Raw genomic sequence first — 115009 nt, forward strand, 5'->3', positions numbered from 1 at the left:
AAAAGGCTAAATTACTAATATCACCACCACAAATGTCATATTTATACTTCATGTTTCAAGTGGGATTAAATTAAAGTCAAAAATAAGGTCACAACTGTTACTAAATCAAGTTTAATGACCCCGCCCGCACAGCGCGCATATTGGACTTTTGACGACGTTGAGTCGAATATATGCGACCTAGCCGTCTGCTGTTGCATTGCAAAAATTCAGATACGTGTCCGATCTAGGACCACATATGAAAGTGGCCCAGGTCGGATTTGAAAAAAATCTGAACTGAGCCGTTCAGGCTGACATAAAAATGTCGGACACAGGTGGCATTGGGGAAAAAAAAAAATCCAATCTTGCCTGCAGTGTGAACGTAGCCTTAGACGTCTAAAAAACTTTCATTTTTAGACCAGTTGTAGACCGTTTTTAGCCTAGATGTCTAAGTACCATTTAGACGTGTTTTAGATCGAAAAATGCTCGGTGGGGATGCAAAAGTGTTGACGTTTCCCGATGCCTGCTAACCTGGCAATATCCAGATTGATAATTGTGATTCACTCAAGGGAGTTCTTCACAATATCAATCTAGGACTGCTTCGCTGTGATTTGCTCAGGAAAGGAAGGACATTCTGGACAATACTTTGAGCTGATTGGACAATGCACAAACGTGCGCACGTCTACCAAACTTTTGTTTTGACCAATCACGGTAACAATCACTGGATTTGAATGTCGTCGTGGTAGGAAAAAAAATACTTTACCAGCTAAAAATGCACAGAACGCCTCTCACTGTTCTTTTTTTATTTTTGTATTAGTAAATTAGTAAAGTAAAGTAAAGTTAAGTAGAAGTAATTCTGCAAGAACACAATTAATTGCAGCGTCCACCATGCATTCGTCCACCCGTGTGGCCATGTTAGGTTTGTTTGTTTCCCACGGCTTCAGCACTTTTGTCACAGCTGCATGTCCCAAACACAATGTTGCTTTGTGATTGGTCCGAACTACCAGTGGTTCGGATTGGTGAAAATCAGCGAGCTTGGTACAAGATGGATTCTCCAGAGTTTGTGAACGCACAAATACGGCAAGAATTAATCTTGCAGATCAATGTTAGACGCCTGCAGGAAGGCCTCGGAAATTGGAATTTGAAATCTGATTGGCTCAAATTCTTAAATAAATAAATAAAAATCGATCATCTTGTTTCACTAGTATGGGGCATGCAAACCTGAGTCAGAAGGCCTTGGGAAGGTTATGCTGGTATAGCAATGCATAGAAGCTGAAATCTGATTGGACAAAAAATAATAATAAAGATAACCCACAAACAACAGTAGATTGCACAGCCAAGACACATGTTGCTATTAAATAAAGACAAAAACTGATGGAAATGTATACAATATTTTCCAAAAGTTTTAAATGCAGGTCAGTGCTTTTGACACTGTTTAGGCCTTCAGAGAAGGCTTGAAGGCTCTGACGTATTAGGGCCACGTATAAATATATTTAGAGAAAAAAACGTGCAAATTTGCGAGTTTATAAAGTGGCAGATTTGCGAGAAAAAAAACACTCAGAAAGTTACGAGAACTAAACATAGCGTACTACTCGACTGTTTATGCCAATACTTTACGGTCGGGTTTGCAAATATGGAGATAGTAATTGCTTTAGCAGAGACTAACCATATGATGCTAAGCATTCGCTCTTTGAAGCGTTGTGTATGGCCACTGGCCAGCGACAAAGACTTTGCGAAGGTCCACACCCATCAAGCATTTAAGTTAAGTTGACAATATTTACACGTTCATACATTTTTTTTTGTACAAGTATTTAAGTTGATGTGTTGAATCTGCTGCTCTCCGTCATTCACCAGCATTTACCTAAAGTATGGTAGCTTCTGATTGGTTAGTGTTAGTCAGCTGATAGGGGATCAGGAAGTGTTGTCGCTCTAGCTGCAGTGAATGACGAGTAAAGTTTAAATTTAAGAATTAATCTGTCTCCATCCTGCCTTTTCATTTTATGAACAGTTTTTTTCTCGCAAATCTGCCACTTTATAAAGTCGCAAGTTTGCCACTTTATAAACTCGCAAATGTATGAGTTTTTAGCCAAAATATTGCCCCCGCTCTATAATAAAATAATAATAATTATACGTGGCCCTAATATGCCGTCGTACTGACGGCACACCACAGCTAAAACTAATACAATTTACAACAAAACCTAGAATTTAAGAAAACAAATCCACTCTAAAAACTAATTCAAAGTAACTGAATTTACAAAACTAAAGTCAAAAACGAAAAACTAACCATAATAAGATGGTCATGCGTTCACTAAATATTGTAGCTGGCACAAGGTATGCTGGTAAAAGCTGCACTGTATGTCAGGACTTGACGCTTTTGAAGTTCAAGAGGTTCAAAGAGAGTTGAGTGTGTTCTCTGACTTTATCCCATGATTCAGAATTGAGTTCATTAGCCTAATCTGCCACAAATTAAAGCGGTGGTCCCATCTTGGCCCTGCATTTCATCCCCTTCCGATCCTCTGTCATGTAGTTAGCGACAGTTTCAGAGGCCCAGCCAACACTGAATTAAAAAAACCTGCAATGGGACCATGACTAAAGAGAATATAGCCATTTACCCAGCAATGGCAAAAAGCCTGCTGTTCTATTAAAACTAAATCCACAACTAAAACCATATGCGTGTGTGGATTTGTAAAATGTTTTTTGTAACACTCGAATTGTGTCTCTGCGTGTGAGGCTTCAGTTTCAATCCCAAGGATCAGCTGTTGTCCCCTGTGCATGCACGCACACACGCACGCGCGCGCACGCACGCACGCACACACGCACGCACACACAAACACATTGGATGCCATGGATGAGATGTATGTCTTTTCACTGTCGTATTATACTTATGCTGTAGAGGTGGGCTGTATCAAGGCTGCTTATAATTGCAAATCTGACCAGCTGAAAATTCCCGTATATTGGTTGTGACAACTGTGAGTACTAGTAAGAAAACTCTGGTGTGTCTGCTGTTACATATGCAACGTGATCAGTGTAATATTTCTTGAGGAATTCTAGAAAAAAAGGCAATAAATACCTTTGGTGTCTTGGTATGACAGTGGAAAAATTATGAAATTGAAAATGACTCGCTGGATCTTTCCCATGGTCCACACGATGTTCTTGGCTCCTGCTGACACGCACACACTCACACATATAACGAAATCTCCTTGACAACACTAATAAAAAAGTCCAAGCCCTCAGTTAGCCCGAGCACATCAGGTTCAAGAGCATTGGAGGGGCCTGACACACAGTTTGTCTGCAACACACCGCCAGGGAATTCCAAGGCTTTATCTTCAATTGAGGCTTATTTGAAGTGCTCCTCGCCAAAATAATATGAATAAATTTAGATTATTCTGGGAAACTATACCTCCACTTTTCACAACAACTAATTTATTCAAGTTAAAACAATTAATTGGCTAAGTCTGAAAAAGTTCAGCAAAAAATATGTCTATATACAAGAAAGTCACCAAGAAATAGCATTTTATTTTTTGTTTTAAATCATTTTTTTTTTATTATCGAGCTGTTTATTTGAAGGCAGAACAGGAAAACTATCAAGCAATTTGTCTCTTTTTTGTACATATACTTTATTTTGGATGCATATAGTCAATTTTAAATACAATACTCTATTTATTGTACATTTACACCAGGTCACCAACTGATTTTTTTGGGTGTGAGACTTAACAATGTTGTCCAGACGTCCTCCTTTGCCAAAATGTTTTGAGAGCTACAAAAAGTGCCGTCACAGGAATTTAAAGTCAACATATTTCCTGCCCTGTGGCTTACACTGTCCCTACTTCCTTCACGGTATGAATGTACCATCATTGACATATACATATATATATATATGCAGGGTTGGGAGGGTTACTTTTAAAATGTAATCCATTACAGTTACCTGCTAAAAAATTTAGTTAGTAATGTAATCCAAGTACCATAATATTAAATTAATGTAACTAAATTACTTTTGTATTACAATATTGAGTATGCTCATGAAGACAAACTAAAAATAAATATAACCACAATAAATATTCTATACAATGTGCCCCTGCTATTTGCGGGTGATAGGGACCCGGGCAGCCTACCAATAGCAAAACTCCTTGTGTAATTACAAAACATGTAGGCTCTAGATAGGTTGATTGATTGAAGGCCATATGCTGTTTTTGAACTGTCACTGAAAGCAACCACACCTCACAGTTTAGACGGACGGACGGACGGACGGACGGACGAACAGACAGACAGACAAACAGACAGATAGTCATCCAATGAGGATGACGATGTGTGACATCAACTGCAAAATGAACTTTTATCCCAGTCATAACTTTAGCTGTGTATATGTAGATGTTGTGTATGATGTTTAAATAGTGAATTGGTGGGAGGAAGATTTGTTTGGAAGGTGTAACTCACATTATGGTTGTAGGCTAGCTGGCTAGCTAGCAAGAAGCTAGAGCGCGTAGCATGCCGCTAGACCCCCAAGCTCAAACTTTCGCTTCGAGTAAATTCCAGTGAATACTGGTGGATGAAAGATTCTGGTTGGTAACCCGGTGGGTAATAGGTGATGTCTGGTCGGTGCTGGATTTCACTTTTCTTTGATCCTTCCTCGGGTCTCCTGACAACTTCATGACTCTAGCGGGATTCTGAAGTATTCGGTTTAGGTGAACAGTATGGGATTTTTAATAGGTATTAAGTGAATTAATGAGCACACACACACCCGCACATTCTCACGCACATACACAAAAAAAAGAGAGAGCAATGATGATGACTTGTCGAATTGGTAAAATTACCGAATTAACAATACCGAGCGCTCTCAAAAAAGAGAGAGAAAAAAAAGTGTGTTATTTGATGGGGGTTTTGGACGCTGGTCTGTCATTGTTTGTGCGCACGCATGGTTTGAGGATGTTCTTAATTTGTTCGCAGAATACAAACAAATTCAAGTACGAAGATATTGATAAATCACCCATTTCATGCTTACACTCGTTTTGCGCACAACTCACGCACTTTAATGAATGAGGCCCCTTGTGAGCAAACTCCTCAGGCTCAGTGTTGGGATGGTATCTTCTAGACTGCACAATTCAGCGCCTCCTACAGATGTTCAATAGGCTTTAATTCTTCAGAATTGTCTGTTATTTTACTCTTGACCATTCTTGGGACTTTGTTTTATTGGAAGACCTTTGACCTTGGCCTGTGACCAAGCTTTCGCTCCAGAAAGTCTTCATCAAACAAAACAAAAAAAAGGACCCCCAAGCACATTTTCTTCTTTCTCGCCAGTGACCATTGAGGGTTAATGGCAATTGGAAGGCTACCAACATGCTGATCATGTGTGTACATATAATAATAATAATAATGTGCACAGATCCATGCCTGATGCAATGGTATGTAAATCTAATTTAGGATTTAAAAAAAGAAGAAGCTAGTCTTTGTTTGCCCATTTAAAAGGCATTGTTTTCACTTAGCCCTGTTTTGATCCTCACAACTAAATATAAATGCAATTAACAGAGGAGTCCTGGAATTTGTGTGTTAAGGGAAAATCAGTGGCATGTACTCCATAAATTCCATCTCGTATCTGCTTCTGCTTGATCCTAACCAGTCATTATATTTACGATGTTCCAGGCCAATCCTGGTCTAGCCATTAATATCTTGTGATCCTAGTTTTGCTGCTCCGCTAATCTGTTTTTGGTTTCTGATTATTCCTATTCGTATACAAAAACACCCTTGTTCGCTTCTTCAATTAACGATAATTTACATAATTACATCAAACTGAGCAAAAGGTTAAAGCCAGCCTCAAGTCTCAAATGAGTCAAAAGCAGGAAGTCAAAAGCTTAGAACTTACTTGAGGCCAAACACAACATTCATGAGAGCTCAATCACATTAGTGGTTACTCATTTCCACCCAATCATCTCATTAGGAGGTCTGCACTCCAATGATATGGATAGACTTTTATTGGTACACTATTTACTGATATATGTCCCTTTGCCCGTGAGTATAAATGCCAAACTACCACACACATACACACACCATCAATGCTATAAATATCACATTCACTGTCATTTGATTATGTATCTTGACACAGACTTTAGTTAGCCTATGTAACTTGGCATGTTCTGGTATACTGTTTACTGAGCATCAACAGAAGTATTCTCAAAGCATTATTGCCAGTGTTTCGCAATCAAAACATGCAATAAAAAGCAAAATACATCTAAATACTTGAGTTGGAAGTTCTTGGAAGCATTTCAAAATTAAACAGTTTTCATGAAGAACTTGAAGATTTATGAGTTGTAATTCCTTTATGGCAGAATGAAGTGAAGTGAGATGCCGACATTATGTAGTAGTCTTAAACTTTATTGATGGATAATTAATTAATGAAAGAAAGAAGAAAACATAATAGTAATAATTAGTGCTGACATGCGATTCATTAATTTTTTTACTAATTAAGCGCACAATTTTCCGTAATTAATCAAATTTTTCTACTTCTGCTTCTACTTTTTTCTTCAAAGATTATAACAAACATTTACTTGAGTAAAATCTTGGTATTAATGTAAACTCAAATAGAAAGTATAGTTAGCATCAAAGACTTTTCTAATTCTCACCAACTCAGTAGTCTAGTGGTTGAGTGTCCATCCATGTTTAAATCCCTGGCCATGTCAAAAATGGGACGCATTGCCTCCCTGCTTGACAATCAGCATTAAGGGTTTGAATTGGGGGATTAGATCACCAAATGATTCCTGGGCGCGCCACCTGCTGCTGCTCATTGCTCTCTCAGGCAATGGGTCCCACTTCGGTGGGTGTGACATTTAAGTGTTACTGTAACTTTGATCCTTGAATACAAGACTTATGTAAAATACAACACGATCAAAATGGACTCAGCTTCCCAAGCCTCCCGGTCCCGTCTCCCTCATCATCCTTCCTCCTCCTCCCCCCTCTCCCTGCACCAATTCCTGGGTACCCCCCGTACCCAGCCTTACATGGTCCCCGGGATTTGGGGGTGGGGGTGGGGTTGGGGGGAGGGGGGTACGGGTGGCTTGGTGGGGTGTGTCTGGGGGTTTGGGAGCTGGGGGGGCAGCGGTGGCTGGTTTATGGTGGGTTTGGGTGTGGGGGGGGGGGGGTCGTGTGGGGGAAGCGTGGGCTGTGGGCCGGTGGGGTGCCTGGTGGGCCTGCCGTGCCCCGTTCTGCTGCATTGGGCTTGGAGCGCGGGCCGTGTTGGGGTGGGGGGCTCTCCGGGCAGCATCTATCGAAATTCAAACACAATCTGCTTCTTCCTCTGGTCGCTGAATCGGTGGAGGCTGATGCCTGTGGATCTCACTCTGCTTCATCTATCCTTCCTTCGTTTCTTCAGTCTTTCATTTGGTCTCTTGAGGTCTCCCTAATTTATGGGAATTTAGATGTTTCTAGGGTTGGTGAAAGATTCTGGTTTGTATTTGATTTAGGTGAACGGTATGGGATTTTTAATAGGTTTTAGGTGAATTAATGAGCACACACTCACACGCACGCACATATGCACACACACACACCCGCACATGTACGTGCTTACGCACATACAAAAAGAAAAAAGAAAAAGAGAAAAAAAAGAGAGAGCAATGATGATGTTGAATCGGTAAGATTACCGAATGAGCAATACTGAGCTCTCTCAGGAAAGAAAAAAGGAATACAATACCGTGTAAAAGTTAAAGTCAGCATTAGATTTGAAGTGATATTTCCGTCAGTATTTCAACATTGTACACAAACGCATGAAGCATTTTTATCAAATTAACCCAATATATAAATATACTTTAGCATATGTGGAAATTGCTACATGATCTTTGTTTTTATTTTAACAAGCGCTTGTTTTTTACAGTGGAGTTTGCTGCCAGAATGAGGTCAGAAAGAAGTAGCAGTGTTTTCAGAAATTAGGGGGACAATAAAGAACCAATAAAATAATTACAGCGTTTTCTCAAAAACAAACAATCTAGTTTGCCGAGATGTGGCAGTTAATTGTTGAGTACAGTTGAAATAACAAGAAATTGGCAATCTACACGTACAGACAAATAATAAACCGCATTTGCTCTTACCAGAATCAAACTAAATGTAAAGACATTTTTATGCTACATGCACTATAGGATAATCCTAATAGCACTACTTATGTTATCTAAAATGTAAATTTCCTGTACATTTTTACACAATCATTTTATGTAAATTTGTTGTTCGTGATTGATTCTTCATACACAAATGTTAAAACAAGTTTTTGTTACCCCTCCCAGCCCCCTGCCCCACGCACAGCGGCTCTGTGGTGGCATGGGTTTGAAGTTCGAACCCCAAGTGAGTGGACAGTGCAGGCATGTTATCATGCGCCCCCTTTTATTTACTTTGAGCACCTGCCCCTCCAAAGGTCACTGCACGCCCCTGCTGTAGACTTACGTGCTGCCCTTTCCTGATAATAAAATGTGGTCTTTAATCCCGCCGAATCGCTCGAATCCACTTCTGTTTTTGTTCCGTGTCGCAGGGAAATGAATGAAATGAATGGTAAGGCTGCTTCAATAAAGTTTAAAACGCAGGAAGAGCATACCAGAATGATACAGTGTCTTTTATTTTTTGCCCACGGCATTGTTCAGACACTGTAAATGACACCGGAAGTTGTTATACACAACGATCACTTTTGTGAAAAAGGTCGATTTCTATGAACATGGCAACTTCACCTGCTGTTTTTGCATGTAGCGGTTTGACTTCAAATCTAACACGTCTAAATCATAAAATGGTCTTTATTCACGTGCATACATACATACAACTGGATGCCCCGGTAGGGAAACCAGTTATTTTCTGATTTCTTACTTCCTAGAGTTAGGGTTCATAAGAAGAAACTATATCCAGCGGCATCTGGCGTCTACTGAATGTACATATTTAATGCCTAAGTGCCTCAATTAACGTTGGTGCTAGAAATTCAACTTTAACTTCCTTTCTTTTCTTTTCTTGATTCTCTAACTGCCTCTCAGCTTTATTTTGAAACAATACAATGTTTACATTTAAAAATAGATGAAACTGATAAAACTGTATGTTAACATGGTAGGTAGGTAGACATCCCGAGGATCACATGAGCAGTCGGCATGTCTGTTCTGAAAATAGCTCACCGGTGATGGGACTTGCTGATTTCTTTTTTTTCTTTTTTAAGAATGTTGTGCAAGTAATTGGAAATGTAATTTGAAAAGGTGAACACTGGCAAAGATTTATAGAAACAAAGTGTTGCACATTGTTATTTATTTTGTGTTTCCTAATTACTGTGAGAAATCATTAACATTGTGTATCAATGGCACACACACACCCGCCCCAAAAAAGTGATATCTAACATCCATAACACTTAGAGTAGCCCAAATCCTTTTATTTAACTTTTCATAATAACAAAATGCCACTGATTTTGTCCGTGATATGCTTGCCTGTATGTCGGTTCAGTTACAACTCAGTGATGGCGTGAATATGATTGTGGTTGTCTGTCTCTATAAGTGCCCTGCTATTGACATGCAACCTGTCCGTGACAGGGCGTGTCTTGGAGGTGGACCCAAAAGCGTCAGAGCAGAGTGAGGAGGTAGCAGTGATTTGTAAAACGGATGTTTAATAAAACAAAATAAAGGAAACAAACAAGGTGCTGGCAGGGCAGAAAAACAAGGTTCAAAGAAACAGCATGGCCTGAGGGGAGCAGAGGGGAGACGAGAGACTATATACACACACAAACACTAATGACATAACGAGACACACCCGGTCGACACAAGTGGTTGAGGGCACTGATTGGCAGACACACGATGAAGGGCAGGCAAACACAGGTGGATATGATCAAGCTTGACGAGACGGGGGAAGCACACAAGGAAAATATGACAAAAACACAGATCATGAACAAAACTTAAAGAAACATGAGGACAAAATCAACCAAAACCAAAACTAAACCCAAGCCATGACAAAAGCAAACTTAAAGCTAACTTAAAGCTAACTCAAACCCAAACCAAATCATTTAGCCGGAGTCATGCAGGTTTTGGATGTTTCCCTTCTCCAGCACAGCTGGTATATAATCAGCTCATCAGCAAGCTCTGCATAAGCCTGATAACGATCCTGTTGATTGGAATCAGCTTGTTGGTAGAGGGAAACCACCAAAACCTGCAGGACTTCGGCCCTCGAGGACCGAGTTTGCCCACCCTTGCTCTATCCACTACCACTAGTCTAACCACGGCATTCTGATTAATATTGCAACTGTGGAATATGAATTCAGCAGCAAACTTGTCTCATCTATCTCAGGGGGCGGCCATTTTGCATACAGTTGCTCACGGCTTAGGTAATGACAAATCATGGCTCACCTGTTTTCTGAGTTGATGTAATTTTGAGTCGCCAGCAATTGGAAAAATGGCCGCCTCCTGAGATGGATAAAAACGGGTGGATTTTGCTGCTTATTTCATATACCACAAATGCAATATTAATCAGAATGCCGTGTTTAGATAAGCAAGCACCTTATTATTGTAAGGAACATTTTGGACTTGACTTCCCCTTTAAAGTAGATCATATAAGCCTTGATACAAAGAAAGTCTTAGTTCTCCATCCATCTGTCCAATTCATTTTCTCTACTTTTAATCAGGTCACGGGTGAGCTGGAGCCTATCCCAGCTGATGTGAGGCAACGATCGGTGACACCCAGACACAGTCACACCAATAGACAATTTTGAGTCTTCAATTAGCCTAAAATCATACTGCTGAAATGTGGGTTGGGGAGAAAACCTTACAAACAAGGGGTGAACAAAGAAATTCCGCACTGCCGAAATTTGAACCCAGAACCTGAAAATGGCACGGCAATGCGCCACACACTTGGCAGTGGTGCTGCCTACTCACTGTCATTCTTATCCTGAAAAGAAATTTGGAATTTCAAATATGACCATATGTAAATTAAATTGTAAATAGCTCACACAGCGGTCCATATGCACAAAACTCAGAGGCCATTGATAATCAGGCTTGGCCCTAGTTTATTAAGTCCCGTCTGCAAGGCACAGTGGCCTGCATTATTTATTACCAGTGCGCTGCCGTCATGGGTTGTTGTCCACATTTTTATTGGAATTCTTAGATTTCTTATTAAGTTATGTACTTAGCATTTCTGGGTTATTCTAATAATCAGGTTGGCGTCAGCAATTTTAGTCTGAACCCATTCTTTATTTTATTACTACTATGGATAATACATTTATTTCACAATATTTATTTTACAAAATATAACAAAGGCCTCCTCTGTCAGACCGATTTTGGATCTGTCTCATTTTCTTATTGAACTACCCGCAATTAGGCAAAAGTACCGACATGTGACTCTGATAGTGGAGTTGCTAAATTTCCAGTGGGGACCAAATGGAGAGCTACTGTACATCTTGTCCAGTGATTAATGTTAACGACTTCTCACAATAATCAGGAAACAAATTAATATTAATATGCAACACTTTATTTCTATAAATCTCTGCCTGTGTTTCCAATTTCAAATGATCACTTGGTAGCCTTGAGCCAAGTAATTGCGAGCAAATACTAACGACACTACAGTTACCACCACCGCCTTAGCCTAGCGCATGCTTTTGTTGTTAGTGTTATTAGTATGATAAAGTATGTATTTACTTTGCATTGCATTTACTTTTTATTCTTTATATTGCACATGATATCGACACAAACCATACATTGACATCAAATTATTCATTCATTTACCATATGAAAGTTAGAACATATTGTATGACTTGACTAATAGAATTTATGAATTGATTTTGAATGAATTGTTCTGAACTTACAGTATATCTGTGGAGCACTTGCACCTCACTCTAACAAATTTCTGTTAATTTATTATAAAATTACAACAGTATCTATCTTACTGTTTTTCATGATAATTATAAAATACTATTACATATTTATCCATAGCATGTAAATTAACAGTTAAATCAGACAATTAAGAACAGTAGATAACTGTAATTTGACAGCATAAAACTATGGATTGCTACAAATTTCTAATGTTCAATAATATAAAAACAATGAAAAACATTATTTTCTCTCAAGCGGCGGAGAACATTTCTTCACAACTTATCACTATCCATCAGCATCTTACTGAAAATTGAGAGCTTATGTTTCTGCATTGATGATATCACTTCTTTAATAATCAGGTGGGAAGTGCTTTCCAAACAGTGACGTTTAAGAACAAAGTTTGATTGTGTTATAAATAAAATAAAATAAAATAAAGACAGCAGCCTTTTAGACTTATCATAATTATTTTAATGAAAATATATTGAGTGTTTTCAGGATTCCACTTTCATAAATAAATAAATAAATAGACAGTCGAATACAGTCTGAAAAGTGTTGGCCAGAGGCTTGCAGGAGTGCCCATTGTGAACAGCTCAGGTGTTAATCTGCTAATTAGTTGATGTTTCAGTCATAAATGGTCAAATAAAAAAGCTATTGTAAAGAATTGACAAATTGCTAAATAGTGCAACTTTAACAATTTAAAAAAAGAGTAATATTTTTTTTACAATAAATCAATAAAAAAATTAAGACAGTCTTTCTGACATTACATATTTCACTATCAATGTTGCAATGGTAAAACTCAACATTTATAATGCACATTGTTTATAAATGTAGTAATTACATTTGCGGACCTTCTGCTGTCCCACAATCTGGAGTGATTTTGAATGTACTGTATACACAGCAAAATTACCAGTGTGAGATTAACACTAACAGTTTGTTATGAGGTAAAATATTAACTTCTCGGACATGCTGTTTATGCTTGCAGATAAAATTACAGTGGTGCACCAGCACTAATCAATCGGGATGTAATGATATCCAAACGTCACAATACGATTATTATCATGATATTGTGGGGAGGTCGGCAATATAAAAATAGCTTATGATACGGTATACAAACTTGTGATACTGTTTGAAGAAAAACCTCATAATAATATTATGTTTTTGTAGGTGTCAGAGAGGAGTTTAAGATGGAGGTGAGACTGCATCGTCTTTGCAATACTGTAATGATTGACAGACTGACAGATGAGGTTAGACTGGCATCCCCATCGACTACAATGTTTGCAGATGACATTGTTATCTGCAGTGAAAGCAGTGAGCCAGTGGAGGAACATTTAGAAAGGTGCTGGAAAGAAGAGGAATGAAGATTAGCAAAAGACAGAATATGTGTGTGAATGAGAGGACTAGAGGCGGAAGAGTAAGGTTACAGGGACAAGAGATAGCAAGGGTGGAGGACTTTTAAATACTTAGGTTGCGTTCAGTTTGCAGGCATTTCTGACTCCAATCAGAATCCTCCTCAAATCCGATACATAAATGGGATCTGGCCAAGTTCAGACTGGGCCATGTGATTGACCCGTTCGACAGGTTTGCTGTAGCAACGTTGGAACAGCGGCGTAGTGTTTAAACGTCATATGCTTGCAACATTTTTTTTTTTTTACTGTTCTGCAATTCCATTGGAAAAGAAGATGTTGAGGTTTTCTTTACGAGCCACCAGGATAGGTAGGATTACAAATGAGATCATTAGAGGGAGAGCCACGGCTAGATGTTAGATGGTCCAGATGAGAGATAAAGAGTATATCAGTAGAAGGGTGATGAGGATGGAGCTGCTGGCAAAGAGAGAAGAGGAAGACCAAAGAGAAGGTTGGTGGTTGTAGTGAGGGAATACATGAGGCCAGTTGGTGTAAGACAGGAATGGACAGGATGCAGTGGACTGCGATGGAAAAGGATGACATGCTTTGGAGTTTTTAGATGAAACAAGTCGAAAGGAAAAGAAGTTTAGCCATTAGTTAGGTAAATACCAACGCTCTACTGTGGAGTTTCCCAAAACCCAACAATACCCCAAATTTTTCTGGCTTTCATTGTCCCTTCAGCATTTTGTGAGATAATAAAAAAAAAAAAAAAAACACCAGCTCAAGTTTCAACAAACTAGAGCCAATACAGCCAAGCTTTGTTGTGTGCCTTTGTGTCTAGCTTCTAATAAATATAACAGCATTCTTAGTTACTGTTGGTTCTCGAACGTGTATAAGGACATCAATGGATCATGTGCCTTAGCACATGACAGGATGCATGTTGCATGAGTGCTGCATTTGGTAGAACAGGGAAACCAAAGGCTTGGATTCTCAAATCCCCCTTTGGCTTTTTGGCAGCATCGATCAAATCTAGAGCTGCCACCAGTCTTGTTTCCCCCAGAATTGTTCTTTTTTTTTTTTTTTTTTTTACCAGATGCCCTGACCTGGAAAAATAAAAATGGCTCCAAGGATACAATTTGTCCAGTTTTTTAGGAAAATATGCAGAAAAATTGATTTCCTTCATCCTGTAGTCTAAAAATGTCCCCTGTGTGCTTCTTGGTTATTCACGCACGCTCCACCAGCTGAAAGTGGCTCACGCAAGCCAAGCAGGGAGGTAAACTTGACAGAAGAGAAATATATCAAGCAGGCATTGTCTTCTTCTCACCAAGTTTTGGTGATTTAAGTTGAAATGGAAGGAGAGACAACTGACAAAGGACGGAGAAACAGCCAATTTATGTACGGTAAGCCATTGGCACGTAAAAGATAGCGTGCTCTCCCTGTAAGCAGCAGCTCCCGGGTTTGTCCCATGTAGGGCTACAATGTCTTGCGGCAAAGGAGACGTTTTGTTTCAAATGTTTATTGAAGAATTGAACACCCATACCATAACCTCCTTAAGGTCACTTTTTTCATTTCCCAGCAGCAGAAAAGTTTACATTTGTAGTAGAAGTTTGTAAAAACAAGCAATTAGTAAGTAATGTAAATCGTAACTATGGCGTGTTTTTAGCCACGATGCTATCTAGCACATCCGGGATCCTGCTCAACAAACAAGATGAGTTTCTATTCCCTCAAATGTTACTTCACAAACAATTTATATAAATGGACATAACACCCAATACAAATCGAAATACAGTACACCATAATGTGCCCCCACCCCCCCTCCATCCATAAAATTGAACAGAAGATGCATATATGCTCGTGTCGACAGGCTTACCTGTGTAAAAAAAAAAAAAAAAAGGAAGCTCAGATAAAGACTAAATTTCTGTTTTTCAATTTCCAATTTTAAATGAGAACAGGCTCGACTATAATGTGTGATGGTGCCTCAGAAACAAAACATGAAGACAATAGTGAAAACATTTTATGGTCTTCTGTTTTGGCTTTAGGGGAGTTAGAAAATAGCATGATTGGAAAAAAAAAAACATCAGCTGTCCATTTGCTGCTTCAATCCTCTGGCAAATGGGCTGCCAATCAGCTTTAAAAATATCTTCATATAATCTGATGGCTGTTTGTGGCAAAATGGACCAGTTAGTTGTTGGACCTGATAGCATCTCCATAAACTGTATCGAATCAAGATGAAGCAGTGGAATATTGTAGCTAAATAGATGGAGAATAGTCAGGAGTGTGAGTCAAGAGTCAAGAGTTAAATTTTTCTTTCTTTACTATGGTTTAACACGCAGCTGATGGGCAGCTATGACTTTGCGCTATCTTCTGAAGATGAAGCTATATAGCCTTTGTGAAAGTTACAGTATGTCCTCGAAAACAGGCAACACAACAATCCTGTTGAATTCTTTGAACAATTACCATCCAAGTGTTGATATGGGAAACATGATCATGAGAGCAGAGATTGCACAGGCTGCCACTGTAGCATTAGCAGTTTAGCCGTTGCTAACTAGCTGTGTGACTATGGAGCCACAAAGACAATAAGATTTGGTATTGAAAAAAAAAATGTAATTGTGGAAAAAGCTGCATTGACATTGAAACAAGTATCAGTTATATAAAAGGTTGTATTGAAAAATGAAATACAGACCCCCCCCCCCCCCCACTATTTTCTTTAAGCATATTTTTTTTGTATTATTATGTCCTTTTCAATGCCAAACAGATTTATTTTTTTTACACTCTTTTTTATTCCTGAGTGTCACAGGTTTTCAGTTTCAACTCTCTGGTTTTCAGTTTCACTTCTCTTTTTTTCAGTTTCAACTTATTGGCAGTGTTTTAATGTGGAGGGGCGGGACTTTGAGCGAGAGAACGCCTTCCAGTTTTTCAGGAGAGCGCCCTCTGTCGGCTCAAGGCAAATGAAACTGAAAACCAGAGAGTTGAAACTGAAAACCCGTGACACTCAGAAAAAAAAGTGTAAAAAATATATATTTGCAGATTAGCATTGAAAAGGACATTATAATACAAAAAAATATGCTTAAAGAAAATAGTGGGGGGGTTCTGTATTTTATTTTTCAATACAACCTTTTATATAACTGATACTTGTTTCAATGTCAATGCAGCTTTTTCCACAATTACATTTTATTTTTTCAATACCAAATCTTATTGTCTTTGTGGCTCCATAGTCACACAGCTAGTTAGCAACAGCTAAACTGCTAATGCTACAGCAATAAGTGTGTTATCTTTTGATCATGCTGTAATGCGCGGTGGCTGATCGGCCATGGACGGCGCAGCTGGACAGCAAAAACTGGTGAGCAACAAAGAAACTGGAAGTCGGTGGGCTTCTCAGCGCCACCACGTCTCACAATAAGCATACACATCCGCAGTGTCAAAACCAATCATGGCCAAAACTAAATAGTGTTGTTTTTGTTGTGTCATATGCACAACAAAAACAAGGAGGCGCCACACGGATTGTTACAATGTGCATTTGTATTTTAAGGCGTACTCATTCGCAAATGGGTCCATTTTATAGTAGGTCACTGTGTTATTTTATAAAATAGTTAGAAATTTGTTGTACTGCTGAATACAATAATATTTTAATAATTTTCTTTGTTAATTCTATTCATTTTTTCCCTTTTTGCTATATTAATTTACATCATATGTAAATCAAATCTTGAAGAACAATGTAGTTACATTAGTTTTCAGTCAAGATGCTTTAAAACTGTGAGATTTCGAAGTTCATTTTAACTAATTGAATGCTCTTATTACTTCTAACTCTCGACGATTTAAAGTGTAATCTAGGGAATCTTGTGTCTCACATTGTACTTGAACTCCTTTTTGTGTGACGGGTGATTATAATACTTCCTGTTGACTACCAGCAGCATTCTTAATGGTTTATATGAGTTGGCTGTTCTTTCCTTTAACTTTGAAACTTTTCCATTTGGGGCGGGCTGTTTGTTATTCAATAACCCCAAATCATTTATCATGTTTGACATGACAGCCATAATAGGTGAGTCAAATGAAGCATGGAAATTATGCTTAAAGGAAAATCCCCATTTGGTTTGAACAAACCATATCTATGTTGGTGATTTTCTCATGTGATTTCCCCTATAAAAGTCCATGATGCAGTAACAGCTAGAGGCAAACGTGTGCAGGATGTGCAACGTGCTGCCCAAACATGATGATTACAGACTCGGGCATTGCCTTAGCCCTCCTTTTAAAGCTGAGCTGTCACTGACCTGATACTGAGACAAAAGAATAGTGCTCCTTAGTGCCAACTAAAGATGGCTTGATGTATGCAAACAAATAACCCGATGCCATTCAATTGAACAGAAAATTATAGGTGAACTGAGCACTAACACGAGTAAACAATTTTGCCTTTCTTACTGTAATGATTTCGTGGATCCCACAAACGCAGAGATACAAAGGGTGTGGATTGACAAATATAATTGTACACAACAGAATTCTACGACACTAAGCGCTGGACCAAGCCAGGAGAAAAACAGCTAACAAAAGTCGCTTGCAAAGTATGCAAGGAAAATAAAGTAACAAAAATACACCCGAGGACTAGAGAAACGCACAAAGCAAATAAGAAAAACCAAAATACAAAACGAGCTATACAAAGCGGATAAACTAAAAGCGACGTGGGAAAAACAACACGTGGATACCAATCACTCAAGCATGAAGCTGAGGAAACACAAAACTACGGAGAGAAAAAAGGCCTCAACGATGAAATCATTGACATTATTGGGATGAAAAAGAAAAACAAATTGAATGCATAGAACCTATAACTAAAATATGATTAGTCTTTTTTGCTTGGCTTTTTTTTTATTCTTCACATGCTAGGACAGAAAGGCAGCATTGTCTACTCCGACCGCATGCCCCTGGTCTAAAATCATTGGTTTGTAATTGTGATGTGTTTTCACAAAATCAGGCTTATGTCACGGAAAATGAAAATTGGAATATTCATGTATTCTAATTCTACGCATAATTCCCCTTAAAATGATAAGCAATACATGGAAGTACCTAAAAAATAATTGAGGTAGTCACAGCAATTTCAGTATTGGCAGGTTTAAATTCCTTTCTAGAGAAAAACACATTTAAAGTTTTGGCACGAACATTTTTCAAATGTCCATAGCAACCAGTACTATAGGAAAAGGGATATATTGACCCTAAACTTTCAGGAACTGTTGAAGTACCACTGATTGTCACATCCACCTAAGTGGGGCAAAATTCGCCGCATTTGGCCCATCCCCTGAGAGAGCTGTGAGCAGCAGCAGGGGCCGCACTCGGGAATACTTTAGTGATCTAACCCCCCCAATTCCAACCCTTAATGCTGAGTGCCAAGCAGGGAGGAAATGGGTCAGTTGGGCCAGTGTGGAAAAATACATTAATAACAATTTGTTCGAGCAGTAATTAGCAGACTGTCATTTAGTCACAACACAGAATGACACAGCTACTGAAGATGAGAAGAGTATTCAAGCCACTCAACAAAACTACTACGGGGTATTAAAAAAAAAAAAGGGAGGAAAAGAAGTCAGAATTTCTCAGATGCCTGACTTTTTTCTTTGTATTCTGAGACTCAAGTCTGAATTCAGAATAGGGTTAAGTTTCTGGTATGTCCGGCGAGTGGATCCCAGAATCACAGAACACAGAGGGAGGATGCGAGTAGCTAGTAGCGAGGACGAAAAAACAGAGGATAACACTTGGCTGTGGCTATAAGCAAACGGAGTAACAATCCAACAGTGTAAGCTTGGAATCCCAGTCCTCCTATAGTCCTAATGGCTGATGCAAAAGAAGGTGCGGCGCAAGGGGACACGCCCCCCTCGTTAACCAGGCACTGCGAGACAGAAAAAGCACACTGAGAGCCCAGCAACATGACAAATGCAGTACTGCAAAAAAGGCTCACAAAAGAAAAACTGTTATACTGTATTATAATTTCAATACTTACGTGTCTCTCTGAGAGCTGGCCACCACTCTTTCAAGGTTTTCACTGGAGGTCCGGATTCTACAATCTCTCTTCTATGCAATGTGAAGGTCTGGTCCATCTTTGAGGCGATGAAAGCTCGGTTGGGGGTTATATATATATTTTAGGAGTTTTCTCTCAGCCTCCAAGTTAGCCTCACTCTGCCCCTCAAGAACTGCCGTAGCCGAGTATTTAAGTCCGCCTAATTGTATACTGGTTTATAATAAAAGAAAGGAGCCAAAATGAAAGTCAGCCACAGCATTCACTTTTTTTTACTCAGTGAATTAGCAGAACAGCACCACCACTCCCCAATATACAGAGCCCACTTTACGACACCTCTATTTTCAGGCACATTATACAAAAAAGGTGATAGCCTAAATTAAACAAAGGAAAGTCTGTTACACTAAACAGTCCAATAAAACACAGAATTACAGAAAAACTTGTCAGCGGCGGGGAAGTAGGCCAGCTGTCCAATAATAGACAGACCTGACACAACAAGCCCAAGTTTGGGTCACGCACGGTATCTCTTTGTTCAGGACAAGTCAAAATGCTGCTATGCTAGCGGGCGCTAACACCTATTAAGAAAGGGCCATCGTTTTCCTTGGCTTCTTGTTTGTACAGTTTGGTGGTTGGCCACCTACAACAAGCATTACCGCCGCCTACTGACTGGGATGTGTAATTGATCAGGCGTGAAAGAGTGTTTGCTACTTATTGTTGTAAATGAGCTTAACTATAAATGAAGTAATTGTCACTCTTAAACACTAGGTACTTTGGATTTTTAAGCATGCACGTTATTTGTTACTTAATAAATACTAGTCATGAAGGCATATTTTTGATAACCTAGTAAAGTTAACTCATGTTTGCATGTCAGGGTAGCTGTTGGATTTTACAGTGTAGCTGTCCTGTGCTTGTGCTCATATTAAAGCCAAGGTGCTATTCACAAGCTAATTGATTGGATGCCCATGACCAAAAAGTGTTATTCTCGTTTTCATAAATGTAAGAATGACATTGCGTAAAAAAATTACCTCGACTGCTCTAGCCAAAGTGGGAAGTGAAGCCGGCGGCAGCCATTTTGCATTGCCACACCTACAGTAAGTAATAACTTGACTTTTCCGCTGCATATTTTTCACATTATTATAACCTATAACCTATGGTTGTACCAAAAAGTATCAAATAAGTGTGGGAGAAGCTCTAAATGCAGATTTCATCAGTAAGAATGTGAATACACATTTTTTTGTCATGAGGTATTTTTCAGAGTGTTACTCAGAGATTGGTCTGCATCATTATATCAGAACCTTCAACAATGAAATGAAAGCAAAGGCCATCAAGAAAAACAACAATTGCTGTGAAATGTAAACCTAACTTGTGCAAGTCACCATTCACGATACTGAGATAATACACTATTCACAAAAAGTTAGGGATATTTGGCTTTCAGGTAAAATTTCTGGGTGAGCCTAAAATGCATTCAAACTTTTACAGGTGAACTTAATGTGACCTTCTCTAAGTTCTTGAATGCACATGCCCAACTGTTAAAGGTTTCAATACTTTTTGCACAAATTGCTGTTCTCTAACGAGAAGCTTAACGGCAAAATTCACAAACAACAATGTTCCTGCTCATGGAGGTGGCATCATCAGGGAACGGCTGTTGGAGACTGGTGTACCTCAAATGGAATGGCCTTAACTTTCTCCAGACCTGAATCCTATTGAAAACCTGTGGGATCAGCTGAGTCGCCGTGTAGAGACTGGAAACTCAGCATCCCAGAACCTCAATGACCTGAGGGCTGCCCTTCAAGAAGAGTGGGATGCCATGCCTCAGCAGACAATGTGTCGACTTGTGAACACCGTGAGACATCGTTGTTAAGCAGTAATTGATGCTCAAGGGCACATGAGACTTGTTGTGGCGTACTCACCATTGTTAACTTTTGTTTCAATTGCTTGAGATGATGAAATCACCAGTGCATCCTTCTACTTAAATATCCTACTTTCATGATATGTTATCACTGTTTGCGTGAACTTTTTATATTTTCCATAAATTTGACCTGAAAGCCAAATATTCCTAACCTTTTGTAAGTCGTATATATGAATGGTTGATTCAAACAATGAAGTCTGTGCTTTGCTATATAGGCTCTCATTGTCCCATACAGGGATCCTGGCGTGAATCACTCACTAATTAGTGTTTACAACGAAAAAAATAACATCATTTGTCAGTAAACCCCAACCCCCTTGGTTAAATGTACAAAGCAGTTAAATTCAAAGCAGTACCCCTAAACCTCTGAACCCAGAACAGCTCCTGTCTCCTGATACCTAATGTTGAGTGCATTTACCCAAGTTGAGGGATACATCAAAGTTGAGCATTTAGCATAAATTTAATTTCACAGTGGCCACATTTTGCCTTTAGAAGCTGAGCCTTAAGTTGCATTTGCCTTTGCGGCTGTACAAGGCTGTGTCTTGTCTTCGCCAGCAGCTCCCCCGGGGAGTTTTCAGAATGCTGTCACTGATTTGTCTCATGTTTCAAACACAGAGGTCAGACGTCATTACAATCCCGCAGGCATGAGGGGCGAACTTAAAATTCACTCACTGTCTGTTAAATCACACGGTTGGAAGGAGCGCGCGTAACATCCATCATCACACATACGGCGTGTTGTTCATGCCAGAGTACATCGAGATTGACACATACCTACACAAACAAGACGACTAGGAAGTGCGATGTGAGTGTGATTTAAATGTGTCAGCTGGGGGCCTCGCAGCAGTATGGACGGAAAGTGAAAGAAAACATGTGAAGTCAGGCGCGCGGCTTGTGAGCGCAGAGAAGATTGGGGTCTCCGTGCTGTAGCAAGCTCACCATCAAACACCAATCACACCCGGTTGTCCTCTCAAAGTAAAAGCCACACTGTGAAATTTGAATTTACTCAATCTGTATTTACATAGGTTAACAGGAGGCACACATACTTTACGTTACGTGACAAAGTAGGTGGTCATTGGTCAAAGATCAAATGTATGGATAGTCCAACTGGTAAGGTTCCAGTGAGTTGCAGTTTAGGTGCTGTTATTAGTTGACGTGGATAATACTGCAAACCTTTACATATAAAACTACATTAATTTAATTAACCAGTGCTGCTTTGTATTTGGAGAGAACAATAGTTCAATTGTTAGCACTTGTATTTACTATAAATTCAGTTTATCTCCTATACAAACACCATTTTAGACATCAAATGTGTATTTTGGGAGTACACTATGATGATTAGACGCCATACTGCTTTTGATGAGCAAGCGTGAGACGACGTTTATTTTGAAACAGGCCGGATGTCGGTGCGCAACTGCAAACTTGACGAAATCAAAGGGAGAACACGAGGACAACATGTTGCGCGCTCGTCTTCTCCGCACAGTCTGCAGTATCTGCGCACACATAGAGAACGCAGGCAGAACGCGCGGAGCGAGTGATGGACTTCCCTTAAATAAACACTTTGTATAGACTATTTCTTGATCGGATTTGCTATCGTCTCACTGAGGCAGGATTGGAGCTGGGCACACCTGACTGAAGTTTGACGGCATTGGGAGCAAAGGCCAGGGAAAGGTGCGTGCCAATTTGGAACAGTATTCAGGCGTTTTTCCACGTTCAACGTTCACTTTACTCAGGTGCAATGGTGACTCATTGTGTGTCGATGGTTGTGTATACATACTGGAAACATAGTGTTGAGTATAGATTTATGAAACCATGACTGAGCTAACTTGGGGCATAATGTGTTACAAAAGGTAAGGCTGCAAATGCAAGTATCGGAGCTGTAAGTAATCTGAATTTAAAATGCGAGTGAGGACAAGGGTTTAGAAAATGAATGGATGGACGTTTTGATGCACATGGTTTCAATTCAATCCACTTTGAGGCTGTAGATGAAGCTTAATGTTTTGCGTCTTTATAATGTTGCACATGTGTGTGGATTGCATTTTGCTGGAGTGTGGCACTTCTTAATGTTGCCAATTTGCCCAGTTAGCATTAAGACTTGACTTTTGTTATTATTATCCTACTGTATGTTAACACCAATCAGTGGTTTAGCTTAAGTTTAATTTTGAGTGCATGTTTCTTAATAAGACAAAACAATTGAAAAGCAATACTAAATTCAATATATGAATTGAAAGGTCACTGCCAATGATCCTTACAAGAACAAACAAGACTCTGCTTAAGGTGAATCACCTGCAGCATTTTCACATTACTGATTGTATTGGTGCATAATGTTCACTTTCTAAATTTGGTCAGGTGTCTATGCAACTCTTTGTGTTAGGCAGCAAGCATGATCTGTGTGTGTGTGCGCGCACACACCCATTTTCCAAAAGGAAAAATCAGTTTTCTCATGAGGCATTGCCATTCACATTGTGTGTTGCATTTTTATAATTGGGTTTTCAGTTTTGCACTTCAGTGTGCTGCGAATGCTTGCATGCAGTCAATATTCGGGTTAAGGTCAGAATTTCGGTTTGTGAAACAATCGAGGTAACACATTTACTCTCGTTTACCTGGTCATTTGTGGTCAATTGGAATATTCCGTTCAACCCACGTCATTTCCGCTTTTAACTTACCTACAGTCAATAAAAGACATTCTATTTATGTCACTCAACACGCTAAATAAAGTAGTCGGTTTCCTCTTCGCTCCAGAAGTGTGGTTCAACTGCAGCATGAAAGGGGCTTGAACCTCTGCTTTGTTTGGTGAACATTAAACAATGGACAACGACAACCAGACAAGGGTAAGAGTGAGAGGAGGAAGAGTAGGAGGAGGAGGCCAAGGAAGAGTAAGAGTAAGACATGGAGGACAAGAAGGAGGAGGAGAGCAATACTGTATTGCTCCTGATTCTCCTGATTGAAAATTGCTCACCAGACCTGGGTGTTTAGAGATTTGCATAATTGTGTGTTGTGGGTTGATCCTTTGAGATTTCAATTAGGGTGTGTGTGCAACAACTGACCATTGTGTGTACAGTGTTAAAAACAAGGTCATGTGCAATTGACCTCAGAGTGCAAAGAAGGAAAATCAGAGTCTAATGCAGATAAGGGAGTGTTTAGATGTGGCAAATTGAGCTGAGCAGTTGGTACTTGAAGTGAAGGTTTTGCAAACTGTGCCAAATTATCCATTGTTGTGTGTTAAGAACTGTGAATAACTGTAACATGTTCACAAAATGGAACGTGGGCTTTCATTTGGTAACGACAGTCATATTTTCACATTTCGCAAAGATACCATTCATTGAATAAACACAACTAACTAACTAACTAACTTGGCTCAACACTACCAAGCATGTACAGAACACCGAAGAGCAAAATTGAAAACACAAATGGTACACACACTGAATCAACGACAATGCCCACTTCCCTCAGACAAACATAAAACATCACACACATTTTCAGACAAAACATTTTTATTTTTGTAAGCAGCACCCCCTCACATAGTTGACCCGCTCGCCAGACTTGAAAGTTTAGAGATTTGAACATTTGTGCGTTGTTTATTGATGCGTTGAGATTTTATGTGCGAAGTGTGTGTAAACCTGAAAAATTGTGTGTTGTGTTTTGACAACCACGTTTTGTGAAATTTACATCTGAATGTAAAGAGAGAAAGTCAGAGTTCTAATATGACAAGGAAAATAACAAATTAAGTCAAGTGTCTGGGGACAGAAGTCAAGGTTGTGCCTAATTTTTGCTTTTTGTGTTTTAGTAATCGGGGGAAAAATGCAATAAAAGCTGTTTTTGTACTGTGATGAGGTCAGAAACCTGACTGGAATTAACAAAAAGTCCGTGTGAGTTCAAGAATTTGGTGAATTGATTAAAGCCAACTTTTTCGACAATCTTGGTGAAGGAGGGAGGGTTTGAGATAGGTCTGTATTCTGTAATTTACTAACGTTGTGTTTTTAAAAGGGGCTTGACGGGGGCTACTTTCAGGGGTTTAGCAAAGTCGCCTGACTGAAATGAGCAGTTTATTATTTGCTGTAAATCGATTTGAACAGATTGAAAAGTCAGATGGGATTGAGTGAGTCAAGACAGCTGGTGGAAGGTTTCAACTACTGAACCAAATCTGTATCTCATTTTTTGGCCCCCTGAATTAAATTCTGTCATGGTAATTGGATTATTCTTGGGTGATTTTAAGTGCTGCATCATTTTGTAATGTTTGGATTGTACTTTTTCACTAAAGTATCAGAAAAATGAATTACATTTATCTGTTGAGAGGAGTTCTAGCGCTATTTGATTTGGGGGATTTGTGAGTTTGTCAACCATAGCAAATAGAGTGCGTCTATTGTTGAGGTTCTTACTAATGATTTCCGAAGTGTTGTTGTCTAACTTTTACTAGCTCTTTAACATTATGCAAAAAACAGCATGGCTGTACATGCTCTTCCTTACCTTATAGCAGATCGTCATGCGATCCGAACATCGGCAAATAATCCAAATGTAGTTAATCGTCAGTTCCAGGATCTCTTTCTTTAACGAGTCTATTTCTACTTTAAATGTAATGCTTTCATTCATGCACTAAAACAAGTTATGTCACAAGGGTGTTATAAATGCTTGTTTACATGCCAGCACCTTCCACCAGAGCAAAAATAAATAAATAAAAACTTCCACCAGAGGAGAGTGACAATGACGAGTCGGGATTTAGTGTAAACGTTTTGAAATACATTTTGTGTAATCATGTCATGTAATAATGTAATACAAATAATGTAATGTTTTGATCACTACTCAATGTGATGAACTGTCATTTGACTACAATAACAATTTGCCTGGTTTTATGCTAGTTACAGGCAAAAGCTTTGTAACACGCTGTTTGTTTTCACCGTCTTAAGGAAGCATTTACATTGCACTGCATTTATCAGAAATGCCCGGATGTTTGGAATTGTCCATTTGGATTGACTTGTAAATACTGAACAGTTTTGATGTGATCCTTATGTATTATGTTGGGCGATAACTGTGTTAAATCATAAACATAATTGTATTTTCTTAATGTGGCCTAATACATTTGAGATATCCATGATCAAATATCAACAAACTTTCTTGTCCCAAATCACATTAAATGGCAAATAATCTTGTAAGTGACCAAAATTCTTAAAACAAATTTCCCATTGTGGTCATTTAACCCAGGGTGATATCCTTAGTTTTTACTTTCTAGTGGTCTTCCTGAAAGTTCAGGGTCAATATCTTTTTCCTATGGTACTGGTTGCTATGGACCTTTGAAATATGTATGTACCAAAACTTTAAATGGGGTTTTCTCAAAACTAGGCATTCCTGCTTAATTTATAGGTTATTTGTTTGTAAAGCCCGAGGCACCTTGTGGCTGGATAGCCTAGTCGTTATGGTTGTTACCTTGGGTCAACTGTCCCTGTCAATTCACCACTGGGTTTTTGCTGTGTACATAAGTATACTTTCAAATATACTTTAAGTATACATAATGGTGTACTTAAAATATACTTGAAAGTATGCTTAAGTATACTTATTAATATACTTAATGATATACTTAAGTATACTTATAGTGTGCTAAAATGGGCCAATTTAGTCCCAAGGAGTTTTAGTTTCAGTACAAGAAAAAGCATACTCGAAAATAAACTTAAAGTATACTTAAGTGTACTCTATATTATGTACTTAAAGTATACTACTTTTTGGTAAGGGTTGTTTTTAGCCTAGCAGCTAGCTAGCGCAATGTCTTGGGCAGCTGTTTATTAAAAACAACCTTTTCCTCGCCTCAAACATCATTCACAAATGATTTATATAAATGCTGTGAGGATAAGCGGTTCTGATAATGGATGGATGGATGGGCATTAGGGATGCACGATAATATCGGTGGACGATGATTATCGGGAATTATCAACCAGTTTGACATCATACAGATAAACCAGATAATAAAGAAATCCGCCGATAATAATAGACTTGTCGTGTTGGTCCATCTGTGATATACTCAAGTCGTGGTTATGGCTCAAGAAGTCATAATGCACGCGACATTGTGTTAATAGGAGGTGCATCATGGCGACATGGCAGTCGCCAGTGTGGGCATTCTTTACTGTGTCTCCCCAAAATGTTAGTCTCAAAGTTTTTTGTTGCATTTTTAAAACATGACAAAAAAATGAGTTACTGGTTGTCTTTGAAGCAGAGATATCAATAAAATTCAACTTCATGGTGCTTTACGCAATGTTTCAATGTATTTGTACATGTTAAACTTATAGTAGGACTCGAAAGTATATTTGTATTCAAGTTAATTTTGCAAACAATTATCGGCTTACTTACTACCAGACGTCTTTTGGACGTTTAATTTTGGGCTAAATCGGGTCCGTCTGTCTTAGACTGATTTAGACCAAAAATAGATGTTGAAAACTGGGTCATGTTATAGCACATCTAATATGGTCCAAATTTAGCCCAAAAATAGTCATTTAAAATTGGGTTGTATTCAGCCTATCGAATGTGGTCAAAATTCAGCCTAAAAATTAAATTGCTTGTCCAATGAGGTCCAAATTTACTTACATTTTTTTTGAAGATTTATCTGATTTAAAGAAGATAGATAATGGGAAATTGAATTAATTGCTGGGATCATGTGAGAGTAATGGGTACAGGATTGCTGATAGGCTAGAGAGCTCATACAATTTTCCAAATAGCCTCTTTGAACCCGATCATGACTTGTTGCGTTGTCTCGCACTGCAGACGGTTTTTGCAAAATTAATTATCGTAACATATCATAACCATGGTATGGTATGCACTGTAATACTTTTAGTGGACCATATGTCAAAATTTATTTTATGTATGTATTTATTATTGTATGTATTTATTTCATATTATAACTATTTTTATAATGCGAGTGTGAATAGTTTGTTTAAAGAGACTACACCATGGTATTTTAAGCCCTTCCACAGTTAACTATAGGAATATAATGATGAAGTCTTACCTTTGACACAATCGCGATGTAATTTCTTATGAAATATGTGTTATTTCGGTGGCTATTTTTCTTACCCGGAAGTCAAACGCTCGGTTTTAAGCCGATTTTTAAAATTGTCTCTAAATTTCACGGCCTGCTAGATCTCTGCGTTTGGTCACGCAAGCCATCAATTCTTGAATAAACATTTGAAACAAAACCGGTCCTTGCCGCAAGACATTGTGGAAGAGGAGGGGGGAAGAGAGATTAGAGGAAAGAAGGAGAAAAAAAAAGGCATCACAGCAGGTCATGAACCCGCACCCTGTTGCTTGTGGGACAAGTGCACTATCCACTACACCATCCATTCACTTAAATTTATCAGCGCAAATGTTTTACTTGTAGTTTACACCAGTGTCAGCCAATGGATTTTAAGACAGCCAATTGTTATTTCATTGCACTTTGGCATTGCAAATGTGAAGAATAATTGATTGCTTTGAATTAATTCGGACAGAATGTTTATTGATAAAGGCTACTTTTGTCATTATCCCATGGAGGGAGGTCTCAGCGAAAGTGGGCGTGCGTTTAGTCTGCAGAGGCGGTGCGAGGGTGGGGCAGCACGCAATAACGTCAAACTGTGCCAACAGCTCGTTTTCTCAAGTTGGGAGGGGCTGGTGCTTGGAGAGCAGAATAACCTAGAATTTCTCATACAGGGGCGAATGGAGGAAAACACAACTTTGGTCATATTTTTGGTGAGAAATTAACATTTTAACATGGGTAAAAGCTCCAAAAAGTTGATTTTTCATGTTGCAGTCCCTTTAATATTACTTACTAGCAGCCACCTTCACTGAACAGGTCCCCCCCTAGCACATGGCGCATGCACAAAACGCCAATATCAGCACCTGTCGTTGTGGCGGACGTTAGTGGATTGGACTGGACAGACGAAAGAAGAAATGAGAAAGAAAAGAACAGGAGAAGAGATGTAAGTATTACGTTTGGGGTCTTGTAACGTTGACTACTGTGTCAATGTAATGCTAATGAGAGAACAGTTATAGCGATAGTTCGGGTTTTTGGACATAAATCTGCATGACATTCTCACCTTAAGTGCTGTGCAATCAGCACCGACTTACCGCTGACAGCGTCCTGTGACACAAGATCTGGTCCGGTTTTGGTCGAGACAAAAGTAGTCCGGCAAGTTGGCTGGGGTCACAAAAATAAAGCTTTTTTCTTCTAAAAACAATTTGTGTTCAAAAGAGTGATAAATTCGCATCACAAAACTGCACATTAGGAACAAGTCAGACTCCATTACCGCCGGGCTCTATTTTTCTGTTCATATCACTGCGCGGCGCACTGCATCCAGCTGACAGACGCGCACAAACCAAGTTGTTTGGAAGCGTTTACCTGACACGAGAGAGCTAATGGAGAACGAGAGCCATAAGTATATAACATTACGATTGTATAAACTTTATAAGCTTGTATAACTAAGGATTGTTGTGTGTTCCTGGGTTGCACATTCTGTTTTGTATTCTTGTGTCAGAGTATTTGAGAACGCAACGCACGTCTCGCGATGGAAAGGGACTCATCCATACATTGTTGGTAACGTGTGCTAATTTGGCTTGCAAGTAAAGTGTCTTGCGTTCGGCGTTGGCTGCGGCCAACAGTAGCCGGTTGTGTGAAGACAAATAAAAAGGTGAGATTACCAACCAGCATTCTTGTGACACGTCACACTATATTATATTGTTGTATATGTAAAAATGGTGCGGATGCGTGATTTCCCGGGCTGTACCAATAAAACATTTTTTGAATCTCTGCACACTTTTTATCGCTTTTCATTTCATTGTTTTTTTTTTATTTTTTATTTTTTTTAAGATGTAGCAGACCTTCAAAGTGGGAGTCTGAATGGGAGCATGACACAACAGTAGTCATTTTCATCAGGTACATGATTTTATTAATTAATTTATATATTATTTATTCATTTATTCATTTATTCATTTATTCATTTATTCATTTATTCATTCGTTCATTCGTTCATTCGTTCATTCGTTCATTCATTCAAACATGCTATTTTTCCCTCCGATTTTTTTCATTGGAAATCTTTCATGGGACGCGAGTGAAAATTCACTCCCCTACCACCCTCTACCTCGAATCACTACACATCACGCACACACCCCCACACGCACACCCCCACGCACACGCACGCACGCACGCACACACACACACACACGCACACACTTAAAAAATTATATGTTCATCTTTTTTATTTAGTATTTTTGCCCATTTTTGGAAAAGTTATGATGATTAAAATGATGATAAAATGATTTATTTGTTATTTATAGTAATGTTGACAACAAATGTACTTTTTAAAAATGTCTCAATCTTGATTGAAAATCCAGTCATGACTTTGTGATTAAATATTTTATTAGATAAAATATTTTATTAGATTGTAATAATTACAATTAATGAATAATTTAGGGATGTCCAGGCAACCAAATTTAGACTTTTTGGTTCACTTTTCAACCAGATTTAGACTGTAAAACGACGTCTTTTCAACGTCTTGAAATGTACGTCTTTTAACCTTTCACTTTTCAGCTAAATTCAGACGTCTTTTTGACGGACACCAGTGACGTCTTTTCAATGTATTTTCAACGTCATTTCAACCAATTTTTGTTGGGTGGGTTATAAGTTATCGACATCGACACTTTCTAAATTAATGGTTTATTGGTATCGGTTGAAAATAGCATTATCGTGCATCCCTAATTTACATAACAACTAAAAAAAAGTCGAAGTCCACCATAATGAATGTATAAATGAATGACACGTCATAACACGCGCCATCATACCTTGTAGTAGAAGCGGTCCGGTTACCGTGCTTTGTAATCAAAACAGAGCTAATCTTCAATTCCGGGATCTCTTTCTTCACGAATCAATTTCTACTTTTAATTCAAATGACTACATTCACACACTCAGGCATATCCACTGACCAGATGCAAGCAGCAAGCACATTGACAGGCTGTCACTCGATCTGCTCCGCTGTCACTAACATGCCAGCGAGTCGGGATGACTGTAATTAAAGTTATGAAATGCGGCAATGCCTTGTATGTAATGTAGGCTATTGTAAATACCGTGATGTAATGTTTTGACCATGTCTCGATGCAGGGGCGTAGCCAGAAATCTTTCATTGGGGTGGCCATAAGTTCATACCTGAAATGTCTAAATAAATGGTTGATAACCATGCAGCCATACCGTTCACATGCCGACCTTGGGCTGCAAGCGCAGACTATTGGGCTGCATAAAATAATATGTCATGAATTCAATGCATTGGATCTGTTACAATTGTCAATGAGTTGCTCAGTTACAATAGAGTTTTCTGCCACTTGGCTGCAATAAGGCAAATGTCAATTACTGACCTGTTCACAATAAGTAGAAAAGGAAACCAAACAGTGAAATTCCCGATTAAGTATAAAAAAAAAAAAAAACTTTGTTGATGCCATATCTCACCAAAAGATGACTTTTTTCCCCCATTATTTTTCTTGTGGTAAAACCTATTAATTGTAGTTATTTTAGTGTTTGTAAACAGGACTTGATGCAGGAATTCTTTGCCTTTTTGGCATCTTGTTGGATGTCAAAGTTCACACATTAATAAATGTATTTTTGATGATCACATTGGTTCATGTTATTTGATATTGGTTCAGCTTTTTATAAGTGTATTTGATTTCATAATTGAATACAAACATAATATCTGAATGGACCATTTTGTACAAAAAATACAGGTTAAAAAGAACCCTTGGTTTGTTTTTATTAAATTGTTTTCTGTAGTTCTTATTTATTAATTGTTTTATTGTGTCCTTTGTGTCCGCCGTTGTCTTGATGCCAATTTAATGAGATGGCTTCTATGAAAGATCATGACATGCCACTCGATGAGTCAAAAATGAACCGCCTGCCTCAGTCGCATATATCACCACAAGTTTTCACTTTATGCTCTTTCAAGTGGGATAAAATCAAAATCAAATTTGAGCTTGAAATATGAAACTTGAATATGAAAAATGATCCCGATGGTCCCTGTGATGGCGAGTCACCCTGCCCCAAAATCCATTCAGGGTATTGAGTGGCTTGTAACTACAGTATTGTTGTGTTCCTTATGTATTACGTTGAGGGGCGGAGGGTTGTTATCAATAAACTTACTTGTCACAGGCCACACCAAATGGCAAATAATCTTTTAATTGACCCAAAATTATTAAATACAATTTCACACTGTGGTAATATGACCTCATTTATGCAAGAAAATACCACAAGGAGCAACAATAAAATAACCAAAGTTTGGCTGATGCCTCAGAAGATCAATTAAATTGAAAAAGTTGAAACTGATGTCATCTGTTGAGAGGTCAAACTTCCTAAAGTTTTAAAGGATTCAAATCTCGCCTTATCTGCGAAGGGAATTTAATTGACTTTCCAGTGATATTTTAACAGTTCCTGAAAAATATATTTTTCCTAAGATACTGGTTGCTGTGAACATTTGAAAGATGCAAGGACCACAATTTTAAACCCGTTTTTTCTCAAAACTAGGGATTTCAACATTAAAATTGCTGTAATGTTGTCAATTTTTGTCCACAATTGCTTAACACCTGCTCAAGCTACAGCTTGGAGCATGACATCAAGTTACAACTTAGAATGCAGCTAAAAGTATGATCATGATCTGTAGAACGAGAGAGGATAAAATTATGATATTTCCTGTCATTTATCTGTAATGTTGTGCTACATGTGGCAAGCAGAGCAACTTGGGACATATATTAACGGAAGATCTGTCTGATGACGACGTGACTAAGCAATGTAGGACATTATATGCGCAAGCAAACACTCTGGCTCACAGGTTTGGTTTCCTGTATAGACAAGGTGAAGATTGCATTTGAATCAAACACAGCGGTGGCCTACAATGACGCTCTGCGGGTGCTCCTCAGGAGGTCAAGATGGACCAGCGCAAGTGAGCCGTTTGTCACAGCTGGAATAGATATATTACAAGCAACTTTGCAGAAGCTTACGTACAGTTTTATTTGTCGCTTGAATAGGACTGTGAAGGAAGTTGTGTTGTCTTCGGCTGATATTGAGTGTAATGTGGTACGGTGTCAGTCTAGGATGTGGAGACATCGGTATGACTGTCTGATGACTGGATAACCGTTCCTTTTTTTTTTATTGTGCGTGTCTCTGTTTTATGTTTGTTTATATTGGACCAAGAGTCTAGAATAAAGTTGAATAGAATTTTTGAAGTACGTCCATGTATTATATATCACTTTAAAGGGAAATTGAGTGCAGAATTCGAATAAATGAATATCTCAATTTGGATTTTTTTTGGGACACGGCGACCCTTTTGCCAGACATATGTAATCCAGGGTGGGGGGGGGGGGGGGTACGGGTCCTGACTGTTGTTTGTGCTTATGCACCGACCAGCAGCTCAAAGTACACACTCTTTCCGGAGTCCTTGGAGGGTGTGCTGGAGAAAAAATTCCTCCAAAGTAGATGTCAAAGACTGATAAGTCACTAAAGAAAGTGTTTGGATGAAGTTCTTATTGCAAATGGAGATGCAATGTCCGATTAAGTGAGAGGTTCACATAAATTTGCACCCGTGAAATCTGAGTTTCTCAAACAACTCTTGTTTAAGAATGAACGACAATATTATTCTTTTTTTTCAAATCCATTATTTTCAATGTCAGCATTGTAGATTTGGGTATGACTAAACATTTAATAAGGTAATTTTAAAGGGACTGCAAGGTGAAAAATCTACTTTTTGGAGCTTTTAGCCATGTTAAAATGCTAATTCCTCACCAAAAACACGACCAAGTTGTGTTTTAATCCATTCGCCCCATCCATCCATTTTCTTAACCGCTTTTCCTCACAAGGATCGCGGGGGGCGCTGGAGCCTACCCCCAGCTGGCTACGGGCAGTAGGCGTGGTACACCCTGAACTGGTTGCCAGCCAATCGCAGGGCACTCCATTCGCCCCTGTATGAGAAATTCTAGGTTATTCTGCTCTCCACGCACCAGCCCCTTCCACCCTGAGAAAACGAGCTGTTGGCACGTCATTGCATGCGGCCCCACCCTCGCACCGCCTCTGTAGACTAAACGCACGCCCACTTTCTCTGAGATCTCCCTCCATGGGATAATGACAAAATTAGTTTTTATCAATAAACATTCTGTCCAAATGAATTCAAAGCAATTAATTATTCTTCACATTTGCAATGCCAAAGTGCAATGAAATAACAATTAGCTGTCTTAAAATATATTGGCTAACACTGGTGTAAACTACAAATAAAACATTTGCGCTGATGAATTTAAGTGAATGGATGTTGTAGTGGATAATGCATTTGTCCCATAAGCAACAGGGTGCGGGTTCATGACCCACTGTGAGGCTTCTTTCCCCCTCCTCCTCCTTTCCTCTATCCTCTCGCAGAGATCTAGCAACCCGTGAAATTTAGAGTCTATTTTAAAAATCGGCTTAAAACCTATCTGTATGTTTCGTGGGCGTTGCACGAAGCAGCCCTCTCGGACGACGTAATGACAGAGATGCGGCAGCCACAGGGGGAGAGGCGGGGTTTTACTGAACCGAGCGTTTGACTTACGGGCAAGAAAAAAAGCCACCGAAAGGAACGAGCACGTACTTTGATATATATCCGACCTCTACGTTATCAAAATTCCAATATGCGCAAAGTTTTTTCGAGCAACAGTTGTGATTTTATATTTGACTTTAATTTAATCTCACTTGAAACATGAAGCATAAAGTTAACAGTTGTAGTGATATTAGTAATTTAGCAACGCAGACTGCTCATGTATTATGCGCGGCTCGAACAGGCTCGCCTCATTTTCACAAAATATTATTTTTTACCTCCTTCCACATTACTCGTCTGGATGGTAAAAATATGATGATGGACTTATAAAAGTGGACCATACGTATTTACTTCCGCAAACACAGCGTTGTGAGTGACTTTGCGTCTTCTTCTGCACGTGCGGGTCACTTTGCGGTCGCGTAACTTTCACAAAGCAGACAGACTGAGGTGACAATTGACATGTAATTTTGAATGCTTACTCAAAAAAATCATATTTGACCCAAAAATCTGAATCGAGCATTAAGACCTGCAGTGTGAACGTAGCCTTTGAAAGATAAATTACCTGCGCCGGTGTGCTGAGCCGGGGAAATAATTACCTTGCTGTTACCCGTTTCACCTCATCATCAGCGACATGGCAAACGGGGAGCACGCACCCTGGTGTTTTCGGAATGTGGGAGGAAGTGGGATTACCTGGAGAAAACCTACGCTGAGAACCTTTTGATAATTGTGCTAACAGTAGGCCAGAGTGCTGCCCATATTGCTTGGAATCTACAAAGTAGTTTAAACTGAATAAACAGTGCTTCTGCTGCTTGAAGCACTCAGTATTGCACTCAGTTTGTCAAAATTGCTTCAAGATTGAATTAATCATCAATTTCAAAAGATACTCTACTTTTTACAGATCAATTATTATGCCCAACTGTAATATGAAGTACATAATAAGTTGTTGAAATTGTACCAAAATGCTTCTCAGTAGCAGAATGAGAATTAACTTGGCTCTAGTAGTCTGTTGTAGCATTCCTGCTGATTATAACTGCATTAGTCAGTGTGATTATTTAATAAAAATAATAATACATTTAATTTGTAAAGCACTTTACGTTTAACATTAAGCCTCAAAGTGCTATAGTAATAAAACCAACGTGTTAAAAAAAAATACCAGACAGTAAAACCACAAAAAAAAACCCCACTATAAATAAGATAAAACAATCCTAAAAATCACAGTTGATATGTCTTTCTAAAAAGAAAGGTTTTAAGTATTTTCTTAAAACAATCCATTGTCTGTATTTGTATATTGTATGCTTCCTAATTGTGTTTCCTATTTTGTTTTCAGATTTCCCACAGCAAAAGAATCACGGGAGACCAACCAAAAATGAGTTGCTGGGCCAGAATGGCAATGAAGACTTGATGTGCAGCCACTCATGTTTGGCACGCTGAACACCCCCTGAAGAAGCCTGTGACGTCACACAGCAGTTTGCCCAATTTATATATACATATATTTATATATGTGCCACAAATACTTCTACACGCGCACACTGTGCTGATTTCAAAGCACTCTGGAGCTGAGGAATTAAAACCAAGAGTATGGTCCAACGTTTCACCTCAGTCAGCCTGCTGGGAGCCCTCTTGGGTAAGATGCATTAGAAACGGCAAATAAGATGAGCTTGTGTTTGAGAAAAATTTGGAACAAGTTTGATGCTGGAAGTTGTTATGACATATGGCGACAGTGGATGCTGACAGAGGCTACATCGCAGTAAGGGAAAGGGTATTTTATAATTCACTGACAAATTGACCTTTGTCATATGACAGGGGATCGTCTAGTTCAGGGGTGCCCAAGTTTGGTCCTTAAGAGCCCCTATCCAGCCTGTTTTCCATGTTTCTCTCCACTAACACACCTGATTCGTGATCAGGGTCGTTATCAGGCTTCTGCAAAGCTTGTTGATTAGCTGATCATTAGATTCAGCTGTGCTGCAGGAGGGAAACATGGAAAACAGGCTGGATAGGGGCTCTCGAGGACCGAACTTGAGCACCACTGGTCTAGTTCAACTAACAGCATTCTTCAAACAGCAGCTACATTCATATAAACATTGAAATGTTTACTATAACGTCACCCGCTTAGAATAATCGCCCAAGACATATTTTGACAACTGTATTTGTTTTGTTTTAAAACGTCTCCTCAGGATGCTGGCTACCTTGCTACATCCTTAGTTAAACAGATTATTCAATAAATGAATGAAGTAATATTAATTAGGATTTGATTCAGTTTATCGGGTTTTCTGAAAAAAGCAAAAAAACTTTAAAACATAATTTAGGCCATTATTTTGGGAAGGTGGTAATAAGAATGATACATTAATCTCAGAATATCTTACTTATATGCAAGCCAAGCATAATTTTAAATAGCAATATATCAGAGCTTTTTCTAAAGTCTACTGCCCCAGAAGTCATACTATTGAAATTAGAATTTACCTTTACGTGCATGCATGACATCAGCAAATCTTGAGTATTATATATTTTTTTGGCATGGAAGGCTTTTTCTTTGGCTTTTTCTACGTGTATTCCAATTGACAGACCCCTTTTATTGATGATAATCTGCAAGACATTCACAAATGTGCAAAAGCTCAGTGAGTCTTGTGAGAGCTAACCCTGGACATTCTTTGCTTTTTCTTTGGCTTGTTTGGTGACACTTTTTCTAAGATGTCAGCAAGCCCAAAATATATTTAAATCTGAAATATGAATTACTGTGTCCTATGCAAACAAAATGTTGAAAGCTGAATGCTGAAAAAATTAAAGATTTATTTATTAAAATTCCAACAACTTATTTGAACGGATATACATTTTAAAAGGCTTTACTAATGCTTAATACAGGCACTGACTGTGATGCACCATTCATTTTCTTTTTGCCGAGTACAAATCTGCTTTCTAGTTGATGTATTTTTATTAAATTTCTTTAAAAAGGCTTGCTGCACACTCTTGTTGGAATGTGTTGGGGCATATTATAACAAACAAACAAACAAACAAACAAACAAACAAACAAACAAACAAACAAACAAACAAACAAACCACCTTTCATTTCTAATGTCATTCTTCATATCCAGAGTCTTTATGTTAACAGAGCTATGCTTGCTCTAGAAGATGTGTAAAACAAAGAGAGTTTTTTTTTTTTACTGTAAATCTAATTCCATATCAATGTATAACACATGTTCACATTGGCTTACAAATTTTAATCACTCCCACATTCACCCACGTGTCTATTTTGGAAAATCTGAGGATTGCATTTTACAGTTTATTACCTGACTGGAGTGGCTAGGCCTTGTATCCATAAGCTCTGCTATAAGGCATTAGTAGACTGAAAAAATCACATCGCTACTGCTGTTTTTTGTGTGGGTTTTTTAGACATTGCAGGCGAACAGACAGATAGATAGATAGAAAGGCTTGTTGAGTTTTTTTTTTCTTAAGTATTTTTGTCTGGATTTGAGAATCCCTGAAAAACTTTGACAATAGACTTCACACCAACTCTACACACCCCTGTTCAAAATGCCAGGTTTTTGTCATATATAAAAAAAAATGACAGAAATGAATCATTTCAAAACCTTTTACACCATTTGTGTGACCTAAACTATGCAACTCAACTGAAAAATTAACAAACTGTTGCCCAAAACAAATGCAATCATTGAGTTGCACATGTGTGCATATCATCTTATAAATGGGGATGTGTCCCCATCAACAAATTCCGGTTCCGAGAACGTTTTAACAGTGCAATTTTTTTTACAATAATGTGCCTATTTTGTAAAATTTATGAAGGTTTGAACATTGACAATGTTTAAACAAGAGAGAAATGTAAGAAAATGTAAATGCCTCAATGACAAAAGTGTATAAACTGTGTGGTGAGGGGTTTTAGAGCCTTAAAACAGTTATAATAAATCTAAACCAAAGCTTTAACTATTTCCTGGATTTCATTTATTGCGAGTATTTTTTTGGAACCTAACCCCAGCGGAAAACGAGGGAACACTGTATATCAGACTTGCGGTGTATTTTCATCAACAATAAAGTTTTGCATGGTTTATAGATCATGTTTGTGCACTAAATGGTAAAAATTTTAAATCAATAATTTCTTTTTGACAATTTATTTCATTTACAGTACCATGTTTTTAACCCATTAAGGCCCGGAGCACGTGACCGCTCTTCTCTCTTATATAGCCGCGACAGTGGTCATTTGGTTTTGATTATACCAATTCTTGGTCTCTTAGCTAATTCAATTAATCAGAATATACACGTGAGGGTGACGTGGGCCTCGTAGCATGTCCTGGAATTTTTTATCCAAGCATTTATGGTTGACGCAGATTTGCGGGAGTTACGAAATAAATGACCCGATTAACGACGCCACGGAAGGAATTCGAATTAGTGTCGACAGTGACATTCTGTTAAGAAATATGTTTGTAGACAATGAGGATGTTGAAAATTTGGACGGCTTTGTAACGGAATGGACCCTGAGGTTATTAGAACTGCACTCCAGAAGGTAAATATATATGGAGTTATGTACCCGCAGATGTGACATTTGTTTGTTAAGTTAAAAAAAAAAAAAAAAAAAAAAAAATATATATATATATATTGAAGGATTATAATAATAAACTTATATTTATGTGAAGACCACAAGTGTAAGCTCTGAAATGTTTTTAGAATTGTGTTTCTATCTGCTTCAGGAGCTGAGATATCAATAGTTTTTAATATTGCCACAAAACTTATTTTGAAAAACAAATAACAAGGAAAACATGTCTTCAATAATGACGCACCTGCTGCTTGCCTCTTGCTTTAATCTTCTCCGCCCCGCGTGACGTTCTGACTGCTCACGTCGACATCACACCGGCAAAGCGTGCAGAAACCGTGAAACCAGTCCCGACTGCTTTTGGCCAGGAAAGTGTGCTCTTTCGTCCATTCAATATTAAAAGATGTCTGACGTTTTGGCATTTTTGCTAGCGCTTCCTTTTTGCTGAAGAAGAAGGCGGCGAGGAAATTGTGTATAGTCATATAGCCACACAAGGAGATTTGTTTACATTTATTGAACCAATGATATACGAGATTGAACTGAAGCTACTCTTGGCCAATACAGACCAGTTGTGACAAACGGGGGTGGGGCTGATGTTGGGTCACATAAAATCAATCATTTTCTTTAAAAGGCGGACAAACCAGAGTCCGGCTTAGGGTTGCGCAGGACGCAGGACATGTCACTGAAAAGTAGGACTGTCCGGCCTAAATCCGGACGTCTGGCCACCCTAGAACCAACCCCCAAGTGGCCCAGCCTCTGGTACTACTCCTCTCCATTCAAAATATGCAGAGGGCATCTCGGTTCGAAAATATTTCAGAAATTCCTACAGTGTTTCACGCTGTGAATGCAACACTCCTCGTAGCCTAGCAGCAGGCTACCCACATTGCTGAGCGTTGTTTTGAAGCGTGGCTAGCGGTGCTAACAGGTGTAGCGCTGAGATAGCTATGGGAACAAACCATGTCCCTTTCAACTTCGAAACGTAAACTTAAAAATGAAACGATCGATTTAACCCTCAAACATCGCGGGGTTGAAATTAAAGATGTGTTTGAAAGTGAAACGCTGTTGAATGAACTCAATGTCATTTCCATAGCAATAGATGAGTCCACGGGCAGAACTGATGCTGCACAATTGTTCTCATTTGTCCATTTTCTTGACGGTATATGCATCCAAGAGGAACTGCTTGGCTTTCTGCTGTTAGAAGGACACACAACTGGCGATGTGGTCGCTGAGATTTCAACATTCCCCTGTCTGGTTATGCACACACGGTTTTTGACAGATGGGACTCCATCCATAGCAGGTAAAATAAGTGGATGGATGTGGCTCTGATGTTGCATCCCAGATGATGTTCTTACACTGTATCGTGCATCAAACGATGTTGTGTGTGAAACTTAGCGGGAGTTTAAACACACTTAAATGCACTTTGTAAGGTTCCAAGTTCAGACATACACAAATTATATTTGTATGCACTTTGAGGTATGCCTGGGTAAGATGTGACCAAAATTATTATTTACAGAGTTGTATTTTATTTTTGTGTTACATTTAATTTACTGTATTTTTTTTAAGTGAAAAAACACCAAGTTCTTGTCAATAACAGCTTTGTTAATTGTGTTTTTATGCTGTTTTTGATATGCCTTTGCCATGTTTCCAAATTTAAAAGGGGTGAATAAAAGTGCTTATTTTTCATCTATTCTATCTATAATAATAATAATAATAATAGTAATAATAATAATATTGCATCAGATTTATGTAGCGCTTTTTTCTGGAAAATCAAAGACGCTTCACAATGGATACATTATTCATGCACTCACACATTCATACTGTGGTGGCAGTAAGCTACTTAAGGAGCCACAGCTGCCCTGGGGCAGGTTGATGTATCTATCTTATTATTCATCTTTTTGTCATCTACAATATTGGTTTGAAATGTGACATTATCAGCTCTTTACTGGGCGTCTAATGTGTCTGGTACATTTCTTGATTTGAAAAATTGAAACATTTGATTGAAGCATATCTTTCCCTCAACGTTTAGGGAACAGCTGAATTTTTGTATTTGTTCACAAATGCTACGAGAATCCATCTTGTACTGCTCCTGCTGTGTAGTATATGGCTGTATGCCGTACTGTTATTATTGTTTCTTTCGACCGTATTCTCCTACGTTCTATCTGTTTACCTGTTTGTCTGTTCTTGTACTTTTGATCATTGATAATAAAAACTGGTAGATGATCACTGATATCATTAATGAGTATACCACTTCTTATTTTGTTTCCCATTTCATTAGTATAAATATTATCAATGAAAGGGCTTTACTTTCGTCTGGACGGGGCATAAATTCAAATGTACTTGTCGGCTTTTCCTGGCTTTTTTTTCTAGTTTGTTTTTGTTGTTTTAATTTTAATATTTTATTCAGAATAGAAAAAGAGAACAGGTCAAAAGTTTAAACTGAGAACATTTATAATTTTAAGGGGAAACTATGTTGATTTTAAATTCCATGGTGTCAACAAATCTCAAAAAAGTTGGGACAAGGCCATTTTCACCACTGCGAGGCATCCCCTCTTCTTCTTACAACAGTCTGCAAACGTCTGGGGATCCTACGCAGCCATGATGTTGTAATTGGTACTGCATGTGGTCTGGCATTATCGTGTTGAGAAATGCATGATGATGATGCCTGGATGGGAGCATATGTTGTTCTTGAATCCGAACATACCTTTCTGCATTGACGATGCCGTTTAAGGGCCCGAAAATCATGGGCATCCAGTATGATTTTTCGAGCTTGACCCTTACACACAGAGATTGTTCCAGATTCTCTGAATCTTTGGATGATGTTATGCACAGTAGATGATGATTACTTCAACCTTTTTGCAATTTTTCGCTGGTAAACACCTTTCTGATATTTCTCCACTATCTTTCTGCGCAACATTGGAGGAATTGGTGATTCTCTACCCATGTTCGTGTTATGTTTTGGTTTTCTGCTGTTTCCCGTTTCTGATTTCTCCCTTGCAGTTGCTGGGGAAACAGCTGGAGGGCAGATCTTGCCGACACACCTGCTGCCCATTAGGTCATCAGGCCGAAATAAAAGCCTGGCAGCAACAGAGGCGTATCGGGTTATTGCTCCGTGACGCTACTCACCATACCTGACGTTTTGATACTGCTACCTTTCTAGCGGCAATCTTTCTTGGTGTTGTGGACACCACTACTAGTGATGGTAAACTGAAGCATCATGAAGCAATGAGGCCTTCCATCCAACTGGTTCGCTCCTGGGCCGAAGCATCATGAGGCTTCATTTGTTCTATTGCGCCTTCATGTGGAAAATAAATGTCATGACAGACAGTGATTAGAATGATACCATGGATTTGATGGGGTCAAAAGGGCAGGGAGTTGTGATGTGAATGAATGTGCGTGTGGTAATTGAAAGAATGATTGCTTTATTTTAGACATTGACATATAAACAAGGAACAAGACACACCTTTCATTCATTTTTATTGAGGAAAACTAGTATTTCCAAAGTTTTTGGATTTAAACGGTTTATTATTTTAGATAGGATTTCTCCTGCTTTTGAAAATAGTCTTTCGCAAGGGACGGATGAGGCCGGGGTACAGAGAAAGGTTATTGCTAGTTTGTAGAGGTTTGGGTAGACATGTTTGTGCAACTCCCAGTAATCCAGGGGGTTTGACATCCTGCTTATGTTGGGTTCCCCCAGGTAAGTGTGGACCTCCACAGTCGCATCTGCGGTCTCACTCTGGGTCCTCGTCTGGGTCCTCCTCTGCATGACTGTGTGGTCCAATCGCCGCCACAGTTTGTCACCTAAGACACAACAAAACAGACTAACAGCCAACAGGCAGTTCTGGCTGCCCATCGTATCGAATATTACCTTGCTCCACAGGCTGGGAAGCTTCTGATGTGTCCGGTTGTGTTGATGAAGATGATGGGTTGGAGGACGAGGAGGAGGAGGAGGAAGATGCCCTGTGCTGGATCACTGTCGCACATTCAGCTGTGAGCCTCCTCTCAGCCTCTTGTGCTTTATTGGGGCTAAAGAGTGTTCTCTTGGTACCCAAGTTCTTTAGAACAAAGTTTACACTTCACCTTTTGAAATATCAGCAAGTAGAAGAAAGACATTAAAACGAGGGATACACTGTGTTGTCACAATAATTTACAATATATATTCACACTGGTTATTATAATTTGTACCTTTTTAGGAGAGATCTGCTCAAAATGATCCCAGACAGGGGATGTTCTCTTCTTTTTCGTTGTGGGTGCGTCCATGTCAGGGTCACCTGTGAGCTCATTGTCGTCTCGGTGCGCCATTTTATTTCGAATCACCCGCGAAACTATGTGTTGGCGATGACGTAGGAAGCCCGTCTGGCGAGGCTTCGGACGTAGCAACGCGCGTTCCGAGGCTACGGGCGTGGCCACAAGCGTAATCAACACATGCCTCGATGCGCGCTTTGCAGATTTGTTTCCGGTTTACTCGGCACACGCATCGGCGCCTCGGCACAGTAGGGCACATCACTAACCACTAGTAATTAGACTTGTAGCGTTTTTCTTTAATCTACTTTGTATGCTACACTCCTCTGTTTTATCCGCCCTCCGACGTGATTTTGTGGTTTCTTGTTTTTTTCCCATGACGTACACCTTTTTGTCGTCGTCGCCTTTTGTTGAACAACCTTTTGTCCACGTGCTGTGAGCCTTTTGTTGGTTCATTAAAATTGAGTGACTTTCGCCCTGGCTGGGTCTGCTCTTTTCTTTTGGGGTCCAACAAACACTACCCACTCGTGACAGTTCGCTTCTGAAAGACACTGCCACTCAGAGTAGCTCTTTTCATACTCCAATCAAGTTGCCAATGGACCTTATTAGTGGTAACTGGTCTTCCAGCTGTTTTTTATACGTGCAATTGACTTTTCCAGCCTTTTTTATTAATACCTGTCCCAACTTTTTTGAGATTTGTTAGCACCATGAAATTTACAATCAGCATATTTTTCCCTTAAAATTATACATTTTCCCAGTTTAAACTTTTTACCTGTCATCAATGTTCTATTCTGAACAAAATTTTGAAATTTGGCACTTCCACATAGTTGCATTCAGTTTTTATTCACAATTTGTATAGTGTCCCAACTTTTGGGGAATTGGGTTTGTACAAACTAATAAACTTGTTTTTAGCAAATAATAATGAACTTAGAATTTTATGGCTGCAACATGTTCCAAAAGAGCTGGGACAGGTTTATGTTTACCACTATTTTACATCACCTTTTCTTTTAACAACAGTCAATAAACGTTTGTAGGTGTAATGTTTTCCCATTCTTGATTGATGTACAGCTTCAGCTGTTCAACAGTCCGGGGTCTCCATTGTTGTATTTTACGCCTCATAATGAGGCACATATTTTCAATGGGAGACAGATCTGAACTGCAGGCAGGCCCGTCCAGTACCTGCGCTCTTTTACTACAAAGCCACGCAGAATGTGGTTTGGCATTGTCTTGCTGAAATGTGTAAGCAGTGGCATCCATGAAAAAGATGTTGCTTGGATGGCAGCATATGGTTTCTCCAAAACCTGTACGCACCTTTAAGCATTAATGGTGCCTTCCCAAATGTGAAAGTTACCCATGCCATTGGCACTAACACAGCTCCATACCATCACAGATGTTGGCTTTTGAAATTTGCGTCCATAACAATCCGGATGGTTCTTTTCCTATATGACTCAGAGGACACGACAACCACAATTTCCCAAAACAATTTGAAATGTGCACTCGCCAGATCACAGAACACTTGAGCTCAGGCCCAGAGATGCCGGCGCCGTTTTTGGGTATTGTTGATAAATGGCTTTTGCTTTGCATAGTAGACGATACCCGCTTCAAAGTTTTTGGTTGCATTGACATTTTTATAAGGGAAAAACGTCAGGTTACATACCATGAAGACTACATTAATCTATCTTACTGGGTGTCTTTCCACCTTCAATGCAGAGGTTTTTGATTTATTCTAAGTCACAACAGTTTTGTCTAACACAGAACAGAGATATATTTTTCATTTCTTTAATGGTCATTTGTTCCTTGGTGGGCATGTGTAAGGGCCATTATTTGTACCCAATAGCCCAATGGTTGATTTGGTTTGTCCTTGGTTTATGATGGTCGCGACATACAGGGTTTTAAAGTTTTTTTCCCATATTAATTTTTTAATGTAATTAATACTTTACAAATGTGTTAGAATTTTATTTTAATTGTTCTATAGCTTATGTTTGAAACCTTCAGAGTTTTCATGGTAGTTTCCATTGAGGTGCATTGAGGGAACATTGTGAATGAAAATGTCGACACAAATGTTGCGTCTAGATAGAAGACTTGTAAATTGTAATTTTAAAAAAAACTATTTTTGTTCAAAAAGGACTGTCATATTTTTATTTGTGTACTTGTGGATTAAGAAGGATTGTGAAATTGAGTTTGCTTGTACTGGTTACTCTTTGTGTATAATTGGATTAGGGCATTTTGCTAGATAGTGCTTATCATGCGGACTCTCACATGCAAACACATGATTTATTAGGAGAGTCATCAGTCAGCAGTTGGTTTGCTGTACAAATTAACCAAAATAAACGTAGTACTGCTTTTGTACACCACTGTATAATCAAAGATAAGACACAAAAGACCTCCTTCGGTCAGATCAAAAGCTAACGTTTTCATCACAGTGAATAGAAAAGCTGCGTGTAGCGTTTACGGGTGGCAAGCAGACCCTTGCATCCAACACTTCTACTGCAGGCTAATGACAACCCTGAGTTGCCTAACAAATTGTCTGGAAAAAAAAATCAACTCTTGACCCTGAACAGCACACCTGTTTGTGACCATTGAAAAGGGGGGTGTTACTCACAGACGGAATTTTATTTGCTAAACGCTAAAACCATCTCTATCTTTGTAGTCGGACACAACAGCAGAGTAGCTTCCTGCTGATAATAAAGAAAAGTTGAGCTTGTTCACTTCATCATCCGGCTTAAACAACTTTTGCTTTGTCTCTTATGACTATTACCCCCTCATAAAGACCACTTTCTTCTCCTGTACAATCTTTAAAGGATTCACTCTGGAAGGGGCTTTGTATCGCCACATTTTACAGCCAAATACAATTGGTTTCAGTAGACAATAGGGCAAGTGCATACCATCCCAATTTTGCACAATTTTCTCCTTTGTATGGTTTGCATATGTTAAACCGTCATTGATCATTGAAAGTGATGAACACAAGGTTATTTATTTACATTTGTGGCTTGACAGTTTCTCTCATCTTAAACTGTTTCAATTGTAGATGCTAAATAACAGTTTCCACAAACTCTTATTAACTTTAGTTGGTGACAACTTTATCAAGTACAGTCATTCATTATTCCTGTACAGTTGTGTTCCTTCAAAAAGTTACACAGCGAGGCTGAGGGCTCGTTTGCTTGCAGCTACATCAATCAAAAACACACATTCCCTCGTAGGAGGCGTCGTAAAGTTAATTCAAGGGAAAATACTTAGAACAGCCTCGGGTCTCGAGCATCAAACAGTTTAGCCCCAACACGAAATCCTCGGAGGTGAATTGCTACTGTAGACTTGCGTGTTGTCCTTTGCTGATACTAAAATGTGTTCTTTAACCCCGCCGAATCACTCGAATCCACTTCTGGTTTAGTTCCTTGTCGCAGGGAAACTAATGAAATGAAAGGGAAGGTTGTTTCAGCGCGGGAGGAGCATCCCAGTACGATACAGTGGCTCTTCGCCCGCTGTATTGTTCAGACGCTGTGAATTACACCAGAAGTTGATGCACACAATGATCACTTAACTTCCGGGTTTTGGGAAAAAGGTCTATGCCTCTCACATTACCAGCCAAATTGGCTAGTAAATATTTATGACCACCCACCAAAATGAATTTTAATCCTTTTTTTTTTTTTTACACTCTTTTTAAATAAATATAATTTAACAAAAAAATTTCAATAGAAAAATTAAATATTACTCTAAAACTGAGTCTATTTGGTCCCACTCTAAAGAGAGTCAAATTTACTCTACAGAATTTACTGTGTACCTTTATTTATTAGAGAAGCAATAAGTACAAAATAATTGTGGAATAACAGTATACAGGTGCCAAAAGTTGCTGGTGACCATGCAACAAAGATTTGAAGCACTTCTCCAAGCAAGCTGGTTACATAAACGTGTACACCCGACAACATTTTTTGGGTAGCATAGCTTGACTTGACAATATTTGTGCTTTTAATGCGTCAGTTTGCAAAGGGAATCTCTTGTGCACAGTCGTCCTCTGCTCTTGCAATTTATACAAGCCGTGAGGCAGATGTTTCCCCTCTGCCTTGACTGGCGTGTGATTGATGTGTAGTTAATCCTCTGGCGTTCAAAGCACGCCAACAAAAGAAAATAATGAGAACCGCTGCCCGAGGCAGTTCACAATGAGGCTAACCTAAGCTGGGAGCAAGCATGTGAGGTTACATATCGCTTGTATTGTTGTTAAATACAGTATTGAGAAATCTAAGTCTAGGGTCATACATAATGGTTTTAGGAAAAGACACTAGACATCTGCCAAATGTGAGAAGGGCCTTAATGACTATCTCTTTGGTCTTTCTCATATTACGCAATCTCTCAACACTTACATTGCATTCATGTTTGCTGTCAGCCTCCAGGTTAAGACTTGAGACAGGCAGGATTTGCCACCAGGGTAAACGCCAAAGATGACCTTACTTTGAATATTGGACTTTGTTTTTCCTTATAATTTAGCCCATATCGCTGGTATTTTTGCGGCCTTTAGTGTTGGGTGGCCAAAGGAAGATGCTTGTGTGTCAAAATAATGATCGTTAAATCATAGCATATAAACTCAGAATAGAGATCATGTCATTTTGTGAATAGAAAAAAATTATGTTTATGTGTTTAACAAAATCAGATTACATTGATGACATTGTTGTGGTTTGAAATGTCATGTTGCATTTCATGGAAAGTACATGGCAGTCTTCTTGTAGTCAATACAATTATACATGACCACATTCAGAATATTGGTAATAAGAAAATTTGTGCTGTTATCTACAACATCGCTTTAACCTTCTATGGGTTTCATTCATATGAAATTATCATTGTTTTCATACAATGTAGGTCAAATGTATTTTAAAATGGTTGTGAATAGATAATAATATATTAATTGATCAGTTGAATTTGAGGGATGAGTGTGCCCTGTAATTGGCTGGCAAACAACAGAGTGTACCCTGCCTACTACTGCCCTTCGTCATTTGGGATAGACTCCAGCATGCCAGCGACCCTCGTGAGGAGAATGGATGGATGGATGGATGGATGGATGAATATTGCTCATGTGTCTTGAAGCAATTGGATGGACGGATGGATGGATGGATGGATGAATATTGCTCATGTGTCTTGAAGCAATTCAGGCAAAAATAACCAGCAGTGGTGTTGTTGATGTACATGACATCATAAGTGGCGCAACTGCTACGGGCAATCTCCTCAATGGAAACAATACAGTGTTGAACATCCAGAGGGGCATTTTCACATCCTATTAAAAAGAATGTAAAAACACAACAATTGATTACTGTCAAGATGTACCGTACAAATATAGTAGAGTATGAATGTAGTGTACCATGAATCAATTCTAGAATCAATTTTGTAAATCTCTGCGATTGACTGGCAACCAGTTCAGGGTGCCCGGAGAACAGCTGGGATAGGCTCCAGCATGTCCGTGACCCTCGTGAGGATGAGCGGTTCAGATAATGGATGGATGAATGAATTTCATACACTGAATGGAATTGATACAGCGTAATGCTTCTTTAGCTATCATAAATGGATCATTATGGCCAGCCAGAGTTGCAAGGTTACAATTACATCTCTTACAATTCAAAGCTTAATAAATGTAAAAAAAAATTAATAAAAAAAAAGACACTTTGTCACTTTGTCCATTTGTCATTCTGTCTTGCAAAGCAGACTGGAGTAGATCTTGACAATTCTTTGCGTAGCCATAGATTGAAGCAGAAATGATTGGCAGTGTAGGGGTGGGCGATATGCCATTAAATGGCAGTGGTTTTCTGGAGAGTTCCTGAGCCCACATGGCAATACCAATGATGCTAGTTTTCCATCCAGCACCGCCTGAGGGATCGAAGTTCACAGACATTCAATGTTGGTTTTCGGCCTTGCCTCTTACGTGCAGAAATATTTCCAGATTTTCTGAATATTTTGATAACATTTTGATATATGATGATGATATTTTGGACTGTCGACGATTAAATTGTGAAATTCCATATTGAGAATTGTTTTTAAGTGTTAGACTATTGCTCACGCAGTTGTTCACAAAGTAGTGAACCTCTCCCCATGCTTTCACAATGAATCGAAGATATTTGGCAACAATTGCCTGGTGAGCTAATTAATTGAAATTAAGGGCAAATTAAGGTGTGTAGGAAAGACACCATAGCAGTATGCCACCATTACTTGTTGGAACAATGTAGTCTGGCAACTAAAGTCAGACTCAATTCCATCTGCCTGCCATGTAGAGAAGCATGGTTCACCATTTCTCAGAACACATCCTGACAATCTTTTGAATCCGATATCGGTATGCTTTACAGCAGGGGTGCTCAAGTTCGGTCCTCGAGAGCCCCAATCCAGCCTGTTTTCCATGAGTCCCTCCTGCAGCACAGCTGAATCTAATGATCAGCTAATCAGCAAGCTTTGCAGAAGCCTGATAACGATCCTGATCATGAATCAGGTGTGTTAGTGGACTTGAGCACCCCTGCTTTACAGCATGATGTTTGTGGGGGGAACAACCTCTGCAATAATATTAAGCTCTCAATGGGGCTCCTGTGAGAACCAGGCCTGGCCATTGTTAGCACTCCGGAACCTATCTTGGTAACTTAACACGCTCCCACAATTTATGGCTGGTTTGCTGCGGTTCCTAAATGCTTCATCCATCCATCTGTTCTTTGCTGCTTATCTTGTTCACAGTCACTGAGAGTAGAATGAATGGCTTTCTCAGCACAAAAACACTTCGATAGTTTGGTTACAGTCGAGACCACCTCTTCTTGGTAGTAGTGCACTTGAGTTTGAATAGTGTGTTCACACATGACCAAACAAACCTCACCTATACACAGTAAATTTGACTCTATTTAAAGTAAATTTGACTATATTCGGAGTGGGACCAAATAGACTCCGTTTCAGAGTAGGCTGATATTTACACTTGGAAGAGAATAAAATAAAGAATTGAATAAAATAAAAATAAAAGTCACTCAAGGTTGAGGAACGGACTCACAACCTTCAGCTTGGGAGACTGCCACACTACCACCTAAGAGTGATATACTAACACACAGCATGCACTGCACGGATCAGGGAGTAGATCGTCTGTCTCCTAAACTTAAGGTCGTGAGTTTGTTCCTCAACCCTTGAGTGACTTTTATTTTATTTTGTTCAATTCAATATTTTACTCTCTTCCAAGTGTAAATATTACTCTAAAACTGAGTCTATTTGGTTCCACTCTAAATACAGTGGACAATGCATGTGGACTGATGTCATTAAACAGTTAAGACACGTTGATTGACTGCTTGGTTGAATTTATAGCTATGGTCATGGATGTCGGCTCGGATGTACTGTACATCTAATACGGTGTGCAGTAAGAGCTGCTCCCAGGATATACTCTCTGTGGGGAATCTTTAGGTCAGGTGTCTTTCTATAGTAGGTGTAACAAACCTCTGTGCTTTCTCTGCGCATTGAACAAGGTTTTGTCAAGGTCTGACAGTATTTTTATTCCTGCTGAGATCAAGGATAGATACAGTTTGTCAAATATTTTTACAAGGGTACTGTAACAACCTACTATGGTGATGTAGTGAGTGTTATTTTCCAGTCAAAGGTAACAAGCACACCAAAAGTTCTTATCCTTGATTTGCCCCAGTTCACATTGTTGGTGTTCTTTTTGTCCTCATAGGTCTGCTTCTGTTCCTGCCTGTTCTGATGGCAACAACGCCCCCAAGCATGTGCACTCCCTTGAGGACGCTTGATGACAATCTAAGCCACAGACGACGCTACATGGTAAGAGAAAATGATGGCAAGTTTATGACCATGCCACTTGAGGTATTTCATTGGGAGGTGTGAAGGCTGTCCGACTGAGGTAGTCAGGTCATAGTAGCGCAAAATTGATTTAAGAATCGACTTACTGTGTGTTTTTTTTTAAATCATCACTTATGTGTTGCTGGTCATTTTGCCCAAATTGAAGACTTGCCCTTAACAGTCACAATAAGGATTTGAAGGAAGGAATTTCATAGAAAGCTCATTCTGCTAATGTTTTTGAAAATATTTAATAAGAATACAAGAGGCCTATTGTGTAGGTTTTCAGCCACCACATGATTAAATTAGTGTTTTTGTTTACAGACGACCTTTTCCAGTCCACAAAAACAGAAGTACAGTATTTATACAGCATTATTACTATGATGATTATAATTAGTTGATGTTATTAATTCATCAATTTGAAACACTTCTTTGTTCATCTATGGCAGACGGTACAATAAACCTGTGTATCAACCTGGTACCCTTCGTACAACAGAATAGATCATGGCTTCTTGTAAAAATAGCAGCTGTGTGTTCAACTAAACATTTGTGACGTTGTAAGTGTTATGTGGCAACACTTCAGAGATTAATATAATCCAAAACGTTTTGGTGACAGTCGCATTTATTGGACATAAAGGAATGTGTAATGTTTTGAGTCTACGAGGCCATTAGGAGAGCCAACATTATGACTTTAATAGAATAAAAAACTTTGTGAGTTGTCCATAAAAATTTTGCCGACACAAGACACACCTGGGGCAAGACAAGCGGCTGAGGGCATTGATTGGTTGACACGAGGAAGGGCAGGATTACACTTAACAAGACCAAGGGAGACACACAAGGAAAAACAGAACCCAAACATGACAGTACCCCTCTCTCAAGGGACGGCTCCCAGACGTCCCTAAAACAAAAAAAAAGTCCAAAAACAAGGCGGGCGGAAGAGGGCACAGAGGCGGTAACCTGGCCCACCCATCAGGGACACTCCGGAGGGAGTCCCGGACGCTAGACGAGGGGAGCCCGGCGCCACACTTGAGCAGAAGGCGGCTGTGGCAGCGTCCGCGCCGCCCTGGCATCAGAAGCAGAAGCCGGACGAGAAGCAGAGGGTGGCCGCAGGGCGTGCGGCGCCGGTCCACAATCATGGGCTTGAGACCGCCACGGCAGAGGCGAAGAGACTTGGCACGGCAGCAGCACAGGCGGGAGCCGGGACGGGGTGGAGCCGGGACAGGGACTTGAGGCCGCCGTGGAGCCGGGACGGGGACTTGAGGCCGCCGTGGAGCCGAGACTGGGACTTGAGGCTGCGGCAGACGTGGGACGGGGACTTGAGGCTGCGGCAGACGTGGGACGGGGACTTGAGGCTGCGGCAAACGTGGGACGGGGACTTGAGGCTGCAGCAAACGTGGTTCGGGTACTTGAGGCTTTGGCAGACGTGGTTCGGGGACTTGAGGACTGTTCGACCTGACACCCAGAGCGCCACCAGCCAAAGCCAGGTGCCGCAGGGCTTCGTCCAACAAAGCTATCGTCAAAGTCTTTTTTTGTGGCATGACAGAGCCCCCGCTGGGTCCTTCTGTGGTCGATTAATTTTGTTAAGGGGCCAAAGTTTGGTGGAGGACCCAAACGCAGGGAAGCAGGGCAAGGAGGTAGAGGTGATGTAAAAAGAAAAACAAGAAAAAAAAAAGGAATTTAATTATTCAAAAGCGAACTCCAAATGGCAATGAAACAAAACGTGGGGAGGACAACAAGGCAAAAAATCGACACAGACAGAGGGGAGACAGGAGACTAAATACACACACCAAAGACACACCTGGGGCAAGACACAAGTGGCAGAGGGCACTGATTGGTTGACACGAGGAAGGGCAGGATTACACTTAACAAGACCAAGGGAGACACACAAGGTAAAACAGAACCCAAACATGACATTTTTATAACAAATTGACCAGAAAACAAGTGTGTGTTCTGTTAACCACGCAACACATCACAGCGATGATGTGGACTGGACAAAAATGTCCAATATGGCAGCGTAGAGGGTATGTCATCATTTTGATACTTAATCGTCTTAAGCCTTTTTCAGGGGGTCAGATGCCATTAATATTTGCACTTTTAATGTTGATACACACAATTTTGAGTTGTGTGTTTTTTTAAGTGAATAATGATAAAGTCAAATAATGATAATGTCTCCTGATTATAATTGCACTACTGTAAATAAATGATTATCTATAAATACTGTATACACAATAAATATAATTCTTCAGTCTGTTCATAAACACTGCACACATATCTATAGCCTGCAAATATTTGTATGTACTGCATATATCTTATTTTTTATATATATAATTTCTTTTTACTAGGCACTTCTGGATGGATGCAAACTGCATTTTGTTCTGGATTTATGACAATAAAGTAAAATTTTGTTCTATTCTATAAATCATTTTCTAGCCACGTTATATTGAACTTTTGAGTACTATTTTGTCAAAATTAATATGAATAATAAATAATAATAAAAAAAAAAAATCAATGCACCAAAATCATTTTGGAGACCTTAAAGGTGCATTGCGGAGTTTATGACTTTTTTTTACTCGCACCTCTGGCCTAAAGTGTAATTGCAGACTCTGTGTCAAGCTTGTGCATAGTGCGAGTACGTGTGCTCGATTAAACTCTTAATTTTTTCAGCTTGGAGTCTGAGCTGGATTTTGGGCTGTGCTCAAAGCTGGTCTCTTAGTTTTTTTGTGTTTTTTTTCCATCCCAATTATGCCTTACGCTAACACTACATGTCCTTCGGCGATGAGCATGACGTCACCCTGCACACCTGCCCACCCCCAAAAAAGTGTGGAGTGTTCGCTCTGAACGCTTCAACTCAAACGATTTCGGTAACTGTCAATGAGACTTCTGCAGGTGTTTTGGCCCACTCTTTGTGAGCAAACTGCTCCAGTTGTGTCAGGTTTGAAGGGTGTCTCGTCGAGATGTTTCAGCTCCTTACACAGACTCAAGTAAACCTGTGCCAGATGTAGCAAAGCAGCCCCAGAACATAACCAAGCATCCTCCATTTTTATTCATTGATTTTCTTGGTAAGCAAATCATAAAAAGAAAAAAAAGTGAGACTGGAATTTGCGAAAATGCATATTGACAAGCCATAAATCTTCTGTGATAATATCCTTTGGGCAGATGAGACAAAGCTGGAGTTTTTGGCAAGGCACATCAACTTCTTGCAGTTAATTTTACTGTGAATGCACTTTGCGTCGGGAGTCAGATGTGTTCATTCCCACAACGGCACAAACTCCCTCTTCTATCGGTGCTAGTGTAGCATAATACCAAAAGAAAGAAAACTCCACTCATGCGCACAGATTGCGCTTAGCATGGCATGAAAATAGGGCCATTCATCTCAGAGACTGCTTGCCAGGCTCAATAGGTGCTGCTTTTTTAATTAGCAGTCGCATTCACATGGGATCAACAGTTACCGGTTACTCTTTCATTTCAGTGTGCTGTAAATGATATCTTTGGATTGAAGGCAATATGAAGAGACACTCATTTATTTCAACAAATAACACACGCGTTGAGAAGAGAGACTGCCTATGAGAGTGGAGACCACAATTCTTTGAGGAATTATTACAGCATGAGACTATTCATTGAGACCAGACATGGTGTTGGAACATGTTGAATCTTTTCATTCCATTTGTGTAAAATGCGACAGATGTCTTCATAATTTTGCAGTGGGTCTACTACTCACTGCAAACCAAGGCAGTCATTGTCACTGGTTTGTAATTTGAATCTGTGTTGGTTTGTGGACATGAGCAATCCAACACACTGCTGCTATTCAGTGTATGACCACCTCCTTAGTTGAATGTCAAAGCAAAAGCATGGAGAGGCAGCCCGGGAACCCGCAGTAGAGGCTTTAATCATCTCCATTCTCAACACATGGAGTGGAGTATCTACAAGAATGTACATTACTGAACCGTTTTGGCTTACAGCCAATTTACAAATGTCAGTTTGAATTTAAAAGTGACTTTTTCAACATCTCATAAGATACTGCATGATTCAAGTGACATCATTCTGATTTTTAGATCCCAAGCGGCACAGTTTGGATATGGGTCGTAACAACAAAGTGAAAAAAAAAGATACACTGAATTGGAATTAGTCAATGTGCGTAAAACCTAATATTATCAGGTACTGTCAATACAACTGCCACCGACTTCTACATAAAAAAAAGTCTGAATATGTTACATTAGAGGATGCAAGCAAAGGAAAACTGAGTGCTGTTGGCACACAGTGGAGTAATGCTGAGGTCACCTCCATCCAAACAAATGTAGTAGGAGAGTCAGGCCAACTAAAGCCTAAACATACAAACTCATAAATTTTTAAGAGACAAAAACAAACAAACAAACTAGAGCTGCCAAAATTTATCAGTTAATAGAAGAGTAATCAATTATCAAGTTAATCGATGACTAATGACTTAGTAAAACATATCTAAATTACAAACTTTGGGGGTTATTTATGTTTTGCAGAAGCACAATTTCCCTGTCAACTACACCATTAGGGTTCATCACGAGGAAGTTTTTAAACTATCAAGCATCAGAAAAATGGTAAGTGCTTTAATACGTCGCTTTACTCCACTTTGTTGCTCTCTGTTGAACAGTGCTTAGATCTTCCTCCTCTTCTTTTAGAAATTACAGGTGGACAACTTGGAAGAAGTTCACCTCCAGAGGATGTGGTTCCTTGTTAACCATGGCGTGTTAAAAAAGGTAAGCACTCATTTTTGGCCTAAATGTTTCAGTGGTGACTGCAAGGTCCAAAACCTTAAATGCGAAATAATGGTCAACGTATGTGATGTGATGTGAGCCGACAGTGCACCACAATAGAACTCATCTCAGCCAGCATCAAGGATAAAGCCTTTTTGTAAAGGGCTTTTTGCAGCACTTTAGTCTGAAATAGGACAGTGGCAAGAAAATAACTCTATTTGCCTTCTAAGCCAAAACAATTGGTAGTATTCATCTATTTTTGCCTAGCATCAATGTCCTGATAGTTCTATGATAACACTATCAGAGGCACTGACATATTTGCAATCTAAATTCCATTATTTGTCCAGTGAAATTAAATCTATTTAGTCCCAACAGTGTACTTTTTAGATTGTGGTGTTTTTCTTGGCTGCACTGCTTTCAGTATGTCTCCGTGGATGTTAGGTTTGTCAGTCATATTTGCCCACGAACTTCAGAATCAGTAATTCTTAGCTGATGTAGCTAAAAAAAAAATGGAATCAACAAATTTAAAATGTTTTGTCATATTCTTAAACGATAACTGATTCTGAACTCCTCCGGATAATGTTTGTGGCACAGTTGTTTTTTTATTTTATTATTATTTTTTTATAGTATTGATGGACGTGATAGTGGCGGTATTAAGAGGAGAACCAATATGGCTTTTTGAGCAAAAAGGACCACCTCAATGGTAGTGATGGAACTTGTGGAAGGCATATCGAGAATATCTAGAATAGATAATACAAAATTTTGAGTTGATGTTTAAAAAACAAACAAAAAAACATTATTGATCATATCATATTAATGATTTACCAATGTAAAATAAAAATACGGTAACTCATAGGGGTTGCCCAAGGGTTTCTATTTGGCCCTATATTATTCATGTAAATAATTCATGCTATGTATCAGGGACATCTGCAATATCCATCAAACGTATTCAAATGTTAGTTTCTGATGACACATCTATCTACTACTCTGGTAAAAAGCTGGAACAGCTTGTGACTACAGTTGAAAATTAATTGAAGACATTGAAAACTGGTTCAACATTTAATAGGTTATTGCTGGATTTAAACAAAACAAAGAACAAAACAGGTTTCAATTATAGTAAATCCCACTGATACAGAAAAAGTGTATGATAATAAGTTTCTCAAATTAATAACTGATGTGGGGCAATTCAATGGCATACGGAGCAGTATTAAAAGACAGACATTACACCAACAAACATAAAAACATAAACAAAGTGCTGCAGTTAAAATGATTCCAACTACTGTCCAGTAAAACAATACAGTATGACTTATTGTGTGGAAATATGGGTTAACACAAATAAAACCAACATTTACACCATTTTTAAATTAGAATAGAAATAGCTGTATGGATTTTTTATCTATCAAGGCAGATAGAACCAACCATCATACTATTTATCATTTTACGTAGTTGAATTTAAACAACAGAAAATGTACAAAATACAGAATAGTTTGCTTCGCCACAGTTTTCAGAAGCTGTTTCAAATCAGAGAGTTGTTATGATTGGAGCAGATCAGGTTGTGTCTACGTTAGAAGTGTTAAAGAACCTGTAGAGTGAATTCAGAGATTTGTTTCAAATTGCAGTAGACATGTTTGGAATTGGGGTACTCTGTGTGTTTGAATGAATGTCATGTTGTAGTGTGCACACTCGGTAATGTTGCAATACATCCCCTCGCGCAAATTGGGGCTTCCCTCCCACGAACGATGGTGCCCCGCGCACGCTGTGCAAAAGCAGCGGCGCGTGGCACTGGACCTATTTTGAGTTTGAGGTACTTGCAAGCTGAGCCGTGATTGGTCATTACCTGAACCCTGAGAAACTGTGATCAACATGTGACACTTCCAGAGTGATTACACTTAATAGTCTATGGACCATAGTGATAAATTTGGCTATTATAGTACTGTACAGTGGTGGCAATAATAAAAAAAATAATAATAAAGGACCACAGACCAAGGAATGAGTTTAAACTGACGGCTTATTTTAGTTTATATAAAAAACAAGTAACATACAATAGACCGACAATTTACATACAATTTTATATTTAAATTCACTATTGGTTAAAGAAAATAATATAGTTAGTATAGAATATAGTTCTCAGTAGTTTAACTGTTCTCAAGTGTTTAACCGTTTTTAAATGTTTAACACTTATCAACCCGGGTTGTTGTATCAAATTCTAATCTGATAATTCACATATATTTTGAATTACCCTCACGTTTCTTTGAAGTAAGTTCAGTACAATTAGCTAAGTGCACCTATAGGTTTAAACAAATTCCCAGTTTCGTTGCTTAAACCAAATCGATGTTTATTTCAGCATTATGTGGTTGACAAAAATGAAAGTGACACAATTTATAATTCAAAACGTTTCAGCAAAAGGCTGAATGAGCTTGAATATTAAATTCCTCTAGTTCCAAACGTTCCTTTTCTTCTTATTGTCCAGAATAGTACATCCTGAGTCTTTGAGAGTCCACTGCTGTGTAGCAGATAGATAGATCCTACTAGGTTTGAAGAAATAATAAAACGTCCAGCATGTGCTCTGCACTCCTGCGTGAGACACAGTTCAAGGGATTTGTGGGTGGCTCGCCATCTTGTCTCTCACACAAAGAATCCAACTCCGCGATTTGTTCAGAGGTTTCTGAACCAAACCTCAATAGCCTATCATAACAGCATAATATGCATAAATAACCCAAATTAATACAACTAGTAGCTTCCAATACAAATAAAAAATTATTTTCCATTGAGTGAAATCAATACAATTACAAGGACGCGGTTTTGAAATGGCAGTGGCAGATGGAAAAAACATCGCAAGGACATTGTTCTTTGACCCGCGTTCAATTAAGTGCAATCGCCATTTACATCCATCTTTTGAACATAAAACAACATAAATTCGACACCTTAGCTTTCTTTTTTAATTATGACCAGTACAATTTGATAAAATGTTCATTGCATGAAAGAAAATACTAAAGTAAACTCACCAAGTCCCGTTCAGCATTGTATATGTCACCAACGCAAGGCCAGGGCGGAAAACACAAAAATAGCTCCTTCACAGTTCAAAAATACTTTAGAAAGAGCACTTTCTTCTGTTTTTCTTTTTCATTTAGCAATAGCTCCTTGTGGACTTACTGCACACATTCGTCTTTTAACTTCTTCCGTCCACCACATCACCCCAGATTTACAAAATACATTTCATAATCCTCCTGCTCGCTTTGAATGCCATACATAACCTCTGTCCGCCATACCTGTCAGACATTAAACAAATTGTCACCTCGTCTTTAACCCTTAAGTCCGTATCTCACTGAGCCATCAAATTTTGAACATGTTCAAAATTTCTCTGCGATAAGAAAAAAGGTTTGAAAATATAAAAAGGAATCGAGAGTGTCTAGCAAGTGTCTTTGTAATATTTTGCAACATTGAACGGAGCCTGCCAAAAAAGCGACACTCGCTACGTGTGCTCACCCTAGCAAGCCTGTGCCGGGCTTTAGAGCCTTGTTCTTAGTCCAGCTCACTGTCACGCCTGCCAGCCTCATCAGTGCGGGGAGCAGAACATTCAGTTGCATTGCTCACCTTCTCTGAAACACATTACCATCTGACCTGCGCAAAACAAACTCCATTTCTTTCTTTAAAGCCAAACTCAAAAACATCTATTCAGTGTTACATTCCGCATAGTCTTGATTTTACATATACATTTGTGTGTGTGTGTTTTTTTAACCTCAATTTTACTATTTGTTTGCATGGTGTCCTTGTGTGCTCTGTAAGGTGTCTTTAAATAGAAGCCGTTATTTTAGCTTCTGTTCTAACATGAAGCCAAAAGTCATAGCAAGGTCCCACACAGGCATGCTTGAATGGATGTGCGGTGGAAACAAAGTCAAATTGAACACCTTTTGGATGAACTAGAAAAGGGACCACAAACTTTTGTTAAACTCTAGTGACATCTGATTTTATACTTGTCAAAAAATACCCACACAAGCATTCCAAAACCATAAAGTTTTAGGTCTTCCCTGGAGAGTGGAAGCTATGTTCTCACTCGCTCTCACTGTATGTGCAATGACTAATTTAAGTGTCACAATACACAAAGAAAAAATATCAGTAAAAAATATCATGTCACAATGTAATTTGTTATGCAAGTTCCTCTGCAGTTTTAAATTAGATGTAGTAGCGTAGTGAGTACATTCTTGACGCCGATTGTCTGTCGCTGACGCGATGCTGCCTAAAGTTCACTACAGCTATCAGCTAGGAAAAATGGGTAAAGAAGCAAAATTTGTGCTTCAAATGCATCCCCCGACACACAATCGCATGACCACATGAACTGCATTATATATGCACTATAAATGGAAACATACCTAGGGTGACCAGATTTTCCAGATTAAAAACTAGGACACTACAAATTTGCTGAAAATCAAATACATACAATATACAACAAATTCTCACCAGGAACTAGTTATAACAAATGTAATCACTAGTCAATCTGGTGATCGGTAGTTGTGTTATTACATTAGCTAATGCTAAATGCTCTCTTGGTTGACAGTTCAACAGTGCTAAAAAACATGATTCTTAGACACAGAAGCTGGAAGTAGCTGACGAAAACATGTCTGCTGAGAATACTTAGAAATATAACAGTTAATTGCATTTTTAATTGGTATTTTGTATGAATTGCTTTGATAACTGTGTGATTGACATATACATGGCCCAAACAAATGATTTTAAAACTGCGACAGGACCTGGGTAAAAGTGGGACAAAACATTGGGGCTGGCAAAATCCGCTGGGACTTGGGACACAAGGCTCAAAAGTGAGACTGTCCCGGTAAAGTGCGACTTCTGGTCACCCTAGGCATTCAGCCAGAAACGCTCAGCTCGTATTCGGTCTGACTGCACCATTGCATACTGTACTGTATTGTATTACATTATTGTAGCATGTCACTGTGTATTCTAAATCGAACTATCTATTGTGGCAGTGACAACCTGCTAACAAAACAAACAAACAAGGTGCATGTGTTTGGCCAGGCTACCAATATGTCTGAAATGTTTTATAACCGCTCTAATATGTTGAAATAATTTTTGCATGTATAAAAATAGTGTCTTAAATCAAAATTCAATTCCCAGATAATCCGAGTGATGCCAGAAAGACATCCTTCGCGTCCTTATACTACAGAGTTAGAGAGACGTCTGCAAGACGCCGAGGGAGTCTTTGTGCAGTCGTATCCTCCAGAGGTAAGGCAGCGGTCATGCTTCTCTACCATGTCTGTATTAAGTGACTACTTGAAAGAATTTAACACTTAATCGAGTTTGCTTCGGAACGCAAGGCTCTTAGTGCATTTGAAAGCACAGGATGTCACATTGATCCTATTCATGATTATTTGGAATGAATAGAGGAATGGGCCCGCAGGGTAATCAGGATAGGACAGTCATTATCGGGCCTTTTTTATGATTTCATTAGGATTGGAGTCTAGTGTGGAGGCGAGGTTGTAAAGGGGTAGCCGGGGGAATTTGTTCAGAGTAATAGGACTGAAAAAGTCTTCCTCTCGTAAATACTGATATTTGATTGATTTTTGGGCCTGGGCCTGAAGAAGTCACAGACCATGAAGGAGTATTACCACTGCACGGAAAACAATAAAAACATCCATCATTTTCCAAACCGCTTATCCTCATGAGGGTCGCGGGCTGTCTCAGCTGTCAATGGGCAGGAGGCGGCGATGTACAATAAAAACATTGTGTTGTAAAATTAGAAGAAAAAAAGTTAGAAATATGAAGTTATTGCTGTTCAGATAACATGTCACAGAAATATGAAATGAAATCAACCTCTAATGTAATGTTAATCATTAAAACACAACCACCCCCCCCCCCCCCACACACACACATACAAAGCTTACAAAGCTAATGTAGCATTCTACATCAGTGCTTGGTCCTCCTTTTTTTGTTTCCTTGTTCATCATTCAGGTCTCTTCTTGATTGGCTACAGTTCACATCACAATTCTCTGACACTGGAATCATCACACACAGTTTTTTATTGTGAATTGATAACCCCCGATCCGGTTTGGACCCTATTATTGGGACTAATTCACTCTTAAAACACCTAGAACATGGGCTAATTTTAAGGGATAAGGTAATTTGCCATTTGTTTTCCTTTGTCTGGAATGAGCAAAATCGGGCCACAAACAGCCTGATTATCTTTATGTGTGTACCTAGCTTAAGTCAAAAACTCTCTGCACATATGGGGCCCTATTATTATAGACTGGCGGATGTGTGCTCGGCATACAAAACTGGCACATCTTAATTTTAGTGTTTGGTTTGTCTAATTTACCATGCTTGGAAATTAGGCAGACAGCGTTACGCCTCGCTGTGTGTTCCGATGGATCGAGGGCATTCTCTATTTTACGTGCCTGCCCCGGCGCACCTGACAATGGCGTAGATGCCACCGACTTCCGACTTCCGGGTTTCACACATCAGCGTCATTTCCCGCCTTAACTCTCTGAAATGCTTCGGACAACTGAGACAGACACACTACACACTCGCACCCGTTGACGGGAATGCGCAACCGAGGGACACAATGCCGCACAAACTGGGACGCGGCCCACACGTCGCAAACAGGAAATGGAAACATAGCTGATGTGTGAAAACCAGGAAGTCGGAAGTCCCGCCTCCTCCGTGGCATATACCCCATTTGATGGCAGAAAGTAAACTAGAATTTAGACCACCTAAAAGTGGGTCTAAGTTGTGGCCTAGGTTGCGTAACACGATTTTTGTGTATTTGATCAAGGCAAAGGCAGCTCTGTAGATGTGTGTGGCTGGTTGATCTCAACGTATTTCATGAATAGATATGACAACATGGGACAATCCATTTGAATCATTGTAGGAATCAATTCATTGAATGAAGCATTATTATAATCTTAAAATAATTTTTGAAGTTCTGACCGTGACACAACTATGGGTGCTGGGTGGGGAATTACACACAGATGCACAATTGGGGAGAGAATGGTAAGGCGGTCTCCAAGGGACCATTCCACAGCAGCCAACTTTACATCAACCGCCGGTACAAACTCAGACGGTGAAAAGCCAGCGAGAAGAAAAGGCGACACTCGCTGTTTAATTCATACAGACGCTTGCTTGCAGCAGTTTTTTGCTTGCGTCACCACAACCTAAATAGCCATTTTCGGTCGAAAATTTTCGGAGGCTGAATATTCGGTGCATCACTAATGAAAAGCGTCACTCGTGTCTCCATATGTCATATTTTTTTTACATTGCAGAAAACAAATATTGAAGCCATAATTTATTAGAGATTATGGTGATAGAGCGGCTATGTTGTGCAATTGAACAGTATTCGCAATTCTTTTTATTCAATTAATTACATAATATACTGCAATAATTGTCCCACGTTAATGCTCTTGACAAAATGTAAAACATATGGGAATTCTGACAATTTGGGCTAGAAGTGAATTTATATATTGTACTTGTCAGCTCTGGAACTGATCATTCGTTATAAAGTGAAATGATTATTTTCCCGTTTGCATTCATACAATAATTGCTCTTTAACTAAGCCCCCCCCAAATTTTTTTTTTTTTTTTAATGTATTGAAAGTACTAGTGGTATTGATGCTTGGTATCAGTGACTATTCAAGAGTTGAGTACTCGTACTGGTATCGGTCTGGAAAAAAAGCGGTATTGAATATTCCTAATACAATTGTATTGTACAACATTCTTCTAATAATTGCTTATATGTATTATTTTGTGATAATTCTGGCAAAAGGATATACCCAATGAGTGTTCAAAGAGCAATAATTTCAGTGTCCCAAAATTGTGGTTAAAAAGACCAATATTTCCTCAAATCAATGCAGGTTTACACAAACCAAAACTTCTCAAAATGTGGTAGTCATTACAGGTTGCAGTTTCTGTGCTCTCCATGTAGCTGCCCATCTAGATAAGCAGTCAGGTTATTGCTACTGCTCATGAGGCTGACACGTGTATTACATTTGCCCTCAAATAACATTTTCATCTAATCTGATCTAATGAAAATAATGCTGCGGATTGTGTTGTAACTCACTGAATTGGTCATGAGTGAGCTCTTTGTGTATGTTTTTATTTAGTTCTGATTAGTTTTATTTGTAGAATGTTTAATTGTCGAAGAATGTGAATATTATTTCAAGTGTCAATCTGACCTTGCAATGCAGATGTTTCTCATGAGATACTCAGCACCACAATGATACAGCAAATGACTAAAAACGGTGTGTTTGTGTACAGGTGTTCCAGCAGGAGCTTCCAGATGCAATACAGGACATTTGGGATTGTTTAACAGAGGAGTCCGACAGAGTGCCAGAATCCAGATGGAGGTTTGCTTCTCCAAAATCCCTTTTGGACAATTTCTGTCACACCATGCATTGCCTCTTCAGTGAATGCTTTGCCACCACAGAAACACAGAACCGTGAGTATAAGACAACTTAGCCCATCAGCATCAATTTAGAATTAGATGTCAATTCTGTTTAACCTTATTTGTAAGCATGATCAAAAGATAAGAGTTGAGGATATAATGAACTTTTCACCTGTAGATATTTACTCATCTACTTGTCACATTTTAAATGGAAAAACATGCCTCTTAAGTCACATAAACCTTTCCAATGTCATGGTGATGGTTAGCTCACTGCGTTGAGCACCCGCAACCGTGTCGACCATGTGTCGAGGCTCGTCCTCGGAGTGGGTGACCCTGGTTCGATTATATATGGGTCATGGCAGACCTCAGAATGGTCAGATTTCCGCTAATGTGACTGCAACAGCAGAAAGTGAAATATATACAGTACATCTATCAGTTGAACCACATAAATAAACACATCACATCGCAGTTTGCAGGTCAAAATTGGGATTTTGCGCCTCATGAAAACGCATTGAATCAAAACTGAGAATCACACTTTATGACATTTTGCAAACTGCGGAGACTTTTTCAAAAAGCTTAGGCTGGACACCCGCATTTTAAGGCTGCCGCAACACACTTAGGTCACCTATGCACAGGATGTAGGCGGTCGACCATAGAAGCAAACTCAGTGCTTTTTATGCCACAGACAGCTAGCTAGCAACAAGCCTCTACTAGCTACTATGGGTTCATCTAATTTCTCTAATTGCTAGGTCCTCGCTCCTTTGTTTACATGCTAGCACCTCCAACCAGACATTCTATCAAGGAGGGAGATGATTACCAAAGGAGCGAGGAGATAGCAGGTTGAAATGTTTTGGGATAATGAGACGTCTTCTAACAACGCATGTCAGAAATCCGTGTGTCAGATGAGCACTACAAATTTCCACTTTATGCTTTATATTTCAAGTGGGATTACATTAAAGTCAAACATCACTAATGTTACCAGCACAATTTTGAAGATGTAAAGATGAGCGTGATAGGTGTGTCCTAAGCGCATCTACCCCGCCCGCTCCACCCCCAATGTGAGCAGTAAATATTTGGAATGAGTCAGAGTTGTAAGAAAAAATAGAGATATGTTGTAGTAGATATTGTAGCAACCCTTGTGGGTGGGTCGCGGGTTGGGTAGTTTCCAATGGACTTTAAATTAGTTTTTTGATAGTCTCAAAGAGCCTAGTTTTCTTTGTATGTTTTGGTAATTAAATATTTTTGTGAGCACACCTTCCTTCCGTGACTCCTTCCTGCATTTGGGTCCTCAAACCCCGCCAAACCCCCCACTTGGTCCGACGTTTAAGATCTGCAAAATTCTCAAATTACATGACAGCTTTAGCTTTGCTTGTAGGCAAGAATCTACAGTTTTGCTGTTACACACAATGTGAATTTAAGAAATAAAAACTCTTGATTATATAAGAAAGAAAACCAATTGTTCATTTGTTATATTGTAAACTCTTGTTTCAGATCCCTGGCATTAACATTAAAAATAAAATATAATAATAATAATAATAATAATAATAATAATTTGCCCCACAAAATTATAAAGTTGCTCTTCAAATGAAGTAATTGATTTGCAAAACTGCTATGCAAAAATATTTCAAGCAACATGTATTTCAAGGACACCTGTATTGTGAACCCAATGATGTTGCAGGCTAATTTAGGGGAGACAAAAGCGTCTTTTTTACTGCCCATCACAGCTGTTTTTTTCCTGGCTGTGTCTGAATGTGCACTTTACTCCCCATATAGAGCCCTATACTGAGGAGTCACGTCATTTTGTAGTGGTGTCCGAATGTCCAGGGAGCGAAAATGTACGGCATTCAAAATTACTCATAACGTACTCTGAAAAGTAGTTTCAATGTTCACTCAACCGGGTTGATATAGACCACAATGCATTGCGAGTATGAAAAAAAACATTAATATATACTATGGAATTAATGTGTTTTAGTTAAAAATATTTACAACAAAGGAACTAAAGTATAGTTTTAAAACATTTTCATTCGCAATCATTTATGCGCCGGTGCGCCATAACATGTATGGTCACGTGATATGCAACGAAGAGAAAGTAGTGAGCTGGCTGTACAAATCGCCAAACAGAATGAGGGCACGACATATTAGGCCACAATATAGTGCAGGGCTATGTAGTGAATGAAGGGTTGGGGGACAAGGATGGACATTCGGACACAGCCACTGATACAAAACGAGAGGAAAGGAGGCGTCTCTGCAATTCTGCAGCTTGTCATGTGAGAGGCAGGAACACCTGCCACTCATTTCTCCTGCCTTGTTGTCCATCTTTCCACCTTTTTTTATAGCACTTGTCCTTATTAGGTTATTATCCCAACTGATTTTGGGCAGGAGGTGGGCAACACCCATGATTGGTCGCTAGCCATGTTTTTGGAATATGGGAGGAAGTTGGAGTGCCAGGAGAAACCCCTGGAAAGCATGGGGAGAAAATTCAAACATCAGTCGAGACACAAACCCCGAACCTCTGTCAGGCAGACATGTTAGCCTCTTACCCACTGTGCTTCCCCCCTGCAACCAGATGGAGAATGGGTTATCATCAATAAGAGAGCGTAGACTTAGGACATGATTGAGGGGATGTGTCTCACAGCTGTCCTGGGAATGCCACAGGGTCGGTCCTTTTAAGTCAGGTTGTAGGATGTTTTTTTTATTTTCTTTTTAGCGATGTAGCTCTGTAGATAACCTGTTCACAATTGCATCCACTAAGCGATAGTTGCATGTCCGTCACAGAGACGAGTATTTCAGACAATTCAATAGTCATAACCTTGTAGGAACCAGTCATATTGTTGACCAAAGTCCATATAGACCATATAGAATAACGAGAGAACTTAGTGTGATGAACCTGACCGGCCCACAAAGAAACCATGCTGGGGCCTCATTTATCAAAAAGTGCATGAAACAAGTTCTAAATTCATGCGTATGACTAAAACTTAGAGTGTGCGTAAGTACAAAAAAATACGGATTAATCAAACGTGCAGACGCCTGTCGTACGCACACGTGTGTTGATAAATCCCACCTGTTCTAAACAGCCACGCTCTCGCAAGTCTGGTCTCATTTGCATTGAGAAACGCCTCCAATTGACTATGGTAGCAGCAATCCCTTTAAGAAATCCAAAGTCATTGCAAAGAGAGCGGAGAGAATCTCTGAGTCGTAGACGACATATGAGGTACTTGTCAGGGAAGTGGGTACAAATAGGCCTACTGTCTGGATAAATGCATTCAGGTGATAAAGGAAATAAAACATGGTTTGACATTAACTTATTGCACAATAAAACGCGTCATGGCCCATAAATGAGAATTAGGACGAGCAAGTTATTTGGAACCCCCGGGAGTGTACGGTGCGTCGGGCACCATTGTGTGTGTGTGCGCGTGCGCGCGCGTGTGTGTGGTTCGGGGGCACCCATGGTCCCTGACGGGTGGGTGAGTGTGGTGAAGTTTACCTTCGTCTGTGGGTTGTGCGGAGACAAATTGCAATGTCATCCAGTGCTAACTAACTAACTAAAACTAACAAAGCTGCCCTGAAAATTCTTCAAAAATATTAATCCATCCATTTTCTTAACCACTTACTCCTCACAAGGGTCGCGGGGGTGCCGGCTAAAGGTAGTAGGCAGATTACACCCTGAACCGGTTGCCAGCCAATCGCAGGACACACAGAGACAAACAACCGTCCACACTCACAATCACACCTAAGACAATTCAGAGCGCTCAATTAACCTGCCATGCATGTCTTTGAATGTGAGAGGAGACCAGAGTACCCGGAGAAAACCCACACGGGCATGGAGAGAACACACAAACTCCACCCAGGAAGGCCGAATCCTGGACTCGATCTCACGCTTTCAGCACTGCGAGGCGGACGTGCTAACCAGTCAGTCACCGTGCCGCCCCTCTTTAAAAATAATTATATTTAAAAAACAAAATGAAAAATAATTCTAGTCACTCCATGCGCAATGTTTTGATTCACTGTGTAACTTTTTTTTAACTGTATTTAGCTTTATGTTAAAAGACTACGCACGAGCAAAAACAAAAAACTAACAAAATACGCGTGGCTTTAATCTGTTACACAATCACTTAGCTGAAGTTTTGTGAGATGTTAGAGGCATATTTTTCCAGATAATTTTAGTTATCTCCAAATTTTACAACTTCAGGTATTCAACTTCTAACGTTCCACAAATTAACAGTCACAAATGCAAACACACTGTTTTCATTGTAGCTTTTTACATCAATTTGTTATATAAAAATCTGAATTTGTTTGAACAAATATTTTCTTTTGTTTTCCAGAATTGGATTCCTCCCATTGTCAGAAAGGCAGGAAGAAAGCCTTAGGGGCAAATAGCTGAGAGGAGGCCTGGGGTGAGGTTGTCTCTCGTCATACTGAATAGGTATTATTTCCCTTGACCTTGAAGGATCTTGAAGGACAATCCACTTCCACTTTAGGTCTTTTCCCAAAGCCTGCTGGATAATATGGTATAAGTCATTTGACCCTAATATCTCCTCCTTGCTAAGATGGAGTCTTTTTGGAATGGAGGACATGCCACAACCTGCCTTATCCACAGTGAAGGGATAACTTGAACTCTGGAGGACAATGCTTTCCAAGGAATCTGCCTTAAAAAGCCCGCCATGTGCTCTTGGCCGGCTGACTTTGTACCACAACCATACAAGTGTACTTCGCCACTTTCTGTGACTGCAATGTCTGTGAACTTCATCTCTAAAGACTACTTTTTTCTCCCTCTGTTCTGCTGCTAATAAAAGCATAATTGGTTACCTTATGCTTTTATTACCTATTTTTGCTCCGTGTGTTAAAAAAAACCAACATCATTATAAATCTGTCCAGTTTTTGTTTTACTGTGCACTTGCTTTGCATTAGAAGCGGCTTGACATACATGATTTGAAGACAATATGCGCAAAAATAGTCAATTGCGTCTGATATTTTATTGATTTATTGACAGTGGTCGAACAAATCATGTATGTGTATTTTTATTATTATTATTATTTATTTTTTTATGATACATATTTAACATACATCGATGTGTACTGGCAATCCAGGTCATACAGCTGCATTTTTGGAACTTATTTGCAATAGTGAACATGCCAAAGGTAAAGCAGACAAGCAATGCATTACAAATACGCAATACTGTTTTACTTTGTTTTATTTAACTTATAGAATAAAAACAAAATTATAAAATTTCTAAATCATGTTTTTCTGTTTAATTCATGGAATATTGATGCTTCAAAAATTAAAGTTTTCCAACTTGAAACCAATGCGCAGCGTAAAAAAAAGAATGTGTTCAGAGAAGCAGAATACTTAAAATATACGTCACAATATCATGTCAGTGTGTCAAAAATTGGTAAACCTCACCTGAATACTGAAAAAAATAACCCGAACCCACACAGCAGAGATAATTGCTTCCCAAAAAATTGTGAATAATAACAGTTAAAGTGGAAATTGCTCCCCTATTCATTAAAATGTATCTAAAGTTCAACACCAAGAAGGATTTTAGGGCCACGCAGGTAAAAACAAAAAAAACGGAGATGAGTTTTCAGTCCATATGAGAGAGAAAACAGAATACAATGATTTGCAAGTTTGAGTTAACCTATATTCAACTGAATACACTACAAAGACAGGATATTTACTGGTCAAACTGATGAACGTTACTGTTTTTTGCAAATATTCTCTCATTTTCAATTTGAAGCCTAAAACACGTTCCAAAAAAGCTGGGGAAGTTGAGAAATGCTAAAACAACAACAACAACAACACCCGTTTGGAACATTCCACAGATGTTCAGGTTAATTGGAAACAGGTGGGTGTTATGATTGGGTATAAAAGACTGAGTTATTCACAAACAAGGATGGGGCGAGATTCATCACTTTGTAAACACCTGCGTGAGCAAATAGTCCAACAGTTTCAGAACGATTCTCAAGATAGGCTTGCAAGGAATGTAGGGATTTCATCCTTTATGGCCCATAATATCAAAAAGATTCAGAGAATCTGAAGAAATCTACAAATACTCTTAGGTGGCAAGGCCGAAAACCAACATTGAATGCCCATGATATTCGATCCCTCAGGCGACATTGTATTAAAAGCCGGCATTATTGTGTAAAACATGTTGCCATGGGGTCGGCAACACTTCAGAAAACCATTGTTCAAGTTCAAACTCGAGAGCAGAGCGAAATCCATATACAAAGTCAACAACATCCAGAAACGCTGCCAGTTTCTCTGGGCGCGAGTGCATCTTCGATGGACTGACAAAACGTGAAAAAGTGTGCTGTGGTCTGACAAGTCCACATTTCAATGAGTTTTATCGAAATCATGGTCGTCAAAAAAGAGATCTGTGAAGGCATCATTAATGCTGGAAGGTACATAAAGGGCACGCTTTGCAGCAACATACGCCGCCATCAAAGCAACGACGTTTTTAGGACGACCCTCCTTATTTCAGCAAGAGAAGGCCATGCCACTTTCTGCATGTGTTATAGAAGCATGGCTAGGTAGTAAATGATTTTGACTATGAGACTGACCTGCCAACAATCCAGACCTGTCTCCTATTGAAAATGTGTGGTGCCAACAATGGCGACCCCAGACTGTTATGCAACAGAACTTGTTCAACAAGCAAGATTTGGAACAAATTCCACCTATAAAGCTTCAACAATTAGTGTCCTCAGGTCCTAAATGATTATTGAGTGTAGGTAAAAGGAAAGGCAATGTAAGCCAGTAATAAACATGCCCCTGTCGTGGCTTTTTGGGGGGGAAATGATGGCATCAAGTTCAAAATGAATGAATAACCATGTGAATCGGTTTGCCTTCCCAGGGCACGTGGTTTACTACTCTCTGACGCGCATGAGACAAAAAGTGTCCTAGTCGACCCAGAGCGCAAGCCCAGATTTGACAGGGAACACCCACATTTAAGGGTTCGCTCCACCCTGGTATCAAGGTGTGTTAATGACAGACTTAAGTCAAAGGGAATCTCTGAGCAGTCATAAAAGTGTGCAACTTTGTGCATTTTCGCTCTTCCGCACATGGCAAAATATGGTGCATAATCACCACAAAAGAAAACAGGTGGTGTGCATCTGTTGCATTTATGACCATTTCTAATAATTTTGGTGTAGATGACCTTAAATGTCAAGCACTGAGTGTGTGTGCGTGTGTGTGTGTGTGAGAGAGAGAGAGAGAAAGAGAGAGAGAGTGAGTTGTGGGGAGTTGTTTGATTTTATTGCTGCCATAAACGTTTTTCTTGTGACGTTGTTTTTTTAAATAGTAGCTTTAATTTAAAAAATAATAATAATAAAAACTGTACCAACTTTAATTCTTGCAACTTTACAATTTTTTTGTAACATTGGTAATGGATGGTAAATGGACTGCATTTATATAGCGCTTTAACTACACCATATGGTGCCCAAAGCGTTTTACAATTAAGCCTCGCATTCACATACACGCAACCCCCCCCCCCGCACCCACGCACACACACACACACACACACACACCAGTGGTCGACAACTCCTATTCTCCTGAAATGATACCTTTTTTCTTGTAAAATTACAACTTTATCCTCTCAACAATGCAGAGTTTTTTCTCGTAACTTTTAGACATAATTCTCATAACTTCAGGACTTAATTCTTCTGACGTTAATTTATCATTACAAATACCATTTTGGGTAAGGAGCTACTACATACTTGAATAATGACATATTTAACAATGGCTTTGAATTTGGGGCAGCTGTGACACTGAGTGGTGAAAGGGATCTGATAAAAATATTAAGCACTTGTAGTTATAAATTAGTTCATGTCCAATAACAAATGATGACAAAGACATGATTTTTTTTAAAAGGTTGCCTTTTGCTAGCTATTTCAGCAAAAATCTACTGACAGTGCAAATTCTCTTTAAAAACAAACAAACAAAAACACTTGTAATGTAAATCAGGGGCCTAATAATGTAAATCATCAAGCCAAGGTAAGAAAGAATCAAAAGATAACCAACATATGTATTCATTTCAGGCTCTCTTTGCAAATATCACATTACGGTGAGGTTTTTGACACTTACAGAAATAACAAGACATACTTTTGACATACAGTATTTTTATTCTGAAATGTTGGTTCAGTCAGTTTTGTGTGTCCTTGTTTATAGTCTCATAGAAATGTTTTAATTTGGTGTAAAAATATATGAATGGAAAACAAGTACTGCAAAATAAAATATTCTGTTTGAGAGCATTATGGAATAATTCTTTATGATATGTTGTAGAAGAAAAAGCCCAAGTTATTCAAACATTCAGAATTGGCAGACTGATTATTCACTGAAAATGCAACGTGGTACAATATTACACAAGTGTTTGTAAGCTTCAGATACTTTTATCATCCATATATCGTGTCTAGGAACACACTTTTATTTGTGAAGGTTTATAGAAAATATGTTTATTTCCAGTTAAACTACAGTATATAATGTGTTTGTTCATCAATATGAGACAAATCATAAAATTTCCAGCACTGTGTTCACCAAAGATATATATCAAACCCAAACTACAAGTTGTCCCCTTCGATTCGGGCCAGATGATTAAGGAGCATGTCTACAAAGAGATCCTGCGGGATTTTCTACGTTAGTGTTTGAGAAGAAGTGAGTTGTGTTATGACAACTTATTGCTGCTTTATCATTATCATCCATCTGCTCACAATGCCCTGAATATTCGACCGAGGAGAATATTGCAGTGCTGGAGTAATCTCCTTACTCACCTAACCTGAAGATGCGGATGGCATCAAGATGGCAGGGATGAAAGAGCTGCGGGGAGAATCATGGAAGAATCCTTCCAGGAGTGCATGAAAGCATGGCACATACATTTGAAGGGAAAAACTTGTAGTTTGAACTTCTAATATAACTTTTGTGACACCAATGTCAGTCGTTACATTGATATGGGGTTATGGTTGCTGGTCATACTTTGTATCTGAAATCAACTTGGTGATGTTTTTCATACCTTTTATGGGATTAACTCTGTGCACAACGTAATATTAATTGCTGAATTATGTGTATTGCTGATGCTGTAAATGCAGTATGTATTTTTGCTCACACTATCAGTCACCTGCCAATCAAATGCAATCATACATGTTTGTAACAACATGAGCATTTTTAAAGTGTACTAAAAAAAATGGTTTGTTATCATGAAGTGCTACTTGACACCTCTGAATGACAACGGACAACAGAAAGGTCCGAATGATTGTTCTTTGCTTTTTTTACAACACAGAACACATTTTTTGTAGACAGGATACTGAATTTATTTATTTTTGGAAATATATACTGCGACTGGTGAAGTTTGCATGTTCTCCCCGTGCTTGCGTGGGTTTTCTCCGGGTACGCCGGTTTCCTCCCACATTTCAAAGACATGCATGTCAGGTTAATTGAACACTCCAAGTTGTCCATAGGTGTGATTGTGAGTGCAGATGGTTGTTCGTCTCTGTGTGCCCTGCGATTGGCTGGCAACCAGTTCAGGGTGTACCCTGCCTACTGCCCGAAGCCAGCTGGGATAGGCTCCAGCACCCCCGCGACCCTCGTGAGGACAAGCGGTTAAGAAAATGGATGGATATACTGCGACTGTATGTGACAATACTTTTATGAAAGAAGTATAATTAAATTGCTATTTTTCATCAACTTAAGCTGTGTCTACAGTGATTTGAAGTGATTTAATGTTTTTCAGTAGCCTACTATTTTAATACAGTACTGTTTACTCTGAAGTATGCAATATTGTGCTTTAAATTTCGGACACACATTACTGCATTACAGTAAATGTACACAACAATAATGAATGATAATAAATGCCAATGCTTAGTACGGTTTTGTTTAAGTGCAGTACATATGTGTTAACTAGCACAACTTATTTCACATTGACACAATGCATTTTTCAGTTTAGTTTGAACTGTAAACTATTAAATGTTCCAGACACAGAAACAGGAAAACAATCTATTCAATGCAATATAACTTTGTACAGTTGTACGGGTTTGCCATTTTACTAGGTTTACAAATTACAATTATGCTATTTTTTTAAATTATATAATACAAGGAATCAATGTATGCAATTTATACATGCACATAATGTATTATTGTTTAGCAAAACAAAACACAAAACCTACCTTTTGACATTAAACAGGCTGAAAAGTCACAATTTGTTTGTGCTTTTTGACCCTTACGACTCGCCATGATAAACCCGGACGTACACAGGAAGTCAAGATAATACAGTATTTTCAGTTGCATGGAAACTTGTCGCACAATATTGTTTTACTTTGAAAATAGCAAAGGAAATGATTAGACTTCTCTTGACTGATAGGTTTGACAGCTAAAGGCGACTTTGGATGTTTACAATTAGCCAGAGTTTGTGGTACTCGCCAACATAATTAACGTCACTTTGTATCGTCTACGTTCGACGGCAAGTGAATCTAATACTTACTAAAAAAAAAAATGTCCTCTTTGGGCGGAATTAAGATGCCGAGCCGTCTCCCTTTGCTTCTGACCCACGAACGGGTACTTCTTCCTGGCTCGACCGTCCGCTTAAACGTAGATACTCCTCGGAACATGCACCTGATCAAACACCGTTTGCTCAAGGGGACTTCGCTCAAAAGCACTATTATTGGAGTGATTCCCAACACCAGGGACCCTGAGAAGGACACCGACGACCTCCCCACTGTGCACAAGTAAAGTTGATAAATATTGCGTACTCCGCTTAAATACATGATCTACAGCCACATCATGATTAACATGTCTGCTGTCATGTTGAATTTTTGTAAAGGCAGTGTTTTATAATTTTGCAATTGGAGTGAGTTGTTGTTTCTGCTCATTACCATAGAGGTAGGACTACATTTGAAACTGCATAAACCACTAGAACATTGGTCACCAACATTTTTTAAACTGAGAGCTACTTCTTCGGTACTGATTAATGTGAAGGGTTTCCAGCTTGATACACACACCTGAAATAGTACTCAAAATAATAATAAAATAGTGCTCAACTCGCCTTTAATAATGTTGTATGTTATTAAAAATATTTAATAATGTTATTTTATGTGATGACACTTATGTTAATCAATTTTGACAATAATTAGGAAACATGAAGATAAATATCAATATGCGAAACTTTTTTTTCTCTGTAAATCTCTACCAATGTTCGCATTTTCAAATGATAACTTCATTAACAATCTTAGGGAATCACATTGGTGAACTGTTTTCAGAACAGGCCCCCGGTCTACTAACTCATGTGGTCCGTGATGGCTACATGGTGCCCCGCTGGCACCACGTTGGTGGCCCCAGCATTTGAATAATGTGATTATTATTATTTTTATTTTTTTTGAGCATTTGTAAGTTTTCTTCCTGATATTTTTGGCTGATTTCTTTGACTTTCTCATGATGTTACACAAATTGTTTATCCAGTTAACTTAAATGTTGTGAATAAACCAGTAAGTGACTCAGAAGCTTTCAAAGACATGATAATCTGCCTTTTCCCCAAATAGTTTAAAGTCACAGTAATCTTCCTGTATGTCTGTATGTATGTCTGACCTGGAAGAAAGTAATGTAAAATTGTATTTAAAAAATACTGCTGTAATTATTCAGGTATTTTGTATATAGAAATACAAGTATGCATTTTTAAATAGTGTATGTAAGCATAAAAAACTACATATCTTCATATCCAAGCCTCTTAAATATGATTTTATTTACCGGTAGTTAATAAGTTGTGCTTTTTGATTACAAACATCAGCACACTTCAACAAAGGACAAGGACAACATCCTTACAATAAAAAAATAAATCAAATTGGAAAAAGAAAAAGTTCACTGCATCTATGTTAGTCTTCCTAACCTGGAGAACATCTTGTATGACTTTTTGTGTTTTTTTGTGTGTTTTTTTGTAATTGAGGAATCTAGATCTGAATTGTGCAACTGTGCAACACAGTCAAGCACACAAATATGGACTTTAAACCGGCCACTAAGCCTCTCTGTTGTTTCCCTTCTTTTCTACTGGCCTGAACAATCATTGATCCACTTTCTATACTGGTTGTCCTCATTTGGGTTGTGTGGAGAAAATATGCTCTTATGTTTTTATTAAGAGCTAATTGGTGGTTGCCCAGAGCACTGAATTGTTTCTCTTTGCTTGTAATTTCTTAATTGAATAAATTATACTGCCCTGCAAAAGAACTATTCATATAAATTGCTCAGCTGGCCTGGATGTGACCTGAAATCAGGATTCTTTTAAAATTTAGGCTATCTACAGTATACAGCGGAATCTCTCGTGATGTTGGTCTAGTTCCAATTTGATGACACAAAATTTCTCTTTAAGAGCAGTTCAAGTTAGAATAATTTGTTTTAGTCAGAAAGCACATGATTTTGTGGTTATAACACATCTCACAGTCGCTCGAAATGTTCTGAATTCAAATCTCAACACCATCCTTCTTATGTGCTGTTTGTATATTCACACTCACTTTTGATTCTTTTATGTTTTTTAAATTATTTTTTATTGCTGACTTCTTCTGACACATGACACCTCTCTCTTTGTGGGCAGGATTGGTACCGCTGGGATTGCAGTGCAAGTAGTGGGCAGTAACTGGCCAAAACCGCATTATACCATTCTCATCACTGGATTGTGCCGATTTAGTGTGTCAAGCCTGCTGACGGAACGACCCTTTGTTCTGGCAGAGGTGAATGGCTTTACATGGCATTTTTACAGTATGTAGTATATATGTTAAAAAATATATATATTTTATTTTATTTTTTATTTTATTTTTATTTTTTTACAAACAAAAGTCCTGAACAGCACTGAGTGAACTGTTGATTAAAAATTGTGAGCTCTATTTTCGTTCCCAGTGCAAGTCTAGTGCAAAGCGGGTGACATCATGCTCGTCCCCGCGGACATGTAGTGTTGTGTTAGCTAGCATATGACACAATTGGGATAGAAACTGAAAAATACTATAACAGACCAAACTCCTGCTCAGACCCCCAAAAAATTGAAAAAACAAAGTATTTTCGAGCGCATTTACTTGCACTCACCATGCATGAGTTTGACGCAGAGGCAGCAATTACACTTTAGGCCAGAGGTGGCAGTCATGAGTAAAAAAGTGACAACCTCCACAACACAACTTTAAATTGTTAGTCAAAGACAACATACGTAAACATAAAATGTATTCCTTATATGAAGGATTTTATTAATAAGGGAGAAAAAAATTCCAAACCTACATGGCCCTGTGTGAAAAGTGATTGCCTCCAAACTTAATAACTGGTAGGCCACTTTTAGCAGCATCAATTATTGTTATTGTTTTTATTAAAGGCATTCAGAAGTTGATTTGTTGTTGTATTTTGGATCGTTGTCCTGCTGCAGAACCCAAGTGTGCTTCACCATCATATTTAACTGTTGGTGTGATGTTCTTTTTTTTCTGCAATACTGTTGTGTGTTACATTTACTCCATGCATGGGCACAGATGGCACTGGTCATTATGCTATATTTAGTATGCACTATAGGAAAATACTAGCAATACTACTCCTATTATTTAAAATGTAAATTATATGTATGCATTTTACTTTACTTTAATTACTTGTATTTATGTAAATTTGTTGTTTGCAGACAAATAGCAATTTCGTAATGTAGCCATTAATTCAATTGAGAATTTTACAAAAAAACATTTGTGCCCCAGAAGCCATGTAACCAGACACACACCTTCGGAAAAGTTCAACTTTCATCTCGTCAGTCCATACAGAAATCATCAGATGTTTATTATTTATTGATTTTTACAAAAGTAAGATGAGTCTTTATGGGTGTTGGGGGGGGGGGGCAACAGTGGTTTTCGTGTTGGAACTCTGCCATCTATATCGTTTTTCTATAATCTCTTCCTCATTGAGTCATGAACACTGACCTCAAGTGAGGTGAGGCAGGCCAGCTGTTGTTGAGACATCCGGGATTCCTTTGTGACCTCGTCTATGAGTTGTCACTGTGCTCTAAGGGTCATTTATGTAGGCCAGACATCTCTGAGAAGGTTCACCACTGTTCCATATGTTCTCAATGTGTGGTTAATGGCCCTCACCGTGACTCGCTGGAGTCCTAAAACTTTAGGGATGACTTTGTTACGCTTTCCAGAGTACTGATAGACGTCATTTATTTCTAATCTGTTCTTGTATTTCTTTGAATAACAGCATTTTGTTTCAGCTTCTTTTTTTTCTTTTTATATATCTTTGACCGACTTTTGTCAGACAGGTTGTATTTAGGTGATTTCTTAATTGACCAAGTCTGGAGGTAATCAGATTTGGGTGTTGTCAGTGAAAATGAACTGAAAAATGAAGTCATGGTTAAACAAGGGGGGAAGTATTTTTCACACAGGGTTTGGTAGCTTTAAATATTTTTTCTCCTTAATAAATCAAATCACTACTTAAAAACTACATTGTCGTACAATTGTTTGATAATCTTTAACATTAAAATAGGAAAATATGCAAAAACAAACCAAACAACTTTTAGAACGGGGCAAATACTTTTTTTGTGGCACTGTATGTCCATCTTTGCAGGTGGAACAGTTGGATAAACAGGAACAGTACACCACCCAGGCAGAGGGTGTCTCAGCAGAAGATGGAGGGCTGCAAGAATTGTCCCAAAAATTCTACCAGACAGCTCTACAAGTACGTGTTGTTTTTAGGACATTGCTTTAACTGCTCAAGCAACCCCATGAATGCATCTTGATAAAGCTATGCAGCTGTCTGCATAGTAGTTGTATCTGTCAAAAACCAACAGACCCACCTTTTTTTGGGGGGGGGGGGGGTATCTGTAAAATTATGCTGTTATGCGTTAATACAGTATCTGCCTCAATCATCAGGCAATTTGGTGGTTCATTTTTGCCATGCGATCTGTATGTATTAGTAGCATTACTGGTAAATGGACTGCTTTTTATATAGCGCTTTAACTACACCACATGGTGCCCAAAGCGCTTTACAATCTAAGCCTCACATTCACCCATTTACACACACTCATACACCAGTGGTCGGCTGCTGCCATGCAGGGCGCTGCCAGGTCCACTGGGAGCAAATCGGGGTTCAGTGACTTGCTCTTCGACATGATCACCAGGGGTGAGGATTGAACCCACAACCTCACGGATGGGAGACGACTACTTAACCACTAAGCCATGCCACCACCCCCTAATATCTTCTTGTTGTCAATAAATATGAGGTGAATCTGTGAGCTATAGCTCTACTGTATGAGTTTTGTATTATTTCGGTGTGTTAAAACTTTTCAGTATTTTTTGGGGATTCTGTATTATGATGGACACTTCATTATAATTGTTTCTGTTCAGTAATGTCGTTGGATGTAACCCAGGATAGTCGCGAAGAATAATGTTAGCACATTATGATGGATCAGATTGCATGCATGTTATTTTTAAATGAAAGTTTAATCATTTGTAAAGACGAAGCAAGCATTGTATTATGAATATTTTAGCGCAATCTCTTGCACTGTGAGTTCATTCATTTAATCTGAAGTCCGTTCTGTGGGGATGGGGATTGGTCCCCTCGAAAATAGACTTGGGAAGTTGTACAATTTTGAAGAAAAAAAATTCTCTCCATTATTCTCACACTTTATTTGTATATTAATTTCTTAAACCCTTCCCCACTTTGAAATGACAGAAGACAAATAATGCTCAAACCCCTAACTGACGTGTTCATAGAAGTTAAGGTAATGCATTTTGTTTGAAGGTGCCTTTCTTGGCATTTAAGGACTGCGTACAGTATATTAAATTACATTAAATTAAACAATAACAGAAAGTATGCTGTAAGAAATTTATTAAAAACAACAAAGCAAATGGCATGTTGAATAGGCAGATTTAAACGAGTGGGCTTGTATTTGTGATCTGAAGTGTATGAAATAATTTGTTTGTATATAAATTGGGGTGGTAATGAGTTCCAGAGATGGGGAGGAAAGCTTTAATGATGGTGTGATGGCCGGTGAGGACAGACAAAGTGAATGGAGGAAGCGGACTTGAGGGTGCGGAAGGAAGTGGGGACATGGAGAAGATGAGACAGGTATGGAGGAGCAAGGTTGTCGTTTATCTTCAATGAAAACAGGAGCATTTTGAATTCCGAGTGGTGTTTCAGTGCTATGTTGTGGGAGGAAACAGGACTAGAACTGTTCATACAGGTGATTGTGAGAATAAATAGGGATGTAAATTGAGTGACAACTGCTTTTTGCAAGGATTTTGAAAACAAAGGGTAGATTGTAGATAGGATGGCAGTTGCTAAAGTTGCAGGGGTCTGCGCTGTCTTTTTTTTTCCTCCAAAATTGGAGCGATAGCGGCTAGCTCCACCTTATTTGCTCACCACCTCCAGCCTAAGTGACTGATAATGAATACAGGCTTTAACATGATAATAGTCATATTCTTATTGGAACTATTATTGTTATTATTGAAACATGGAATTATTAAATGCCTGTAAACAATGAAAGCAAGTCAGTTGAATTTACAGAATAAATGCAAGTTTTTGCACATGGTCAGGATTAGGGATGTTCGATACCACTTTCTTACCGATCGATACGCAACTCTTGAGTAGTCAATGCTACTGATACCAAATACCGATAACACTAGTAAATAAAATTCCCCATAAATTACATATGATTTTAAAGAAAGACATATATATATATCCCAATATATGATTTTTCCTTACAATTGCATGAAGTTAATGGCAATTTTGTATTCATATAATTTCAAATTTCTTGTCCCTGATCATAAAACAGCCGCAGGAGGGCGGCCAATTATGGTATCGGTCACCGCCGTGAGTACCGATACCTTAAAATAAGACTGTATTGGCACTGATACCGATACCTAGTATCGGTAGTCACCCATCATAGTCAGGATGATACCTAATCTGTACACATATCCGAGCCCATTTATCAGTTGTATTGAGGAAATTCACGGAATTTTAATCAGACAGTGAGATATCCTTCGTGTCTGAGCCTGAATCCAGTACTCAATGCAATAATGAGTTACATTTCCATTGACTGGAATTATTTTATTTATTTTATTATTATTTATTTATTTTATTACACTATGTAAGCAAGTTCACACTACAGTATTAATTTTTCCCCAGAAAAAACAGGACGAGATGTTGCTACCCATGTGCGAGCACATACAATTAACTGGTGGATTGACAGTAAATATTAGATGGTAGACTTGAGAAAATGAATTTACGAGACACATCATCAGTAGTGTTCCTCTGAGTCATGGGGTGTTTCGGCCTTTTACACTATACACCCTCCCCAGAGGCGGCCAGCTGCAGGATGATCGGACCTGAGCTTGCGTCCCAAACCCAATTAGCCATGAAAGCCACCTTGCTGTCAAGTGGCGGACATCTCATAGGACTATGCATGGCAGGGGCGTCCGGTTCCCTGAGTCAGGCCTAGGCTGACCGCATACCTCCTATCATGCTATTTGGGGGCCACACTGGGGTCGTTCCTCTTTAGCCAGAGCCACGGGCTGCTTCTTTCTGCTGCCTCTGATACAGCTTTGATGGCTGTACGCTGGTTCTGGTCCTTAACTCCCAAGTCCCTCAGTAGTCTTGTGGTAGATGTTCCCACAAACCCTCTGCACCCAACTTCCACTAGGCGGACTTCTGCGTTCCAGCCACGATTTCAAGCTTCTGCGGCTAGCTCAGAATATAGCAGGTATTTCCGCTCATATGCCTCCTCCATGGAGTCTTCTCAGGGTATAGTAAGTTCGACTATGTATACCTTCTTTAAGGAATGGGATCAGAAGACAAGTCAGGCCTCAAGGTGGTGGTGGCGATCTCTGAGGGAAACACCAGCTGTTTGCCAATATTTACCAGCATCTTCCAGTCACGTGCTAGGCACAGTTGGGTTTTCTCTGATGGTGTAGAGTTGCTCCTGGCAGCTATGGCTCCTTCACGGACAAAGCCCATGAGGTGTTAGCAGTGTTAGGGCATTGATGCTGGATCGTTTTCCCTCCAGTTTGGAAGCAAGGCTCTTCAAGACTTGGTTGTGGCGCCAAGTACACCGTCCCTGGGTGAGACTGGTTTTACACCTGGTGAGTATGTGCCTGAGGGAGGCTGGCTTGGCGCACAGGGCGCAACCAGGATCTTTGCCAAACCACTGGTGGAGATTAGTTGGGGTTGGAAGGACATCATAGGTGGCTCTGATGGCAAAGCTCAAGATCCTCACTTCCATGGCCCATGCATCCCTCAAGCTCAATCTATTCTTTTCGACACTCTGCCACCGTGTTTACAGACCCTATTTGCCAAGAGCAACTGCCTTGGCCCATCTTGCCGCCTCCTCCTGTCGTCGCACTTCATCCACCATCATCTCCCTCTGTGCTGGAGCGGTGACATTTCGCCAGGCTGGACGGCTAATTGTTAGCCCCGGGCCTCCTCTTCCTTGCTGAACATTCCCTACAATGTCAGCATGTTTGAGAGCTGCTGTTGCCTCCTCCACTGCTCTTGCTGGTCTCCACTTGCGGCCATTAACCAAGGTTGGTGCATTTTCCCCAATCACCGAATCTTTGGATTCGTTCAGGGTCTTCTGCAGTTGTGTTTTGGCACACTTGAACTCCGTAAGGCTGGTGAAGGGCAACTTGAGGACACTGTCTCCTTAGAGGCCGATAGTGGTGAGGCAGCGTGGACCTCCAAGCCACTTCTTGACGTGGACTGTGACTCTTCTCTCCAGCTTTTCTACTGTTGGGATGGGCACCTCATAGATTGCCAGGGACCACCCGGCATAGTAGACCCAACTGGAAGCACTAGGTCTTTAACTTCCCAGGTAATTTTGTATTGTCAATCGCCTGTAGGCCTGCATTGATGTCATTGCGCAGTTGCTTCACCTGGTCTTTCTTTCAGGCTTGCGTCATAGTGCCTTCCAAGGCTTTTGACTGGCTGCTCAGGTAAAGTGGGGATTAGATCGTCACAGATGAAGCACTTCAAGTCAGTAAGCACTCCCTTCACCACTGAGATACTGCGTGACTTTGTGGTTTGATATTCATACTGATGTTCTCCTCGAGTTTTCAGAGTAACCTCCTGGTGCATGGGATGGTGGTAGACAGGGTGGTGATGTCGTCCATGTAGGCTCTGAGGGGAGGGAGGCGCTTGCAAGAGACAAGTTTTTGTCCACCTATGACCTATTTTGAGACTCTAATGATAACCTCCATCGCCATGGTGAAAGCCAAGGGAGAGACGGTACATTCGACCATGATGCCTACTTCCAGGCACTGTCATGAGGTGGTAAATTCAGGCGTAGAAAAACAGAACTGCAGGTCCTGAAAGTAGTCTTTGACCAGGGTCGTGATTTTGTGTCCTGGTTGTTAAAGAACTTGAAGGTAGTCCAGAGGAGCTCATGGAGCACAGAGCCAAAGGCGTTTGCAGAGTCCAAGAAGATCGCATGCAGGTCCCTTTTCTCCAGTTTTACCATTTGGATCTGGTGCCAGATCATACTGGTATGTTCTAGGCACCCAGAGAAGCCCGATGTCCCTGCCTTCTGAACGGATGTATCCACATACTGATTTCTGTGGAGGTATTCAGACAACCTTTTTGCGATGACTCCGAAGAAGATCTTACCCTCCCTCCACGTTAAGCAAGGCAATTGGGCGGAACTGACTAATGTTCGTTGCGTCTTTCTCCTTTGGGATAAGGATCCCACCTGCCCTACGCCACGCTTAGGGTATGGACCTCTTCTGCCATACCGTCCTCACAAGGCCCCAGAGAAACCTACAAACATCTGGTGCGTTCTTGTACACTTTGTGTGGCATTTCGTTTGGCCCAAGACCTGATGCTGTTCTCGCCCGACGGACAATCTTCTCCACCTCCTTCCACGTTGGGGGACCGGTCTCAAATTGATGATCTGGGGGGTCGATTGGTGGAATGTCCGGAGGGATGGCCAGGTGTTCATGGCGCTTTGGATCAGAATGCGTTGATCTCAGGTGCTCATCCAGGTCTTTATTTGTTGCTTTTAGAACTCAATTTTCTCCTTGGTGAAGAGAGTCTTTAGGAACTTGAAAGGATCTTTGTAGAACCGTGTTCTTGTCTGTTCTTTATTCCTTCTTGGTTTCTGTGAATTCTCTGCTCTGCAGAGGGATGCCAGACGTGTTTTAATGTCATCTTGGAGGGTGCTTATGTCCTCCTTTTCCACTTCCGAGGCCTTCTTCCAAAGTCTCCTGAGTTGTCTTCGTTCTTGAACAAGGCGCTTGATTTCCTGTTGCCTCCTAGAAACTGGTGGGGTGGGGTGGGAGCCTGTTTGGCAACTTTCCACTCTAGTACTCCAAATCGTTCTGCTCCGTATTAATAGATGATGTTTCCCATTTTCTCCAGCTTCTTCTCCACTGTGCCTCAAAGTTGTTCAAGGGACAGGGTCAGATCATTATTCACCGTTTCCCACAGCTTTTTTTCTGCAGCACCGGGCCACTTCGCACGCAGTTTGTAGGCCTGGGAGTCTCCGCTCAGCCACAGGTCGGGGAATATGGTTGGGTTCCACTGCTCATGTTTTTTCCACCGCTTGTTCTGTGCTTGAGTTTGCCTCTTCTATGACAGGAGTGCTGATGCTCTCCAAGCTATGGTTTTTGTCCAGTTGTTGAACTTCATTCGACTCATTTGCCCCCTTCCGCAGGAAGTAGTCATTGCGAGGCCCCTGTCTCTCTTCTCTCAAGCGCCTTTTCTTTCCCTGGTGAATCCTCAGACCCCAAAAATATGTTACCTTCCTCCATCCGCAGCTACATATCTGATATTAAGATATGGGATGTGTGATTTTACTAATTGCCAGTGTATATCCTGAAACCAAATTGTCACTGGTGATAAACCTTTCTTCTTTTTTTTGCACAGATTTGGACATTTATCAAGTAATTTGTCATTCAGGTGGTCTTTAGACAACATTAGCAAGCTCAAAGATGTACTGTATTGACAGCAGCAATATACTATAATGGATTGGATTATATACATTTAAAGATGCTTAACTGTGGTAGTAGTTCTAATAATCAGGGTGGGTGTGTATGCGTGTGTGTAGTTGTTAGGTATGCTGGACATGTCTGTTCCAGTTGTGGCCAAATTCAGACGCCTTTTGGACAGCCTTCCCAAGGAAACTCTACCTGATGTAGTTGCTTCCATGATACGCACTTCAAACAAGGAGAAATTACAGGTGAGGTGACTCCTGGATGTACAAATTTACCATTAATATTACTTATAGGGCGGCACGGTGAGTGACTGGTTAGCACGTCCGCCTCCCAGTGCTGGCCACGTGAGACCATGTGCAGGCTTCGGCCTTCCTGGGTGGAGTTTACATGTTCTCCCCGTGCTTACGTGGATTTTCTCCGGGTTCTCCGGTTTCCTCCCACATCCCGAAAAACATGTATGATAGGTTAATTGAAGTGTCTAAATCAGGGGTAAAGTCCGGTCCTGGAGATCCCCTATCAAGCCTGTTTTCCAGGTTTCTCTCCACCAACACACCTGATTCATGATCAGGCTCGTTATCAGGCTTCTGCTAAACTTGCTGATGAGCTGATAATTGGATTCACCTGTGTTGGACGAGGGAGACATGGAAAACAGGCTGGATAGGGTCTCTCGGGGATCAGACTTGGGCAACTCTGGTCTAAATTGTCCCTGGGTGTGATTGTGAGTGTGGATGGTTTTTCATCTATGTGTGCCCTGTGATTGGCTGGCAACAAATTCAGGGTGTACTCTGCCTACTGCCCGAAGCCAACTGGGATAGGCTCCAGCACCCATGCAACCCTAGTGAGGAATAAGCAGTTTGGAATAGATATATGGATATTAATTACATCCAACCTTTTTTTTATATAGCACTTGTGCTTATTAGGGTCCAGCCTTTCACCCTGGACTAATTGCTAGTCAAGTCGCAGGGCACATATGAATGACCATTCACTTTCACATTCACATCTATGGATAATTTGGAGCCTTAAATCAATCTGAAACCATGTTTTTGGAATGTGGAAATAAGCCATAGTATCTGGAGAAAACACACACAAACAAAGATGATCACAGTGCTGCCAATTCAATTAAGTTCTGTTGGAGAACTTGCATGTTTTGGCATTTATTTGTAAGGTTTTTATAGATTTAAAAAAAAAACGACAAAATGAAATGAGAAAATGATTGGTTTAAGAGACACAAATATTGGGTAGGGCCAAGAGGACGGGATTGGTAGCGGAGAGATACAGAGCAAGCAGAAATGAGTCATAAAGTAGAAAATTTTTCTATGATAATCCTCAATATTTAAATCTAGCCACTGGTGCACAATAATGTTTGTAACTGAACTTTGTCATAAAGGTACTTGATGCTGTTAGCTTGGAGGAGCGTTTTAAGAAAACATTGCCCATGCTGACCAGACAGATAGAAGGACTTAAACTGCTTCAGAAAACTAGGAAAATGATGCCTGCCCCGGAAAAGAAGGTAAAAAGCATATCATTATCTACAGTCAAGAATGTTATTATAAACCACTTGTCTTCCTAGGTGCTATCTGTGAGCAAAGGTGTGGTGTTTCCGGGCCGACAATTCAATCTGAATGAGGAAGATGACGAAGACGATAGTGATGATACAGCGTCCCTGGAGAGGAAGGTTCATGTGGCTAACATGCCAGACGCAGCTCTCCGAGTTTGCTTAAAAGAGCTCAAAAGGTAAATCTGTCATTATAGCAAGTTTCAAAGGCTGCAGGCACATCTGTCTCCAATCGGATTCCTCCACAAATCGAATTTTTTGGGCTGACTGTCCAGACAGTTTTTTAGCACGTGTCCAAATCTGATCTGGCCGTGTTAAGACTGAGCCACATTATTGACCCATCTGACAGGTTGCAGGAGCAACAACGTTGAACGAAGGCAACACCGCGCGTGTAGTGTGTGACGCTGTTTTCCACTCCGTACTTCCCGTTCCTCGCAAGCGCATTAAGCAGTTTTCTTTTATTTATTTATTTTCTTTTTTTTAACAACCATATGTCTTTGGCTACGGCCGGGCACTTATTCGCTATTTCCGGTTGCGCGTGAAGGACTAACGGGGTAGCGAGACCGGCTTCAGCGGAAGTAACGTAAACTGTCACTGTATTTCCGGTTGAGCATGAGCAGAGTTGAGAAACCAGCCGGTCAGCAAACCGATTGGATATAGACAGCGCGGGCGCATTGTTTTTTGCACACGTAGAGTGACGTCACAAACAGTCAAATCCTGTGTGTTTCGAGCTGGTCAGACTGAGATGCATCTTGTCCAAATCGGATATGAAACTACCTCCCACATGTGGTTTCAATCCGTCCCGCAAAAATCTGATTTCATGTGCTTTGTGACTGTTCAGACTACAAAAGAGCCATCCACTTTGAATCTGGATGGGCTAAAAATCGGATTTGGGCTGCCATTCTGAACAAGGCCAAATAACCCCCACACAGCGATGTGTTTCCACTCATAAAATCAAACTGTAATTCTTTGGATTGGATACCCCCCAAACAGATTTTGAACACTTGAAGCACTATATTTCTATATTGATCCCTGCTAAACGCCCTAAGGCCTATTTTTATTCAGTTTAGTTGGTCTTAAATTCATACTGTAATTGCATATTTCACTATCTAAAATTTCAGATAAGTTACTTCTAAGTTAACTCCATTCCATATAGCCTAGTTACTGACGAAGTAATTAATTACACCGAGGATAGCCTTGAACACCCCAGGCTGCCTGCCTCTAAAACTAATTATTCTAAATGTAAGTGATATCAGTGGGGAGTTTTGTTTTGGCAGTCCACCAGATCTGAAGACCTTGCATTGTATAGGAATATTTTTGGTAACAAAGTTGATATTCAGGCTACACCTGTTATGAGAGGCAGTTGGTGCTGTCCATTTTGATTTGAAGTAGAATTAATTCAGATGCATGCTGTGTGTGCAATTTATGCGCTACAATACCTTCATCTTTTGTTCAGAATCAGCTACTTATCACAAATAACTGACACAACTTCTTTCTAATTTATCCCTGCAGTGGCACGGCAGTTTTTTATTTATTTATTTATTTACACAGTCGGACGCTGCTTCATAGATTGGGTTGTGCTACTGCGCAAAACTGGACGGCTATTGGATAACTGCTGGGCTTGTAGGGATGCAGCTATTGAGTATTTTAGTATTTGAGTATCCTACTGAAAATTCTATCAAACAATCAAATATTTGGGTAAATATATTTTGTACTTGATTAAAGAGCAATTATAAAAATAAACAAAAACATTTTACTTAATCTTAAATTCACATTGTGCAATTATATGTATATAATTTATTTTTTGGTGCAATTTCAAACACAAATATACATTTCATTTCAAAACACAAGGCATCCATTAAAAAAAAAAGGCATTAACGGCCTTAATGCAACATTACTCGAGTAGCGAATATTTTAGCAAGGGAAATATTTAATTAGGTTCAATTGCTTCATATTTATGCAACGAGGTTCTACAGCAATATTTAACAAAAAAGAAAATCCAATTATGTCCAGGGTACATATGGTGTATTCTAGATTTTTGTGAATATTTATTTATGCCACATAAACGTCTTCCATTACTCCATAGTGACCATTGCCTACTAGAATTAAAGACAGTCCTTAACAGAGACAGTAAAGGAATATATTTTGACAGATTGTTTGATAGATAGTCTGAGCATGTAAACTGAATGCTAAACGAACATCAGACATACAGCTTAACGTTTAGCCGCTCACATCAAGTGTAGTAATGTAGATGATGGTGGTGCCCCCTTAGTCTCGCCAACATTTACTTGCTTTGTCAATGGTAGAGTGCATGTTTGTTAACTTGGCGATTTAATGAGTGTGTTTAAGCTTTTCTTATCTTTTCGAATTGTTCTAGAACAGAAGTGTCGGCGAATTGCTGTTCACAGCGGCCGTGCACTGTGCATTATTTGTAAGACACGTTGTGAATATTCACATACCACTTCCTGCAGCACTTAAAAAATAAAAGTCTCTACACCTTCCAGCTGTCAAGGCATATTTATTGTGACGAGGTGCAACAACAGCGCATTTGATTGTACTCAAATTAAATTTTTACCTAAGTGAAAGAAAAAGCTTCTCTCTGTAAAAGAGCATGTCTTTTCTTTTTTTTTATGACACAATGCTGTAGTGTTTTTTTATCCCTGCGCAAGCGCAGTGTCAATATGTCCGTTTGGCTCACACAATCCACACTTTGACACGAAAACTGCGATGCGAGACCTCTTACTTTGAGCCTTGTATCCAGTCACGTAGTCTGAGTCATGTCTTTTTAAAAACCTGCTGTGAAGAGAAAGGCTGGCGATGAGAACAGCTCATTTGAAGAAAAACAGGAGACTCAATGTTTTTACTTGGTTGAGCACAGGGGGAGCCCCGACATGTCTTGAATGCACAGAAAGTTGTGGTGCTCAAGAAATAAGACGTCATTGCTCAACTAGACATGCTGACGAGTATGCAAAGCATTAGGGAGATGAGAGAGAGGACCGGGCCACCAATCTTGTCCATGTTCTCAAGAACTACTCCCCCTTTTTTTTTATACTTGATGCGGCCCAGACTCTATCTTCAGCAGGACCCACATATTTCCAGTTTGAGCCCATAAAGTACGACATTTAATATTAATACATTGATGGCCTTTAACAAGACAATATTGCCAAAGAATATTAATTGGCCTACATTTTATTGAAACTGTAGATAATTTCATCACCTCAAACAGCCACAGATTTGCCCCTCTGACCACCACCAAACATTTGCACCTTCCATACACCAGTGTGAGTAGCTTTGGAGACAATGTGTGTGAAGTGTCTTACCCAAGGACACAATGACACATGACTTGGGGAGAGCGAGGATCGAACAGCTGACCTTCTGGTTACTGAACGGCCGTCTCTACACCCTGAGCCACAGCCGCCCTCTTAAATCCTTTATTTTGGCTATCAACAGTCACTGAAAAGCCAGCCAATGACTACAGTTGGATCGTGTAGCAATGTGTGCTCTCAATATTTTTAATAATAAATTAAATTTGAATGTAATTATTCAATTGAATCAAGGTTAATTTAAATTCTCTGCGAGACACTGTTTGTGTGTGCTAAGAGTGGACATGTTTTCGAGGCAGAAAACACTGACTAGACAATGTGCGTCACTGAGATTGAAACTGATAAAATTATCAACATTTTATTAGTACTGCTTACTCCAGACCAAACCCTGATTATGTGATTATTGAATTAGTCCTTGTTAATTAAAAAAATATGTTTCAAATTTTCATCTTGATGTAGATTGAAGAAGATGCCGCAGTCTATGCCTGAATATGCCCTCACTCGAAATTACTTGGACTTAATGGTAGAGCTTCCATGGAGCAAACGCAGCAAAGGTAAGTCACATTTTAATTATCGCCATTGCTTGCTTTAAAAAAAAAAATCTAGTGAGAACGGCTTTAAAGGGATTACATCAAGGTATTTTAAGCCCTTCCACAGTTAACTATAGACATAAAATAATATAATAAATGAATAAATCTTACCTTTGACACCATGACGATGTAATTTTTTATGAAATATTAGGTGTTTTGCTGGTTATTTTTCTAATGGAGAAGTAAAACGTCCAGTTCAGTAAAACCCCGCCTCTCCCCGTGTGGTTTGCCGCGCCCCCGGCGAGCCGGCTGCAGCCTGCTGCTGGATTTCTGCATTTGGCCAGGCAAGCCATCAATTCTTAATAATAATAATAATACATTTAATTTATCAGCGCCTTTCATGACACCCAAGGACACTTTACAGGTCAGAGTAAACTAAACTAAGACAATTAAAAGCAAACCCAAAAATTAGGGCACAGAAAAAAAAATAATAATAAAAAAGGCATCAAATCAAAACAGGAAGGAAGAACTAGCAGGAAACGTTAAGTGGAGTAGGCAGTCCGAAACAGGTGTGTTTTGAGTCTTGATTTGAAGGAGGAGAGAGAGTCACTGGCTCTGCCACCCATGGTGCTGAGGCGAGCTGGGGGGACTGGTGGAGGAGGATCAGAGCCAGCGAGCAGGGATGGAACACTTGAAGGAGATCAGACAGGTAGGGAGGGGCGAGGTTGTGGATGGCCATGTAGCTAAACAGAAGAAGTTTGTAACTGATGCGATGTTTCACAGGGAGCCAGTCGAGGTGCTGGAGAACAGGGGTGATGTGGCAGTATGTCAGTAGGTTTGTGTAATGATACGGGCGGCAGAGTTTTGGAACAGTTGGATTTTATGGTGAGACTTTTGGGGAAGGCCGAAGAGGAGGGAGTTGCAATAATCTAAACGGAAGGTGACGAGGCTGTGAACAAGAATGCCGTTGGTGTGGTGGGTGAGGAAGGGGCGGAGTCTGTTGATGTTGCAGAAGTGGAAGTAGGCAGTGCTGTAGTGGTGTTGATGTGTGAATGAAGGAGAGTGAGCTGTCGAGGATGACACCTCGACTCTTTACCTGAGGGGAGGGAAAACTGTGTAGCCGTCGAAGGTCAGGAAGAAAATGTTGACGAAGAAGAGGGTTCTTGAGTTTCCCTCGTTGGATGAGATGAGGCCGGAGTAATAACAGTTTTTTGTGTGTTTAGTTTTGTTTCAATAAAGATTTGAAACAAAACGGCTCCTTGCCGCAAGAAGTTGTGGAGGAGGAGGGGAGGAGAGGAGAGAAGAAGGAGAAAAAAAACCCTGAGCTGGTTGCAAACCGGTTACCTGCTGCTTACAGGGCGAACACGCTAACCACTACACTATTTGTTCAGTTAGGTACTGCAGCGCAAAGGTTTTACTTGTAGTTTACACAAGTGTCAGAGTGAGATTTTAAGAAGGCCAATTGTCATTGCACTTTGGCATTGCAAATGTGAAGGATAATTGATTGCTTTGAATTAATTTGGACAGAATGTTTACTGATAAAGGCTAATTTTGTCACTATCCCCTGGAAGTGGAGGAGTGGGCGTGCGTTTAGTCCGCAGAGGCGGTGCGGGGCTGGGTCTGTACCTAATGACGTCAAACAGTGACAACAGCTCGTTTTCTCAGGTTGGGAGGGGCTGGTGCTTGGAGAACAGAATGACCTAGAATTTCTCATAGAGGGGCGAATAGAGGAAAACACCACTTCGGTAATGTTTTTGATGAGGAATTAGAATTTTAACATGGCTAAAAGCTCCAAGGAGTTGATTTTTCTTGTTGCCGTCCCTTTAAAGCGAGCATTCATTTAAGTCACACGCATACACGTAGGGCCTTCCTGTCTTGACTTGCTTTGCTTTGCAGTAATTCCATGAAACTTTATTGTTGTCATTTTTTTGTTCAAAGCAACTCCAAACATTGGCACGTTTTGAAAGTGAGTATGGCTCCGAGGAAGTTGGACAAATGTCTGTGCGGAAACACGGTAGTGGCTAAACAACATTGATTCCAGGTGCCACAAATACTGTATGGTTTTAAAATAATATGCTATAGTTTGGAGGCAGACATTTTTGTCTTGATGTGTGTCAGCGGAAAAAGACCAAAAGGACCAGACAAAAATATATTGTAGCAAAACTTAATAGTAATCAAGTTACATTACTTAAGATACATTGCTAATAAAAAATTTTAACAGGTAACTTTTATCTGTATCACAATACATTTTTAAAGTAACCCTCCCAACCCTGTAAGTGAATGACTGAGTTGTGTAGCCTATAAGATCCAGCTGTAAATACTTGGGGATAAAAGCTGATCTCTTGTCTCATATTCATCTTTTGATGTCAAGCCCAAATATTTTCAGTCTACAGCACAAATAAAGGAAATGTCCTCTCTGTTCCAATACGTTTGGAGGAGAGTATGTGTACAGAACACCTGGTAATCAGTGGCTCATATTTTGTTAAACATTTTACATGGATTTTTCTAAGGCTGGAAAGTCTTGACGTTGAAGTCCAAACCCCAATTTAGGTTCCAATTCCAATTAAGTTGGCAGGTTTTATAAAATGTTAATAAAAACAGAACACTCTTCTTCTTCTTTTTTTCCTTTAGGCTTTTTCCTTCAGGGGTCACCACAGTACAGTACTGCTAAGTTAACAAGTACTTAGAAGGGTGAGAACTGTGTGGCGGGTTCGTTAATGGCTCTGAAGATAATTTGCGCCCATATATATTGATATAAATGGTCATAACAACCAATAAAAGTTTAAATACAGTCTAATGTGACCATTCGACACGAAAGTGATCAGAATGACGCACGTCATAACTATGGCATCCTACCTTGTAGTAAAAGCAAACGTCGTCAATGGTCTGAACACTGTGGTGTTTTGTAATCCAAACAGAAATAGTCTTCAATTCCAGGATCTCTTTCTTTTTTCTATTTCTACTTTTAATTCAAATGAATGCATTCATGCACTAGAGCAGTGGTTTTCAACCGCAGTCCTATCCAGCCTGTTTTCCATATCTCCCACAAGCAATACAGATGTTTCAAACGATCAGCTAATCAGCAAGCTCTGCATGAAGCCTGATAACGATCCTCAGCTGTGTTGGCTGGGGAGACATGGAAAACAGGCTGGATAGGGATACTCGAGGACCGGGGCTGAGAATTAGTGCGCTAGAGCTTGTCCACTGACTAGGGCGAAACTCAAGCGAGCAGCCAAGTAGCTCCAACCAGAGCAGATTGACAGCGAGTGTAATTAAAAGTTGTGAAATGCTGCAATGCCTTGTATGTAGGCTAATTTAATAATGTATTGTAAATAATGTAATGTTTTGATCACTCCTCGATGTCGTCAATTTCATGCGACACCGTACACGCCACTTAAAGCGTCACAAATGAACTGTCAGTTGCAGAACATCACCACAAATTTTCACTTTATGCTCTTTTAAGTGGGATGAAGTTAAATCAAATATGAGCTATAAAAGATGAAACTTGAAGATGAAAAATGATCGTGATGGTCCTCCCAAAGCTAGTCTCCCCGCCCCAAAATGCACACAGCACATATTGAGTGACTTGTAAATACTTACAATATACTAAAATACTAAATAAATACTAAAATTAATAAATGAATAAATAAATACTAAAACTGTAAAACCACTACTGTACAGTAGTGTTGTGTTTAGAGCTGGGTATCTTTGTGAACCTGGGGATTCAATACGATTTTACACAATACGATACAGTACAGTAATATACAGTATGGCCTTAGTCCTGCTTAGTTTATGTTGAACACAAACATCCATATACTTCCTAATGCATTAATATAACCTTGTTTAAACAAGAAAATAACAACTAAATAAAATAAAAATGTTAACTAGACTTATCTTTGATCAAAAACATTAGTATACGGTAGTCTTGAAAAATTGAAAACTATATCTAGATCTAGATGATTTTTATTTTGTGCAGCCACTTGATGAAACAAAAGTGAGTAAATTCTGCAATTTTTTTTAGTGTAGGTCCGGCTTTCTCACTCCTGGTCCTTGAGGGCCAGAGTCCTACAGGTTTTCGGTGTTTCCGTCCTCCAACACAGCTGATTCTAAAGATCAGGATCGTTATCAGGCATCTGCAGAACTTGTTGATGACCGCATTATGAGTCAGCTGTGTTGGAGGATGGTAACCTCTACAACTTGCAGGGCTACGGCTCTCGGGGACCAGGAGTGAGGACGCCTAGTGTAAGTTATATGGCATCATATCCAAAGTGAGAGAATATTTGCAAAAAACAATAATGTTCATCAATTTTAACAATAAATGTATTTTTGAATATAGACCGAAAAGGAATTGCAAATCATTGTATTCTGTATTTACCTTTTACACAACATCCTAACTTCATTAGAATTGGAGTTTGTAAGTTGTTTCCATCTGTCACAAATGCAAAACTCAAGCCTTTCCTGAGTAAGTCCGTGTGACTTATTGTGAAATTCTCTAAAAACATATCCTTATTTGACCAGAGAGAGTACCTTGCAAGCAGCAGTGCACCGGCTGCATAGCCTCCTGTCTTCCAAATTGCTGTAGAGGCTCCTCATGTGCTGAGTAGCTGCACAAAAACATGCTCTGGAAATGAAATTAATGAAGAGGACTAAATTCGGGTTATTGGCTTGGCCTGATTTTTTTTTGTAATAGTTTTTTTTGTTTTTTGTAACGTGGCTTGCACATACCCTGAGTATTAACATCTTGCTGTGTGTTTGAGGAGGGACAAAAACAATTGCTCTCTCATTCTCTGTCAAAACAAGCATTGTAAAAAAGCTACTTTAAAGTTGTTGTTGATTGATTTAGTTCTTCAGGGACGTAATTTCTGTTCAGTTCTGTAGTTACTGTAGTTTCCTCAAAGTTATTTGGCTTTTCATCGAGACTTGGGGTGGAAGTTAAGGACAATGTTTAATCCTAAACTAAATCCTTAAATAGGCAAAAATATTGTATTCATTACTCCATTAAAGAAAGAATGTAGATTACAAATGTAGTCATTGCCAATTGTTGAACACATCAGAAGAGATTTTAATTTTTTTTCCAAGCTCAGTGGGTTATTCTTTGGCCCATGATGCCACACGCCTTAACAGGTTTATGAAAACCACTTAAGTAGTTTCACAAAATTCTGCAAATAATAAACATTTGGTCAACTGTGTGGAATTAATTGTTTATTAATTCTGTTTGAAGTAATTGAGGCAAAATTAAGTGTAACGCTGCATTACTAGAATGTGCCCGAATCTCTATATTTTCATCTGAGAAGTTATTTTTTTAAGTTATTTTTTTGCAGTTCTACTTTATCACAAAATGTTTGTGTCATCATGCAATCCCACAATCTCCACAGACTGCTTAAATATCCAAGCTGCCCGGACATTGTTGGATAATGACCACTGCGCAATGGACAAGCTAAAGAGACGAGTGCTGGAGTACCTGGCTGTGAGACAGCTAAAAGCTTCGCTTAAGGTTCCACTAGTAGATGACTTGATACTTTACGTTCTATTTAGACAATAAAATATGACAAGATTGGATTTGTCATCAGGGCCCGATCCTGTGCTTTGTGGGACCACCAGGAGTGGGTAAGACCAGTGTGGGGCGCTCCATCGCCAAGACTCTGGGCAGAGAGTTCCACCGCATCGCTCTTGGGGGTGTTTGTGACCAGTCGGACATCCGAGGACACAGGTAGGGTGGACCTCGGGTATTCGGAGGGCCTAGGAACTGAGCTTGATTGCAAATAATGAATTCACATGACTAATTGACACTCTCCTTAAAGTGACTAAAATAAACCACGTTGTAAACAGTTTGACTGTTTGATTTCGTCTCCAGGCAGTGTGGCTACTGTTTTCCGTTTCGTTCCGCAGCAGTATCTAATTCGTTCATTGACACCGGAGCAAAAGAGAAGCGGCAGTCAACAGGCCATTGTAATTCAGCCAAATGCAAGAGTGTAAAAATAAGTCTTAAGGCGAGATTTAAATGTTTCTACAGGGCGCTGGACCCTAAAACTGTTGAAACTTTCTTAGCACTAAAATGTGTGGTGACCAGCAACTTTAATTGCTTGCACTCAGACCCCTGTCTTTATGGTTCTTTAATAATAATAATGATAATAATAACATATATTTATTTTGTCTCCAGACGTACTTATGTAGGCAGCATGCCAGGCCGCATCATCAACGGTTTGAAGACAGTGGGCGTCAATAATCCAGTTTTCCTCTTTGATGAAGTGGACAAACTGGGAAAGAGCCTGCAAGGAGATCCTGCAGCTGCACTGCTAGAGGTAAATGTTTTCAGCACATGACAAGTGAACTTGTGCGCTCCCAGTTTGGCACCTTGCCAATTAGAAGGTGAAACAGGCAGCAGCGAGGTAAATGTTTCCCATGTGGCCGATTTGGCTACCAAGCATAAATGTTTGTATGCCAAAAAATAAATAAACTTGTTTTCATGCAAATTGCATACAGTTAATCTCTCAATTCTCCATTCGGCCAGTGACCCACATTAGTTACAGTATCACAAAATCGTTTGTCAAGCAAATGACACATTGTTTTACATCTGCAGCTGGCGTCATACGAGTGAGCATTAGCGAGTTAGCACTTCTGTTGCTGTCTTAGAATGGAGGCAAACATAAATATTGTCGGTTTCGGCACCAAAAAACAATTATATTGTCCCCGAGTCGCATAAAACAACTTTGAATTATCCCCATTCCATGTTGAGAAAAAAAAGGAAGGATGACATGGTGAACGGACTATTAATCAGGGTGCAGGGGGGGTCGTGGGGGGAGCGAGGGCCAGGTTCAAGTACCGAAGACCACAGGTACGTGTATTTTCTAACCGGTTTCATTTTATTTCATGTGTCATCTGGACACATTTACCTCACATAAACTCAGCCCTCATTTACATATTGTAATCTCACAATGTATGTTGTCATTTTCGAAAAAGTGTGGTATACTGCAGTTGAATTAATAATGCAGAAATCATGACATAATGTCGTTATTACTATTAATATAATAAAATTGCTTGTGGAAAATATAGGGGTAACTACCTGTATGCAAACATTACAGGTATATTGTATTATCACAAAAGTTTGGGCACCCTGCAGATTATAGCATGCATTTGGAAAAATTAGACCTGATAATGGCATAGATTACCAGTATTTACAGTCATTGTCTGGAAAGACCAGAAACTGAAAATAATTGCTGCTCACAAATCAGGAGAAGGCTATACGAACGCTACACTTTCCTCAAGTGTTATTTTTTTTGTGTTATTTGGGCAACAATGTTTCTGCCGTGTGCATGCATGAGCGGCACATGTAGTAAGATAGCGGCGAAACTAGCAGCACCGCCACCTCATAAACACGTGATGTTATGGCTAACTTCATTCAAATTTGGTTACAAGATTTTTATACTATTGAGCCACATCTGGTTAAAACATTTCATGACCCCTGATTACCCTGGTATGTGTGTGAATTACTTGACACAGCAGTTTTCTCTCCTTTCCGACATGGCAAATTAGCAGAGCCTCGCAAAAATACACAAAATGAAAGGGGCCGTCTGTACTTGCCCCAATCGACGGATGTAAACATGCTTCAGTTGTTGCTCAGTCCATGTATTTATTTGAGGCTTTGTTCGGTTCATTGTGCACTTGCTGAAAGATGGGCGTCATCAACAACCGGAAACGACAGGAGACGGAAGAGCCAAGCTCTGATAATTACACTAACATTGTAGCGGACACGTGTGCGAATTGCCTATTGGTGAACTTTCAGGACACCTCTTCCACACCAAGGCAAAGTGTAGACAGGGAGGATGTAAAAATGTTGGCGTTTAACCATGCGAAGGTCTCTCCAGACAACAAATACAAGATCATACAGAATGATTCATCCTTTCTTGAATGGCTTAGTCAGCAATGCTTGAATTCCTTTGCAAACATAAGCTGACTCTAAATGTTGCTCTCTTAGGTGCTGGACCCAGAGCAGAACCACAGCTTCACAGACCACTATCTCAATGTGGCTTTTGATCTCTCTCAAGTGCTCTTCATCGCCACGGCCAACACTACTGCAACGATCCCCCCCGCCCTGCTGGACAGAATGGAGGTGCTGCAGGTGCCTGGTGAGTTTACGCTTTAAACACTTTCCATTCAATCAGTCTTGGTAGAGAGGGCAGAACTAATGTCAAGCAAAGTGCATATGTACAAATACGAGTCCACATGACACTTGAGTCTAACACACGTACAACTGTGTGTGCAATCAGAATTAGATACACCAATTTATGCAGTACATACCTGCATACAAAATGCCACAGCACTGCTGAACATTGAGTGACCGTACAATAAATTGACATCGTCATCGAACATCAATACACATTTGCCCAACTGAACACATTCTGTTTCACAACAAAATCTCCACTGTTAAATTTACACTGAGAGTGTTACATCTGACACTAGAGAAGTGTTTACATGTGTCCACACCAATGAGTGTAAATCTGACACTTTTCAAAGTGTTACTTTTTCGCACTTAACCAGTGTTACTACAACACTGTATAGTGTTAAAAATCTACACTGGTAAACACTAAGTAGTGTTGAAAGTACTTTACACTAGTGTCAGTGTTAAACATTTAATTTTGCCAAACACTTAAAACTCTGGTGTTTAAACACTTATGACTGTATTGCACTAGTGTCAGAGTTAAAAAAAAAATTCACATATATAGCATTTTTCCTTCTTACACGGCCCTCAAAAGCACTTTCCATTTTGACTCCTGATGACATGGCATCAGGAGCAACTGGAGGTTCAGTATCTTGCTCGAGGATACTTTGACATAGTCACACTAGCCTGGGATTGAACCCACTCTCTTTGAAAATTGGAAAGTTTCTCATTCACCGGAAATGGGGTCAATTTAACACTCAATGTAGTGCTATTATTCAGGTTACACACAACACTCAAGGAAATTTACTCTGAGTGTTAAAATAACACTGCTTAATGCAGATTTGATCAAACACTGGAAATTTAACACTGACCGATTTGCTGTGTACTTTTATACTTTTATTATACTATGGTTTGCAAAGTAAGCCAGTTGTTGTTTTACTATCAGTTATTGGATCAAAGAAAGTTTAAAATTATACTGTAGTAATTTGATCCTTCTCTCGAAAACCGAGAATCGTAAAACACTTTTATATAGCTTTCTGCTTTATGTAGAAAGAATATGGAGGTCAGAGGTCAGCTATTTAATGCATTTGAAAGTGCTTTTATAAATGTTTTAAATAGAAGAGAAGCTTGGCTAAAGCTGCTGATTGTAAAAGATCATATGGCATAAAGAAAGGTGGTCTATCAAGCAGCATGAACAGCGAACGTAACATTGCCGGCAGGCTGTATCTACAATAGCAGCATGAATACAGTATGACAGTACTTTTTATCATTCCCGCAATTGTGTGGAGGTGTTATTAAAAAAATAAAAGGGTCCCATGCATTATAAAATGTAGTGATCTCTGCTTCTGATGGGCATCCAACAGTGTAATTTCCAAAATAGCAGCCAGAAAGAGGACAGGTTTAAACAAAACATTTTTTAAATAACCTTCAAACAAGTATTTATTTTACAAATACAAATTGTGAAAATTTATGAATTTTTTTGCAAGCACTCATCCATCAATCCACCCTGAGGTGGGAGTAAGTAATTGATTTGCAAGTCACAAGTAAGTCCCAAGTCTTTGCCCTCAAGTCCCGAGTCAAGTCCCAAGTCAAGACTGACAAGTTTCAAGCGATTCACAAGTCCTACACTTTGAGTTTCAAGTCCTTTGGGGTAACCATCAAAGTAGGAGTCAGGGACTCTGGGAGTGAACCCGGCGTGGTGCAACAGGTTACCGTGTTTGCAATGTGTTACCAGTGAGTATACAGTCTCATTAACTACGCAGCTAGCAACGATAATTAGCGATAAACAACTGACATTAGCTTACTTACCGTTCTTTGTGCAACTTCAGATGTTGAACAAAATTTGAAGTTGCCTCTCCGTCAGTGATATAATCTTGGACATACTGCAATTCATTTTTTGTTGACCACCTCATAGTTTTTGTACCCAAACAACTAGTGGTGCAACAGACTACAAAAGTCACGGATCGGATTGCTTTTCAGGACAGCAAAAAAATAAAATGAAATCAGATAAATAGAACTTTGTCCTATTTATTTTAGAAAATGCTTTTTCACGTTAAATTTTAAAAAAATATATATCAATTCAAAATGTCTACAGTAATTTCTGGACTATAAGGCGCACCTGACTATAAGGTGCACCTGACTATAAGCCGCGCTAGCTAAATTTGGGGAATACTCAAGTTTGTTACGTATATAATCCACACCCGACTGTAAACCGCAGGTGTTTTAATGTTACCGCACCGGTTTCCCGCTACGTTCTTTTCCATAATAAGGGCGCAAATTGTCTCGCTCTCGTTTTGTCTCTCCTACTGTATTTGGGCTCACTTGGTTTTGTTTTGCTCTCCCTGACGCTCTTGCGCTTCCTTCATAGCCTTCCTTTGTGATCTGATGGATAAGCCGTACCTTTGTATTAGCCGCAGGGTCAAATACAAGGGAAAAAAGTAGTGGCTTATACCCTGCCTAGATCGACATTACCACTTGGAAACTCCTAATTACAACTGAGTTCTGTTCATGTGCTTTTGTTATAGCAAAAAGAAATAAAAAATACACATGGCAGCTGATGTACTCTTTGCTCGTATAACCAAACAATTACAGCAAATAATGAGTTGTAAAGGACAGGACATTGAATTGTGTATGCTACGTATTTGTGTAGATTTTAAAACAACATGCTAGCGGACTTTAACACCCTTGTAAGTGTTAATATTTCTTGCCATTCACAAATCCTTCAGCCCTCTCCACCATGTTGAAACCTGAAAAGTTCTCTCAACTCGGAAACTCGGGTATCAAAATAAATTCCCAGTTGTCCAGTAGAAATACGACATGAGGGGGAGTTCATGTGCAATTTTCTACTCGACATGTGATATTTACCATAATTTCGATACCACATGCAATAGTCCAGATTTTTTTAAACATTTTAATTAATTCATTTATTTGTTTATTTGTTTTAAGGACAATAAGCGTCTCCCCTTATCCCCAACACCCCACCTCTCTCTCTTCTTCCCTCCTCTTTGTCAGTGCAAGACTGCATGTGCACTCGCTATAGATTAGGAGAAGTTAATTGAAGGCAATTGACTTCAAATTGGCTTGTTTACCTAACTCAGCAAGAACCACGGTAATCGTCAAACCGGTTATCGGCCCATGCCAGTTCAAGTCCAAGTGAAGTCACAAGTCATGGTTGTTTAAGTCCAAGTTGAGTTGCAAGTCTTTTAACATTTTGTTAAGTCTAAAGTCGTCAAATTAATGACTCGAGTCCAAGTCACATAACTCGAGTCCGCACCTCTGAATCCACCCATCCATCCATTTTTTATAGCTTATATCCTCTTTAGGGTCGCGGGTGAGCTGAAGCCTATTCCGGCTGACTTTGGGCAGGAAGTGCGGTAGTTCCCATGCATCCATTTTCTATAGTGCTTATCCTTTTGAGGGTCACGAGAAGCTGGAGCCTATCCCAGCTGACTTTGGGCACAAGGTAGACTTTACCCTGGACTGGTCGCCAGTCAATCAAGGAGGCGAACATATAGAGACACACAAACTTTTATACTCACATTCACATTGTCACTGAGTTGGAATTAAACCCGCACGTGGAAGTCAAGCAAGTTTCGTAAGAAAGTACTGTAGTACTGTATATTTTTCACATTTGCTTCCTGTGGATGTGCATTTGAAAGTATGCAATATAATAAGTCCAGTAGTTTAGAAGACATATTCTTGACATTCTTCTAAAAACTAACTATATCTCCAAATGAGTGTTTCAGGCTACACGCAGGAGGAGAAGATGGAGATTAGTCACCGGCACCTGATCCCTAACCAAATGGAGCAGCACGGATTATCACCTAAACAGCTGCATATACCTCAAGACACCACCAAGGATATAATCAACAGGTATGCAAAAAGTCCATACAAAAAACTACACTACAAATGACATGAAATTGAAAGTGCTTCAGAGGGAAGACAAATGAAGGGCAATATGTGAGGGCGTTCCACTCACAATTACAGCTAGTAACGCACGTCTGTGGCTAACTCGGAATTTCACTACTTGCTATTGGAAGCTATTGAAAGCTGTTTGAGTAAATATTTGATTTACAGCAGCACTGCAGCCTTTTGATTAGGTAGAGCATCTTTTAATATGCCACATTAGTAGATTTTCTTCAAAGAAAGCATACAAATTACAAGGTGGCTTTGGCTGTCCTAGTATTATTATTACACAGATAGCTAATGACATAATGTGAACTCTGCTGCTGAAGAAATTGCCTCCACACACATTACCAGGTAGTTGAAACATACTTTGTCAAGAGGGACAACTTGTGACAGGCAATGACAGTAGTAATAGTAGTGCCTTAAATTTGGTGCCTGTAGACCTCCTTTGGATTTACTTTTCTGAACAGTAGATAGACTAATCTTTGCTTTTTTTTAATTCCTGTAAAATTTTGTAACGGCCGAGTCCAACAACTGGAACCAGTTTGACGTAGGTTTAAATGAAATCATTGAGGAGAAAATAGTTTATTTTGGGTAAAACTTTCATTTTAATGGTGGCTATTCGTCCTATTAGAGAAATAGGAAGATTATTCCAGCGCTCCAAGTCACTATAAATGCTATCCAGAAGTGGAGTAAAGTTTAAATGAATTAAATCAGTTAATTTAGGTGAGATTTTTATGCCTAAGTATTTTAAATTACCTATAGGAAATGAGTAGTGTGGGTCCTGGCTTGCAGGGTTCCATGAATTTTCTGTAATAGGTAGTAGTGTTGATTTTGTCCAGTTAATAGAATAATCTGATAAATGTGAGAATTTAGTTATTAAGTTAAATACTTCCCCTAACGAAATAGCAGGCTTTTCTAAATAAAGTAAAATATCATCGCCATATAGATTAATTTTGTGTTCTGTTACCCCAGAGTGAATTCCTTGAATCCTTCTTTCCTGAAGTATAGCTAATGCAAGCGGCTCAATAAATATTGCAAATAATAAAGGGGACAGTGGGCATCCCTGTCTTGTGCCTCTCTGTAGAGTTTATAAGTGTCTTAATGGTCTTGGGCCAGTGTTTCCTCAGATGGAGCCCTCTGCGGCAGAAGCTGAGGTTGGGTCTGTAGCCGCAGCTTTTGGCCCTCTCCTGGCGCAGAGGGCTCCCCGAGATAGCGTTTTTGTTGCTCGGTTGCCCTGTGCTGAGCCTTAGATCATCTGTTTTGCTTTGTTTTGAATATTTGTTTATGCACTTTTTTTCTTTTTCTTTTATTGTGGGGGGCGCGGTGGGCTGGGGATTTGTTTTTAAACTATGTAAAGCACTTTGAGTTGCGTTTTTTTTTTTGTATGAAAAGTGCTGTACAAATAATGATTGATTGATTGATTGCCTGGAAAGCAGACTCATCCGCTCGTTACTGTCCGCATCAAGCGCATTTCTGAGGCAGGGCAAACCTTACCAAACAGAAGAGCGGACGTGACGTCAAGTGGGACGTATTTGTGGAAGAATAGTAAACACACAGACTTGCATATGAAATATATAATATTCATAATGAAATATAGAATATTAATATGAGATCATGTAAGTAAACAGTAGCGGTGGGCGGACACAGAGTACATTTAACATGGCTACTTGAAGAGAGATAGCAGTGAATGATGTATGTAAGTAGAATTGACTTTTCCAGCCTCTTATTGCTACCTGTCCCAACTTTTTTGAGATTTGTTGGCACTATGAAATTTACAATCAACATATTTTTCCCTTAAAATTATAAATGTTCCCAGTTTAAACTTTTGACATGTCTATTCTAGTCTATTTTGAACAAAATATTGAAATTTGGCACTTCTACATTATGCATTCAGTTTTTATTTACAATTTGTATAGTGTCCCAACTTTTTGGGGAATTGGGTTTGTAACTCCGCTGTCCACATTTGTGGACATTTTCAACAAAACTATAAAAACTAAGTCCTTCTGTCCACGTATGTGTACATCATGTTTTAACGGCATGGTAAATCCTTACAGTTGCTAACTTTTGTAAAATTTTACTTTAATAACAACATTAAACTTTTATATACATATCTGAACAAGAATCAGCCATAAAATTTCATTTCAATTTTTTACCTGTTCGATGTTTAGGTCAGGAGTGGCCAACTGAACTTCTGGGTGTGTTGGCAGCCATTTTGAATCTAACTTTTAATGTGCTTTACTTTTCTTCCACCACTAAAAGGCAGTATAATGTCCTCGTAAGTGGACACCAGGCCCTTGTAGAGTAAAATCCAATATTGTGCTCTAGAGAACTGAAAATTGGAAGTCCACATATGTGGACACCAGGTCCTAGGAGGTTAAAAATTTAACATATTTTTAACAAGATGTAATAGCTTCTTCTTGACTGTACATTCTTCATTACCCTGTCAACTACTAAAACAATCAACAAACAATCAAATCAATGTCATTCTGCTTGGCAGAGGCAATAGTGATTTGAACCTGATTACACAATCAATAAACAATGTTAACTGTCAGATGTACACTCTTTTACTGTATTTCTTCCAGTTTCCATCAGATGCAGTTTTTTTAAAAATGTATTTATTATTGTATTTCCTTGACAAAGGTGTAAGTCAGGGATGAGCAACTGGTGATCTGCCATTTGGGGTGGGGGGGGGGGGGGTCGTTTACAAACCCCAAAACATCTTCAAAAACCCCTCATGAACATTCAATATACGTTTTTCACAAAAGATGTGGGATAAATGGGGGGGGGGGGCAGAAAAAAAACGGACATTGTGTAGAATTATTATTATTTTTATGTTCATTTTAAATATCCATTATTAATTTCAGCAATATGCAAAAAAAAATATGTTCTATCGCATCACTGTACATTTTTTAATATAATCGAAGGTCTAGTAATCAATAGGTAATTGTATTACCTAAATTGTGCCACATCTTACGTGAGGATGACATATTTCGCCGTTATCCTTCTGCTATGGATACCCGAAGGAGAAGAACTTTGAGAATGTAGTAATGGTGGGTAGGCTTTGGAAGTGTGGTTTCGCTGAGGCACCATAGTGCATGTGCTTCAAAATGCACATGCTTCAAACTTAGGTCATTGCTTCTGTTAGTTCACCACTACATGTCACTAAAGTCCACACACTGACTTTTTTAGAAATTATTGTTGGGGGGGGGGGGGGCTCAGCGAATGTTAGAAATTGCGGTGGACTGGACTGTGATCACCACCGACTATGCTTCGACTGTAGTTTTAAGTTGTAATATCACCATTCACCACTGGATGCCAGACATGGCTTAGTTGCACTTACACTTCTTATACTGCTTAATAGTTACAACATGAGTAGGTTTCATAATTTCAAACATAGTACCTCAATAATATTACAGTTTTGAGTGAGTTGATTTTTGTGAGAGAGAAAAAAGAGAAAAGGCCAAAAATGAGTTCTTGCACTTAACGTTGGTTTGCGGCTCAGCAATTTTGTGCCATCCATGAATGGTAATGGTGTCAGCCTTTCCACTGGAAAACAAAACAAAATATGTGCGTATTTTGCACATATGCACGTATTTTGTCTATATCTAAAATTTGTCATACATTTTGTTAGGAAGTGCATGGTCCTATGTGGCCCCTGAGTAAAACCAAAGAAAGATTGTGGCCCCCTGCAGCATTTAAGTTGCCCATCCCTTTAATCCCTCTTGTTTGTATTGCTTGTATTCTGACAGGTACACGCGTGAGGCTGGTGTGCGTTCACTGGAGAGAAAGATTGGAGCCATCTGCCGAGCTGTTGCTGTGAAGATCGCGGAAGGCCAAGCAGATTCTAATACTGAAGAGTTGACTTCTGAGGGTCACACACAGCAGGGAGGTAGGATGCTGATGACACACACACATGTCACTTTTACGGAAAAGGACACTGGGAAATGTGGGACCATAGCTTGAATGCTTCAGTGAGACTTTTACATGGAAGAGGGCAGATGCTGTTCCTCAACACGTTACTGTACATTTGTCATCTTTACACAAAAACAGCACAGAGCACTACAGACAGCTTGGCACACACCACGTTGTGGAATGTGTATTCAAGAATGTGTGTGCACTCCTGCTTGTGTGTTGACTTTACTACTCGTTAAAACACTTCTGCCGCATACAATAAATATGTAACAGCAGGTTTGGAATTACCTTGTATGATTTCATTCAAACACAGACCAAACCAGCTCTGATGTTCTAAGAGAGAAAATGAAACTACAGTATATCGTTTGCTTAATAATACTGCTGACCTTTGAAACTTACAACATAACTCAAACTGTTTGCATAAATTAGTCAATTGTACAAAAACACACAAATAAGTGGATATTGTATGTAGGTATGACTTCACTACCGTGTTTGTGTAGGTCAGCAATAAATTGGCTTTACAACTATTCCGGCCCCCCAGTCAGCTCTCCACTTTGCTGCAGCTGTCTGTTTATTTGCCTCAGTCTCCTCCCCAATAAACTTTGTCTCCTGTCTGTGGCCAACAGCAACATGCTGAGAAGTAATTACAGGAAACCTCCTGAATTTTGGGGGTTTGACAGTGTAGCCTCATTCCAATTAATGGAGTCTCCTGCAATACTTTTTGGGTGTGTCGGTTGTCTGTCTTTATTGCCTGTTTGATTGACGGTACAGAAGTGTAGAACTAACCTAGCCTCTCGACCAAGTCGTTTATTTGGGTGAGGCGCCAGCTCCAGGTCATAACAGGATCTTATGAAAAATGAATAACTTCATTTGTGCATAGATTCAAAATAAATCAAAGTTGGGCAGCCTACTTCCTTTTTAAAGTCCTTTTTTAATTTATTACAACGTGAATACTTGTTGGGGTGTAATGTAGTTCAAAAATGCATGCAAATTGGATTCAGCTAAGTGTTTTGTATGTTTTTCTTTCTTGTGTGTTGGCTTGTTGTGGTGCTGAAAGATGGATTTTGTCTTAATTTCAACTTTCAAGCAGACACCTTTCTGTATTGTGACTAAACAGAATGTTACTGGGCAATTATAACTTTTAACAAAGATCAGCATTGTCATGACACTGTTTGATTGAAGGTTAAGCATAATTGACTGCATTGTTGATTTGCATTAACCACCATTTGGTCCAACAAATGATTCTCACATGTGCGCTGAGAATGCTGTAAATATTCTGTCTGTCTTAAGTAACTGTAAATAAAATAATAAAAGCCAATGCCAAACCTTTGCCTTGTTAAAATCATTATCATGTGAACTGTTTGCCGCAATAAGATGGGAGCGGTGAGGCTAGCTTCGGGCATGATGTGCCTTTTTTGAAACATCTGTTGTTGTTTTTTATTGGGTTTTTTTTAAGAACTGTTTTGATTCCTGCATATCTTTTAAGTCATCTCCCAAATGTGCATGTGACAAGACTCATGTGGCTGATTGAGTTCACTTTATAGAGCTTCTATCTTCACTACTATCTGTGCTGAAATTCTTAAGGTTTTGATGCCAATTCCGCCGACCAATTGAAAAACAAAACAAAGTGTTGGTTGCAATGTTTTTTGGCTATAAGTTTGACATTTACAGGATGTTCTAAAAAGCAAATGTGCACTCAAACAAGAATTGCTGAGGTTTAGAAATTGGAAGAGAACATTTTGTCCTGACAGTTGGCAGTGTATACACAGGATATAGGCCACATAATGGTCTGGATAATTGAGGAGCGCAAAAATAAGTTCAGTGTGTCAACTTGGCCTTCATATGCTCTACATCTCGGTCCAAAGGCTCATCTGCAGGATCTTGATTGCACTTGATAGTTGTGTCTGACAAGATATTTTTTTTCTTTTTTATTAAAGCAGTTCCATCTAGGTTGATCACAATGCTTAGTTTTTCTATTCAATGTCTGCCTTCACTCTGTCTGGCATAGACACGGAGGACATTACTCAACTTCATACTGGGTTTTTTTCTTTTCTTTTTTTTTATTGCGAAGGAATTGGTTACATACTTTGTTTTTAGGTTGATAACATTCAAGAGAAAATAAAATCATGTCACCTAAAGCAGGGTGCACACATGCCAGACTTAGCCTGACTTGTAGCGGTCATGGCTCAGGAGTGGAACCGGTCGTCCAGTTACCGGAGGGTACGCTGTTCGAATCTTGCTCTCTCCAAGTCGTGTTGTTGTGTCACTTCACACACATTGCCTCCAATGGCACTCACACTGGTGTATGGAAGGTGCAAATGTTTGGTGGTGGTGGTCGTAGGGGCCATAGGCACACACTGGCAGCCACGCTTCCGTCAGCCTGCCCCAGGGCAGCTGTGGCTGCATACGTAGTTTGCTGCCACAAGAGGGTGAATGTTAGCGCTGTGCAATTAATCAAAACTCAATTACAATTTCAATTATTACACTGCTTCTTCCACTGGTCGTTGAATCGGTGGAAGCTGATGTATGTAGATCTCACTCTGTGGATCTCACTCTGCTTCATCTATCCTTCGTTCCTTTCCTCAGTCTCTCCTTTGGTCTCTTGAGGTCTCCCTAATTTGTTGGAATTTAGATGTTTCTGGGGTTGGTGAAAGACTCTGGTTGGTAACCCGGTGGGTAGTAGGTAATGTCTGGTCGGTGCTGGATTTCACTTTCCTTTCTTTTCTTTGATCCTTCCTCGGGTCTCCTGACAACCTCACGACTCGAGCTGGATTCTGAAGTATTCGGTTTCGGTGAACGGTATGGGATTTTTAATAGGTTTTAGGTGAACTAATGAGTACACACTTACGCACGCACACATGCACACACACATACACACGCACATACAAAATAATAATAAATAAAAGAGAGCAATGATATGTCAAATCTGTAAAATTACCGAATGAACAATACTGAGCTTTCAAAAAAAAGAAATAAAAATATTATTATTAATTATTATTATTATCGTCATCATCAGAAAGGGCCCTTACTCAAACTTGTCAAACTTTTTTTTCTGATAGCCTCTGGGTGATTGGTCTTAAATTTACGTGGGTGTGGTTAATATGAAAAAAAACCATCAACAAAAGCAAATGCAGAGTTAATTATTCACTAAAATTATATGTGTACATCTTTGATGGAATATTTGTATTGTATTTGAATTCCATACAGTATATTCCAATGTCAGTGACTTTTGACTTAAAACACTCCACTGTAGTTATTTTTCGTGGTTATGTACATTTAAGGGAGCACCTCAAAGCTACAAACAGCCTCTTGCTCACTTATCTGTCAATTTTCTAGCGCTGAATCCTGTTTAGGGTAAAGGGCAGGTAGAAGCCGGTCCCAGATGACTTTGGAATTGACTTGTTGCCAATGCACACACAGCCATTCCCACTCACATATTATTGTCTAGAAAAAGTTAACTTAACGTTACCTGTTTTGCACTCAGCAGAGAAGGCAGCCCCTCCAGCGATGCCAATCGTGATCGACCACAGGGCTCTGAAAGACATCCTGGGAGCGCCGCCCTTCGACATGGAGGTAAAGCGGGAGGAAGCGCACGTGCAGATCATTACAATACTGCTGATACTCTCAGCGTGTTGTGAATTATCGAAAGCCGGCCCTCGACTGGTCTCCAAATGTTGTTGCCTCTCTTTTAGCTCTTACATCTGCTGTCCGTCACGTGTTCATTTGCTCTGCAACCTTTGTCGCCTCATCATCCAATTTTGAAATGACCTCATTATAAGAGAATGACTTTTGCTCTGTTGAATTTTTATCCGCCATGTCGAATGTGTCTTGTTGTGTGTGTGTGTGTGTGTGTGTGCACGTGTGTTAGGTGTCAGAGCGGCTTACTCTACCCGGTGTGGCCCTGGGCCTGGCCTGGACCCCTCTGGGTGGCGAGATCATGTTCGTGGAGGCCAGTCGCACGGAGGGTGAAGGTCAGCTGACTCTTACGGGTCAGCTGGGCGACGTCATGAAGGAATCTGCGCATTTGTCCATCAGCTGGCTTAGAGCTAATGCTAAACGTTACCAGCTCACAAACAGTTAGTCCATCGACACATATCAAATCATATGCACGTCTTACACGACTTTACTGTGTGAAATTATGTTGGAAACAGTGGTGGGCGGTCCGGATCCTTTAGAAGGGACAGACATCCATCTTCACTTCCCTGCCGGCGCTGTGACCAAGGATGGCCCCTCTGCTGGCGTTACCATAGTAACCTGCCTGACCTCTCTGTTCAGTGGACGACTGGTCCGATCAGATGTCGCCATGACCGGAGAGATCACACTGAGAGGCCTGGTTCTTCCGGTACGTCACCCACTAGTGTTTTGTTGGTTTCGAGTGTTTGGTTAAAAACAATTATTTAGTTAAAATTAGTTATTATTTAGCGAGTATGGTTTGCTTTCCAGAGTCCAGACAGTTGGACATTAATGTATCTGTTATTTCTCTGCTTAAAGTTAGATGTTTTCCGCTTTAACGCGAGTGCTGCCAGACATCTACGAAAAGTGCACTCAATCACCCAAGCACTTAATTCCGGTGTAAACGCACTAGCCGTGTCAATCTTAGGGTAGCCTAGCAATTAGCATGGCTTGTCCATTTTTCTTCGTCATGCGAGAATAATACTTATAAGAAATTGTGGTTTCTGCATGTGGTGTGTGTGTGTGGGTTGGTCTGAAAACCACCACTTGCCACTGGTACTTTCACATGCACATATAACGTGTCTACAGTATCTGAGGGCAGCTGGTGAGTATGGTACTCATTCAGTTCAGTTGTTAATTTCAAATTCCTTACTCAAAAATTGATGCGCAATTACGGTTAAGAAAATAAATACAATCAGGCACACCATATAGTGTAAATACCATCTCAAGAACTATATACAACAATTTATGAGAATGTCTTTTAAATGTTTTTTTTTTTAATGTAAAACACCAAGGGACAAAAAACATCAGAAACTATAAACCTCCTTATAGAATATAAAGCCTCAGCAAGTGAAAAAAGCACTTTAGGCGAGATTTTATATGGCGCTGCCCTCCATTGATTTACATACGCTTACAAAAGAATTTCAATAGCAGTTTTTCACATTGTGTTTAATTTATGATAACATGCCATGTCACACAATTTAAAATATCAAATGTAACATTTTCTTGCTTTCTTGACTGATTGTGACAGGCAAACAAATCATGTAAGGGACTTGCTATTGCGACACCTAAATGATAAAACTTTTAATATTTATTGGACGTCAAACCTTGACGAACTCAAAGTTTCAATACTAAGAAGTGTTTTTACATTAATGTCGTGTAAAATAAAAAAAAATATCAATTAGAAAATAAACTATAAGGCGCACTTAAAAGTCTTTAATTGGTCTTATGTGTGCATCGAGTTCCGGAGACCTTTTCCTTCCAGCCAACTTCGGAGCAAATTTTTCTGTGGCAAGCGCGTTCCTGATTGGTGGGCTGGTTCGCGCTCAATTCGAAAAAACAAGGCAAACTAGCTAGAATGCAGGATATGAAGTGTAAAATGACAACAACAAACCCCCCCCCCCCTCCTTTTTTTTTTACTACAAGGAATCTAATCTGTAATCCATAAATCAATTCATGTGTCAACAATGAAGATACGTAGTGCCTAATACTATGTATCTTCATTGTTCATCAAGCACAGACTGGGCTCGGCCAGATGTAAGTATCTGGGCCTGAGTGAGACTGTTCCTCCAGCCAGAGCCAGAATCACAAAACAACTTGCCTATCATATGATGCATCTTGCCTTCTCTGTGCGGAGCACCCATTATGGAAGTGGGTAGCTGCCTTGTCTGGAAACAGACGCAAACCTCTATCACCGCCAGAGTCGTCACTCATTAAACAGGATTTGTAGCCAGACCAGGTGGTCAGTTCACCATCTGCTAATGTGTCCTGTTGAAGCACTCTGGCATCATTTTTAATTTGGACTGTCGGCCGCATTGGATTTTTGAATAGGGCTTCTCTTGTCCACATCACTGTAAACCAAAAAACAGATTCAGATTCCTTGATGCCAAAAACCCTTGAAAAGTGTGTGTGTGTTTTTATATGTAATTCTTTGACACATAATGGAAATATCTGTTTTTGACAGGCGGACATTTTGAATCGTTCAAGATGGCGCCATCATTGAGAATTGGTTTTGGCTCCCGTCAGATTTAGACAGAGCATATGAAAATCTATCGGTGTACCAAATTTTACACTTTTAGACCAATTTGCACAATAGCTCCTAGTCCTTTCTACTCCGGTCTGTTAAGGGGGATAACAGACCGGACAATTGTTTTGTCTCACTTTTACGCAGGTCCCGTTGTGGCATTACAGTTTTTAAGCCAATTGTTTGCCAATCACACCGATGTCATAGCAATTCATACAATAAACCAATTAAAAAGGAATGTACCTGTTATATTTCTTCCTATTTACTTTCACATTCACGTTTGCTTTCTTGTTCTCACCCGCTAGCAGGTGTGTTTTTGTCTTACTAGAACTACTTCCTGCTTCTGTGTCTAAGAATCATGGGAAATATAGTCCTACTAGCCTAATGCTGCGGTCGCCAGTCAGACCCAATGCAAGCTTAGCTTTTCTTTTGGCGTATTTCCAATGTTACAATGCAGGACTGGCATGAGGGGAAAAGCACAGCCAGCTTCCAAAAGCTACAGTGATTGAGCAAAAAAAAAAAAAGGTTGGATAATGGTGAGTGCATTTGCATTGTTGAGCGCTGTTGAAGAGAGCATTTAGCATTAACTAAAGTAATAACATAACCCCCGTCACCAGGTTGACTAGCGATTACATTTGTTATAAATAGTTCCTGGTGGGAATTTATTGTATATTTGATTTTCAGCAAAATTGTAGTGTTGCAGTTTTTAATTTGGAAAATCTGGTCACCCTGATCAATAACTTCCTGTTAAATAAAAAAGACATAGCAAAAAAGTTACTTTTTCATTTGTTTTATTTTGGATTTCCCACTGGAAATGGAAAGAATGTTTCACTTGCCTGTTTGAATTTTTGATCTGTGTCTAATCTTGAAATGTGTTTTTTTTGTTGTTGAAATATATGGAATGACTGATATACAGATTCAATCAGGTGTTTGTTGTCCTCCTCAGGTGGGCGGTATTAAAGACAAGGTGCTGGCGGCCCACAGGGCGGGGGTTAAGCGAGTCATCATGCCCAAGCGTAATGAGAAGGACCTGGAGGAGCTTCCGGCGAACGTACGAGATGACCTAGACTTCGTCGCTGCCGCTAACCTGAACCAGGTGTTGAACGCCGCTTTCGACGGAGGCTTTCCCGGGACAGGCAGTGTGCTCGAACGCCTTCAGCTCAACAGCAAGCTGTAACGCAGCACATTGGACAGGTGTGGGCTGCCAACATGCATCCTGTCAAACTTGATACTCGTGCCCGTGTCACCCATCCATCCATTTTCTTGTTTAGGGTCACCCTGAACTGGTCGCCAGTCAATCACCTTACCGGGCCTCACTCACATTGGCAGCATCGCTGAGTTGGGAGTGAACCCTCGCTGCCTGCACGAAAGTACGGCGAGTGAACATTTCCCTTAAATTCGTCTGCTAGTTTCTGGTTAGAACAATAAAATACAATATTAGCATTGTAGCTCAACACTAGTTAGCAGTTGATATTTTAAGAGACTGTGTATTATTTGACACTATATGAATAATTTTGTCTCTGAAGCACCTTCCCACCTGTCAAGTGTGTAATTAAACAATCAACTAAATCTTTTGTTATCTGACTAACCTGAAAATGTGTCTGCCGCATCTGATATAATACCAAGTTGGAGCACTTTCACTGCATTTTTTCCTCATGTACTAGGACTTGGAAATTGCATCATTTTTGCTGGCTAAAACTTATGTTACGGTACGGGTACCACTACTTGGTGCTCCACCTTAGTGACAGCAGCATCATGCTTTATGGATCTTTTCTCTAGCTGGAACTGGGCACTTAATCATGGGAGGTAATTTTCAACAGTTTCAAATAGTAAAAACCTTCAGGCTTCTTCTAAAAAGCAACAAAAATGTGTGGAAAAGCCCACTACAACATCTGCAATTTCATTAGGCTTAATCAGATGTACTTTAAATGGTGGCAAGTGTGTGTTGATTCCTGTTTAACATCAATTAAATATCACAACCACATCTGCAGTTTTAAGAGGGTATGCATACTTTTAAGAGGTTTGCATACTACAGCCTACCATCTCTACAAAAAAATATATATATTCAATTCAAGTGAATTATCTTGGTCTTACAAAAACCTGGCATTTCAACAGCGCTGAGGAGACTTTTTGTATACACACGAGAAATGACTACCTTGAAACATACGCATGCACACACATTCAAATGTGATCCAAACATTTTTCCAATAAACACAGGACCAAATCATAAACTTGCATGTTGTGTGGTAGTGTGTGTCAGACCCGCAACATTTTAAAAGCAG

General features: G+C 39.5%; 3 protein-coding genes and 1 long non-coding RNA gene across 10 annotated transcripts; 2 read left to right on the forward strand and 2 right to left on the reverse strand.

Annotated features, from left to right (window-relative positions):
* Positions 1 to 18331: 18331 nt before the first annotated feature.
* Positions 18332 to 21911, reverse strand: LOC147176404 (uncharacterized). The gene is made up of 3 exons (XR_015094708.1): positions 21787 to 21911; positions 19095 to 19322; positions 18332 to 18983 (listed from the first exon to the last, which is right to left on the reverse strand). It is a non-coding gene; the product is annotated as an uncharacterized LOC147176404 (long non-coding RNA).
* Positions 21912 to 22455: 544 nt separating this feature from the next.
* il34 (interleukin 34) lies at positions 22456 to 69389 on the forward strand. Of its 6 annotated transcripts, none has more exons than XM_086073899.1 (9): positions 22456 to 22683; positions 29834 to 29899; positions 35887 to 36183; positions 51005 to 51108; positions 55617 to 55694; positions 55776 to 55853; positions 60981 to 61088; positions 64112 to 64292; positions 68561 to 69389. In XM_086073899.1, the coding sequence occupies exons 3-9, from the start codon at positions 36138 to 36140 to the stop codon at positions 68617 to 68619; spliced, it is 654 nt and encodes a 217-aa protein (XP_085930025.1). In that variant the 5' UTR covers positions 22456 to 22683; positions 29834 to 29899; positions 35887 to 36137; the 3' UTR covers positions 68620 to 69389. The 6 variants fall into 6 exon arrangements, with proteins under 6 accessions (XP_085930025.1, XP_085930022.1, XP_085930023.1 ...); XM_086073896.1 differs by lacking the exon at positions 29834 to 29899 and having other exon boundaries at positions 68561 to 68661; positions 68786 to 69389; XM_086073897.1 differs by lacking the exon at positions 29834 to 29899 and having other exon boundaries at positions 68561 to 68632; positions 68717 to 69389.
* Positions 42560 to 43395, reverse strand: LOC147176406 (uncharacterized). The gene is made up of 3 exons (XM_086072672.1): positions 43279 to 43395; positions 42962 to 43148; positions 42560 to 42894 (listed from the first exon to the last, which is right to left on the reverse strand). Exons 1-3 carry the CDS (start codon positions 43393 to 43395, stop codon positions 42560 to 42562), a joined length of 639 nt encoding a protein of 212 aa, XP_085928798.1.
* A 5094-nt stretch (positions 69390 to 74483) lies between the features above and the next one.
* lonp2 (lon peptidase 2, peroxisomal) lies at positions 74484 to 114301 on the forward strand. Of its 2 annotated transcripts, none has more exons than XM_086073129.1 (18): positions 74484 to 74944; positions 76798 to 76933; positions 78786 to 78896; positions 85258 to 85389; positions 86532 to 86654; positions 86715 to 86878; positions 90482 to 90576; positions 95928 to 96046; positions 96123 to 96262; positions 96713 to 96854; positions 98528 to 98678; positions 102457 to 102583; positions 106369 to 106508; positions 110016 to 110104; positions 110400 to 110607; positions 110683 to 110873; positions 113674 to 113921; positions 113999 to 114301. In XM_086073129.1, the coding sequence occupies exons 1-17, from the start codon at positions 74712 to 74714 to the stop codon at positions 113902 to 113904; spliced, it is 2532 nt and encodes an 843-aa protein (XP_085929255.1). In that variant the 5' UTR covers positions 74484 to 74711; the 3' UTR covers positions 113905 to 113921; positions 113999 to 114301. The 2 variants fall into 2 exon arrangements, with proteins under 2 accessions (XP_085929255.1, XP_085929256.1); XM_086073130.1 differs by having other exon boundaries at positions 74485 to 74944; positions 110019 to 110104.
* The last annotated feature ends 708 nt before the right edge of the window (positions 114302 to 115009 follow it).

Source organism: Leptonotus elevatus, chromosome 4 (genome assembly GCF_054856555.1).
Source record: "Leptonotus elevatus isolate MCC_2025b chromosome 4, RoL_Lele_1.0, whole genome shotgun sequence".
Lineage (NCBI taxonomy): Eukaryota > Metazoa > Chordata > Actinopteri > Syngnathiformes > Syngnathidae > Leptonotus > Leptonotus elevatus.

Coding starts and splice junctions, on each gene's coding strand:
- lonp2 (XM_086073129.1), top strand. CDS start 74,712: ATGTCCTCTTTGGGCGGAATTAAGATGCCGAGCCGTCTCCCTTTGCTT. Junction 76,934..78,785: donor GACCCTTTGTTCTGGCAGAG/GTGAATGGCTTT, acceptor CCATCTTTGCAG/GTGGAACAGTTGGATAAACA. Junction 90,577..95,927: donor ATGGAGCAAACGCAGCAAAG/GTAAGTCACATT, acceptor CAATCTCCACAG/ACTGCTTAAATATCCAAGCT.
- il34 (XM_086073899.1), top strand. CDS start 36,138: ATGGTCCAACGTTTCACCTCAGTCAGCCTGCTGGGAGCCCTCTTGG. Junction 51,109..55,616: donor GCCACAGACGACGCTACATG/GTAAGAGAAAAT, acceptor TATGTTTTGCAG/AAGCACAATTTCCCTGTCAA. Junction 55,854..60,980: donor ACCATGGCGTGTTAAAAAAG/GTAAGCACTCAT, acceptor TTCAATTCCCAG/ATAATCCGAGTGATGCCAGA.
- LOC147176406 (XM_086072672.1), bottom strand. CDS start 43,395: ATGGCGCACCGAGACGACAATGAGCTCACAGGTGACCCTGACATGGAC. Junction 43,149..43,278: donor AGCAGATCTCTCCTAAAAAG/GTACAAATTATA, acceptor TTTGTTCTAAAG/AACTTGGGTACCAAGAGAAC. Junction 42,895..42,961: donor TTCCCAGCCTGTGGAGCAAG/GTAATATTCGAT, acceptor GTTGTGTCTTAG/GTGACAAACTGTGGCGGCGA.